This window comes from Amblyomma maculatum, chromosome 1 (genome assembly GCF_055883805.1).
Source record: "Amblyomma maculatum isolate TAMU_Amacu chromosome 1, ASM5588380v1, whole genome shotgun sequence".
NCBI lineage: Eukaryota > Metazoa > Arthropoda > Arachnida > Ixodida > Ixodidae > Amblyomma > Amblyomma maculatum.
This window is the reverse complement of record NC_139344.1, coordinates 14,875,165-14,997,060: the sequence shown is the minus strand read 5'-3', so window position 1 is coordinate 14,997,060 and position 121,896 is coordinate 14,875,165. Positions and strand designations below refer to the sequence as shown.

The window sequence follows — 121,896 nt, the reverse complement described above, 5'->3', positions numbered from 1 at the left end:
GAGTTCTAAGAACCCCCCAGTCAACACTCTGCAGGCATTTTGCAATTTTCCACACACACCAGCATCTTGTTCTAGAGAATTGAATACAAATGCTTCAAATCCACAGAGCATGCTGCAAACAGCATTGAGAGAGCACACACACAAAAAAACATTAACCAAAAGTGCAGACATATGGAAATAGATGTCAGAGATTGCCCATTGAAAACTTGCGCAGCAGGACTTCAACAATGAGAAGTGCTTAAAAAACATAAAAAACGTCCCTGCTGCTAAAAAAAAAAAAAGAAAAAAAAAAAACCGTCGGTGCTCGCTAGGTTGTCCTCTTCTGTATTCCAATTACACTGTTTGCGTTGTTAATTTATAAGCCCAATCTGCTGTACTGGAAAACTTTTGAGATAAATAGAACCTCCTATATGGTGTATGAAAGCAAAAGCTTGCTTGCGTATCGAAGTTTGATTCGAGAATGCATGCTCCACTAGGTCATATGCTAGGTGATTAAGGTATACAATTGTAGGCACATAAATAGTTTCGAATCCTTATCTTTTAACTGGACTAGCAGGTGCATACCAATTAGGCAGCACAATGATATGCCACCACCTTGAACACTGCATGAACAGTTGCATCACAATTTTTATACGAAGGGGATCAAACCTGGTGCCACAAGAGGTATGTTAGTGTTGTCTCAAGAGTGAATGGTGTGCCATAGGCAATAAGGAGGGAAGAGCCCTGGCACAGGAATGATCTACTGCACGTCCTTGTCCCATTCACCACTTTGGTGGCTCAAGCCCCGGACTAGAACCCACAACCTCTTCTGCGACTCAAGCCCTAGATGGTACTTGGTGTTCAAACCCCAGACCTTAGTTTAGAACTAGAACCCTTGACCATATTTCAGTGCTCAAACCCTTTACCCTCTCTAAAACCACTGATACTATAACGACACACTGACATCACAACTTCCAGTATCACGTCAAGCGGACAACTGCTGTGACAGGTTCTGAGGACAAGAATTCATCTCATAAGCCATTATAAGTACAAGGAAATAACAGTAACAGGTATGCAAGCTTTGTCCTGTAAGAAATGAATCCAGGGCAACCTGATGTGTCTTACAAGGAAACTGTAAAAGTGCCAAGATTTCTCAACAAGACACCTGTAGATACGATGGTGATTGTGCATTTGCCTGTGTGTCATTTTCTTTGTATCTCAAGTTGCTGTCTGATGAAAAATTCCCACACCCTTTCAATACTTCAAATATTCTTCGATTGTTCTAAATACAAAACTCCAGCAGGACACAGATGAACTGGCAAAAAAAATCTCATTCTGCTAAAATTAAGGTTTATGAAGTTTAACGTCCTGCAATTACATGGGCTATGAGAGGTGCTATAGTGGAGGGCTTCAGATTAATTTCGACCACCTGGGTTCTTCAACCTGTACAGACACTGCACAGTACATGGCTGCCATGGCTGGGATCGAAGGCCTGCATCGTCGTGTTCAGCAATCAAGTGCCTCAAACGCTGAGCCACTGTTACAAATAAAATTAAGGTACATTATATAAAGCACAGGTACACATGCGATGACCGCAAAACAATACCACTGTGTTCAGTAGCACATTTAATTATTAATTTGGAAAAAAAAGGTGAAAAAGTAATGCTTAGCTTGTGCACAATAATATGCCCAAGAAATAATTTTGGAATACTTTTTGAAAGAAAGTAATGCACTATCGAGCTTTACACAGAAACAACTGCTAACAACCTCAAAATGCACATAAATAAGGCATATAAAAAGAGAAATTCTATGCCTAGTGGCCAATACGCACACTCAGCCTAACCAAGAAAGCTGGAAAGCTGGAACAAGTTACAGCAATACATTCTGTATATTGCAACACTTCTTGCTAAGAATGACTACACGGGCACCATGCAACAAGCTCTGTGGCAAATTTGTAAAAGAAATAAGAAAAATACACTAGAGTAGTATTTTCCAAGACAAGAAATACCACATGGCACTGAAGTGGTCCGATAATGCTTCACTCAGTCTCAATTAATTTGCAGAGAAAGCATACAGAATAAACAAGTATTTCTTTCAACACTGTGCTCTGCTGGATACGCACCCAATGACAGCACACTGTGTGCGCAGGAAGGTGGCATGAACCAGTGCACAACTATATAGTCTCCAACAATTACTATGCATTGCACAGAGGTGAAATAGCCAGAGATGAGCAAAGGGCATTTAGAAAGCCAGGAATGGTTGCATTATGATGAGTTACAACAAAAAAGCACCCTCTCATCCTCACAGAAGACCACTGGCATATTCATCTTCAGAGTCTCCAGCAGCCGTTGAGTCAGGAACTGCCAGGTGGTCCTGGTCAGGCCTGGCAACTGCTTCAGTATCGGTATCCTGGGCAACAAGTCTGGCCTCAGCAGTAGGCCGAGACACTGATGCTGTTTTCTGAGCAGACTCTGCCACCTGCTGTCCAAGCATCCTCGCCAACTTCGCATACTAAAATAAAAATGTAAGAAAATAAAATGTACCAAAAGGGGCACCCCACTATGTTTTCCACAAACATGCAGAATTCTGCTTACTTCTGTGTCCATGTGCTTGAGGAAGGGTGCATTTAAAGCACGAGAAACCATGTCCGGATCCCCTTCATCGTATCCTTTCAGCAGACACGACAGCGTGTCTTGTTCTTCTCCCTCAAGAAACCTGCACACAGTTTTTCAGTGGCAAGTGGGCACCCAGAAGGCTGAGCCTGCTCACCCTTCATCATGGTCCAGGGCCTTGCTGGCTGCTACAAAGTCATCTCGTGCCAGGTGGACAAGAACCAGCGCTACCACCAGTCGTCCAACAGCTCGCTCGTCCTGAGCTTCTGTCAGCAGCTGCTTCTGTCGCGATATAGCCTCTGCTGCTTCATCCCACCTAGTCACAGTAGATTAGATATGCCAAAAAGAGACATGTTGGTGGCTTTCACAATGGGTGCATTCGAATTTCCAGTCCCGGACTTCCATGCCGACAGGTCGCAGCTTTTGCTCTGACAGGAAGTAGAGTTATGGTCATGACTTTGCAAGCTCCTGCCATAGTCTGCTTACCATCAGTCACCACGATTAAGTTCTTCCACAGCGATGCCACCATATGTTTATGTCCCGATGTACATATAATACTTAAGATAGATAACAGAGGCTTGAAAAAATCTATGCTTTTTGTGAACGGAGTACAACATGCCTGAATGTGAAGCATTTGACAGAACTCAGTTTGGCAGGGTTTGCTAGCCGCTGCTGCTTGCGATGTTCTTCCTATGGCCCAATCCACTGTGCTCGAAAGCATATTTGCAAAAGCATTTACAACAAGCGTTAACTCCTTCAGCCCAGAACAGTTCACTTGCAATGCTTTCAGGACTGCAAGTTCACGAAACAAGAGAAGTTCTGGACAGCATGCACGAGCAAACAATCTGCGCTCAGAGCTCTGGATGCGTCTGTGTGTAGTGAAATTCAAGAAAGCAAAGCTACAAGATTCAAACATCTTACAGCTGCTTAGGGACCAATTACGGAGCTCGTCTCACGGTTTAACGCAAAATATTGTCTACGGGAGCACGTAAAGTACTCAGAATGCACATGAAGTCTAACTCAATGTGGCCACCCGCCCGATGCTACTTTCCCGCAAGCTATACTGGTGGGCGAAGCTTCTGGGCTGCCAGAGAAAAAATTAACAGTGGACTTGTGTTAGCAGGTAGTCCGGGACTGCTAGTGACTGAAAATCGGACGTGCCCATTGAGTGCTTGGCAAAAAAATAGTATAAGAGCAGACACATAGCCACATGCGACAAACTAAACATTTTCTGGGAATAAAAATACAAAAAAGTGCACCAGGTGACATCTCACCTAGAAAGCTTGAGTAGCAGGCGGACGGCATGACCACAAAACTCTGCAGACTGCCTGGGGCGATCTTCAACCTGAGAATTAAAAAAGTAAAATGCTAGCCATCGTTTTGGTATAAAGTGCAATAAATTAAACGCCTTACTGAAACTATTTCAGATGCCCTGTTGAAGAACTCAACTGCCACTTCGGGAAGCTTGCTTTCAACGATTCTGAAAATACAAACCCACACAACATTTTAGGCATTACAACTACCTAACCTGTGCTCTGTTATATATGTGTGTACGTGGTGTTCCTCAAGGTTCGCTTTCTCTTCTACAGGTTATTCTCCGCCTAATATGTGTCTTTGAATGAACACTAAACTACTTGAAGAATGCCTGCAACAAAACCAACCTTGACAGAAGACTGGCATTCATCAAGGAACTGGGACTAGTACACATTTAGGATACACTTGTAACAGAAGATGACGCTTTGGCCATGGGAGTTTTGTGGTTATGGCACCTAGACAGCTAAAGCCATCATGCGCCAAACTCGAGGCTGACATATCTGTTCAGTGAAAGGAAGCAAATGATTATTTTAGAACTTTACAGAAGATTTAGGACTTTGGCATCTTTCAAAAAATCTACAAGAGAAGATGTTTTAACCAGTGAATTTTCTCCTAGGATTAAGCTATGGTATAAGGGAATGTACTTGTTATAGAATTGTGGGAAAAGATATTAAGATGTGGTTTATGGTGACCACTTCTTCGCAGTGTTCGCATATGGGTTTGCCTTTCTTTGCTAGAATGAAGTTATGTGTCAGGTGAGTGCGTCCGATGCGGCATAAGATTACTTTAATAAAACATTCTTGATGACTGCATGTTTTCTATTCTTCTATAACTGGCTTTACTATACTCCGTTTCATACATCAAGTGCAACACTGCTAAAGCTAGAGCTCTTGTTTGCGCTCCCTGCATCGGCAAAGAAAAATGGTGCCTGCTCTTGACGAGAAGAAATAATAGTTGCTTTGTCTGCAAGCTTAATGCATATTACATTTGCCATCAACTTCAAGAAAGCACCCTTTTTAGGCAGAAAGAATCAAATTTGGTGAATTTGTATGTTTTTGTTTGTCGTTTTCGTTTGTATCGCGTTTTCGCTGCCGCGCAACCCTGCCAGCTGTGCCCTCCACCTCCGCAGCGACCTTGACTGCCTCTTCGGAGCGGATTTTTACTATAAGATCCGTACTGTGAAGATGTCCAGGCACGTAAAGCAAGTTATTGCAAATGTATATGCTCAGAATAGAGCCCATTTCTGCAGAAACCATTCGGCCACGAAATGAGCGCGTAGTAATCCACCTCCTTTTTCTTTTCTTGGGGACTACTTGCGTAGCTTTCGCTGCGTTACACCTGATGTATGAAACGGAGTATAGGTGTAACCTTTTATTAACTTCATTATCCCATGCTCCCTGCCACTTTTGTCTCTTTTCATCGCATAGATTTTATAGCATCATTGTGTGGAATTTTCACTTTCTGTACTTCAGCATTACAGGCAGCCATGGCACATACATCAGCCCTCTCGTTACCGCCGATTCCAACATGGCTAGGCACCCAGCAAAATTTGATATTACCGTATTTGCTCGCATAATGCTCGCACCCCCAACATTGGCCGTCAAAAATTAGAATATTTTTTCCACACATAATCATCGCACCACCAATATTACCACTGCGAGAGTCGTCTACTAGTAGTAACAAGCACCATCTTTAGAGCGCTACTGAACCTGGCTGGCCTCGTTGCTCGCGCTACCAGGCAGCGATAGCGTACTTGGATAATCATCATCATCAGTTAAATTCGTCTCTCTCTCTCTTTTTATTTTGACCTCCAAGATGCTCGCAGTCGTCACCATTTTGCGAGGTGTCTTCGCGTCTCGTTATTGTTCCTTCGTTTCGTCTCTGTTGCTTTGTTCCACCATCTACTGTTCTTGGTGCCGCATCGCGGTGGGGCGGTAAGCAAGTTATACAGCTGCTTTTAAGCTGAAAGTTTTCGAGTATGCGCTACAGCATAGCAACCGCACTGCCAGCAGGCACTTCGACGTCAACGATTGATAGTACGCGTGCGTGCGGTAAATTGTGCATGCAGCAAATAAAGTGCTTTAGCAATTTGTGCTTTTGGCGACCATGTACTTTTATAACAAGGGTAAGTCCTGCTTGAAAGTAATGTTTTGGTTGTATTTACAATAGCTGACTTAAGAATCCTGATTTACACCAATTTAAATTTGCTTTTAGCGCTCCAAAACATTTGCTTGAAAATTTTCCCCGCATAATGATCGTACCCCAACTTAGCATCAATTTTACGTGAAAAAATGTGCGAGCATTATACAAGTAAATACGGTAAGTCCTTGCGGTTTCGCTCTCACTATGTTATGGAGTATGTCCCCTACTAAACGTTCTGTTCCATTTTTGGGATGTAGTGATGTAAGTACGCTAAGGGAGTCTGTATAGATGATACTGTTTTCAATATTGTTGTTGACTATTTTTTCTACTGCTAGGGATACAGCGTAACATTTGGCGGTAAATATCGAGGCACACTGTGGTAACCTTACTATTTTTTCCCGTTTGTCTTCTATTACAGCACTACCTATATGAAATGTTTCAGAACCATCCGTATAAAATGCCTTGAGATCACTGTGTTTCTCATTTAATGCCAAGAGCTCTTGTATAATGTGTTCATGCGGTGTTTGTGCTTTCCAAAAGTGAGTAATCGATGGTTACTGAGGGTAACAAATTGGATTCCAAGGAAAGGAAGGTGCAGCAGAGGGCAGCAGAAAATTAGGTGAGAGGATGAGCTTAGGAATTTTGCAAGGGTCAAGGAGATGCAGATAGCACAGGACCGGGTAAATTGGAGGGATATCCGAGAGGCCTTTGCACTGCAATACATATAGTCCGGCTGCATATGATGATGATGACAATGAAGGTGCAGTACGATTGCCAAGAAATGTCGCTCAGAGCTTGTAGTAGCTTTTGAGTGAAACCTTTCCATGAGAAGTGCCAGCAGATTTTGTACAGTAATTTTCACCTAGTGAACAAGGCAGGATCTGCCTTTCTCCATTTTTTCAGTGACTGCCTAATAGGTCCGGCGTTGTGCTGAAAGCTAGCAGTGTGGTCGTTGTTCACATACAACTCAACACAGGAGCCCATTAAGCAATGAGAAATATTGTGACAGGATGAGAATGAGTGTGTTCACTGTCACCTTTTGTCTCTTTGCTTGTCATAACATCTTTACACACCGCTTTTGTATGCATACATTATGCTTTCTGTAGGAAACAATAAATCTCAGAATACAGCATATGACTAATGAAAAGGCCAGCAGTGACCCCTATTCACAAATATATATGCATATGCACATGAATGCATACAATAAAACATCATTGAGACACCAAGAAGAACTTAACTTTATAAACATAAAATTATTCACTGTGTAAGGCAACATGCTTGCACTAAACAATTAATGTTACATATTTGCTAGTATAGTCGAAATTAGATATAACGAATATCAATGTAAAGAAATTTGCGATGTAACACTTTTTTTTTTATTTCCCAATTTCTGGCCTATTGAAAACCATGTATTTTTTCTCATAATTTAATGAAGTAATTTTATGCCACACTTTCTATTTAAGAAGTCCTCGCGCACTGCATGCATGTACCAGCAGCCACCTTGACAATCGCATGAGAACTAAAACTTCAGCCAAGACAGACCTCATTTTGTATTTGCCCTTTTATGTGCCATTTTTGCCAGCAGTTTGGAATCTACAAGCGAAACAAAATGATGATAGGAGCGTACTGCCACACCATTTGTCGTGTGCATACAAAACTCACAGTGCGCAAGTTTCAGGACGCATCAAGCTACTCATCAAAGAAAGCATGTGGTCAATCACAATCATGACGGCAGCTTTTAGCATCGTTCACTTCAAAAGGTGGTTGCTGCTATCACACGTTCCAGCGATTTTGTGGCAGTGGACGGCGCCCATGCTCACCCCAGTGCGCTGCATGATAAAGCGAACATACTTAAAACCAGGCTTGCCCAACCATAAAAATAAAACCGTGGAAACGACAAGCCGGAGGCAGTTTCAGCATTGTACTTTTCCGCCAATTGGTCTAGAGAAAAGCACTTTTATGTTGCACAAGCGGAACCGCCGGCATTAATGTCACGGCTGCTGGCACTCTGCCAAGTTTGCCTCCCCTCTCACCAGCACCACCACCAATGTCAGCTTATCTACACTCTAATCCCCATTTGCAAACATTGTACGGTGAAGAAGATGATACTACCAGTTGCGACATCTGGTGACTTTCAGTACTAGGCGCTGTGCTCGCTCTTTGCTTTGTGCACACGGTTAATGATGCGCTCAAGTTCACTTGCTATCATTCATTATGCTCCTGATATACAAAAGAGCATCCGGTGCCCTTGTCAGCGCTATAATTGCTAAAGTTTCTTGCTTATTTCCTGGATTCGTAATTTATATTTTCCCTCCTACTAGCAGTGTTCCATGAAATTGTTACTTTATTTATACAGCTAGAACATGAGAACCTCGACGTAACGAAATTGGTAATTTATTAAAATTTTTGGCTCTAAGTAAGACTTTGTTATATTGAGACAACTGTATCACTACAACTTGAAAAATTAATATTTTGCATATTTGTGCTCCTCAGCACTCATCCAATATTGTGCAATTAGCAAAATCTTTAACCACCATCTTGGAGCACCTTAAATGGTTCTTGAAGAAAACTGTACTTATGTTATTCTTAACTAAAGGTGCCCACTGTATTTATAGTAAAAGAAAATATTTTGGTCATTGTAGTTCTGTTACTTAGGGCCTTGCCACAGCGACATGAAGCTTTAGGGGAACACTATTTGCAACATGAGAATACAGAATGTGGCAACAAAAGCTGTACAAAGACCTGAAATAGCTGATGCTTAAAGTGCTCAAGCCACCATCTTCATTGCTGGTGGAATGTAACAGATAATTCCGATAGTAATTGCATGCAGTATTTGTCTATGTGTGACTGAATGTTGAAGTATGCCAATAATATGGCAGAGAAGCATTTTAAAAAGAGTATATAATGGTAATTGTTGGTCATGAACCTCGGTTTCTAGCATTTCATATCACTATAGTACAACCTCCCTAATGATTACGGCTTACCTTCCTCACTCTCTCATTACATGTATGTTAAAACCTTTTGGAGTGCAGCGTCTCTTGCATGAAAAAAGAAAAAGATTCCAGCTACAACTTGGGGAGCAGTCCTTATACAAATAAAGTCGACACTTCAGACTAAACTGCACTTGAAGATCTCAAGTGTTTGTGCAACAAGGAAAATTAATGCAGGAATGAATGGGTACCTCCAAGACCAGCATTTTTTGCAAATTTTTCCAACTGTTTTGTTTCAAGGGAAGAAACAGCTGGTTAAATATACTATTCATTTCATGCAGCTAGGACAATGCTCTGCCCAGTCTCCACTGCATCATCTGGTGATAACTGCCTACTAGGCAAGCGTAGCTGGGCACTTTGTCGTGTCTTGACATACTGGCACTTTTCCATCGACTGTCATCTGTGAGCTACAAATTCAAGAGGTATCTTTGGAAGTGACCACTTTCATTATCAATGGAGAGTAGCGACAGGCTAAGAGGATTAGGATACAATCATAATAGCAGTGGCCAGCAGAGGCCAGCTTAAAGGGCCATGAAAAGCTCCTCCTCTCCGCAACACAAAACATTTTCAGCTAGCTTCATTAGCAGCAAGCATATGGGCAATCAAAAATGATGCTCACACAAGCATGCAAGAAGAAGAAAACAAGTCATGACAGGTGCCCCATCCGGCACGCGCAACTTAGGAGCGTTCAATGAGCGGCCATACCCCGCAAGCCCTAATAATGTCATAGAGAGGCTTCTGTGTGGGGATGCGTCACTCAAATCGGTTGCGAGCAGTCGCAAGGCATATTTAAAAAAATTATTAGTGAATTATGGGCTCCACAGAAAAAAATTTTAATTTCCCTCGAAAATTCATAGACACCTTTACGGATTTCTTGTATTATGAAATCGCCGCAAGAAGCATTTCAGGGGCCCTTTAATGAGAGGGCTGGCTGCCACTGCATCATCATATTTATCAGCTTCACCACTTGATAGTTTTAAGAAAACAATAAAGTAATACTGATTAAAACTGCACTTCAAGTAGGAACAAACAACTACTAGCACAATATGTGCTGGCTAAGAGAGGGAACAACGCAGTAATATGCACAAATGACATTTTCTTTCGGTCATATATAGAAGCTTGTTGTGCCAATCAGCAGTGCAGGCAAGGCATTGTTCTGCAGAACAGAAACTACCTCTCATTCTATTACATGGAGAGTAGAAGATTAAGAGAAGCACTTCTGCATTTACTTTATCAGCATTCTCATGAATGACATCTCTTATTAGGAATGAGGCTAAAGTATAGAGTGGTGCCATTTTGAAAACTGAAAAGATGTGTTTTCAAAAATTATAAACTACAAGTTTGCAAGCAGTGCTAAACCATGACTAAAATACTCAAAATTATGTCATCCACTGACATCATGACCAAACACTTAATGGTGTCAGGTTCATTTCAAAATAAAGGATCTTTTTCCACTCATGCTTTGTGCATGCGAAAAGTGTCCTTGGCCACCATTTTCGCCAGGATGCCAGGCGAAAATGAGGAGAGGAGTTAGCTCCGCATGCTTTTTTTTACAAAATGACGTCCCTTGCTTTAGCGATTCAACAAACTGCTGCACAAAAACTACATGCAGTGCCAGCCCTCAGAAATACATGTATCGTACTGTCCCTGCCTGCCTTCGCCTCACGCAAGAAGACACGGCCAGGTTTGCCAGCGTTCCGTTGTCACAGTGTAGGGGGAAGGTGTGTCACGGTGCATCCACATATGACTCGTGCATCTTTGCACAGGGTAGGCGAGACTAGCCCTGCACTCAACTACTACTGGTAAAATAAACCCCCTCCACAGCTGTGAACGAATTTATTCAGAAAATATGCGAGGAGCCTCGGTAACCTGTCACATCAAACGCACTTCACCTGAGAACTACAAAAACGGTGCACTACTAAAAAATTTTAATTTAACAAAGGATATTCAAAATACTAAGTGTTCTGGCAACACTAGTAGCAACCACCATGTTGTCCGGGGCACAATCAGATTTTCACTGTTTGTTGGTGTGTGTCCAACAATAACGAATCCCGTGGGAACGCAAAAAAATTGTTCGTTATTTTGAAATATCGTTGTAATAAAAACTCTGCGATTATAAGCCAGTGGTCAAACCAAGAGACGAAAATGACGTACCTTGGCAGTAGGCACGTGTGTATACAAGCAAAGCCTAAAATGAAACTTCTACTAACTCCTTGCACTAACTCCAAGCTGATTTATTTGAAGAAATCAATTATTTTCTTCTGCCGCATGCAGCAAACACGACCATGCACTACATTACATCACCACAGTATATACACCTTCCACTTTGCGCAACATCTCATCGGATGTGTGATTGCACCGAGCGATAAAAGTACGGACTTTGTCCATGTGTAAAAAAACGTTAGTTCGATGTGACCTCATCTTCAGTACTCTCTGAAGTTTGAAAATCTTGTCTCGGGCTTTCAAAATGATCGCGGCAGTCTACGAGGCAATGCTATCTGTCTGCAGGGGCCGATTCACTTTTTCCCCATGTCGATTTCTTGCAGTGGAAGTTCCTATCTTCTTGGCACTTCGCTGGCTACAGTCATCATCACATCCCGCACAAACTTCGCAATAAGATCACCCGCGACAAAAGAAAAAAAAAAAGGTACCATCCCGCACGCGCAATTGGCACGAACAATCGACCAGCGAACTACACACAACACAGGAAGAAAAAAAAGGCAGGAGGCTAGGCCTAGGCCTGCTGGCTACTGTATAATAAACCACACCTTTGTGGTGGCGCTAGGAGCTGGCACTAGATATGCTGAAAATGACAGCTACAGCCCATGGACCACACACAAAGAAACAACGGTTTCTGTTTTACGCTTGAGTTTCGAGCTGCGGCGCTGTTAATTTTAGCCGAATTCGTAATACTGATGTTCCTAGATTACAGAAGAAAAAATAAAATATGTACGTTATCCTGAAATATTCATTATTTTAAAATTCGGAATTCTGAAATAGTTTTACATTGAAAATACAGGGAATATGCTGGGGATTCTTAAAAAATTTGTTAATTTGAAAAATTCGTTATTGTGGTGTTCGTAGTAACGAGATTTCACTGTATAAGGTTGAACACATGCCACCTTAGAAGGATGCTAGCTTTCCATCATATGACAGCCTTCAATGTCAGTTCTGAAATTGCCAGCAGACTTCAGTGTGCTTCCCAAGCTTACTGATGCAACATGGTGGCATTCTTCATGCACAATTATCTGTCTGGAAGGTAAAAGCGGAATGCCTACTGTTCCCGCTGAGGCTTCTTCTTTGTCATGTGCATGCCAGAGAAACTGATCTGGGTGGATATAATTCATTAGTACAACAAAGTGCTCTTAATTGAGAAATCCTGTATAAGTATGAAATCCTCATTTGATCCCTTAAAGCAGTTCAAGGAGAAGGTGGCAGTGTTCAATCTTTCTGCTTTGAGCTGGCACTGCAAAACGCGGTTATCACCTTATAACTTGTACACTGCAGCTATTGCTTGCTACAGCTCATCATTTGAAGTACAGCAGATGACACATGCAGTCACTTAGACTGCAGAAGCGCTGAACTTTTTCTTGTGGGGGCACAGCATTGTTAAACAAAATATACACGAATACACTCACATGCTGCTTCTAGAATAAATTGCTGCTACTTTGGCTTTTCTTGTTGCGAGTTTAACTCATAGGAAATCATTCTATGACTGAAATGAGCAACCCGCCCGGGTGGTGCAGTGGTTACGGCGCTCGACTACTGTGCCCAAGGACGCGGGATCGAATCCCGGACTCGGCGGCCGCTTTTTGATATAGGCGAAAAAGCAAGGCGCCCGTGCGCTGTGCGATGTCAGCGCATGTTAAAGAACCCCATGTGGTCAAATTATCTGGAGTCCTCCACTATGGCATCTATCATAGCCTGAGTCACTTTGGGACGTTAAACCCCACAAACCAACAAAAATGAGCAGCGCGAAAACAAGGCGACACGCTAAGCAGGCACTGTGTCGGCTTTCAGTGATTACTTCGCAGTAGTACTGTTATTTACTTTTGCTAAGACGGCGACTACGTGAAGTAGGCTGAAATAAGCTGCTTTTTGGTGCTTGTTATGTGCAACCAGCTGTGGCATGCAAGTGTGCACACGCGAGATTCAATGTTTTGTATGGAGGCGGCGTGAGTCAAACATAAAATGAGTATAGACGTAAACTACAGAGGTACATTATGTATGACAAGGTCACACAGAATGCACCAGCAGAAATTGAGGTTGACATGGTGCCGCACAACAAGCAAGCAGCATTGTACGAGTGGCCACGGTTGTACCGATGGACGACTAAGGTTGTTTTTTTTCCTATCAATCGCATTTACTTTTTAGTGTGTCGTGTGAAATCACTGGTAAAAATGTATTTCTACCTCGTTCCCCTAGTCATCCTTTTATCCTCGCGACATACACAAGGGCAAACAGCATTGTTTGCAAGACGAACAGATGCGATTTTTTCACTTAACAGCATGGAGCCATCACCGAGACCGTTTTCGGAGCCCCCTCACAAGATGGCGCATAGTAGTTCACGTTTTTCCTCCCAAATGGCGGGCCTTATTAAAGGGTGCAACAGAACAACAATGGAGAAGAAAAGTGGTGTTGGTATGCTGATACACCAAAGGACCAATTGGCAAAGGGTAAAACCAACTTGCAAAGAACATGTCTGGGTTCCAGGAACAATAGCAGGTAAAAAGGTATGGCTAGGGGTAGCCTATTTATGGACAGGGGACAAATGCAAACAGGAAAACAGGGATCTAGTAAAATGTCTCAGTGAAGATATCAGTTTGGTGATGGGGCCGAGATAGTCTTATTCGGTGATATGAATAGACAAATTGAGGATCTGGATGGATACACCGATGGCAACGGGAAGTTAATGCTAGAAATCTGTGAGCAGTTTAACCTAGTTACTGTGAATAAAGAAAGTAAATGTGAAGGCCAGATGACGTGGGAATTTCGGAATAGGCTAACGACCATTGATTACTGCTTGATATCACCAGGAATTTACAATAAGCGCTCAAGGATGAAAATAGATTAGGAAGGCGTGTACAACCTGAGAAGTAACCATAAGCGCCAGCAAGTGGGACACCTGGTTGAAAGGAAAAATCAAAAAACACAAAAAACAACGCAAATTTAACTGACAAATGTCTAGAGCTAATAGCATTAGGCATTGAGGAAATGATAAAGAAATACCCCACGGAGTTGGATTATAATAAGTTGCCGTATAAACAGGTGTAAGGGCAGCACTTTTTTTTCCAGATTTGAGGGCCAATATTGAGGGTGTGGCCCATACACACGACATACGAAAAAACATTTTTTAAAGTAAAAACAGACCAATCAGTGAATGTGCGGCATTTATTTACCATTCAATCGTCACTCGCAGAGCCTTCAGACTCCAAGCTGATGCTGTGCTCTGGTGCATGTTCATCTCACAGGTTGTCTTCAGTCCTTTCTAAACTGTTTGAAATCCCGGTCACCTTGAAACTACAGAATACAATGTCCGTAGACACAGAGTTCCATGCGGGCAAAACCCAGCCAAGCACAGTCGCGAGCGGCAATTCACAAAAAATAAAGGAGAGAGCACACAAGAGCCGGAACTACGGTGTGTGACCATGCTACCACTACTCACGTGCCTTTGACAGTCATGAGACAAAGCCTGGGTGGCTGGAGCTGGCGATACCGATATGGATTGCAGAAGCTTGCGGCAGAAGAAAAATATAATAATAATGACCCGCGACTTTGGGCCCCATTCATGGGCGCCATCTGGAAGCTTCTGCGCACGTGCATTTTGAAGGCAATTCCCGAGTGGATCGTCGAAAGTTTCAGTGTGGCCCTTACACATTTTTGTTTTTAATATTTGCTTCAGGAAACAGGAGGTGCAGCCCATACATGGGTGCGGCCCTTACATACATATATACGGTAGCACAACTCATCCATACAAAATTCGAGAAGTAAAAGAGTCAAATTGATGGAAAAGTAGAAGGACTCCTCAAAGCTGGTGGAATAGTGAAATTAAACAGCCAATCAAACAAAGATGGATGGCTTCCAGAACACAGCGAAGCTAAGAAAGCGCAGCTATCTCAAGAGGAAATAGACAGAGTATCGGAATCCTATCGGCAAAAGAAACTGGAAGTGCAGATACTTGTGCAGAGTAAAATAAAACAGCACGCCGATTGCTGGATGACCGAAGTGTGTGACTCAACTATAGAGACGGCAAAGCGATTCTGGAGCCATATAAGCTGCCTGGGTAAAAATAATCATAGGGAGCAGGAACAGATTCAGGACGCAGAGGGAAAATGTCTAGAGGGGGATGACCACTATAGGATATATTACATGAGGTATTGCCGAATCATTTAAGCGCAATGATGGGGTAATTGCCCTGGATGAAGAAACAGTGCCAGATAGCAAGAAGGAAAGGAGCTTACAATTACAAATCTTAATTGAAAGAAGAAGGAAACAAATACTCCTGTGTGTACAACCATAGAGATTGACAAAATTCAAATCAAGCTAATCAAAGAGCTTGGTCCAAGACGCAAGGACGTGTTTCTAAAGGCATTAAAAACAGTCATAACAAATAAATTCCGAACAGCTGGTGACTGAGTAAGATAAATTTAATCTATAAAGGAAAAGGAGATAGGAAGAACATTGAATTATTTAGACCGATCACGATAACATCAGTTACGTATAGGCTGGCAAAGCAGGCAGTGAAACTAAAAATGCAGGCATGGATACAAAGTAATATACTGGGCGAACAACAGAATGGGTTCAGAAGTGGTAGGTGCCTAGATGATAGCATTTTCGTAATAACCAAATGCATAGAAATAGCCAGGGCGGAAAACAGACTGCTGTGTTTAGCCTTTCTGGACATAAGCGGTGAATACGACAGCGTAAAAAGGGAACTTCTGTGGAATATACTCGAATCTGAAGGCATCAGTAAAGAAGTAATTGAACTACTAAAGCAAATATACAGTGATAATAAAGTCGAGATTGCATGGGAGTGGTTAAGAAGTACAGGTGCGGACAGAAGTAAACGGAGCGCCCAGCCCAAGAAAAAACTGAGGGTCAACGCCGCCTATCCGAGCCGGGCGAAAGCAGGTTCTGGCGTGCATCTGAAACCCTTGCCGGCACGACCCTCCCTTTGCTCCGCATGCCATGTCACTGTCCCGGCGTCACTGTTGCGATAATGATAACCGTGATCGGATGGTCGTGCTCTTCAAGGCGAGCGGGCATTTAAGGTGCGCAGACCACTGCCTTCCTAGCAGAGCACGCATGGACAGCGCTACATTTAAGCTGCTTCATTCAGACAGTAGTAGAGACATTTACGCCTGCAGATAACAGCGTGATTTGTGTTTTGAACTGTTGTTGCCGCCGGGATTCATTTTTATATCGCTGCCGACGAAATATGCTCGACCTCGACGTGCTGGCGCAGATTCGGGTTAGTTCATTACAGTTGCTGTTAATGCTTGGACATTAATACGACCATGGGGCGGAAAGTACACATATACAGAATATTTCCGCAGAAGGTGCCCGCCTAAAAATAAGATCGATAGGGAGTTTGGCCTTGTGGTAGAGCATCCGCCTCGTGTTCGGGAGGAACCAGGTTCGATCCCTGGTGCCGCCGGGTACCCACCGGCTTTTCAATGGGTACAAGCTTTCCCCCGGCCTGGTGCTCGGCTCTTTGGGGTGAATGTTTGGGCAAGGGGTCATAGGTCTCAAATAGTTGCTCCGATGTGGCAGTGATCAGTTCCGCCATCGGACAACAATAAGTCCGCCTTGTGTGGCAAAAGCCCATTATGTGACCCTTTTTTTTTTCTGTCAACCCGACCTTTGCAGGTCATTAGTCTGTTCGAAACTTTAAGCCCTCGAAGGAGCACAGCAGGGTTAGCAGAGCCTCTTCCAAACGCACACCCCTAAGAGAGTCGGGCGCCGACCGGGAGATGCTTGTACCCATTGATTTGTGCTTTGAACTTTTGTTGCTGCCGGGATTCATTTTTATCTCGCTGCCGACGAAATATGCTCGACCTCGACGTGCTGGTGCAGATTCGGGTCAGTTCATTACAGTTGCTGTTAATGTTTGGACATTAATACGATCATGGGGCGGAAAGTATATGTATAGACCAACACCGTGTTTACAAACAAAGGGGGCGCTCGCGGCGCTGCTGACTGGGTGTGAAAAGTAGGTTTAGGGCCCATAAGAATACATGAAACCAAAAGATTCCAAAGCAGTTTTCTGGTTTGGTTTGGTTTGTGGGGTTTAACGTCCCAAAGCAACTCAGGCTATGAGAGACGCCGTAGTGGAGGACTCCGGAAATTTCGACCACCTGGGGTTCTTTAACGTGCTTATTTCATGGGACACCTATGATGTCCTTATTCGGTGCAGAGTAACCGTGAACATCCTAGAACAGATCGTGGAAGTTTGAAATCTCATTACCGAGGCAAAGTATTTTTAAAACATTGCGAAAATTATGGGGGTGCGAGTTGAGAGGGCGACCCATAGAAACACATGTAAACACAACTTACCGCAACATTTTTCTCGTTTCGCAGGGCACCAGAATTGCGGTGGGTGGTGGGTAACCTAGCCAACGCTTTGAAGAAGTATGCTGCGTCATTGCAGAGGCGGTCTACTTTTAAAACTCCCCAAATAATCTATGTTGTGAATCCAGATCCCCCAAAATGCTCATGTAGCGAATCACGAAGTTTTGTTTACAGTCTGATATGCTGCCGCATAGGGTAAATTAGCTTGATAATACTGTCATTCAAGTGATAAATCCCGGACAGATTCACATTTTAAAAAGCAGTTGTCAAACGCCATATAACAATACGGACCGAACGAGATTCGTGCATTGTAGCAGACGACAGCGCAGCTGGCGATGCCCACCGCGGCCGCCTCCAGCTCCGGAGCGTCTGCTAGCGACAACGCCGCTGGTGCATGGTCGTCTGCAACTGTGCGCGGTCAGTTTATCGTGCTGTGAACGGTCCTGCAAGTCGTCAGACTTGCAGTACTTGCAAGGGAGTTTAGTGTGCCATGCAACATGATGTCAGGGCATGGTACAAGGCTTTCACCAAAAAATGAGAAGGGTTCAATGCTGCTGAACCGAGAAAAATGTTGCGGTAAGTTGCGTTTGCCTATGTTTCTATGTGTCGCCCTCCCAACTCGCGCCCCCTAACGTTTTGGGTATTTTAAAATTACTTCGCCTTGGTAATGAGATTTCATACTTTCACGATCTGTTCTAGGATGTTCATGGTTGCTCTGTACCGAATAAAAACATCATAAGTGTCCCGTTAAATTAGAAAACTGCTTTGAAATATTTCGGTTCCATGTATTCCTATGGGAGCTAAGCCTACTTTTCACCACCAGAAGAGCCACCGCATCGCGCTTAGGTCACAGATCGGTGTTGGTCTATACAGAATATTTCCACAGAAGGTGTCCACCTAAAAATAAGATCGATAGGGAGTTAGTCGAAAACTACTAATCGGTATATTAATTCTTAGCTATGGTAAAAACTCAGTGATGAGTACCAAGTTAATGTGGTCACTTCGAAAATTTGGCAAACTGGAACCTCAAAATTTGACATGGTCCGAACTTCAAATTTGGTATTCAATCTGATTTGACAATGGCCAGATGAGTGGCGCCCTCGATGTTTAAGGGTGCTACCCACAAATACGGACCAATGGCCACCCAAATTGAACGAACCCAATTTGCGGCGGTACTTCACGTATTTCGAGCAGGTCAACAGCGAGATGCAAATCAGTGGCGGCGAGTGTTCAAAACACACGGGCCCATCTACCGCTTTCTAAACGATGTGGCTGAATTAGCACCGCCCCACAAACTATGATGTCTCAAGGCAGTGGTCCGCGCACCTTAAATGCCCGCTCGCCTTGAAGAGCGCGACCATCCAATCATGATCATCATTATCGCGATAGTGACAAGGCATACGGAGCAAATGGAGGGTCACGCCGGCAGGGGGCAGGCAGATGCGTGTGACGATCTCTGCTTTCGGTTGGCTCGTCTAGGCGACGCTGACCTTCAGTTTTTTCTTGGGCTGGGCACTCCGTTTAGTTCTGTTCACACCTGTAAGTCTACTGTCAAGGTATCAAAAGGACTAAGGCAAGGATGTCTGCTATCACAGTTGTTGTTCATGATTTATAAGAATATGGAAAAGAGTGTGCAAGAAAGTAACCTTGCTTTTAACCTCTCATAAAAGTTGGATGGAATGGACGTAGCACAAATGCTTCCAGGATTAATGTACATGGACAACATTGTTCTAATAGCCAGGAAGATTTACAAGTATTGGTTAATATATTTGAATACGAGGAATATGTAGTCGGCTTTACCTTCAGCGCAATTATTACCCATGCCACATGGGAAAATTAATGCCAATCCCACCGAATGACATTTGTTCAGTTTATAGTCCTTTTTTAGGTGCGCTGCTACACGATCCAAACTAATGTAATTTGTAAATGATGGCAATGCGATGGATACACAAGTGTTGGTGCGCCTTCAATACGTTGCGAAAATGATGAGCGCTGTGATTGAAAGCAGCCTTTAAATTCACGTCACATGACTCATAACCAACTTGTTGATTACGACAACCCATTACGAAGTTAGCAACTGCGCCGGTGGCGCTTGTTTACTAAAGGGTAAGTAAGGAAGGTGCGCGCGTCGGCACCCGGATGTGAAAACCACACGAATTGTTTCAACAATGTACACTTTGCACACTAATCCAAGTGCAACACGTAAAATAGGCAGCTCTAGTGTATTGACTGACGATGCTTTTATAGAACCTTCAAGTTTCGTCTGACGGCGTAGCGCACCACAGCCCCGTCGAGCCCTGTCAGTTAGCTATGTTACACGGCCGTACAACGGCAGTTAGCGATGTTACACGACAGCACCAACTGCAGTTGAAATCTCAACTGACCGCCAACTGAACTGCCGGTGAAAACGGCCGTGTAATAAGGTGTAACAGGTATAACTTCGCTTGTCACTCTGCATGACAACAAAAAGAAAGAAGTGTTTTAATGATAATGGTCCTTGTGAAATTCAGAACAATCTGTCTACTCTTTTTTTAACTTGAGCAACTGTACTAAGGGCATAGCTGCCTTAACTTTTAGCCTTCGAAGCATTACTGTTGTAGTTGTTTTTTTTGAAAGGAAAATAATGAATTTATTAGGCACATCCAGATTTTCAGCTACACTGCACGTAATTAAGAGTTCAAAATGGACTTGATGAAAATAAAAGCCAGCACCCACCTGACTGCAGTTATAAAGCAATGAACTCAGAAGGGTGGCAAGCTGTCAGTGTACACAATGAACATGAAGTTTCGTTAAAAGTTTGCATTGTCATGCTGTCCTTTCTATATTTTGATAGCACACCTTTCTGTTATGATGCAAGACCAACTAGAACAGTGTAAAGCCTTGTCGACGGGATTCTTTACTATAAATCTTATATCTTTGACAATATCAATGGAGATTCTATAAGAAATGCTAGAAGCTTGCTCTAACCAAAAGACAACATGCAATTTGACATCAATGTGCATGGTGACTGAACTCACTTGGCTCCTCGCTCCAAAACTAATGCTGCTGTGTCAGGGCTCCTTGAGTCGATGTACAGTCGAGATGCCCTGTCAATGAGTTCAGCTGTTGCCTGAAGGTTACCCATATCCCTGCTGACCAATGCTGCCTGTTCCAATTGCCTGCAATGAAATTGAGTACTTACATCAGTGTCCTTTGTAAATATCAAGCAGAAGAGTTCTGCCCAACCCTTGGAAAAAGTGAAATTTTCCACTGCATTTTTGGAGCTACCTGCACAGGCTTAGTGCACAGAGTCTGCACCAGACTATTCTATAGCAGTAACTGCACAGTAGTGTAGACATTAAGAAAAACTTTCTGGTAACTGATATTCATGCCCATTCCACTGTATAAATATGGCCACTGATTAAAGGTAAACGTTCACATAACATACATATTTGTTGCTACCACTAATCTCTAGTCATGTTCAGGAACTAATTATTTGGCCACTTGCGCACATGAGGAAGCAAATGCAATATGCGTGAAACCAGAATGTGTGAACCGGCTAGTTGTGAACCGATATGCCAAAGTGCACCCAATCATTTCACCTTCGTAAAGTGTCGCGATATATATATATATATATATATATATATATATATATATATATATATATATATATATATATATATATATATATATATATATATATACACTTATTACGATGATCGACTTACTTTCCACTAGAGAAGAACCTGGGGGCACTAAGTCAAGGATAATATTTGCACAAATTAGCACCGGCCTACGTTCATTTAATGTGTTCTAGCCCAGTAGCAGGCTGATAAGGATACGATCCATTTTTGATGTAGCAGTCCGCTGCGCGGAGATGGGCATCTTTGCACTGGTCCAGGGCTTTCGCAGCTTTGAAGCAAGTAGCTGGTCGTGGCGTAACGAAAACAGATAAACAGTACCAATGAAAACGACTTAAAAACTACGAGTTTCATACTGTACATACGAACAAGAACAATATACGTTACCTGCCTTGCTGAACTCATTCGCAGCGCTGTCTAAGTCTGGCTTCCACTTTAAAAGGCCTGTTTTCAAACTGAGAAGAAACGTAGAGCATTAAAGCGGGGCCTTGCGTGCTGACTGCTTCATATATACAACGCTGATTACGCTGAAGCATAGTGGGACGATCGCAATACTACCATTTTTCCGCTTGACGCAGTGCCTCTGCACCTTCAGAGATTTTCCGACTAGCCGAAGAATTGACGGGCGTACCCATTTTACTCAGCAATATGAAATTCGAACTGGTGAAGCGTAAATCTTCTTAAACGCCCAGCAGCCACATTAACACGAAATGAAACTAAACAGTCAGTATCGCTGCTGGCTGCAGGCAAGAAAGCCGCATGCCGCATGACACAACGCAACAACGGCGCCAACTCAAGCCGTACCGTAGGCGCGGCAGGCATGCGGCAGGCGTCAAAATGCAAAATACAAATTTTGTTTCAAATTTAAATAATTTTTGTAACAACTTGATATTTGCCCTAGCGTAGAACTAATGCTTGTTGAAAATGCCTACTAGCTTGCACTGCATTAACTCTATGGTACAAGGTATGTAGGTACAAGGTAAGTACAAGCCACAACGCGGCTACGTGACTTTCTAAACGGGCCCGAGTGCAGCCGTAGCCGATGCTTGGACGGCTTGGTGTTAATGCTTGAAAGTTGAAACGGGGATGGAGGCAAACGTCGAAGCGTCTCGTACTACCCCGCAAACAAGCACGCCTAGACGTCGTTGCTGGGCTGTTAATTGCAAGAATTCACCGGAAGAGAATACTGATATGTGCTTCTTCAAGTTTCCTACGGATCGATTCATGTAAGCATCGAGGAAAAGAAAAAAAAATTTAGACTACGATCTTTTCGACAAACCAAACTGCTCACTCTGAATCAGTAATTCTTGTAGAGGGTTTGTTCAGTTGTCGCGACATTATTTATGCTGAATTTTTTGCTGATCTATATAGATATGATACCTGCTATATCGTTTATGTTGCAGTTTAAATCAATGGTGCAAAAACAGCGGCTGGGGCGACTTGTCCTTGTACGACCGGCGAGCACTGCACCGGCGAGGAGCGAACTTGTGTGAAGCACACTTCAAGCCATCCCAATTCATGCCGCCTAGAGATGGAAGCGATGTGACAGCTCCGAAGCAACTTGTTTGGAACGCCATTCCCACATTGTTCCCGCTGCAGCTAAATACATCCGCGGAGAACGGGCCAGAGGCTGCCAAGCAGTCTTCCTTGCGTCGTAAGTACAACAAATTATGCCTGCATGTGCGTTTTCGCGCGCGCGCCAGTACATTCATGAGCTTAAAGAAAGGCAACGCGCGAGCACGTGGCAGATAGCCTCAAGCGATGCCTCAAGTAGTGGCGAAGCGCGACGGCGGCGTTGCAAATGAAGTTCAGAGAGCGCTGTTGTTTCATCTGCTAGCCACAACCCGTGCGCTACGAGCGCCTTTTGCATCGGCAGCAAAAAATTAGTTCGTTGTCATGCTACCGGCAACTGATATCACCGCTCGCTTTGCGCAAAGTCAGGATAATGGCTGACAGCGAAAAAAAGAACCATGTTTAACTGACGCTTGTCAATAAAGCGACAGAGAGAGAAAAAAATAACATGAATTAAAAAAAAAAAAACGAATATGACAGTGAACCATGTAATTAGAAAACTTATGGCATTACACGTGGACCATGCATTCCTTTGCACATAGCTGCCAAGCACTCTTTGTGCCGTAATTAGAACAAATTATATGTCTGCGTGTGCGCGCGCGAGTTCATTCATGAGCTTTATGACAGGGAACGCATGAACGCGTGGCAGATAGCCTCAAGCAATGCCTTAGTAGCTGGTCATAGCATGGCATGCTTTGACGACTTTTATCCTAAATGGAGGTGCAGAGAGTGTTCAGTCATAGGTACTACCAGTCCAGTTGGACTGTGCCTCAAAAGTCGTCAGTGTTTGGCAAATTTAGTGATAGCTTCGAAAGACGCACTTCCATTAGTCCCTACCAAGGGAAAAAACTGCTGGAGTGGAAGGAGCGCTCGTTGAGTGGAGCTTCCCCGATGTAATCTTGAGGGGGGAGGGGTGCAGAAGAGCCAGCCAGTTATCACAGAATGCGCCCACTGAGCACACATAGAAGTGGTTGTTCAAGTGCGTGGTATGTAACACGATCAAGACAAACTTTGTTGGTTCATGCGTGGCTTACGGTTGTGTGAACTGTGTAAAAACGACTCCAGTAGTCACATTTCACAAACTGCATTCGTTAAAGCTCACTCCGAACCGGATGTTCTCCTTGCATTGTGGCGCGTAAGAGTGGGCATATAGCTGCTGTTTCTTTTCTGCTAGGTTTCCAAAGGATCCCGAGGCGCGAACACTTTGGGAACGAGCTGTTTGTTGGGGGCTGGCATGCAAAATGCGGAAACTGTTTGTCTTCGGTTCATTTTACTCCAGAATTGTTTCACTCGACTGGACAAACGGCACGATTGCACATACACTCTGTGCCGGTTCTGTTATTCCTGGGGCGGCTGCAGGTGCCGCTAATCATTATATAGCCTTGGCACTGCTCCTTCTCTGTATTAAGGTGATGGCTGATGAATCTGTGCACGAGTACTACGGGAAGCGTATATAGATTGTTGCCATCGCTGTACCCCAAAATTGAGAAAAACGTGTAGGAAAAATTATGGAAGCTTTGTGTGGAGCTTGTGTGGCAGTGGCGTCGCATATGTCGTGCGCAGGAATAACGTGTTCAGTCAGATAGAGTTGATAAAATTGGATTATGGGTTGATTAAGGAGGATTAGGTGGAGAAAGTTGAATTAAGGTTTCATTAAGTTATATTGTTACGACGGGGGTAAGACGACAGAGCGCTGAACAACAAGACGATAGGGCAGGGAGCTCAGCTGGTCAACGGCAGCGCGCCCACACGAGAGTCTTTTTCCAACGTCTTTCTCCTTCACTTGTGTTCTAAGCTTCATCTTCTTCTGTACTGTTACGTTTCCCCCTGGGCAGACGAAGCCCCCTGGGCGAGGTAGTTATTCGTTTCCACGAGAGTGACACTGCTTTATCCGGGCGACATAGGCAACTTCGGTTCCGACTGAACGACGACCACTTGCTGTCATACGTGCTATTTGGTAGTTCACTTCACTGACGCGTTCAAGCACAACGTAAGGGCCAGCGTAATGCGCCAACATTTTCTGGGCTAAACCACGCTGTCGGAGAGGACGCCAAAGCCACACTAAATCTCCAGGAGCTTAAGACACATGGTTATGCCGGCTGTCGTACTGAGCTTTTGAAAGCAACACTAAATCTCCAGGAGCGTAAGACACATGGTTATGCCGGCTGTCGTACTGAGCTTTTGAACGCTCTTGCGAAGCGAGAATTCACAAACGGGCGAGACGGCGAGCTTCTTCGGCTCGACAAAGAGTTTCCGCGATGCACGGTTCGTCATGGACGGAGCAGGGGAGAATGGTGTCTAGACAATACCGAGGAGGACGGGCATATAGCAGGAAGAACGGGCTGTGGCTAGTCGTCTCGTGTTGCAGTGTTGAATGCAAACATTATAAACGGCAGTATAGTATCCCATTCTTGTGGTCAGATGCGATGTACATAGATAACATGTTTGTGAGTGTGCGGTTTGTGCGCTCCGTCAAGCCGTTGGTTTGAGGGTGATATGGTGTGGAATGCCGAAAATGCGACGCACACAAACGAAGAAGCTCTTCCACAACATCTGCCATAAACTGGCGACCTCGGTCACTGATGATCGCTTGCGGAGGTCCATGGCGGAGGATCACAAAACGGAGCAAGAACAGGGACACGTGGTGAGCGGTGGCTGAAGAAAGAGCTGCCGTTTCGCAGTAGCGGGTGAGATAGTCGGCACAAACCACGATCCAACGATTTCCGTTGGATGACTTCGGGAAGAGACCCATAAGTTCGATTCCAATTTTCTCAAATGCGCCACGTGGTGGAGTCACAAGGTGCAGCAGGCCCTGTGGCGTGGACGTAGGATGTTTGTGTCGTTGGCACTCAGTGCAGCTCGCCACATATCGCTCAGTCGTCTGGCGCATCTTTGGCCAATAAAACCGGTCGCGGGCACGATGGAGCGTTCGTGCAGAGCCTACGTGACCGGAAGTGGGGTCGTCGTGCATGGCACGTAAGATGCACGAGTGGTAGCTCTCGGGAACCACAAGCAGAAAATTCGTGCCGGTGCTTGAGTAAGCCTTTTTGTACAAAAGGCCATCACGGAGACAAAATGGGCTGGAAGCAGTGGAATCCCGCGCCTCCGCAAGCAGTGGCTCGAGGCTTATGTCGGTCTCTTGCGCAGTCTGCAGAGCCGAGGCGTCGGGAAACTCAAGCACAACGGAGGCGATGTAATGATCGAAATCACCAGAGTCACATTCGGTCGTAGGAAGAGGAAGACATGAAAGACAGTCTGCATTGGTGTGTTTGCGGCCACTCTTGTACGAAACAGTGAAGTCGTACTCCTGCAGACGAAGGGCCCAGCGTGCCAGACGACCAGATGGATCACGAAAGTTGACGAGCCAACACAGGGCATGATGGTCCGTCACAACCGTGAAATGGCATCCATATAAGTAGCACCGAAACCGCTGAACAGCGAAAACTACAGCGAGACACTCCTGCTCCGTAACAGTGTAGTTACGCTCAGGTTTGTTGAGGGAACGGCTTGCATACGCAATTACATGCTCGCCTGTTGTCGAACGTTGCACAAGCACAGCGCCAACACCAATCCCACTTGCATCAGTGTGGACTTCAGTTGGAGCGGAGGGGTTGAAGTGCCGTTGTATGGAATGTGACGTAAGTAGAAACTTTAGTTGGCAGAAAGACGCATCACAATCTGAGGTCCAGTCGAAAGGGATGTCCTTTTGTAGAAGGGATGTCAGAGGGTAGGCGACGTCTGCAAACCTTGGGATGAATAATCGAAAGTAGGAACACAGCCCCAGAAAACTGCGGAGCTTCTTTTGAGTCTGTGGTCGTTGGAATGCTGCAACTGCTGCAGGCTTCTGTGGATCTGGCCGAACTCCATTGCGGTCGATGAGATGCCCGAGTACCAGCGCTTGACGTTCACCAAAACGGCACTTTTTGGAATTTAGGACAAGGCCAGCCTCCTGTAGGCAATCTAAAACAATAGCGAGTCGCATGTTATGTTCAGTAAAAGTCCGGCCAAAAATAACATTGTCGTCTAAATAGCACATGCAGATGTCCCACTTAAGGCCACGAAGTATTGTGTCCATAAATCTTTCAAATGTGGCCGGCGCATTACGTAGGTCGAAGGACATCACGGTAAATTCAAATAGGCCGTCCGGCGTAACAAATGCAGTTTTTTCCTTGTCAGCAGGGTCCATCGGAATCTGCCAATACCCTGATCGCAAATCAACTGAAGAGAAATAAGACGCGGAGAAAAGGCAATCTATGGCATCGTCGATGGGCGGGAGAGGATACACATCCTTTTAAGTGATGGAGTTGAGGCGACGATAGTCAATGCAGAGCCTCCGTGTTCTGTCTTTTTTCTTTACCAATATCACGGGAGCAGCCCAAGGACTGGAGGATTTCTGTATTACACCCCTGTTTAACATGTCTTGGACTTGCTCGGTGATGATATTACGCTCTGATGGCGACACACGGTATGGCTTTTGACGGATCGGATGGGCAGATCCCGTGTCAATCCTGTGGCGTGCAGGCGACAGCGGAAACGTTGCGAGCCGTCGGACTGTGCGAAATCAAAGACTGATAGGTGCTGGGACAAGAGGTGCTTCAATATCTGTCATTGTGAGGTGTTCAACGATGCACTGATCATCGGGAGAAGCTTTTTTTTTTTAGCAGGTGAGTTAGTAGCGGAGTTGTCTAGGGAAGGAGTAACGACAGCTACACAATTAGGGAGAGTTGCGCTACATGAAGCTAGTTTGGAGCCCGCTGGAAAAATAACTGGTTCCGATGAGCAATTTATAGTCCACAGTCCGGTACGGCCCTCTTTCACGTGAACCAAACAATGCGGCACTAACGCATTTTTCCTTACGCACTGTACATTAAGAGGTGCCACAGTAGCCTCAAAAGAGTCGTTAATAGCACGGGAGCAGGACACCTGGACACACACTGCAAAATGTGGCGGTATGACGACTTCATCACACACTCTTCATAATTTGACGTCTCTTCCAAAAGTTTACAAGGAAGAGAACCACTAACACTTAGCTCTCCCGTTCGACAATCAACTGTAGCGCCGCACATACGCAGGAAGTCAATTCCCAAGATTACGTCGTGTGTAGATCGGGGCAGTACTGCAAACTCCGCTGGAAATACTGCGCCCCCCAAAGAAACTTTAACGCTGTATACCCCAACCGGATACAATAACTCTCCACTTACTCCATAAAAATTTGCAGTTTTGTAGCAAACAAAGATAACTTTGTTTTTCAAAAGGTTCTTAAAATCTAAACTCATTACTAAAACTGTAGCACCAGTGTCTACCAACGCCATCGTTGGCAAACCATCAACAATCACATTGACCATGTTCTTTAACATGCACACAGACGGAGGAATAATAGGTATCAGCGCACATTTTCCAGAGACCTCACCTCCATTGGCCGCGCTGGCTAGTTTTCCGTCATTGGTAGCGGAGATCGGCGCTGTGGAGACGGGGAGCGGCACACACGAAACGACGGAGGTGGTGTCACACTATGGTTAGACGCTGGCGAATGGCTGCGGAGCCCTTCGTTTTGAAAACGGCCCCTCTGAGAGAGATGTTCTGGCCGATAGCTGTCGATGTAGGGCTGGACGGTGCGTCGGTTCGATGCCGTCGGGGGATTCCGGAACAATGCACGCTGATTGTAGTAGCGGGAAATGTGACCCGCGACACCACACCGGTAGCACGCCGGAAGAGGTCGGTCAAAAAGTGGCATGTTAGCTGGTTCCTGCATGGTAGGCCGCGACGAATATCTAGATGGTGGTTCCGGGACGATGTAGTTTTCTGACGGTCGGCGCGATGTACGACTGGAGTAAGGGCGAGGATCTCTACGCTGATGGCAAGAGAATTGTTGGAAACTCTCTTCCGGTCTTGGTCGCGGAGCGTATAGGTCTCCACGGCAGGCAAAGTCGGTGACATTCGCGGAAATCGGCGGGCACGCACCCCCATAGGTTGGAAGAGCATATACGTCCCCTCCGAAGCCATTGGGCCGGGCAAGCTGCTCACGTCGTGACATCTCACCTCAAACAATTTCACGGACGGCGCACAGGAGGCTTTGAGATGGCGATTCTTCAATACTAGCCACTGTAGTCACATTTGCCAGCCGTCCAAATTTCGGTCTTTAGGGCCTCGAATGTTCGGCAGTGCCGGATAACGTCAGAGAACGAACTCAAGTTTTCCTTGGCAATGAGGAAGTGGTAGACATCTTCCGCAATGCCCTTGAGCAGATGGCCTACTTTATCGTCTTCAGTCATCCTGCTGTCGACGGTCTTGCACAACTTGAGTATGGCCTCTATGTAGGTGGTGCAAGTTTCTCCAGCTCCCTGGGCCCTCTGAGCAAGTGTCTGCTCAGCCTGTTTCTTCTTTACAGCTAGGTCACCGAAACATTCCTTGATTGCTTCGACAAAACTTTCCCAAGTTTTCAGGGAGTCCTCGTGGTTCTCATACCACATCAAGGCGGTTTGCGTAAAAAAAAAAAAGGACATTGGCTAGTTTAGCCACTGAATCCCAGCGGTTATAGTGGCTCACACGTTCATAATGAGTGAGCCAGTCATCGACATCTTCTCCTGCTTAGCCGGCAAAGGAACGAGGCTCGCGAAACAGTAGCGTTGCATTCGTGGTGGTCGGCGACACATCGCGAGACGGGGGTAGAGGGTCCCATGTTGATGTTCGGAGCTGCTCGGTAGTCTGCTGCATTCTTGTTGAAAAGGGTGGGAGACCAGCGAGGCGACGGCTCCGACGAAGCTCCAGCGGTTGAGGATGCGTCTTGAGGGTAGTCGTACCCAGCACCTGACCATTAATTTGTTACGACAGGGGTAAGACGTCGGAGCGCTGAACAAGACGATAGGGCAGGGAGCTCAGCTGGTCAACGGCAGCGCACCCGGCACGAGAGTCTTTTTCCAACGTCTTTCTCCTTCACTTGTGTTCTAAGCTTCATCTTCTTCTGTACTGTTACAATATTAATGGTGAATAGTATTTGAGTTGATAGAGTGTATTACGTTAAATTAAGCGCAAAAATGTTAGATTACGGTGGATTACTTTGAATTAACTTGATTATGGCTGATACGTTTGATTAAAGGTGATTATGTTCGATTGGATTAAAGGGACATAACACTGCAATTTAGGTCTCAAATTTTTTTTGGCGCAATGAGAACATTGATGCCTAAGACGTTTGATTTCAGAGCGGTTTTGGTAGACATGCTGTGAAAAATTTTTACCGAGAATTTTTCAATCAGTGCATAGGCCATTTTTATGTAGTTCGATGCTGGAAACTATGAGCAGGACCGCGATGACGACTGGTGGCCGACAAAAAAGACGTACCGAAAACAAATGTAAATTTCACTCATCATCATCACCACCAGCCAGAGGCCTTCGCCCTGCAGTGAGCGAAGGCCTCTCCCATTTTTCTCCAATTAACCCAGTTCTGTTTTAGCTGCATCCACTTGGCCCCTGCGAACTTCTTAACCTCATCCGCCCACCTAACTTTCTGCCGCCGCCTACTACGCTTTCTTTCCCTTGGAATCCAGTTTGTTACCCTAAGCGACCATCGGTTATCCTCTCTTTGCACTACATGTCCTGCCCATGCCCATTTCTTCTTCTTGATTTCCACTAGAATGTCAGTAACGAGTTATTTCTCTGACCCACTCTGCATGCTTCCTATCTCTTAATTACCCCTACCATTTTTCATTCCATAGCCCTCTGCTTTGTCCTCAACTTAAGTAGAACCCCTTTAGTTATTAGCCTCCACATTTCAGCCCAAAAAATTTCACTCGCCAGGCAGTAATTAGACATTTTTTGCTTAGAGTAACATCATTGTCAGTTTCACACTCAAGACTGTTACAGCACAATAATGCACGCCTCGTCGACGAAAGTTTTAGTGGGCAGTTTCATCGCTTCATTCACGGAATTGCAAACCCTGTGGCACCATCTAGTGGCAAAACTTGAAAGCATGCCTATTCGCGGTGCGAAAGGAGGGGTAGTTATTATTTAGGGACGCAGTGGGATAGAGCGGAAAATATAATAAATTATGACAAGCACTCCTAGAAAAAAAAAAAAAAGAACAGTGTGCATTTATGAAAATCAGCTATATTTTGCTGACATTTAATCATGCGGGGTACTACAGTGAAAGTAATAGGGTTTCTCCACTAGATAGTGCTTCAGTTGTTTTTATTCGATTTTCAATGGCAAATTAAAATTGTAAAGCCTATTTTCTTTGATATTGTAGTGCTCGATCTGTACTATATGAGGCAAGATCTTTTCATCTCTACCATAATCTCACGACATATTTTGGCCAGTGTTCTGTCCCTTTAAGGGTGATCACATTGAATTATGTAAATTAGGTTGGATTAAAGGTGACCAATTTGGGTTATGCTAGATAAGGTTAGATTGATGAAGAATCGATTTCGCATTCCTAGCATATAAGTAGCAGCATCTTTAGATTCTGTGCGTCGCAACTATTTTGATGATATATGACGACATTGTAGCATAACGTTCAATGTTAATCATAATGGCTAATCATCAGAAGTTAAAACCTTGGTTTAGTGCAATGACATCAGTCAGTGCAACCGTACTGATATAAGCTTCGTTACAATATATGACTTGAAAGTATAGCACACATTTCAATTTTTAATCACTATAAATTAGTACTGATTAATTATGAGGGGCAGCTAGTCTAGTGCAGTTATAGCAGACATAAGATATCCAACGATATATGACTTTTAGCTATAACATGAATTTAATTTTTATTTAGAATTAGATAACTAGTAGTACTTAATTATGACCGATAATTAGCCCAGTGCAATTATACTCGGCATAAGCTATCTAACGTCATATGACTTGATGATGTCGCATATGGTTCTAAGTTTAATAGCGGCTAATTAATTCACTGTGTTTAATTAAGATGCAATTAATCCGGTGCTATTATACCTGACATAAGCTACGCAACTATGGAATACTAGCGTTGCTACTGCTTGATTCAAAGGTGTGACATTGAGGTTGAGTTGCTACTTTTGCACTGAGTAGAGCTAAAAACACCTCCTTACTCGGATATCGTCGAGATCTTTAAATATCCAGGTGGGCCACATCGATTGAGAGAAGTCCAGTATGACTCACCTGGTAGCCCACAACGTTGCATCATAACTTAAAAATCTTTTAAGCACTTGAAACACACTGGCAACGCCAGTTAACAGCGCTTCCAAGCATTTCGCAGGCCGCTTCTTGTCCCCCTCAAGATGGCCACCGCAGGCTTCACCCCAGCCCATTTGCCGGTATAGGCAACTTCCACTCCAACAAATTTTTTTATAACCTCCTTGGTCCCTACACGTGGTGAATAATATTAAAATCTGCACATTTTGGCAGCCACACAAGATGCATGACCCCTCGCTCATTCAGGAGTTTCATTACTTTTTTGGTGGTATGGACTGGCAAAAAATCCTGCTGAAAGAATTAGAAACAATACACCAATGGCCCATTGAAGACTCAGGGAATCAGCAAGTGGTCAGTTGTATTGCAGTATATGGTGCTGTCGAATTTTTCTTCTGACTTCATCAGAGGGCCAAGCCAGTTGCAGGACAGCTTCCCGGGCATTAACAGCAGTGTGCCCGCTGGCCTTGATCTCCTGAATGTTTTCTTGGCTGTGGTGTACACAAATAACCCGCGACACTAGCTGCTGTTTGACCCATTTCTTTGGAAATGTAGATTTTTGTGAAAACCCCATTCTCTTCCAGTCCTGCACACTCCATTCACTGTGATTGCTGGCAAATTGGAGACGAAAAACCTTATTTGACTAAGTTAAAAATGTTCTGTGTCGCAACAGAGCTTCTTAATCTGGCTTCCTTTAGCCTTTAGTGGACCGTTGTGTCACCGAAACTGAGGTTAACAGGTCGATGCACACTCCTTGTGCTCAGGAAGGGGCCCTGGCCTGCAGAAGCTACAATGCCCAAGTCCTGCTTGTGACTGGCTGCGACTGGCTGCATGGCGTCTTCAGGCGCGCGATGCATCCTTGAACCTGCGCTCTTCCTTATACGCTTGGACAATTCGGTTGACTGTCTTTAGTGGCCGTCCTCTGAGACCAGCAATTCACCTTTGGCTGTAGCCACTTAGAGACAGCTCTGCACTTTGGATTCATTCATTACCAGGCATCCTGGGCATCTTTAAAAGAAATGTATGCTAAATCTGCTTCAGTACTCCAGGAGCTGATGTTCTGCATGCCGCACCTTTCTGAGACCACTGCTAGTGTAGCAGCAAATTGTACGCTTTCACAGCAGCATGCAACAGAAAAAAACATATAAAATTGTCCAATGGTTTGGCTTATTCAATTTTTTTCATGCTTATTTCCTTGTTTATTTTTAATGACAAGTATCAAATAAACTTTCTTCCATTCATTGCTACAGCCATTGTTTCGAATCTGCACGAAGCAAGCGGTGATATTAGTTTCTAGTAGCAATTGCCGCTGATTTTTGGCAGCTGATGCAAACATTACTTGTCGTTCACTGGGTGTGGCCAGCAGATAGAACAGCACTGCTCTCTCCACTTCGTTTCCAACGCCGCCGTCGTGCCTTGCCACTAGTTCTGGACGAAGCTATCTGCCACATGCTCGGATATTCCCTTTAATAAAATTCACAACTGTATATATGGGTAGGCTTAGAGAAGAACAGTAATCACGGCCCTATGATCATATTTTGTTTTCAGTGAAATTTTTATATGTGATGAGCAAATGTAAGGTAAGGTTTATTTTCCAGTCCCTCCCAACCCCTGTATTGTTTCGGCTAGCGGTTGGGTGAAAAAAAAAAAAAAAAAGAAAGAAAAAAAGCAGACATCGCGCAACAAATAAAAGTCAGCACTCTTTGCTCCTTAAAGGCCCACTGTCCACCCTCCGGTCGAAAATGTTTCATTCCTCAGTGACTTTGAGACTTCACCCCTAGAACGCAAGGCCGCAAAATGTTTTTGAAAACAGTAACTAATAATGCAGTTACAGCCACCGCAATCACCCGATTCTGTCATGCTTCTCTCGTTTCGGTTCCCTCGCAAAGGTTTTTCACTCTCCCGCCCGAGGTCGTCTAGCCTCCGCAAGACAAATTCCCCTTCCTCCTCCGCGTTTGGCGGGAGGTGGGGCGTGGCACTCCGCGAGCACGAAAAAAAAGAAAAAGGAAAAAAAAAAAAACGGCCGAAGGGGCGCGCCCCGCTGGATTCAGTCTGGCCGTCGGGAGGGAAAAGCGCGCAGCGAGCGGTAGACACCCGTCCTTCTCCCGTCAGTCAGCGAGACGGACCAATGGACGTCGTTCGCGGTACGTACGTCATTACTGTGGCTCGTCTGGCCAGCGCAGGAAACGGGGAAGCTGGCTTCCCGAAGGAGAGCATGAGAGAGCTTTGAATTGTATTTTCGATGCTTTGCGGCGCGCGTGTCACTGTAGCATTTTGCACAGACTATCTCCGGTACCTGATTGAAACACTGGGCTCCTTTGCTTAAAAGGGCCTTCGCTGGACAGTGGCCCTTTAAAGTGCACAGACTCTAAGGCCATTCATAAACGAACAACTGCAATTTAATGAATTGTAAAAGAAAATGAAAAAATTGACATCTGATAGGGAATAAACAGCAAAGCTTTTCACAAAATGCACTGCACAGACACGCAAAACAACACACTAAAGGAACAGATTTCGGATGTAATTGCAGTTACATTGCGAATGGAATCATTTTTAAATCCAAATTTATTCAGTAGAGATGGCAACACATAACTTAGACTAAAGTCCGTAATGTGTTGACACAAAAGAATGAACTGCAAGACAGGCAGCGATTTTCTAGGAAAAAAAATCACGTATCACAAGGGGTGGAAAACACCGTATTTGCCATTTTAAGAAACTGCAGGTTTGGAGCTCTGCAACTTGTGCACTGAAACTTTATTTTACATTATTTCTAACTTATTAAATTTATGCAACTTTTGCTTTCAGAATGGCTGTAAAAAAAAAGGTTTTCATTTCTGCAGTTATGATAAAGCAAATATTGTCCCAGGAGCAGCGCGCTGCAAAAAAAAAATGTTTTCTACCCTACATTTCATCACGATGGTGTGTGATATCACTGAAGTTTACTCTTTTTATTAAGCAGGTTCTGTTCTTTATTCTAGACAAAATTTGTAGCTATTGATTAGTAAGTTCTTTCTCCATGCCGCTTCAAAATCTGCCAAAATTAAAAAAATTAAACTGATAATTTAGATGCGATTCAGAAATAAAGTTAAGATAACTCAAAAACAATTCCCAGTACTTCATAAATATCAGACACTAAATTGTCATTGCATATATAAGTAGTCTAAAAATACAGTAATAAATACAAAAGTGAGCACACAATTTCATTCTATAAAATTGCTTAATGCTGCCATTTAGTAGAAGAAACCCTAAGAAGTTTTATTTAGTAATGAATGCATGTGGATACATTTTGCATGGCACAGTGATCGAGGTCATGTATGCAATGCATCCTCGAGATGAGGAGACATCAAAATTGCAGTGGCTACGGTGGTCGATTCGTCTCTATGTGAAGGGACCAGCGCGTCTATGCGACACTGCAGGGTAGCAGAGGCTGAGGAAGTAGCCATTGCTCTAGCAGGGGCAGAGGGTCATAGAACCGGGCAGTCACTAGCGATACTCACGGACTCTCAAACAGCCTACTGAAATTACATGAATGTCAGGGTAGGTCGTCACGTGCTCCATATACTCCTCGAAGTGAGCGAAAAAATTAAAAACCACTATAAAGAAAACAAGGCCACATACAAAATTATGTGGGTACAGGGCACATGGGGTGGCAGGGAACCAAGAGGCCGATAAGATTCTCTCAACAGAGAGGAAGCTGTCATTTGGAGACAATTTTAGAAAGGTTCCTACCAAAACCTACACATTCTAAACAAAATACACCTTACGATATACGCGGACAGATGTTCATGGTGCACCGAAAAACCCACACTATATCACATCACATGGGCCTGTCAAAACATAGGCATGGCCCCCAAAATATTGCCACCTGACGGTTCGAGGTAGTGCTTGAACGACGAAGAAGTTGGAGACTCTCGCGCGCTTCGGCTAGCTGGGACTGTGGACTCTTGAGCTTGTGTCTTTGTGTTACCGTTTTCTGGGAACCTCTGTATTGACTGTGTGTATCTGCCCCTGTTGCCGATACCCATAAATCCCTGTCTTCGTGACAGTTTTGGTGGAGGTGCTGGGTAATTGTCCTCTCAATGTCGCACACCCCTCCGCGAACCAACGACACCGAGCTTTTGCCTGTGGACACGCCAGTTCATCGCGTCAGCCGGAGGAACCTGGGCCTTCCTCCCGAACACGGGCCCTTGGAGTCCACTTCAACAACGAGCCTCCGGCCAGCCACGCAAAGCACTACGTCGGTCATGCAAGGTACTCCTGTTTACCTTCAATACCCCCGAGTGCCGAAATCGTTCCATGACACTGCGCATGAAGACGTTGAGGATTGGCTAACTCAGTTCGAACGAGTCGCATCCTTTAATCAGTGGGACGACAACTTAAAGCTACGGAACGCCATTTTCTGCCTGGAAGACCATGCCTTGACATGGTATGAGAACCGAGAAGGCACAATAACATCATGGCCTAAGTTCCGCCGTCTTATCGTAGAGGCGTATGTCAGCCTGGATAGGCGCGAACGAGCAGAACGTGCTCTACAATCTCGGAAACAGATGCCAAACGAGTCCGTCATGATGTATGTTGAGGACATGACGAAACTATTTCGACGTGCGGATCCCAACATGTCTGAAGAGAGAAAGCTGCGCCACCTGATGCATGGGGTTAAAGAACAGCTTTTTGCTGGTCTTGTACGTAGCCCACCAACTACAGTTACCTCATTTTTAACAGAGGCGGTCACCATGGAAAAGATCCTACACCAGCGCCGCTCGGCGGTCTACGACAGCCCAATCCTCGCTACGACTGCTGCCGAGCCTCTTACAGCTGCTGTAAGCAATACTGAACACCTCCGAGATCTTATTCGTGCGATTGTACACGAGGAACTGCAGAAGGTTTGTGGCACGTTCCAACCCAGGGGTGATTCTCTCGCACATATGATCCGCGAAGAGATTCAGCAAGTCACGCAGCCATCTCTGCATGTTGCTGAAGCTCAAAGTACCCCTGTGCCTGATTATTCTCGTCCGACTTACGCTGACATTCTCCGACGCCCAGTTCCCGTCCAAGCTCCGTTGTCTACGTTACCACCAACCCAGTGCATGCCCGTCCAGCAGCCAACGCAATACATTCCTGTACAGCAGCCAACGCAGTATGTGCGGCCACCGCGGTCAAACATTCAACGAACGGACGTCTGGCGGGCCCCTCGGAGCCGCCGCCTTTGCTACCACTGTGGGGAACCTGGTCACATTTTCCGGTGGTGCCCTTATCGGGAACTCGGACCGGAAGGTTTTTACACCAACGCACCTAGACGCACGTTCGGACAACTACCTCGTGACATTGGAGACAACCTCGCACAAGAGAGCCTCCGGATGGCGCGCCGACAATCCAGGTCTCCATCCCCACGTCGGCAAGCCCCCTCAACAACTGGTGACTTCCCGCGAGCACCGCCTGGTCGCTCGCCAAGCCCCCACCGGGAAAACTGAGTAGAGCGACCTCTTGGGGCGGGGCCGCTAAATGTCAGCACAAAGAAGTCCCCCCAATGAGAACAAATATGGATTTTGGAGCAGAAACGACAGCATTTGGTTCACGTGACCGGCTATCGCTGGACATCCCTGTGTGCATCGATGGTCATGTCAGAGCTTTAGTGGATACCGGAGCAGACTTTTCGATTTTGAGTGGGAAACTGGCAGCGAACCTTAGGAAGGTTATGACACCATGGTGTAGCACGCAAATACGCACGGCTGGGGGGCATGTAATTACTCCTGTTGGACAGTGCACGGCTAGAATCCAGATTCGTACGTCAACGTTCGTTGTCAGCTGCGTCGTTCTCCAGGAATGTTCTCGTGATTTGATTCTCGGTGTGGATTTCCTGCGGGAATATGGCGCCATCATCGATCTCCGACAGCGAACGGTCTCGTTCTCAACGGAGAAAGCGGCTGCCAGCCCCACCGATGGCCAACGTACGTGCGCCCTACGGGTTTCAGCCGAGTGTGTTTCAGTGCCTCCCCGCTCCAGCATGTTTGTGAGTGTTGTGTGCGACGGGCTTCGTGACGGGCCGATAATAGCTGAAGGCAACCGTTCGCTTTTATTTTCTCATGGCATCTGTGCAGCTCGAAGCTTAATTATTCTCAGCAATGGTCACTCAGAACTTCTCGTCACGAACTTCACGAATGAATCTCGCCACCTCTATCGCTCTACTGCCATCGCTTTCGGCGAACTGTTAAAGAAAGTTTCTGAATGTTTTGCGTCTGACATTATTGATACTCCCAGTGTCCTAGACCACATCGATGTTAGCAGTGACCTTTCTTTCTGTCAACAACACGCCCTACGTGCCTTACTGCTGGAGTACGCCCCGTGCTTTGCCTCATCATCGAAAGTCCGGCAAACTTCTATCACCAAGCATCGCATCTCAACTTCTGACGATGCCCGACCTATTCGACAGCAGCCGTACCGTATTTCGGCCAAAGAACGTGAGGCAATTCGGACACAAGTCCAGGAAACGCTTAATGATGTTATTCAGCCGTCTAAAAGTCCGTGGTCGTCGCCAGTCGTATTGGTTAAGAAAAAAGATGGCACACTGCGTTTTTGCGTTGATTACAAAAAACTGAATGACATCACAAAAAAAGATGTATATCCGTTGCCTCGTATCGACGATTCACTCGATCGACTTCGCAACGCCAAGTTCTTTTCCTCCATTGATTTAAAAGTGGTTATTGGCAGATAGAAGTGGATGAGCGCGATCGGGAAAAGACTGCCTTTGTGACACCCGATGGCTTATATGAATTTAAAGTATTGCCTTTCGGTCTGTGTTCAGCGCCAGCGACGTTCCAGAGAATGATGGACACCGTACTTGCTGGTCTTAAATGGCAAACCTGTTTGGTTTATTTGGACGACGTCATCGTGTTTTCAGAAACGTTTGACCAACATCTTAGGCGGCTGTGAACGGTATTGGACGCTCTTCGCTCGGCCGATTTGGCACCCAAACCAGAAAAATGTCACTTTGGATATCAGCAGCTAAAATTTCTCGGTCATGTGGTTAGCGCTGACGGTATCCGGCCTGATCCTGATAATACAGCCGCTGTAGCCAATTTTCCCATCCCTACCACGAAGAAAGCAGTCCGACGTTTCTTGGGCCTGTGCGCGTACTATCGCCGTTTCATTGCCGATTTTGCCAAGATTGCAGAACCTTTGACGCGCCTGACACGTGATGACGTCCCGTATGTCTGGTCTTCCGAGCAGCAGGAGGCATTCACCGAGCTGCGCCAACGGCTGCACAACCCTCCCGTTCTTGCACACTTCGATGAGGACGCTGCGACCGAAATTCACACCGACGCCAGCAATGTCGGTCTGGGTGCTGTTCTGATCCAGCACCAGCAAGGCGAGGAAAAAGTGATCGCTTATGCCAGCCGCACCCTTTCTCGGGCAGAATCAAACTATTCAACTTCTGAAAAGGAGTGTCTCGCCGTCGTTTGGGCCACAATGAAATTCCGACCTTACCTCTACGGCCGTAAATTTAAAGTTGTGACAGACCATCATGCTTTGTGTTGGCTAGCTAGTCTTCGAGATCCATCAGGACGTCTTGCACGGTGGAGCCTTCGTATGCAGGAGTTTGATTACTCTATCGTTTATAAATCCGGACGTAAACATGAGGATGCTGACACACTGTCTCGATCACCCGTGGAGTTGGCCCATGACAGTACGGATGAAGACGCCCATTTTCTTGGCATTATCAGTTCCTCTGATTTAAAGGCCCGGCAACGGGCTGATCCAGACCTCAAAACTGTGATCGATCATCTGGAGGGTTTCGATTCTACAGTATCTCGACTGTTTGCTAAGAACTTGTCATTCTTCTGTACGCGCGACGGAATCCTCTACAAGAAAAGCGCCGGCAACAGTGACCGAGCCTATCTTCTAGTCATCCCTGCAGATCTCCGCGATGAAATCCTTCATGCTTGCCATGATGAACCCACCGCTGGACACTTGGGCTTTGCACGCACTCTTACCAGAGTGCGCCAGGCCTACTACTGGCCCAAACTTGCCGCCACCATTCATCGATACGTTAGAGGTTGCCGCGAGTGCCAGCGACGCAAGACACCGCCATTGAAGCCAGCGGGTTTCCTGCAGCCTATTCCCCCACCGCTAGTACCATTCGACCAAATTGGTATGGACTTTCTTGGCCCTTTTCCTCTATCGTCAGCTGGCAATAAGTGGATTATTGTGGCTACAGATTATCTGACACGTTACGCGGAAACTATGGCGGTGCCACGTGCAACATCCTCCGAAGTGGCACAATTTTTCATGACGCAGATTGTCCTTCGCCATGGCGCCCCTTCATACGTCATCACTGATCGTGGCAAGGCATTTACAGCGCGTCTTCTTGAAGAAGTTTTCCAACTAAGCCAGACACATCACCGAAAGACTACTGCTTACCATCCTCAGTCTAATGGCCTTACTGAGCGACTAAACAAAACAATAGCGGACATGCTCGCCATGTATGTCGATGTCCGGCATAAAGCATGGGACGTAATATTGCCTTATGTCACATTTGCATATAACACGGCCGTCCGAGAAACAACTCGATTCACTCCGTTTCGCCTAGTATACGGACGCGATGTACAGACCATGCTCGACGCTATGCTGCCATGTGCGGCTGACGACCAGCTGCTTACCGCTGACGCAGAAGAATTCACCAACTACGCTGAGGAAGCTCGTCAACTCGCCCGTAATCACATTACAAAACAGCAAGCAACAGATGCACGCCGATATAACGACCGCCATCGCTATGTCGTGTTCCAGCCTGGTGACAAAGTCTGGGTGTGGACACCTGTCCGGCGCCCAGGCCTGTCAGAAAAACTTCTCAATCGTTACTTTGGACCCTACAGAGTGTCGCGTCGCCTCTCAGAAGTTACGTACGAGGTTATTCCAGACGGAACTGTACCGAGTTCTAGTCGTCAGTGCTCGTCTGACCTGGTGCATGTGCTTCGCATGAAGCCGTATTTTACGCACTGAAAGCCGTATTTGCCATCCGGATCAGTTTTTGTTTCTGTGAGCTTGTGGTTGTTGTTTTTTCGAGGGGGGGGGGGGGAATAATGCCACCTGACGGTTCGAGGTAGCGCTTGAACGACGAAGAAGTTGGAGACTCTCGCGCGCTTCGGCTAGCTGGGACTGTGGACTCTTGAGCTTGTGTCTTCGTGTTACCGTTTCCCGGGAACCTCTGTATTGACTGTGTGTATCTGCCCCTGTTGCCGATACCCATAAATCCCTGTCTTCGTGACAATATGAAACACGAGTGCGGAGCAATGGGAGACTGCTGTCCAGCGACCGCTGCGAAGACCAGCAAGGTCTGTTACAGCGAATTCAACGGGCGGCAGTGGCTAGCGGAGCCCTGGACTGAGGGCAACCGACCATCGGTTGGAGGCAGATGAGGTTGGCGGAGAAGACTCCAGGGGGCGCAACAAGGAGACACCTCTGAAGACACCCCAAAAACTGCCAAACAATGACATAGAGCTAAATAATGTTTTTCCTTCCTTTCTTGGTGCTATAATATGTGTCATGAACTGCTCGTTGAACAGCTGCCAGGTGCAAATCTTGGAAGCACAGGGGCTGCTTTATGCGTTCACCTCACCTAGCAGTCAGTGTCAGAAAATTTATTTTGTTCAGGCCTATCATCCTGTGAAAGGTTTGCATGTGTCGGTGCATTGGCTAGAGCACAGGAGCTCTTAGAGAAAGGATAATACACAAAGTAACATGTCCGCCGTAGTGGTGCAGTGGTTAGGGTGCTCGACTGCTATCCCCAAGGAGGCAGAATTGAATCCCAGCTACGACAGCCACTCTTCGATAGAAGCGAAAAGCAAGGTGTCCGTGTGCGGTGCAGTGTCAGTGCACGTTAAAGAACTCCAGGTGGTAGAAATTTTTGGCGCCCTCTACTATGGCGTCTCTCATAGCCTGAGTCGCTTTGGGACATTAAACCCCTTAAACCAAACCGAACAAAGTAACAGAATACATGAATTATGCAAGAAAGTACAAAGCCGGAAACACTACAAGGAGGAATAAGACAAAAGTAAGCTCAACTACTGAGGCAAATAAATAATGAAAGTGTACATTATATTACAGGTAGTAGTACACGAGTATAAACTTGACACAAAAAGGATAATTCAAGCAGACAGTCCACGTACGGGAATCACAGCAAATTTTCCGGACCAGGTGATCCCTGACGCAGTGTTGGCAGGAAAGCAGCGTGGGTGCGATGAAACGCGCTTTTTCAGCACTGATAATTTGTCCCCAATTGCACCAGCAGATGAATCATGCAACCTATTTTTCCTCCTGTTTTCCACTGACTGTGCTGACACTCAGAGGTTCTTTACAGGCCGCTTGCATGCATTTTGTCGAGGACCCTTCAACCAGCTGGAAATCCTCACCACATGTTATACACTAACAGTTTTCAGCGGCAGCAAATGAGAGAAGGTTAATGTCAATCAGGTCATAACTATGGTCACAAGTTTTTGCCGTTATGGTCTCTATGCGTCTCACCGAGGGTGAAAGCTTCGATGCAGACGCGCGTGGTGACCGCGGCGTCCGCCTCTGGATTGTGTTGGAGAGAGCTGGGGTCATTGCTGATCGATTCATGCCTTTCCTGTGGAAGCACAGTCTGCTAAACCACTTCTTTGTCTTCGTCATTGCATGAGCGCTAAATATCCAGATTCAAAATAAAGAAAATGTCAGTTGGCCACGAAATACGCCGAAGCGCGAACAAAATGCCGTGAGTCGCGAGTAGTCCGGCTGCGTCTGATTTTTTTGTTTGGCTAAAAAAAATGTGCTAGCTAGCTTTTCACTGTTGTCAGATCAGTGACAACAATCCCGCTGAATGTGAATAAAATAGACACTGAAAAAAAAAAAAAAAATCTTTTTTTCAGATTAGGAAAGGTAAAGGTCTGAAGCAGGTGTCAAAAGGGGGCGTTGCCGGTCACCGCCTTGGTTTAGAAAAATGTCGATTTCGGAGTAAATATTTCACGTGTCGGTAAATGAAGGACTGTACTATGTAAAGGATAGGATAGGGGTTTTGATTTGCAGAAAAATAAAAAATCGATTTGTTTTTAAATTTTGCCTACCCTGTTCCCTTAAAATAGGAAAATAAGAAAAGAAATTAACAAGACACGAATGTATCAAAGGATAGGCTGCCCAAACAGGGGGAGCCGAAGAGTAAGTCGGACACCGTGCCGGCAAGTCAACGAAGCATATGAGCTAAAGAAAATAAGAAAAGGAATGCGTCGCTGGTGAACACACTGACGGCAAGGCAAGAGAGCGTACTCACCTTGGAGAACAAGAAAAGAAACGCGCCACTGGCAAATACTCTCACGGCAAGGCAAGAAAGTGTACTCTAGTCGAAGGACAAGAAAAGAAACGCTCCACCGGGAAGGGGCGCACCTTTGAGCACGAAACAAAAATACAGCTAGCAGGCCGACACAACGGATGGCCAGAAAGCCCCCAGCGTCATTCGCTCGCCGCTTATCATCTGATAGGGTCATGTGCCACCGTCCCCGGCCAGCGTGACATATGCAGAGGGTTGCCGCTGGCTCAGTGCCGCTGAGCGTGTTTGCTTGAGCTTAAACGGCGCTAATTGGGTGCGCGCGCTGTACGCCTATATGTACACCCTTGTGCAAAAGTGGAGAGACCATATCTTTTGACAAAATCGCACGTCGGCTTTTTCTGATGGTGAAATGGTTATTTATAAGTTATGCATAGGGTAGCCGCACTAATATGCTTGCCATCTTGCCCAAGCAAACTATTCAGGTGCATCTTTTTATACAGAAAAATAATAATGGCAGTGGTTCGTGTGGTCTCTCCACTTTTGAGTAGGGGTGTACAAGAGCCAAGTGGCTAAGCAGCCCTCGTCGTTAATGGAAATGCTTCTGTACCGGTGCCATACTGGTAGATACCCTTACTGAGATCCATCACGATTCCTGCCTTGGCTATGAAGTTATGGCTCAGTATGACTGGCCACGACAGACCGGGAAGGTGTAGAAATTGCTGTCTAATCTTTTGCCCATTTTTAGAAACTGTTAGGCGGGCTGCTGAGGTTGCGGGTACCACGTGAGTCGATGCCATACGAAGGTTAGTGTTTACACTCCGCACCTGGACATGCTTTGTCTCACAGGCATTTTTTACACTGTAGACACCGTAGATCCTATTTCTATGAGGGCTGTAAGTTAAAGTCCTGCCATTTTGATCACGATTAGCAGCGTCTTGTCTCGTTGGCTTCGACCAAATGAAGTTTATGGCACTGCACTCATCATGCGTTTGTAGTGTTTCTCGGGGTCTGACTCATGCACAGCAGGCGATGACAATGGAACAGCCATCGGCGATGGCACCCGTGGCAATTCAGACCGGAGGGGTAGCCACTGGGCCAGCTCTCCTCCCTGGCAGCAGGATGGTGTGATGACTGAAGTACCCTGCTCTGCGCTGTCCTGAACCTGTGAATCGGAGGACATGTTGTGTCCGGAGGCGACATCGTTGCACCCAAAGGCAGCACGCATGCTGCATCCGAAGGCGACATGCACGTTGCACCTGAAGGCGACAGTGTAGCGCCCATAAACGCTTGGTAACCGGCAGCTGCTGCAGGTGGTGTCCGTGATTTGTGCGCTCCCAATTTGGATGGCCCAACTGCTGCCACACAAGGCGTCTCAGGACCTGCGTATTGCAAGAAGGCACGGGGTCCCGAAAAATTGTGGGCCAGCGAATGGTTGTCACTGCTTACCACTGCCGGCCGCCGTCGTTTCTCTGCTGGCAACTGCCAGGAGGGCTAGGGCACTGGAAGCAAACAACTGTTTGTGTTGCCTCTACCTTGATGTGCCGTTGAAACAGAAGGCCTGTTACGACCCTGGGTGCACTGTGAGGGAGACCTCATGCTCCTATTGAGGATTTGGGAGTAGCTCGCTGTTTCAGCAGTGTGGTGACTGAACAGATCCACCGTGCAAGGCAGCTAGGGTGGCAGCTCAGAGTTCCTAGTTACCGTGGATGGACCGGGCCACGCACAGGGCGGTTCTAGGGAGGTTTCAGGCAGAGGTGGTGGCTGCTAGGTGAGCTTGGCTAGCATTGCGGCCTGAATATCAGAAGCAGGTTTTGCAAGGTAGTCCAGTGTCGCAAGTATGCCTGGAAGCATGGGTGTGCTTGGTGTATCGCTTGCGTGACTTTTTCGGTTTCTGGCGCGGCCAGGTCGGCGCGCTTATAGAGTTCCTGAAAGGAGCGAATGTCTTCTAGGAGGCTTTCATTCTCGGCCTGTGTGCGGGTGCGCAGTTCATCTTTTATACGAATGGCATAGTTGGGAGTAAGAATTCAGCCCTTAAGAGCTCTTCAAAGCGCGCCCAACTCTGAAAGGTTTGTCGACGTCAGCGTGCGGCCGGACGCGGTCAGAGCTACTGGCAAAACGCATTGTAGCATAATGTCGTCGGGCAGCGCCTCTGCTTTGTGATAATCCTCCATTTTTTAGGAAGACTGCTGCCGATTTCTTATTGGTATGCCTCTCTTATTTATGCACTGCAAGCTGTAATCGGAAGCTAGGTGTTGTTTGTGCCTGACGCTCCAGCAGCATGGTCAATTGGCTGCAAACTGAAGCCATATCTGGTGAAGCCTTCCCCTTGCCATCGGAGTTCGCTGCTGAAGTCTCCCCTTTCCCTCCGGATTAGGCATTGTGCTAGCTGTGGGGTCCTTTGACTCATTAGGCTTACTAGTGGTCTTACCAGAATGTAAACGCATTGAAAAGCAAGTAATTCCTGCAGAAAACTCGGCCGAAGGAGCGACTACAAATGTTGGGTTGGAAATTTGCGTGGCAGCGTAGGTGTGCCTGATGTGTAGTCCCAGGAGGCTCAGGATCAGGACGGTTCTTCTTGGCTCACCGTCGCTGTGGGCACACTACTCACCATTCAAGAACCGTATGGCTAAAAATGGTCTTCGCGGCAAGGGGGCACACTCTAAATTACAGATACCAATTTCCTGAACGCTTTGAACAACAAACAAAAACACATTGGGCGCCAGATAAAGACCTCTGCCTTCTCTCAGGGGGCTTGAGAGCTGCGCAATGAGCCATGAAGGACCACAGCCTCAGGAACAAAACACTTTAACCCCTTAACCGTTTCGGACGAGCTGCACTCGTCCTTGCCAAGCCGTCCCCAAACCGTTTTGGATGACTATAGCTCGTCCTCGCTGAATAGGTTCTTCCCTTCAGCGTTTCGGACAAGCAGCGCTCGTTTGTGGCTTAGATAACATTTTGCTCGACAGATGGCAGCACTGACCTGATAATTTGGTTTTTTCTACCACATAAACGTCTTTTTTGTATGGCAACATGGGTTTTAAAAATGGCATCCGGCGGAGGCGACGCGTGCATTGCTGGCCCGTCTTCTCGGAAACGACGCTTTTCTTCGTTGTCATCTTCTTCGAACGATGGTGATTCAGACACTGAAGTGTATATTGTTTCAGGGAGCAAGGACGACAGTGATGACTTTGTGCTGAGCAGTTCTTCCATATTGTGAGAAATAATAAAGTTCAATATGCTAATTTGACTTCGTGTTTGCTTGAAAAATTTTTTAAAGATCGAATGCATGCTTTTTATTGCAATAATAACCGAAATCAGGAATTAAAAAAATAAGCAGTTTTGTTAAAAAAATTCGTTGATATAATAAAACGGTGAAGGGGTTAAATAAAATCGGAAAATAAGAAAAATCAGCAAGACAAGAATGAATCAAAGATTAGGCTGGCTGAAAAGAGGGAGCTGAATGGTAAGGCAGATGCCACGCTGGCAAGTCAACGAAACATATGAGCTAAAGAAAATAAGAGTGCGTCGCTGGTCAACACACTCACAGCAAGGCAAGAGAGCGTACTCACCTCGGAGAACAAGAAAAGAAACGCACCGCTGGCGAATACACTCACAGCAAGGCAAGAAAGCGTACTCGAGCCGAAGGACAAGAAAAGAAACACCCCGCTGGTGAATACACTCACGTAGGTTTTCTCCTCCGCTAAAAAAGGGGCGCACCTTTGACCACAAAACAAAAACACCGCCTGCCCCCGCAGGGGGTACCTGTTAAAGCAGGTGTTTGTGTGTACTGTGAGACACCATGGACCCCAGCACCCACGCTTAGCCATGCGTGGCTTTGCCGTGTTTGGGGAAAGGGGGATCCTGGTGGTTGAGCTGATGCCGAGTATTTGGACCTTTAAGGCCCCTCGGTGGAGGCAACACACCACTTTGGCCCACGCTTCCCATAGACGGCACCTCTGGGCTGACCCACCCGGGGGATATCGGCAATTGCCCTTTCCTGTCCTCCCTGCCATCTTTCACTTTCCTATCTCCTTTCTTACAACTGTCCTGTCTCCTCTTCTTTTCTTGGTTTTTCCTTCCAGGCGGCAAGGGTTAACCTTGTGTGGCTAACCACCCTGCGTTATGCCATATTTGGTTATAGTCGGGGTGTACAGCTGGCGTAGGCAGGGCTGCTTCGAAGTTCCTGCCGCGTCCCCTCGTTGGGCTCCATGGTGGGTGGCTGCCACCCCGGCCGAAAAACAAAGCTTTTTTATGGCTACCTCTCTACTACTAAATGATCGGCCTCAGAAACGAGGTCGCGCCGACGTCACAGCTCAATTCTTTCGAACCAACAGCATGAACTTTCCACGCTACCATGTGATCCACAGTGAAGACCAAGAGAAGACTGCCCAAATTGTATCGCCATTCATAGTCTCTAAGAGCATTACTGATGTTATAGGACCCGAATACAAAGTCAAAAAGTTGCCAAACGGTGATCTGCAACTGGAAATACTCTATAAACACCAATTTGAAAAACTTTCTCAGCTAACTTCGTTTGGAGAAATTCCCCTAACCATCAGTCCCCACTGCTCTTTGAATACCATTCGTGGAGTAATCTCAGACTATGACCTCATACACTTAACAGAAGAGGAACTGCTTGAAGGACTGCAGGAACAGAATGTGACAAATGTGTACAGAATAAAAATATGGCGCGATGGGAAAGAAATACTGACTAAGCACTTCATACTCACATTTGCCTCGAGCAAACTTCCAGACACTGTTGAAGGGGATACATGAAACTAAACGTCAAACAGTACATCCCCAACCCACGTCGTTGCTACAACTGTCAAAAGTATGGCCACAGTTCCCAGAGCTGCAGGGGCCAACAGACCTGTGCGAAATGTGCTTCGCATGAACATGCTGCCGGAAACTGCCAAAACGAGTCATATCTGTGCATAAACTGTGAAGGTGACCATGCAGCCTATTCACGAACCTGTCCTACATGGAAAAAGGAAAAAGAAATTGTAACATTGAAAGTCACAGAAAACTATACCTACAAAGAAGCTCGAATCCGACTGTCATTGCTGCACAAACCTGCATACTCTGTTGTGGCGCAAGAGGGCGCGGCGCCGCAGCAGGCTTCAGTACCTGCCCAGGTCAAAAACAGTGAGCCTGGCACAGGGGCATCTGTGCACCAGGTGGCAGTGGCTCATGCTACTCCACCTCACACCAAGCAGGCCGTGCGGTCTGTTCTGCCGACCGGCCATAAGGCCTCCCCGCACACGGGGAAACCAAACTCAAATCCCTCCGTGCGTCCTGCACGGACGTCCATTGCATCAGAAGAAGCAATGGACACAACTAACCAAGATAGTCCTGAGCCGTCAACATCCCAGAGGCGGCGGGACTCCTTGGAAAAAGCTAAAAAAGACAAACCCCGAATAACGGGGCCAAAAGCTCCCTAGTTCGTTTCTGTTTACCCACATAGAATAGGATGGCTTTCATAGTAAACTGGAACTGCAGGGGACTGATAAATAATTTACAGGATATAAAAGACATATTAGCTGTACACGCACCTTTCGCTCTATGCTTACAGGAAACTAACCTGGGTCCCCAGCACACAAGAATCTTAAAAAATTATAACGTCTTTCGCTGCGACAGAGTGCAGGCAAATAGACTCTCTGGCGGCGTTGCCATCCTAGTTCAAAACAGTATTGCCGCTCGGGAACTCAGACTAACAACTAGGTTGGAAGCTATGGCCGCCACACTCGTAACTTACAAAACAATCACTATATGCAGTGTGTATCTCCAGCCACATGTTAATGTAACTCTTAATGAATTAGAAGACCTTTTAAATCAACTGCCAGAACCTTTTCTGCTAGTAGGAGATTTTAACGCCCACTCTGCATTTTGGGGGAGTGAAAAAACTGACATGCGAGGACAGATTATAGAGGATTTTATTTTATGCAGTAACGTTTGCTTGCTAAACACCGGTAAACCTACTTACTGCTCCCCAAGCTCGGGGAAAATGAGCTGTATAGATTTGTCTTTTAGCTCACCCGGTGTTTTTTGTGATTTTAATTGGGATGTTTTGGACAACCCCTATGGGAGCGACCACTTACCCACACTTATCACCTTATCCTCTGCACCAAAAGTCATCCCCACAAAACCACGACGCTGGAAACTTCATATGGCAGACTGGGATTTTTTTAAAATGGAAGCTAATTTAGATGAAATTTTTTCAGAAACTTATAATGTTGACGAACTGAACAAATTGATCACAACTTGTATCATAAATGCTGCCCGCCTGGCTATTCCACAATCCACAGGAATGGTAAAATGCCACCACAGAGTATGGTGGTCCAGCGAATGCGGAGATGCAAAAAAACATCAAAACAAAGCTTGGGGAATATTTCGAAGGTATCCGTCGCATGAAAATCTAATACTTTTTAAGAAGGCGAGAGCCAGGGCTCGGTATATTCGCCGAAATGCGGAAAAAACATCCTGGAAGAACTACATATCATCTATGAATAGCTCAATCACTTCCAAAAAAATGTGGGAACAGGTACACAAACTAAATGGTACTTACTCTCCCTTCACAATTCCAGTTTTAACACCCCCAGGAGTATCAGCAAGTATAGAAGAACAGGCAGATATACTAGGCCAGCACTTCTACAATATTTCCAGTTCTTTCAACTACCCAGAGTTTTTTTTTAGGTACAAAAGTACATCTGAAAAACAAAGACCTTCCAACAGACAGAGGAAAAAATGAACCATACAATAGTTTAATCACACTTCAAGAGTTACAGAAAGTCCTTGCTACTGGCAAACAGACTGCGCCTGGCAAGGATGAAATACACTTCAAAATGCTTGCACATCTATCTGATTCCTCAGTGCATGCACTTTTAAAATTCTTCAACAAGATATGGATACATGGCAAAATGCCAGAAGCCTGGAAAGAGGCTCTTATTGTGCCTTTCCTGAAAGCCGGAAAACCACCAACCTCCCCCGGTAGCTACAGGCCCATAGCTCTCACCAGCTGTCTGGCAAAATCTTTTGAAGCCATTTTAAACACCAGACTAACCTTCGTTTTAGAGTCTCGCCAACTTATCGATAATCATCAGTGCAGTTTTAAAAAAACATGCTCAACTACAGATCACTTAGTCCGACTCGAAAATACAATTAGAGATGCATTCATACACAAACAGCACTGTCTTGCTGTCTTTTTCGACTTAGAGAAGGCGTTCGACACCACGTGGAGATACGGAATACTGCGGGACCTCGGAGATTTAGGCATACATGGCAGGATGCTGAAAGTTTTCAGCAACTTTCTGTCCAACCGTAAATTTCAAGTTTGTCTTGGCTCAGTCCTGTCAAAAACCTTTACCCAGGAAAACGGTGTCCCTCAGGGCTGTATTTTAAGTCCCACACTTTTTAATTGTAAAAATGAATTTAATTAACAGAGTAATACCTAAATCTATTATGTATTCAGCCTATGTCGATGATCTCCAGATAGCCAGCACATCCTCAAATGTATCAACCTGTGAAAGACAAGTACAATTAACAATAAATAAATTAGTGACATGGGCAAACAAAAATGGGTTTCAGTTCTCTCCGCAGAAAACAGTGGCGGTTATGTTTTCGCTAAAACGGGGCATAAACGTCAATCCCACTCTGTACATAAATGAGAATGAACTACCAGTTAAAAACGAACATAAGTGCCACATAGGGATCAGAGGCAATGAGAGAGCCGATGCAATTGCTGCAGCTGCCTGCAATGTAGAAATTCAGAAAGAAAGTATACCATATCGGGATGCAAAAAAATTTGTACAAATAGAACTGAGAAGAAATTGGCAACCTTCGTGGGACAATGAAGCAAACAACAAACTGCATGCCGTGAAACCAAAACTTGAGGAATGTCATGTAACCATCAAAAGCGCTTATTTGAAGTAATTTTGTGTCGTCTCCATATCGGACATGCCCATCTGACGCACAACTTCATTCTTAGGAAAAAAGAAAGGCCGATATGTGAAGGATGTGGAGAAGAAGTCACTATAAACCACATTTTATTCTCCTGCATAAAGTTCGAGAAACTGAGAGAAAAATATTTTACACACTTCTACAGAGAGCGAATTCCATTTCACCCCGCCTTGCTCCTCGGAGAGGATGCAATTGTCGATACATTCAGTGTTTTTAAATTCTTAGAAGAGGCAATGCTCCTAAACAAGTTGTAATGTCCTTGATATCTAGTTCGTATTCCTAACATAAACACAATACATCTCGTGTCTGGTGCATGATAGCCTTAGTTGCTTATGTGCCATTAAACCCAACACACACACACACACACACACACACACACACACACACACACACACACACACACACACACACACACACACACACACACACACACACACACACACACACACACACACACACACACACACACACACACACACACACACACACACACACACACACACACACACACACACACACACACACACACACACACACACACACACACACACACACACACACACACACACACACACACACACACACACACACACACACACACACACACACACACACACACACACACACACACACACACACACACACACACACACACACACACACACACACACACACACACACACACACACACACACACACACACACACACACACACACACACACACACACACACACACACACACACACACACACACACACACACACACACACACACACACACACACACACACACACACACACACACACACACACACACACACACACACACACACACACACACACACACACACACACACACACACACACACACACACACACACACACACACACACACACACACACACACACACACACACACACACACACACACACACACACACACACACACACACACACACACACACACACACACACACACACACACACACACACACACACACACACACACACACACACACACACACACACACACACACACACACCGCCTGCAGACTGACACAACGGTTGGCCAAAAAGCACCCAGCGCCGATCGCTCGCCGCTTCTCTGTCATCCGGTAGGGTCATATGCCCTCACAATGTGCTACCGCCGCCGGCTGGGTGCCACCGGGTGCGCTCGCTCGAGTTTAAACGGCGCTAATCGTGTACACGCGTCGTGTGTCTACATGTATATGTGCCAAGTGGCCCACAATATACAAAGAAAAATGATCGCAGCAAGTCCTGAATTACCATTGTGCGGGTGAAGAACGCTTCTACATGAAGTAGGCAGAACTGCCCAGACAGTAAAAAGGAATCATTTAAGTATTTCCAATGAATAAAATGGAGGAGAGGTCTTGCTTTTGAAATTCCTGCTGTACTTTGTAATTGCTGTCCGTGCGAACTTCTTACTGGATATAGAATTTTTTTTCTTCGCAGGCAAGCGGCCCAGGCCACCATCTGAAAGCGCAGAAAGCAGTGATGCAGAAAGCATAACAGATATAGACACTGAAGAGGAAATAAATGTAGAAGACTATGAAATGGCAGCATTGCCTACATTTAGGAGGTGAGGAGTTGCATTATATTGCTAAGTGTGAAATATCAGTTTTCTGATTAGGGTTGTTTCATGCGAAACATCCGACACCAAAAGCGACCACCATCAATTAATTGTTCTGGAAAAAAAAAATTGAGCGTGTTGGCAATTGTGGAAAAGTTTTTTCGTCGAAGTAGCTTTGTTGAGAGAAATTTTTGCTGATGTGAGCGCTATTTGAATCTGCTGCAAAGAAGCAAAAGTTGGTCCGAGAAAAAAAAAAACTGCTTAAGTCATTCGTGATACAACATGCAATGAGAGATATTATTTTAAAATATCTGACTTGCATTGTTCTTTCATGCGAGTTCATAAATGGAGCAATATAAGAATTTTCCATGTTCTTTTTTTGGTCACTGAAATTGCAAAATGGTTTATTTTAAGAAACCTTTTACATTAACCTCAATAGAGTATAAGCCAAAACAGTTTTTTTCATGCTTTCCTCTGTTGCTCTAGTTAAAGTTAAAAGTAATTTGAATGTGTTGAACAAAACAGTTTTTAAAATAACCTTTCCAAACTTTGAAAAAAGTAACTTTTTTCTATATTCAGGCTTGTATTGGGAATCATGGCCATCGATATGGAAACAGCCAAGATGGCTTATGGTACACATCAGCGTCTTAGCTTTTAGTCTAGGAGATTTTGTGCAAGTAAATTTTGTTTGATGGGAAAATTGATTTCTTGAAGCCCCAACTAGCGAGAGCAGCTGACACTGCCAAACTGGGGCTTCACTGCAGAACACATATGTGTCAGTACTTGATATTATGTTTCATATATGCACTCGTGCTTTTTATGAAGTGAACATGTGGCTGTGTGGCTTCACATTCGTACAAATACATTGCAAGCGATACCTTTTCGTCAATTTACCACATCTCCTTTTGAGTGTTTGGGGCACTCAGTCAAGCCAGCTAGACAGCGTTGGTGTGAGCGTTTTGCAGTGGCAGTTAGTGGCCATTTTTTATTAATTCTGTCTGACGGGGAGACAGATAGATCAGTTTACCTCCTGTTTCACAGCGGAAGCAATACCATGCATTTAAGGGCTTACGGTCCCTCAGAACTGTGACTATCACCTTCAAACTTGATTTTTTATTACACTTTCCTCCTTTGTTTATGTTTTATTATCCACATATATTCAACTTTTCAATGCCTGAATCATTAATTGCAGACAAAGTAAGGTCACCTGACCTCTCATGTCTATTTTTTTACTTGAATTTCTGAGTGTTTGAGTACTATAAGATTTCACAATGAAGGGTTGAAATCGTAGCCGGTCTGAAGTGGATAAACTGTGATAACCGTGACTGCGGTTACCAAGGTGAATTTCGAGGTCAGTTTCTTTTGTACTTCTGTTTTAGAATTTTGCAACAAGATTACTTTATTTCTTTTTGTGTTATTTCTGGCTTAAGTACATGCACCCTCTTGTGATTTACTCCCGTCATGATATTATCTCTACAAGCTTGCTCTTGTTACTACAGTGTGCTGCAGATAGCGGCGAATGCACTTTGCATTTGAAGACATGAAAAAGTCTTATTCTCGCAGTAAATATGGTTCCCCTCATGATAGCAGAAGTTCAAGGAGTTATTTTTCGTCCTTTCTTGAAGCTTCGTCACAGAACTTTTTTCCTTTTTAGGTTAATCCTTTTTTCCTTAAACCTGCGACTGTTGCTCTGACATTTGACCATACTATACAAAATCATTTAAAGAAGTACAAAAGCAGCCTTCTCTCTATTCTTTTTGCATATGTAAACCATAATGGGTGGTGCCCCACCATGGTGGTGTGGTGGTTAGGGCACTCGACTGATGTGCCCAAGGATGCAGAATCGAATCCCGGCTGCGGCAACTGCTTTTTGATGGAGGCGAAAAGCAAGATGCCCGTGTGCTGTGCGATGTCAGTGCGCGTTAAAGAACCCGAGGTGATCGAAATTTTCAAAGCCCTTCACTACAGCGCCTTTCATAGCCTGGGTTGCTTTGAGACGTCAAACCCCATGAACCAAACCAATCATAATAGGCGGCGACATGTACGTGTTCTGCAGTGCAGTCACAGTTTGGCTGTGCCTGCTACCCTCGCTGGTTATGGATTTCAAAAAATAATTTCTCCTGTCAAACAAAATTTACCCTCATGAAATCTTCTATATTAAAGCTAGGATGTTGATATGTATAATGAGTGTTTATATCTTTATGGCCTTGATTCCCAATACAGGTCTGAAAATCAAGAAAGTCTTTTTTTTTTTTCAGTTTGGAACAAAGTATTTTGAAAACTGCTTTTTTTAACACGTTAAAGTTATTTTTAGCATTAATTACAGTGATGAGAGAAAGCACAAAAAAGATTGTTTCAGCTTACACTTTATCAAGGTCAATATAAAAAATGTCCTAAAACGCCACATTTTTTGCATTTTTAGTACCCAAGAAAACACGAAAATTTCTTATATTGCTTCATTCATGAACTCCCATGAAAGAACAATAAAAGTTAAATATTTTAAAATAATGTGTGGCGTATCTTGTTTCATAAATGATTTAAAAATTGAAGTTTTTCTTAGGCCAGCTTTTGCTTCCTCGCAGAAAATTCAAATAGCGCTTACATCACAAAAAAAGTTTTCTCGAGAAAAATGCTTTGGTGAAAGCCCTTTTGCACAATTGCCAATAAGCCCAACCTTTTTTTTTTTTTTTTTTTTTTACCAGAGTTGGCAGTGATCGCTTTTGGGGTGTGGGGCGTTTAGCATAGAATGAATTACCCATTAGTGGTTATAATGGTGCATTGGATGGATTACACTTTTGACTGATGACTTGTGACGAAGGGTTTGCTTCTAAGCCCTTTAATGGGGCTTCTAGAAGCATTTTTTGAAATTGAGATTGATGAGGACGATATTTCTCGTTGCCCGTGAGATTATGAATGCTGAATATGTGCAACGAGTCCCATTAGAGAGCTTATGAGCAAGCTCCTGAGATTGTGTACTTTTGGCAGAGGCTGTAATATATTCTACAAAATTTTTGCACTGTTTTAATTTGTTGCAGAGAAAGGCTAATAAGTATTGCCAAGAAGCAGTGGCATGAAATTAAGCGACTACGGGCACAGGTGCGCAATTTGGAACGAGCACTGGCCTCAAGCCAGGTGCTGGATGAAACCTACCTACTGGACGTGCTTCAACGTAATCTTGATGGCCCACTCCTTGATCGGGTGGCTGACATCATTGTTGGAGATTTTGATGATGATTCTACTGCATCTGAAGACTCTTGACATGCTTGGTTGTTGTTTGTTCTTTTGTTCTTTTTTTGTTTTTGTTTTCAAATAAATGTTGTTGAAAAACTTTTGCATCAATCTGTGTAGTGTTGTGATCATTTTAAAGAGGCACACCCATACACTGCCACAGATTGAAGCAAGTACATTGCGAGTAAAACTGAGCACAGAACTTAGGAGCCTAATACATTGATGATCTGCTGAATGAGCAGGCTCTGTTCTTCCTCACCCTCAGTCCAGTCCAGCGAGGTCCTGATAGTATGGAAGGGAGTGGAAAAGAAACCCGATTGCAATGTACCCGAGCAGGAGAATAGGCAGTGGGAAAGATTGGCTTAAGGTGCATTTGGGACATGAAGGATCATAGTGGAATTTGTAAAGCTGAAGCTGGTGTGGGTGTGATGAGCGTATTCATCTGTATATGTTGAAGGCGATGAGCCTTCTGCATAGAAAAACTAGGATGAGGGTCAGGGTAGAGCTTAGAGTTGAGGCGGGTAGCATTTGATGGTGGTGCGAAGAAACGATGTGAACCTGCCCTCCAAGAACCTGGGCCAGGAGATGAACGGTGTCCTGTTGGGAGTCTCGCGGGCTAGCTGATTAGTCAACTTGTTGCCGTCAATCCCTGAGGGTCCAGTAATCCATTGGAGGAAGACAGGGCAAGGCTGCAGCGAAGCAAATGCTGCCTCGAGCTCCATGTACAGATGAGATGGGAGTTTACATTGAATAGCACGGAGAGCTGCCTGGGAGTCAGTGTAGATGGTGTATACTGAGGCACAGGTGGGAGAGAATGGAAATTTGAGTGGCATGAATGAATTAGAGGAGCAAGAGAATGTCCAGAGGGTGGAGGAAGAGGCCGCTAGTGTGAGTGATGGGTAGAGAGAAGATGAAAAGACCTGACTTCCGGAGCCACGAGGAGCCACATAAAGAGTATGAGTATTGAAGGGTAGACTATGCTGCCTGTTCCAAACGGCCGCTTTTCGGTGGTTCTGGGTGAACAGTCCACTTTTTCTTGTGATCTAACTTTGATTATGTGTGCTGCTTGGTGGAAATAAGCAGACTTAAGATAATGGTGCCTTACCGTAGCACTGAAATCCACGAATATGTGCACATTATGCTAGCTAAATTTTGCAGGGGTGGAAGCGCTGCTCCATTTGCTCCATTCTGCTCCAAACTAGGTTTCCTACTCCATCCAGCTACAAAGCACAATATCGCTCCAAAACTGGTCCAAACCAGCTACCCAAGTGTATTAAGATCAAATTTAGCAGAAAGCTGGTTTTTGCTTTTGCTGCACAGTGAATCATTGTGTTGCCTGCAAAGAAATGTGATCCAATCCAGTTAACAAGCGTAGTATTTGTAGTACACTGTAACCATGAGAAGTGCAGCAGGCTAGTGGCATGTTTTCAATTGTGCATCCTTGATTTGGGAGCTGCCATAGTTGATAACAGTGGACCGGCGGCAGAGCTGTAATGCACCTTATGCTGTGCCTAATACAAATAAACAATTTTATAATGTAGAGAAGCATATTTGGAGCAATAATAGAAATATTTATTTGCGAGTAAATTTAGAACAAGGCTCAAGCAAATGGAGCGAAATAGTGGAAAATTGCTGTTCATGTGACAAAGCACCTCCTCCCAGCCTTTTCAATTGCCTGTGAAGAGAGAAGTGATGCAGTTACCGCAAATACACACGAGCAATTGGGAATCTTGTCCAGCTGCATAAAATTTGAGTTCTAATGCTTCTGCTGTGAAAGCAGGTACTTCACCACTAAGTCTGTCATTAACAATTGTTCAAAGCCTACATCAAACGAAAGCATACTTGAAGCATTTAGGGGATGACACACTGAAGGTGCCAACCACTAGAAACCTTCTCAAGGGGGTTGTAAAGGTTTATTGCCAACATGTTGAAATTGAGGAAGTGCCGTCTTTCTTCTTTCTAGGAAAAAATATCAGGAGCCACTGGCTGAAGGAGGAAAAGACTACCCTTGAGTGCCAGTGTCCAGGAATTTATCGACTTAGGCATGAGATCACACATTTGAACGAGATAGTGGAAACGTGTTAGTACTCACTGATGTGGATTCCAGACTAGTAGTGGCACTTGAGCACTTCAAAGTGGCACTCTCCACATTTAAATCCGTCAAGCCAAGTAAACAAAATTCAAAATTTTTCAGTCAAATTTTGGGTTCAGCTATGAAGTGGACAAGCAAGCACTGCGTTTGCTACTAGTCTGTTTGGAATTGTTGCTCTGGTCAGCTGTTATTTAATGCGTTCGTACATGTTTTGGCAATTTTTGTTGCAGAGGTGTGTGTGTAGTCAGCAAAGCACTGAACTTTGAATAGAGAGGAATCAAAGTGGCTTTTTTTTTGTATGTCAGGAATATAAAATGCAAATAATCAAGGTGTTTCACCTTAGAAACATGCTCCAAAACTGGTTTTATTGCTTCAAAGTTTCTCCAAAATTGCATTATTACTGCTCTCTGAGCTGCTCCAAAATGCTAGAGCCGGCTTCCACCCCTGACTATGCTCTCTTTACTTCTGATGCCACTTGTACAGTGTCTATATTGACTGTTTTCATGGCGAAGAGGAAAATAGCCTTGAACTGGAGCGCGCCGCGCCACTCCTCTCTGGTATGTGAGGATGCAGTGATAGCAGCGGGGGCGCCAGGGCATTCGAAGGAGAAAGCTCACGTGCTATGTAGTCTCTTGTATGCATTTATGCTTGCTACATAGACTTCGTTTAAACGTGGCTTTCACGCGCAAGTACTTACATTTAATTGGACAGATGGACTCGCCGGAATGCTCAACTTGTGGCATCCCAGAGACTGTGGACCATGTATTATTGGTGTGCCCAGCGTACGTGTGCGAAAGAAGTGTGCTAGCTGCTTCCTTGAAGCGTTTGGACAAGAGGCCTCTGTCGGAGGAACTGTGCTGGGCGCTTGGCAGGACAAGGGGAAGGGTGTCCAGGCAGTGCGTGCTCTGTGCGCCAGCGGACTTGATTCGCGGCTACTGTGTCTGTATATGTATTTCATATGCCTTCTCCCACATCGTCACCCATCATGACCTTCTTTCTTCTCTCCTTCCCCAGTTCAGAGTAGTAGGCCAGATTTGAATTATTCAGGCCAACCTCTCTGCCTTTTCCTTTCAATAAATCCATCTATCTATCTTGTACGCAAAGCGTCTTGAATAGCCTAAATGTGTCTAAGCTGCTCAGCTGATGCGAGAGATGCGCTATCTTTAGTCTTATATTTTCTAAGATTTTTTACATACTTGACCCCTCTCCTTTCTTTTTTCGCCCTTTTTTCTCCTTTCCCTCCCTGATCATTTCATTCCTGCCAGATGCAGCTTAGCTGCTAACAAGTGCAGCGGCTAACAAAACTTTTTCTTCACCTTGTTGTTCGAATCAGCAAGATAAAAAATCGAAAACATGATTAACAGAAGATAAAAAGATTAACAGCGGTGGTATGCGTGCATGTCATCGTACGCTGTTACAGTTGCAACTCTTGCAATCGGGCGAAGACAAGCAGCCTTTGAATTTCAAGCACCAACCAAAAATGTTTCGCTTTGGTAGCCTTTCATGCGAGTTCTGAACACTACGTTTGCAGAGAAGGGACAGGAAAGACTGAATACCCATGCAACAACTGTAGCTGTTGGGCAACAAGGGGATGGCATTCTTTGCGGCAAAAAATTACAATATGCCGTCTGGCAAAGAAAACCTTTCGGCGCAGTCACCTCAGGTTTATGAAAGTATATAAAAGAACATATCCCATTTGAGACAACTGTGCCTAATAAATTTGTAAACTAATTGTTTAGTGAAACAGCACTACAATCTTCTTTTTTTCTGAAAACATGCATCTCGTAAGCTTTTGCTGCAGATAAAAGTGAATGCAGTCATGGAACAGCAGCCATTTTAAAGTAAGTGAATCTTGCGACCACAAATGGGATATATAATGATTGTTCTTAAAAGCAACTTTTGCTGAGGTCACTATGGGACATTATTCCATAAGGCCACTACTCCATAAGTATCAATTCTCCATTTTCTGTTTCATCTGGCCGGACATCAGCATGACGGTGGCATCAGACAAACGCAGCTAGCGCCCAGTCAAAGAAATTTCAGGATAGCAGCTTCTGCCGTTGACAGTCGTGAGTCATCGCCACTCCTCGCATGCACCGGTAAACCGTTGGTTGAGTCTCACAGGCATTGCTGAAATCCGATTGCCAGGTAGTGGACGCTCGAACGCCCTGGCTTTGTCACCCAACAAAAGTAAGCTAGGGCAGTGTAAATGGATCCAAAATTGATAATGGATCCTTATGAATAGGACACCAGTAGTGGTGTGAGAACTCCACACAGTAGCCGCTCAAGCAGTAAACAGTATATGAATGGTCGGTTGACCCAACAAATGTAGCGCGATTATTGTTACTCCTAAGAAAGACATGAAGCGGCTACATTTGCTTGCTTAAAAAGCTCAAACCTTTACCCGTCTCTAGAAATCATTCAAGGATAAAAAGTAGATCAAAAGCGGCCCTGTTTTGCTTTCGCCACTGCCTCTCTGTACCACATACAAATTCCACAAAACCCTCGGCCAACCCGATCAGGCGCATAAAATTCGGTAATTTCTGGCCGAAGGGCTTTACTACTGCTGAAAAGCTTTTTTCAGAGGTACTTTCAGAAGACAAAAATTTGCATGTGAAAGCTCCGAAATGCCGATGTGCACTAGCAGTCTCCTATTCAGCGGATGCGACCGCACATACCAGCACGATGGTTCTCAACTTAGCCGCTAGATGGCGCCACCTACACAAAATGGCAGCGTCCATAATAAAACGGTTTATAGGTCTATAGTGTTGCTTGATGGAACATTCGGCAATTTTACCAGTCATGAAGATAATGTATCTGTAAAGTTTAGTCAGATCCATTAGCCTTGTTCGTCTGTGCTTGTCAGTGCAGACCATGAGAGCAGTGCACCACTCACAGGAGGAAGCCTTCTGCAGGGCCTTGGCTACCAGCATTTATATGCAATTTACATACCAGCAGCCAAATTTTGATTTGTGGCTATGAGAAAGGAAATAGCTTTGTGCATGGCAAGTCTTTAGTGCAAGTCCTTGCTTCAGACCTTATTCTAGGTCTAATACTCCATACATCTTTTGGTGTCTTGTGTATAATAATTGTTGCATACAAGAATTTTGACAAAGCAGATTTAGACATTGTCTTGCAGCAGTGATGAGCAAAAAGGTAGGAATCCTGGTGCAAATACTTTGAAAGGAATCTTGTGAGGGAGCTTGTGCTCCCAAGTGATACCTTGTGGCGGCAATATGTGGCTCTCAGTAAAAACATTAGCATAGCTATGACTCAGGAAAATTCCATACAGACTGCATGCATCAACGAGATCACAGTTATTTTTTGTGAACAATCTAGTTGCATCCTGTGCCTTACATCTTTTCAATGAAACTAAACATGATAACTTATCCACTGTCAGCCATAAATAAAAATTACATTGAAATAAACTATTTGGCAATGTATATTGTGATGTGCAGAAGTAAACAGCACCAGTTGCTTTGCGAATTTGGTAATTGCTGTTCACTTCATTGAATAGCTGTTAGTTTGCTTTGCTTTTCTTCAAATATATTGTGGTATGCTGAAATGTTTTCTCAGTTAGCACAATAAATTTGTCATGAAATCTTAATTTCATCAGCCGGTGTGCTCCAAGAGATATATATGTTCAAGTGCCACCACTGGATGTGTCTCAGAGTGTTATCTGTATTGCTGGCATTCTTCAAGGTCGTATTATTCTGAAATTTGACCTTGAGCAGTAGATTGCATAGCAACAGTGCATACCACGTGACCTTGGTTGTAACGAAATTATGCACCAGCTACCATGGAGAGGAGTGGAGAGGGTAGTAACATACACTGCACTAGCTGTAGTGGAAAGGGTAATCTAAGGAGCCTCCATACAAACGCTGTTCTTAGAGTGGTGCAAAGGAAAGACGCAGTATCTGTCACTTCTCAGGGTGGACACCTGAACCGTGCCACTAGGCAAAGGAGGAAGGAGGGAGTTAAAGTAGAGAGAAAAAGCTGCCATAGTGCAGGGCTCCGGAGTAATTTCGATTACCCGGGGATCTTTAACCTGCACTTAAATCACATCATCAGCACCCACATTCAAACTAGAGAGCCTCCATACGAATGCCATTCTTAGGATGGTGCCAACAGAAATAGGAATGGTGCAACCGGGCACCTACGCACTATGAGAGCCGCACTATAGCAGCTGTTTCTTCTTGGAATCCCCCCCTCCCTTCCATTATGGCATAGTTCAGGTATTCACCAAGTGTGGCAGATATTGTGCTTTTCTTTTCAACGGCACAAGATTATCATGGCCCCATGACACAGGCCGCAACAACGCGGGAGACAGACCACTCCTGCTCCTTCCGGCCTGTGGCGACGGCGGTCATTGACGACTTCGGCTTCCAACGACAACCGACCGTGACACTCTGCATCGACGGAATCCCCACTTCGGCCCAGATGGCGCTCTGCGACCCATTCAGTATAAAGCAAGGCTCGACTATACCCAGCATCATTGGGCACGGCAGCAACAGCGGCATGCGGATGCATAATCTTTTTGCCTATATCGTGCAAATCCTCGCCACTATGCTGGTGATACCAACGGCACAAGACTATCATGGCCCCATGACGCAGGCCGCAACAACGCGGGAGATAGACCACTCCTGCTCCTTCCGGCCTGTGGCGACGGCGATCATTGACGACTTCAGCTTCCAACGACAACCGACCGTGACACTCTGCATCGACGGAATCCCCACTAGGCCCAGATGGCGCTCTGCAACCCATTCAGTATAAAGCAAGGCTCGACTATACCCGGCATCATTGGGCACGGCAGCAACAGCGGCATGCGGATGCATAATCTTTTCGCCTATATCGTGCTGGTAAGAAGACTTTATGGTAAATGTCTTCGCTCAGATGATCCGTTCCTTCTTGTGCTGCCGTGCCCAAGGTTGCTGTGTCCTTCACTCTGTGATTTAGCAGCACACCTTGCTGAACTACTGCTGCTAGCGGATGATATTGAGACAAACCCCGGTCCTGAGCTCACTCAGATTTCCAAACAACTGGAAGCAATTGCTGACGACATAAAATGCATCAAAGAGGAACGATTAACATCTATTGAAGCAAAGTTGAAAAATATGGCAGCTCTTGATAAAAAGTTATCGGAATGCACAAACCAGGTCGCCAGCCTGCAGAAAGTTGTTTCCGCGTTGGAACTAAAACTGGATGATCTGGAAAACCGCTCGAGAAGATGTAATCTGTTGGTATACGGCATTCCAGAAGATCCTGAAGAAAATAACGACACCTTAGAACAGATGTTTAATGAAAGCATTGCCAAGAACATCCTTGAAATTGAACCTGTTGCAATAGAACGTATTCATAGGTTGGGCAAGCCTTCAGCTGAAAAAACCAGGCCTGTAATACTAAAACTTCTTCATTATCGTGAAAAGACACTGGTGCTAAAAAACTGTCGTAAACTTAAAGATTCAGATTATTCGATCAGTGAAGACTTCTCCGTCCGAGTACGTGACATAAGAAAAAAGTTGTGGAATAGTGTAAAAGAAATGAAAGATCGTGGTGCAAAGGTTGCTCTAGTCTACGATAAAGTGCGCATTAACGGGGGAGCTTTTCCAATGGGATGAAGAAAATAAACGTCGAGTGCCCTTGAAGACACATGCAAGCAAGAATAAAAACGAAAAAAAACCAGCAAGGTACTGGACCAAACCTACGCCCCCGGCAGCCCCCAAAACGAAATCAATAACATTTGCGAACGTAAACGCGCGTAGTATTCTTAATAAACTTGAATCACTGGAATCGCTTCTGATAGGCCTCGAACCTGATTTCCTGGCGATTACGGAAACGTGGCTAACTGAAGATATATGTGACAATGAAATTTCACCCCCAAACTATGCAATTGTTCGCAGAGATAGGTTAACACGAGGAGGCGGTGTGGCTATATTAATAAACAAAAAAATTCCTTTCGTAGTCTTGCCGGAGGTCGAGGGTATTGAGGCACTCTTTTGTAAATTGATTTTTGAAACTACTACCATTACTGTTGGTTGCGTATACCACAGTCCTTCGGCAGACGAACGTGCAATGGTATCACTGTACGAATATATGCAGCGTCATGTACAAAAAGCCAGACTTATTCTACTTGGCGACTTCGATCTTCCAGATATAAACTGGGAAACTATGTGCTACCGCTCTCCTGGTTCTGAAATTGTTCTTGATATTATGCTTAGTTTTGACTTGTTGCAAATTGTTAACGAACCCACACGTGTTCAAGGTAATGCATCTAACATTCTTGATCTCATCTTCCTCAGCAATCATTTTTCAATTGACGACACTAAGCTAGCAGTTCTAGATGGCATATCAGATCATAAACTGACGTTATGCACTACTCCATTTGAAGTCACAACAGTTCACTCCATTTCCAAAACAACTTACTTAGACTTTCCAAAGGCTGATGATTCAAGCATACTTAATTTTCTAATATTGGAGTTTGAATCATTTGAAGAACTTTATAATTGTCCAGGCACAGATATAGATACACTATGGCAAAGCTTCAAGGCCATTGTATCACACTGTGTCAACAAGTATGTGCCAAAAAAAACCAAACGAACAAATAGACATAACCCATGGATAACACATGATGTTATTCACTCGAAACGCAAAGTAAACAGACTGAAAAAATCTTTAAAGTTAAAAAATGACTCAAATAAAACATAGGCTTACGAACGCCATCAGTGAAATGAAAGCAAAGATTAAGACAGCTAAAAGAATTTATTTTTCAGATACCCTTCCTAATTTTATGAAACATTCACCTGGAAAATTCTGGACGTACCTTAACCCCCAAAAGCAAAAAAAAACACTTTCAGTTCGCGAGACCAAAACGAAAAGTTCGTCAACTCTTTAAACGCATATTTTCACTCCGTGTTCACAGCTGATAATGGCCAGATTCCGGTGGTTGATCATATCTGCCAGAGACCATTAGATATGCCAACGATAACTGAGGCTGGAGTACTGAACCTGCTACTATCAATTGATACGAAAAAAGGAAATGGCCCTTATAATATTCCTAACACTTTTCTTCACAGATATGCCGAAGTAAACGCCAAATACTAGCATTTAATGTTTCTTAAATCCTTATCTACTTGTTCTCTTCCTGAAGAATGGAAAATTGCGAAAGTAATTCCTGTACACAAAACAGGCAGCAAAGATGATGCTTCAAATTACAGACCAATCTCGTTAATATGCACGGTAGGAAAATTATTAGAACGCATTATACTAAAGCATATCACTAGTTACCTTGACCAAGAGAGCACACTGTCACCCGTCCAACATGGGTTCCGAAGAGGACTTTCCGCCATCACTCAATTACTAGGATTAACACATGATTGGTCGCAAAGCATTGATAATCAAAAACAAATTGACTTAATTGCATTAGACTTCTCTAAAGCTTTCGATAAAGTAACTCATAAAAAACTAATTAGCAAACTTAGAACAACCTTAGGCAACGGCTCCATTGTCAACTGGATAGAGGACTATTTAACTAACCGATCTCAGTATGTTACAGTTAACCATGAAATTTCATCCACTGCATCGGTTACATCGGGAGTACCCCAAGGATGCGTCCTTGCACCGATTTTATTCCTCATCTTTATCAATGATCTACCCACTAACATAAGAGTTAAAATCAAACTTTTTGCCGATGACTGCATTATTTATAATGAAATTAACTCTTCGAAGGACCACGATGACTTAAACAACGCCCTTCAAAACGTGATAACATGGTGCAAGGATTGGCAAATGGAACTAAACATTCAAAAAACCGCCTTCCTAACTGTAACACGTAAAAACCAAATGTCCGACTTCACGTACAGCATAAATAACATACCACTGACAAGAGTTAATCAACATAAGTACCTAGGTTTAATCCTCTCACATGACCTAAGATGGGAAGCACATATTAACAGCATTGTATCTTCTGCTTTGAAACGGTTGTTCTTGTTGAGAAGACGACTTCGTGAAGCACCACCAGAAACTAAACTATTGGCATATAATACATTTATACGACCAGTTCTCGAATACGGTAACACAATTTGGTTCCCTTATACACAGCAGCTTGTTAACAAAATTGAAGGAGTACAGCGAAAGGCAGTTAGATTTATATTTAACAAATATAGGATCACTGATTCGCCATCCCAATTGCTTAAAAAAGCCTCTATTCTTACTTTACAAAACCGCGCCAAATTTGCACGACTAAATTTACTCCACCAGTTGTAACCCTTCTAGAAGAACTACTACACAACACGTAAACTGTTTCGAACCAAATATAACAAACCAATTACAATACTCTAAATGAAAGCTCTTGTATTACTACATTATTTACCTTGTTTAACTGCATTATTACCTAGATAGTATGCTGTGCATGACATTGTTTATCACCTGCTACCTGTTTATTTTTCTGTATTCATGTATTTGTATCCTTTGTATCACCATTATTGTAGTCATTGTTCAATTATATGCCCATCCTGTAAAAATCCCAATGGGGATTGACAGTATCTGAAATAAATAAATAAATAAATTACAGTGTGAAAGAAATCAGTAAAATGAACATTGAAACTAGCCCTATGTCTTATATCAACAAAGCTATCACTCGGCATTTAGTTCAGCAGCATTGAACTCCTCTAGATTTTTTTTTATTTCACTACATGGTAGACAGTGGTGGGCAGCTGTATATTAACCTCTTAAGAGGCAAATAGCATTATGTGTATATGCATGTTGAAGACATGACAAGTCCACTTATCGAAACATTGGCTCGGCTTGTGAACTGAGGCTCCCCCTCAACCCTTGTTCAGTGCTCTTTCATACTGTGTAGCCACCTTCCTTCTCTTGTTCTACGCTGGATACAAAATGTGCACTGAAAAAGAATTACTGCCTTGTTAAGGCTTACTACATACTACCTTTGTATAATTATAGCACTAGCTCTGGTTCGAGGTAGGGTGCACTTACCGAGTGCACCAAAGGTTTGTGTTGAAATCTCCTTTGAAAGCTGCCCATATGCACATATATAGGTTCATACCAGAGTCAGGCCTATTTGTATGTCTTTTCCAAAAATAGCCATGCTGGGTGGTTTGCAATTCTCGGTTGTATAGTGGAGCACTTGTGTAACACATCAATCTGTAAATTTTTATTAAGCAAGAGGGACCCTTGTTCTCCCTTTCTGGCAGCTTTTGATATTTATGAGAGCTGGATTTATATATGTGACTGAGAAGAAAGCCATGCTGCCTGGACACTTTTTAGAAAGACAGTACCTGTAGTTTAATGGAGCTGTTCAAGATTGGTGTAAAATATTAGTTTAACAAATTTATTAACCCCCTCTTGTTCAAACTAACATGGATTTAGATGCTCCTTTGACAGAAAACTAGCCCATTTATTCAGTGCTCAAATTATTGTGCCCTCTGCAGAAACAGCAGATTGTATTGGTGCAATGGTATAAAACAGTCGGCTGTCACTGTCACTCTACAAAAGACAACTTGCATTTAATACTGCTGTGATCACTAGGCACTTACTTTGTATGTATGATTACAAACAGAATGTTATTAAGTTGTAATGGTGGGAATTTAAACTGCAATGGGAACAATAATGTAGTTTTGTCTCATGTTGCTCTTGTAAGGTGGATGTCCAGTAACAAAAAATATACCTGGGATTGCAGGAAATACTTGTACATTTTTTCTGAATAGATTAAAAGCAGACTTGGGATCAGTATAGTGCCTATGTGGCAAAAATTTCTGGCTGCTCAGTTCACTTCAGCAATTAGGGACAAGCCTATTATCATGACACAATGGCTCATAAAAGACCACCAATGATTCCTGCCTGAGAAAATGCACCATAAGTTTCAGTGCAAAGTATATTACATCTGCATCGTGTCATCTGGGTGAGTCAGCAGAGGTTAGTTTTCTTAACCAGGAATTTAAGGCGAAACTCTTACTTGGCTGTTTCCGATGTGTCCGCAAAACGTGGAAGCAGAAAGTGAAAGCAAAATATGGAAGAAAATTGTAACGTGTATATGACATCACATTAAGATGAGACTGGTATAGTCATGAATGTGTATGTAATAACAAGTGGTATATAAATGTCATGGCATGCTTAGTCATGCAATTGAGCCATGATAATTTAGTCATGAGTCATAGTTACTTGTCATGAGTCAGTCGGATTGGATCTCCAATGTGAGTGACTGTGTACATGATTTGTGTAAGTCGTGGCCACAACTAGTGTCTAGTCATGACTCAAAAGTGCTGAGTCACAACACTCTAGCAGCTACTAAAGAGCAGCCAACTCACATGCAATCACATTTCTCCAATGCAGGTCTCTGCAGGGCTGCCAAAGTTTTTTCTTTTTGCTTCTACATTTATCGGTATGTTTTTCTGGAAGGGTTATTTAATGACCTTGTAATAGGACTAAGGCTAGACATGTGGGAATGTGCAAGCATACTTTAGTTAATGCAAGATCAACAGCATGCACCTGTACACACGCACAAGAAAAATGCACACAGAACAAGTGCTGAATCAATATTAGTTTCCATTATGGTACAAGCAAATTCTTGTACCAAATTTGCAGTTATAGATGTTGCACAATATGTAGGCACTTTTTCAAAGCCATATTTCACCTATATACCGGTGTGGACAAAAGTAAACAGAGCACGCTATTTGCTTCTAATTAGAAGTTTTCACACGTTGCATATTTGAAACTGATAGCTATGGTATATACAAACCAGTAGTAGATGCCAGTGTGCTTTTACGAGGACAAATAATGTTTTCGTACCTCCAATACAGAAGACTTGATTGTAATTTAAAAGGAAAAGCGTGCTCTATTTACTTTTGTCTACACCTGTACAGTTGTATTTTGACTACTGTTACGTGCCTACATTTAGTGGCTAATGGCACATATATAACATGCATCCTGCAACTCCAGCCACTGGATGTATCTACAAGGCAAGACACCTAAACCCCTATGGCAGAAGGACCCATGGTGTCAATAATTAGAATGTGATAACATTTCTTTCTTGATAAAATACTAGGGAATGCACCTATATGTACATTATGCAAGGTTCATACTTATTTGCCAGGGCTTGTACATGTTGTATAATAACCATGAATGTAAATAAGTTGCAGTGTTCAAGGTTTAGTAGGCATTATTACATACTTACGGGATTAGAATTTCTTGCAAAATTCGGACGACATTTGAAAAAGAAATCATGAGGGGTCATTATAAGATAGACTAAAATTAATCAGTACATACGTTCTAGCTTGTTTTCTAGAAGGAAAAAGGAAGAAATTGAAAAATGGAGGGTAAAAGCTGGGTAACCAACAAGTCAGTGAAAGCTAGCATACGCCATTAAGCTGAAGCTATGGCACTATGCTTTAGCAGGTGTTCTGTAACTTGTGCTATTTCAAAAGTAGTACAAACAAGAGAACTACACTGAATACATGTGCCCTGAGTACACTGAATACATTTGACAGATCACGAGCGGTCATGAACCGAAATGCTAGCGCCACAGCTGTCTCAAACAAAGCTGGGTGAAGGACATTTTTTTATGTACCATAAATTTGTATGTAATTGATTTTAGTAGACTCCAGAAAGTAACTGAGCAATGTAATTGATATATTACTTGTTATTTTCCTCCTGAATTTTATTAGCATAACTCAAATACAGACAAGAATGAGCAGGTTCAAATAAAATAAAAATAAAAAATACGGCTATTGTTTTTTTTTTTTTTTTTTTTTTTTTTTTTACCCAAGACATTCTGTGCACCGAAAGTACGACGCATTGTTGTTGCTTGTACTCTGAGGCATAGGCGTTAGCACAGGGGGGGCCTCCTTTTAATCCTCTAAGCCAGTACTCGGTCGCAGGTTTTTTAACAATAATGTGCGGTCAAGGACTCTAGGTGTTGCATTCGAAGAACTCCTTACTTGCCACCTTCACGCTCAGAAAGCCAGGGGCTCGAACGGTTTTCAGAAGCATTTCGTCGCGCTGTTTTCAGTAGTGCAACAATAGCAAAATGAACAGTTTATAATATGCCTCTTCTTTGCATTGCGTTTTGTGCCTTCATACATCTTGGTGGAGGGGGGGAGGGGGGGGGGGGGGTCAGTGTTGAAACTTAGCTACCCCTAATACCGAACCCTGCACACGCCAATGCTCTGAGGGGTCAAAGTCAAAGCAGGTCAACGCCTAAACTCGCTTAATGGAGTGTAGACACTTCATTTTTGAGTTCATGTTTCATCTGCAATAATGCGTAAGACATTACTGTATATTAATCGTCTCATGATATCTGCCTACAGCCACTGAGTAATTTATAATCGAATTTCTTTTCTCACCAGTTTCAGTTTCAACAACCGAGCGATTGCTGTGCCGGTAAATTGAAGTCTGGGTCTGGGCCATGTGCGGGGTGAATAATACCAATAATACAACGAGACAATCGTTCCTGTGTCGTTTTAATTCACCAGAACGCTAAAGTCAGCCTGCCTCAAAAACAGGAATTACAAAAAGTGAAGAGTCAGCTATTATGTCGCTGTTTTTTTATGCCACGCGCATGGAGGAAGGAAACCAAGGAAACAACTTAGGATAACTTAGTAGTGTAGCGGAAGTGACGTCAAAATTTAGGTTAGCCAAGTCAACGCCTGCCAAGTCGGGCCATTAGCAACGGCGACGCTGTTGCTATGAAAACTTGGGCCCCTAGCAACAGCGTTGCCATGGAGGAATGAAAACGTTTTTTCCTTCCTCCATGAGCGTTGCTAAGAGCCCTAGGTACGTGAGCGTCGCGGAGAAAGAGAATGCGGTGGGTAGAGGAGGAGAGATGTCGCATAGTCCGGTCGCGGCGCGGCCGCGTCGGGCCAGTCGGGCGCCGGCTTAAAAAAAATGACGTCAGGGCCACGCGTGAGTGTGACGTCACAGCCATCTCTTGGCTGCTGAAACTGAAACCGAAACTGGTGAGGAAATAAACCAATTAAATTCTACTTAGTACTCGTAGGCAAAAACCGCGTGGTGATCCATATACAGGAATGCCTTACGCACCGTTAACAAGAAGAAAAATTGGCAACGACTACAGTAGTTTCTAATGCGAAATTTGAGCACTGTTCATTAGCTGTTCCATCTTTTCGATAGCATGAAGCAAAGAATTCGAGCAAGACATGTATGTACAATTACGGACAACTGGTTACGAGGAACAATGGAGACGCCGACGACGACGCCAAGCCCAGGAACGGGCGCCAAAGAACTTCATGCTGAAACGATGCCATTCGAAACATATTTTGAAAAGCGAAGGTTTTCTTTTTTACCGTGGTGAACTGGCTGTATATACGCAAACTACATCAAAATATGATGCTTTTCTCTGTGAGTGTGTGAATTCTCGGTTACTGCACATGTTACCCTGCAGTTAGGTGTGGGCGCTCGCATTCGTGAATTATCTTTGCAGTGTGTACCATGTGTGACAACGTCTTCCACTTGAGCTCTGAAGCGTGCCTTTCATAATGGTTCACAGGAATGGAAAGGCACAGTATGTCATCACACTTGTACCTTGTACCTGAATAGCGCCGTAAGGGAAGGAATTCAGAAGGTGGGAGTGAAGTGGAGAACGCCGACGGCGACGACGACGCGAAACCAAGGAACGGGCGCCAAAGAGCTGTATTATACATACTCCATCTCGCCACGGCGAAATGCGATCAGCGGGACACGTGGTAAAAAGGTAAAAATCGCTATTCATGGTTCATTTATGACAAGAAATATTTTCAAGTACAGAGCTAGCTTTGTTTGTCGCCTCCTTGTTCTGTCTTTTTTGTTTGTTTTTGTGCCGATTTCCTTCCTACTAAACATAGAGTTCTACTAAAACACGAGTTTAAATTATTACGCCAGCAGTACTGCAGCAAACTAAATAAATTGGGCAATAAAGGCAATAATTTCAAACAGTTTTATTGTTTATTATATATGTCAAAGATTTATTTTTTAAACGAAGTCGTTGATACTAAACTAACACTTATTCAGCCCGATACTCTTGCCGTTGCCATGACATTTCAGACAACGTTCACAGACGGTCAGATGTGGTCGGGTTACCATGGGTGTATGTGGGTTATTGCTTCGAGAACGCTAATTGCACTGGCTGTATCAGCGATAAATTTGAACTGCTGAAGATGTAGTCGGTGTAGCCGTGTGTAGTACAAAGCAGTCGGAATGTATCGTTGTCCACTCACATCTATAGGTACTCTGCATAGGGTTGCAAGTTGAAGTGGTCAAAGGCACTACGTTCGTTCCCCTACCAGATAAGAGGCAATGCGATAAGTGTTGCAGGCGTTAGCAGCAACTACACGTTAGCAGTATGCTCGCAAAAAGCGCGGTTGGTCATACGGCCGCGTGCGATGAACGCATTCGACAACTTTTTTCGGGATGTGACACAGGCGAAATCGTAAGCGAAGGTCGCGTCGCGACAGTTGGGGAGCGGAGCGTACGATTACCGCTGCCAGCGTTGAGCAACGACCGCGTACTACGTGTGTGCAATCTACTTGAGGAAGTGATCGCAAAGCTGAGGCGTACAAGCAGCAAACTGAAACGTAGCAGCCTTCGCCTCGTTGACAAAGTGCAAGGGATCAAGTGTTTGCGTTGTAAATAGAAGGTACGTTTTACTGCATAGAAATTGCATATTATGCGCTCTTGGTAAAAACTGTATACCGATTTCAAGCGTTGACCCGCCAAGGTCGTGACACTTGCTTGCGATGACCGCGCAGCTGCGCGTCACCTTAAGTTGCGTATGTGTTTGTTAGCATAGCTCACTACTTGCGAGAATATACAGCGTAACCGACAACCGTTCAATCGCATGGTCGACTGCCGCACAAAACTCTCACGTGGCCGCAGTGCGGTAGGCAATGCGCGCTGTTCATAGTAGGTGCAAAGTTTTTGTAGTTGTGACAGTACAGCCTCAAGTCATGACTATCAGTGGGGGCCGCGGGGGATGTATAGAGGTGCCATCTCGCATTTGGTACACTGTCACAGGCTCTTGTGAAAAAGAAAACAAAACAACAAAAAAACTAACTCAATTTCGTGCGCGCTCCTGAGCGGAGCATCAGCATTGATGTATGACCAGTTCAACATGTATGCAGCCCTGTCCTACGGCACTTGTCTGCTTTTTCTGTGCTGTGTGTGTTTTGGTTATAGTCTTTGTAGTTCACTTGTCAGAGTAGCTACTATATAATACAAAGCTTATTCTATAATTGTCAATGCTCAGTTAACGTATGTGGGTGTAAATTAGTAAGATATTCTACAGACAACAAAAAATTTAAAACTTTACAAGAACATAGAATTGCAAGTGCAGGTTTCTTTCTCTCTTTTGAGGCATGTGCACAAAATAATTTTGACTGGAACTTTTTTTGCATGGGCCAACAATGAGTAGACAGGGCAGTCGTTAAGTAGTATATGCTTCAGCCTCAGGATACTGCTGTGATGCTTTCGTACATCCTTGTCCTAACTCATAAATAACTTTTGAGTATTGGAGAAATTGCTAATAATTCATACACTTGAACATGCAAGGTTTTTATTTTAAACGTTACATAGCTTATCATTAGTTTCTGGTCTGAACATTTGATGTTTACATTTTTTCAATTTTTCTGTCATTTTACAGGCTTAAGCTGGGTAACATATTGCTAAAAAAAAAAGGGTTGTTGCATGTCATGCTCATTACAGATAATACAGCAGTTGACAAACTAATGTGAAAGAAATATCTGGTGTCTTATAAGATCCAGCATCACCCATCTCAGTATTTCTGGTCATAGTGATTTGTTGTTGCAGAGCAGGGGAAAAGCATGTCTTCTGTAGCTGCACTGTGGTGGAAGTTAAATTCAAAATCAGACGTATGCCTAAATTTAAGTGCATATATATTAAAGAATCCAAGAGATCAACATGGCACTAATTATGCTGAAGGATGTGTAAGTATGGAGGAGGGAGGGAGGGAACGGTAGTTTAGTAAATAGAGACCACATGCAAAGTCAGGCGAAGTGTTAAATATTCAGCACTTGAAATAAAAAAAAAAGTTTATGCCATCATTTAATGCTGTATGAATAAAAACATATTCCATGCTTGCAAGGCTGGCAGCAAACTTTTGGCAAACTATAGCCTGGTTGAATCGAAGACTTTAATTTATTTGGTGATTATAGCAGAGGAATATGTGGTATATGTCATACAAGTGAAACATGAAAACCGGTAGTTGTAGTTGCTGCAGTAAAATTTGTATAAAAATTAAATACTGAAGGCACTGAGCAGTGTCACTGCACTGATAGTTTGTATTATTGTAGTGCCGACACATAGCAACAAAACTGTCATAAAAATAATTCTGTTATAAAAGTAAACTTGCCTGATTCTGTATTGCTTCAAGAATATGTTTGTGTCCAGTGTACCCAGAAAATCTATTCTGAAGCCCAAAGTGCATGAAAAACCATGCTGACCACAAAAACAAAGAAAAAAAAAAAGCACATGGTTCAGATAAAACCTCTCTATAAATCCACCTTTACTTCGCACGTGAGTAATGCTTTTTATGAAAGGAATCATGTACAGGTTTGCTTAGAAAAAATTTTAGCAAAGGTGTCATATACTTTAAGATACCAACCACACTCAAACTGGGACCTTGGATGTAAACATGCACATTTATATAAATAGTTTTCTGAAAGCAAATGCTGCTTCACGTTTCCACTTGTTGGCAGTTTTCAAGAGCTTTCTGCAACTTTAATGTTGAGAATGCATCCATGAAAAAACAAATCCAAATTATGGTATTTTTTTTTTGTTTCTGTATTTCAAAGTGTGCGTGTGTATTTGATTCTGTGCTGCCCAGTTGTGATTGCAATGCTACCTTTACCGTCATGAAATAAAGGAAATTGTATTATTTCTGAGTGCTCCACATAAACTTGTGTTGGGGGCCTAAGCTGGTGACAATGAATGTACATAATATTTAACCACAGCTAAGTTTATATGTTAGTCACAGCTGATCAAAACAATATTTCATAAAGCTACCTCTCGGCACTCATTTGCAACATTCTATACCGTTGAAAATTTTAATGCATGGTCGCAAAAAAGTTTCAATTACAAAAAAAGGTTTTAAATATGCACATGTAGTATATATGTTAATGTGTATCTTTGACAGCTTCGACGCTCGTTGCAACATCAGTCGCTTTAATATTATGCTCACAATATTGGCTATGCAAAATAATGTTCGGGGACAGTGAATTTACATCTGTAGTATAAATTTTTTAAGGGAGACCGTTTAGCAAATAAAGGACATATTGCTTTAGGTTCAGTTTGAACTTGCATTTATTACCTGCATTTGTTATATATTTGGAAAGAAACTGGAAAGTTTGATAATGTTATGAACGAAACGAAGTAAAACAATTTGCTTCAGTGCACATTTTTCTAAAATTGTTGTCTTGATAAAAAGCGTGCAACATTTTGTTCTGAACCATGTCAGGCTGTTTGATACTTTAATTCTGCCATGCTCGCAAGGTACTATGTGGTTTTGATTGAAGTATGTGGTTTTGACTGAATCACTTTTACTTGGGAGTAGCATCTTAATTTCATGATGCAAACAATAATTAAAGCTACTTTTCTTAATTTTTCACTAAAAGAAAAAAATGACAGGCTGTTTAGCTTGGGGCTAATCATGGATTATTGTGTGCTACCATGATAAGCCCTGGTTTTCCATTACTTGTCAAGGTTTTAAATGCTTTTGCTTGGTTTTAAACTGGTTTACCTTGGTTAACACGTCCTATGATGTACACTGCCCAAGTCGGCAGAAGCGACACGGACATAAAGTCCTGCTTTAACCAAGCTGTATAAATGTGGCTGCGCGATCTAGGAGAAGTGTGTCGGACTCAAGATCCAATGGTCCTATTCCCATCTCAAAGGAGCTGCCTTAGTTGGCGGCTCCTTGTGCGATTTCAGTGCATGCTAAAGAACCCCAGGTGGTTGAAATTTCCGGAGTCCTCCACTACGGCGTCTCTCATAGCCTGAGTTGCTTTGGGACGTTAAACCCCACAAACCAACCAGTTGGCGGCTCCTTCTGAAGTAGCCGTGTAATGTGGCCTTGTGATGTCACACACCCTGCCAATCAATCAGTGCCTGGCCTTGTCCCCTGCCAATTATCACCTGCCAGAGGCATGCTTGTGGGAAGGACAGCACTGTTCAGTGGAGTGGAAGTGCTGGCACACCAAAAGTACGACATAAATTTCACTGCAGGTTGACTCAGCTTACGATTACATGTGCAAGTAGTGTGGTAGGCAGGATTTTCTTTAGTGTATGCTGTTGATTGTGTGGTATACTCGTCATATTTTTCATGTGCATGAAAAAAAATGCATATTCAAACTTTTTCTGATGCTGCATTCTAATGCTGTTAACAAGCCAGCTGTGCACTATCAAGTAAAAATGTTGTTTATGCTTGTATCTGTTCATAAATCAAGCCCTTGAAGGAAGTGCTGTGCTTGGGGCATGAAAACCTGCAGTGACTCATGATATATTGCATACTTTTTAATTTAAGAGAACTGCAGGAGGTGCAAGAATGGAAAGAGTGGCATCATTTCCTTTGCCCCTAAAGTACATCCAACAGGAGTACACTCGCTATGCTTCTGGAATGGAGTGGATTGCTCAGGTCTGTAACATGGTGCATTTTATTAAGCATATGCCTGCCTCTTTATAACGTATCGAGTGAAAGCTCCACATGTGTGAAAAATTTCTGAAGAGAAAAGCAGATAATTTTTAAACTTGTGGGTGGTCTCACTTTTCAGCTCAGAAGGGGTGCTACTCACCTGTCAGCTTAACGTACAAGGATGCTGTGTGGACGCTGTGTTCCTGCACAGCTGCTGCTGTGATATGGTTTCATAAGCACTGGTAGCCTTTAAACGTCACCAGCAAGTGGACATGTCCTCAGCAGCTGTGCGGCCTGATTCCTTGCTTGCTCTGGGCACATATGTTGGCATTTTCAGAGGCCAAGATTGTTCTCTGTCTCTCAGGAGCAAGTGCTGGAGCTGGGATGTGGTCCTGGCCTGATAAGCCACCATGTACTGCAGCCCTTGTGCGAGGCCCACTTTGCTCGCCTCCTTGCAGTTGACAGAGCCTCAGAGGCCATTCTGTACGCTCAGCAGCATTGTCACCACAGGGACATCACATACCGTCATGTCCCTGCCCTCTACACCAGGTAAAACTGAAGTGCTGTCTTTGAAATCTTCTCGCTCCTAAACAGTTGTGACCATTCAAACCTTGTAATATGTGCAATCTACTCACAGATGCACCTCTATTGTAATGGCTGAAAGATGATTAGGGGTGAGTTCAGACATGAAACAAGTGTGCACCTTTTTGCAGTGCAAGTACAATTAAATTTTTTTTTAAATGCTAAAAATGTATAGCAGTCGTGAAATACTTTGTCCAGAAATGAAGTATGAATACAAAATAGTTATTTAGGAGTATATACATAGCGCATCATTTGATCTGCCAGTGACATTAGAAACTTAATTATAATCAGGGGCTGTTATAAAATGCACAGATATATGTTATTACATGATTGATTTATTATGCAGCCTAACAAGAATTCATGCTCTAATTTGCCTTGTTGTGTCCACTTTTTCTAGGCCATTTGCTTTTTATCATGTGCTGACTATTTCTCACGTTAACACTTGAACTGTTGCCGAAATAGTTTGTCGCTGTCTTCAAGGAATTCACCTATTCGCTTGAGGTCATGAGCTATTTTGGAACTCTTATAATAGCTCTGCAAAAATACCGCATTCACACGAATATAATGTGACTTTTTTTTTTCCTGTCGGCGGGACTCAAGACAGCTACAGCGGGCTTCACCACTGCGCTTTTCAGCTGCTAGGACAAGCCAGCTCTTGACTGCATTTGATCCGCGCGGAGCGCGTATGGGGCGCCGATGAACATGGAAATTTAGGAAGCAGTGCTGTCGCGTGGTCCAGTGAGAAGGGAGGACAATGAAAAAGTTAAGCGGGGTAGGGAAAGGGAAAATGGCGAGCAAAGGGTGAAGCATGCATGGGTTGATAGCCGCGATGGCGTTGTAACCGTAATGTGTTTTTGTTATTATTTTAATGCTTTTAACTCTCTTCTGCGATGTATATTTGTGGTCGCGTAATAGACGTGTAATTGTGCAGTAATCGTAGGTGAATGTAATGAACCTACTTGCATAATAAACCCGCCTCACACTTTGCCGCTGAGTATTTTTGAAAAAAAAAAAAAATGTTAGTCGATTGACGCCTCCCTTTTGTCGCATATCCACAGCACACTTATTGGCAGCGCACCAAAGTGCTGCATAGCGGTACTGATATGTGTCTATCTTTCAAGGTTTAACTCTAGAGGTGGGGTGAGGGGGCAAACTTTTCGAAGTGCCAGCAGCCTTGACCAGAGTGCTCGTCCGGTTGCTCAAGCCTGGTATTCAGTGTGTTCGCTTTATCACACCGTGACTGAGGTGGGCGCGCTGTCCTCTGCCACAAAATCATTGAAGGCGTGATAGCAGCAAACTCCTTTTGAAATGGACGATGCTAAAAAGCCTGCGTCGTGATCGCGTGCTTTCGTTGATGATTGACGGGCAGAAGGATGGATGACTCTTGTAAAAAAGAAAAAGAAAACCTGTCAAGTTTTTTTTGCCTGATATAGGGGGTATTCACGTGACGTCACAGCTGACGTCAGTATGCAGCCGACGCCATCTTTGCGTCCTTTTCTGACTAGTACTACAGGTTTTCCCACTGAATTTAATCCTTGTGCCAGCAGAAATAATCTGAGCGCCGACTGATATAATCTGCGCGCCGTGTAATTTAATTCCAGTTACAAACATTTAATCAAGGTGCCAGAGTATTTAATCCAAGCGCCACCTCGAATAATGCCAGTGCCAACCAATTTAATCCGAGTGTCAATGCAATTAATACAAGCGCAAGCGAATTTAATCCGGGTGCCAGCCAATTTAATCCACACGTGAAAAATGAATGCGGCAGAGGGCTCCAAATCACAAAACAATAATTCCAAAAATAAATCGAAATTGAGTTCACTTTGCAGACCATGCGACAAGTAAGCGAAGCGTCAACTTATAGGCTGGCTTTCGTCAATATATAACAAACATTGCCTTGATGCAAGTGTTTTAAAAAGCCGTTTAAAACGCACAATCTCGGCACTGAAATACTTCAGGGTCCCAGAGCTGTGGCTTACTGACTCTATATTTCAAGAAAATAAATTAGCCCACAAATGCGCGCACTGGTGATTACAGAATATGTATAGAATTAAAATGCCCTCGATCAAAAACGCAGTTATTGTATCACACAGTTAAAAACGTATTAATAAACCGTACCTAAATTAGCTATATTTATTTTCATCAGCCAAATGTTACACAGCCAATGCCAAAAAGTTCCCAAGCAGACGGCAAGTTTTGCGCCTCCGTTTACTCGGTGGCGAATTGTCGTCTGTTTTTGCGCCATGTTAGGAGCACGGACGAAAGCACGAACACGTGAATTCACTATTTGAAATAGGTGTACTTTCTTTTGCAAGAAAGAGAAATGTTTTCTCAAGAGCATAAAAAAAATCTTTGCTAGAAGTGCAGAAAACAAGAGATTTCATAGCAGGCGGCAATCATGCATGGCGCTTCTGTTGTGTGTGCCGCATAGTCGTCTGCATTTGCACGACGGAGTAGAGCCCGACGGTGATGGTGCGTACTCGTATACTGTAAGCAGGTGGTAGTCTGCATGTTTGCATTTATTTCGCATGAACTTTAACGCGCATTATTTTCTTCCATGGAAGCTAATGAGCAGTGCTCTGACATCCTAGTCGGGCACCGGAAACGGGGACTGCCGTTCAAGCCTCCAGGTGCACCGAGAAGAAAGAACAGCAAAGTTTTCGAGCATGACAGGGCCACAATTCTCGAAGTGTCGAAGCGTGGAGGAAATGTGAAAAAATTGGCAGATACGCTGGGCATCAATTTAAAGACGGCGAGATCCATTGCAGCGAGCGATAAAGAAGCGTTGAAGAAAGGCGGAACATCGAAGAAATTTGGAAATGAGGTAGTAACGGCTCTAAAGAATATTGTGGATAACAACCCTGCTTTCACGCTAAAGCAAATAAATCAAGCGGTGGAAGAAGGATTGCTGGGAATCGCCATCAACACAAGTAGTGTTCATCGTCTACTGGATTCGCACGAATACTCCATGAAGTTGGTGACTCAGAGGCCAATTGACCGCAACAGAGGCGACGTGAAACGCAGCCGCAAAACATACGCGCAATGGCTGCAGTGTGAAGAACCTTGCTTGTGCAGGTTTTACGTTGATGAGACTAATTATAACATATGGTATTCAAGGAGCTCCGGCCGTGCAGTTATGGGACAGCCTGCGGGGAAGACGACGACTGGCACCAAAGGAGCAAACCTTAACTTCATCGCCTGCATGTCAGCAAATGGTGTCATACATTGGACGGCCGTCGACAAGGTTCACTGGGTCGTGTACAATGAATTTTTGAGCGACATATCAGCCTGTGTCGAAAGTGAAGAATCTGGTCCTGAAGCAGTTTTTATTTTTGACAACGCTCCAGCTCACGGTCGTGCGGAACAGGCAAGCTCGGCTAGTCAGATGCACTTTATCAAGCGGCTGCCTCTTTACAGCCCGTTTTTCAGTCCTATAAAGGAAGTGTTTTCGAAGTTCAAGTCGGAAGTCAAAGCTCTCCTGAGCGAGTGGAGGGGCCTGGTGCTAATCACTCCTCCCGGAATAGATAAAAAGGACCATTGGCGCAGTTTGTTGCTCGACGCTGCCCGACACTCTACGCAGCAAATACAAAAGGTAGAGTGTGCTGCTTTCGACTGCCATAACTTTTATACGGGCAGCTTTGCGTGAAGATGATATGTAAAATGTACCGAGTTACACATAGACCTGCCTAATGTCTCCTAGAAAATAAAATTGCATTTCAAGTCGACTACTTCTGTGCTTGTACGTGCCTATAGTTTGTTGGCAACTTACGCCGCCAGGATTGCCGCCCAGGCAAGCTAAGTACAGCTGCTAAGGTGACCATATATAGTGAGAGGCCAGTAGCTATTCCTGGCCTCGATTGTAAGCTCCACTGTACATAAGTTTCATTCACTCTACCGTGTCGCGGCCAGACTAAATGCAGGGGCGCGCTCTCTCTTTCCGTGGTAGTGGCCATCAAATGAAAAGTTGAAAAAGCGGTGAAATGAGGTACTGTTTCTCTGCCTTTAAGTTTTCACACCTGAACCAACTGTGCTTTGCACTAATCCTTTTTTTTTCTGCTAGTGGTGTTAAATCATGATTTGAAACACAAATACATTTCTGCATCGGTTGCAATTTCATAAAAACAGCCGGCTGTAGTTTGAAGGCCGCACTTGCCATCAGCATGCAGATTCAGTGCATATGGCAGCCCATGATAAGCAGTACTTTACCAGCCAATTAGAAGATGACAGTCATATTTATTCACTTGTCATGCGTCTAAGCTAAAAGCTGCAAAAGGCGTGTCACAAACCGCATTTTTTCAGCTGCGCGTGATTCTTGGTTGTTGCAAGATATAAGAACAAAGCGAAATAGTGCAAGCAGATGTGACGCTTACTCGTCGCATGGTCTGCAATGTGATCTCAGTTTCGATTTATTGCTGGAATTCATGTTGCATGCTTTGGAGCCCTCTATCGCATTAATTTTTCAAATGTGGATTAAATTGGTTGGCACCTGGATTAAATTCGCTGGCACTTGTATTAATTGCGTTGGCACTCGGATTAAATTGGTTGGCACTGACATTATTCGAGTTGGCGCTTGGATTAAATATGCTGGCGCTATGAAATGCTTGGCACTAGAATTAAATTACATGGCGCTTAGATTATATGTGTCGGCGCTCAGATTATTTCCGCTGGCGCTAGGATTAAATTCAGAGGGAAAACCTGTAGTACGAGGTGGCGGTTAGCTTAGCTGTTCACGTGCGCGCCCGTTTGCTATGTTGTTATGAAAACCGTTATGAAAACTCAAATCGGTATCATGAGTGACAGTTCGATTTATCGGCAAAGTGTGCGCGATGCGGACAGAGACCTGTACGAAACGAAACTTTGGCACTGACCCGTGTGCAGTTGATATGCGCAACTGCACGGTAAGCGTCGGCCTGTGCCCACGCATAAATATGTGCGACATTCATGAATTCCTTGTCCTACGGACGAGCTTTGTCACAAGAAACCAGTCGCAAGCCCACTGACCACTAGAAGCACGCAACTATGTTACAAGCGGCTGGGTTAAAAGCCGCGGTTGAAGCAGACGAACTCGCTTATTGTGCAATTACGTGCGTGCCGTCCAACTTTTATACCAACTAAACCGCTGAGTTTTTGTAGCTGATATTCTGCATAGAAATGGCGTTTGGTGGTCAGTATCTCTTATATAAAACTTGTTTGGTGTACTTGCCTCAATCTATCAGAAGAAGACAGATGTTTGCATCGTCTGTGGCGGTAAGGAAGCAAAAGAAACTGCTGCCATAGGCCACAGACACCGGTGGCGCCACCTCATTGCGTTGCGGGCTTGAAATAACTTTTTGCAACTAAACTCTTGAAATACAGCGCAGCTTTGGCCAAGCTAAACTTGATTTGTTATTAAAGATAAAAAAGTTTATAAAATTCTTCAAACCTTCTGCAAAACAACTCTGCCCGCCTACGTTCCTTCGCCGAATCTGCATGCTGTCTGCTTTGATTAGCAGCCGACACAGACGATGCGAACTTCTGACTTCTTCTGATTGAATGAGGCAAGTACGGCAAACACAAAGTTTAGCAAGCCCTCTTTGAAGGATTTTATTTCAGCAAAACACGACGAGGAGGTGTTGGCGGTGCGCTGCATGTATGCGCATAACTGGAAGCGATACATTGCCGCGCTGCTCTTTTACCGGGAATGTGTCTTCCGAGTGCGTGAAGAACAGTCGTGCACGGATAGTGACAAGAGCTGGCTGCTAGGGCACATCCGCAAGATTCCAATCCAGCCCATTTTGACGTACATTTCTCATATTCCATGATATACTTGTGCGGTTGAGCCGTGCCAGTCATACGTGACGACGCATCTCGGTGAGTTGTCTCGTTCGAGTGGAGTTCGTGTTTACTTCCGGAACCTTAAAATGCCGAGGTCGTCCGCGCAGCTCTTCAGCTTCCGTTGTTTACACTGTGCACGCGACTATTATACAGTCTACGATAGCTCAATAAACAACATATAGCTGCGGATGCCACTGCTAGAACCGCACCACAGCACTTGATACGTACGTTCGCCCTGTTCGTTCCGTGGACACAAAAATGGCCGACTGCACCTCAATTACCCACAATGCACCGCGCACAGCGCGTCAGTGAATACTCCCCATATGAACCCTCACTTCAAGCTGACATCACTCTCTTTTCAAAAAAGTGGATTCATTATGCGAGTAAATATGATATATCTTGCTCATGTGGCAAAATAATTTTATTTTTTTCATTCTTATCTTTAATTGCAAAATTGGCATTACACGTGCACATAACTATTTGCATGCCCCATTTAAAAATAAAATTCTTGGGGAAAACCCACTGCTATATTTTAGCTGAACATCCGGTACAAATATGTTCCATGCACAATCCAGTTAGCTTTGAGTTTCTTCTGGTTAATGAGTTTCTTCTCGAATTGAACTATATACTACAGGCATTATGCCCACTAGCTCATGATGCTGTTATAAAATGGCTCCTGGGTGACTTGTGGAAGTTTGCATTATAAATGGTAAATTTCAGAACAGCTGTGCAACATATAAAAAGCATAGGAAAATTTTCATACCTGTTTTGTGCAGTGGAGGGCATTATGCTAGTCTTCCAGCATTGGTGCAGTCTGTTGCCCAGCCATAAAATTACCTTCATGTGAACAAAACATATAACTGCCATTATGCCTAACATTTTGCAAGACATTTGAATACTTGAAGTCATTTTGAATTGCTGCATATATACACCAGAACACAGTGGAACCAGAATTAACTCACATGTTTCATGTTTTGTTTTACTGGTTTCATTAATTACTTTGTGCATAAAGCTGAATGTTAATGGGAGCTTCTAATTAATTAATGAATTAATATTATTGACAAAGTAATAACTTATCTGCAGTACTGTTAAATGTTAAATCAAAGAACTAAGGAAGACTAGGCCGCGCATCTAGAGGAAAATTTATAACAACTTACTGATGAAGTTTTCCATATGTTGGAAAAGGTGCGGCAAAAAAAGACATTAAGGCTACAATGCACTCATTTAGTTATATTCACTAATTATAAGTTCAAAAAGATTTGCACACACTGGGCAGTGAAACGAAGACTTGAACTCTCCTAGATTTGCTCAGAACTGAAAAGTAACTGTCTGCACAACTTTTCATATATAGCCACTCCACATTTTATTTCATAGCACTGTAGTTCTATTTTATCTGCATTAGTCCTGCTGTTGGTTTATAATTATTGGTTTAGTTGCTATTTACAAAATAAGATTGTCCTCTGGATGAATGATCTAAAAATGCCACAGAACTTTAATTTTATTGTGTACTAAACTTGCATGTTTAAAGAAATTAAGTCAGGGCCATATAAGTATGTTGACAATTATTTGCCACACAAAGAGCATCAGCCATTAAATCTTTATTTTTTTGTTTCTGTGGAGCTGCGCTAGTTCAGCACTAGTCATTTTAGCAAGCTGTCCTTGTGTTGTGTTCAGCACACCAGTGGAACTGCGAGGGGCATTCAGCAAGTTGTTCTACTATGGTGGAGTGATGCCTTGCAGTGAAGGCAGTGGACTGCGCCAAGCATCAGTGCTATTGGATGTTCGGGGCTGCTGTGTTTTGCTTCTGCCTGTGCGCTGCTGTCTCTATGAGGTGCTTGAGCAGCTTTCAGGCAATCCTCGCTGGAAGGCCTACATGCGGGTACGTCTCATTAGGCCTACTTTTTTATGCTGCGTTATAAATTTATTTATTTTTTCAAATACCCTAAAGGCCCGCCGGGGAGGGTATTAAATAGGGGGTATTACATAAATGCACCGCTAAACATATTAGTGCAGCTGTTTGTGGACTTTGGCTCGACAAGCCATTAGCAGATGTGACATAGCCACATACAATTAATTTACATTCTTAGCATTGTTTTAAATAGGCAATCAACGTCACATGCACTCTAAAACAGCCTTGAGTCATAATAAGTGGTCACCCATACCATTGGTAGTGATATATCAGTGGTCCTTTAGTCCAGATAGAATTCTTTCAGACACAATTGAAAGTCATGTGCCCTTGCGTATAAGGATTGCCTAAAACCTGCTAATTATCACAGCAATTATTTCACTGTTCCATAGAAAGCCTTGACATCAGTAATAATATATTGAAGGGGCTGCTCTTACAACCAGCAAACAAAGGTATAGCGACCAGACGTCCCAATTTAAGTGGGAAAAACCTGCTTTTAATGCCAAAGTCCCGGCGTGCCTGTGGGATGGCGCAATTTGCCCTGTTCTGGCTTTCTTGAATGAAGCTTTGATAAATAACTAGCTTTTAGAATCATCCCCTTAGAAACAGAGTGGTCATGAATATTACAAACCTCAATCTCTTTTTCTTCTTCATATTTCCTTATACAATTTGTTTGAAACATACTCCAAACAAATCTTATCTTCATAATTTGTCCACCACTAAATCCTTCACAGTGCGGCAGCGTCACCTGTCCGTGGCCTCCAAAGACTCACGTCTGCTTGTGCCTTGAAGACTTGCACTCTAGTTCATTTTAATTGTGTTGTCCGAGACCCATAGTTGTACTCAAATATTGCTTAACCATGTTTGTTGAAGGCACTTCATGGTGAATTTGTATTGGGTTTGAAGCTTCGATGAACTTTTGGCGACAGAGATGCTAAAGAAAATATATTCTGAAGTATTAAATTTTCGGCAAGGATTGCACGGGTTGGGCTAGAACCAGATTTTTTTTTTTTTTTTTTTTCGTGGAAGTAAACGTGCGACATCTAAATATTTTAGTTGTCTCTACCTCCTCCCCCCTTGTCCTGGTCTCATTTTGAATTGCATAGGATATGGTCACATTAAACAAAGGCTGACTCTGTAATTCATTTGACAGCTGAGTGGGTGTATTTTGTACTTTTTCTTATATTATGTGCTGTGATTCATCATGTTCGAGTTCATATCACTGCAGAGAAAACACGATTGCTAAATGATGTGCCACATGTGGGACTTTTTAACTGTGGCATTCAGTAAGTACTTTCTAGCCAAGCAATCAGTGTAGAGTAGTTGACTAGTTTTTGCTCCACAAGAAAAGTGATTTATTATACCCATTGGAAAAGGAAGTATACTCCATTAAAATACGGCTCAGTAAAATTGTTGCTGATACACATTCATTGGAATGTGAATAAAAATGTAAGAGCCAAAAACTTGTGCAGTCTTGGCTTTATATGCCAGGACCATGAAAACGTAATGTAGGAGCCAGAAAAACACAGAGTATGTCAATTAACAGCACCCTGCTGCACTTGATGAATGGCTTTCTTTAAACATTCAGAAAAAAAAAAAGACTATATATATATATATATATATATATATATATATATATATATATACATATTTTTTTTTAACATGCCCATCACCTGTATCATATTTTCATAAACATTACACTACATTACAAACGTTGATTAAATGAAACGTACCTATTCTTATCTCAGAATGTTGAGAATGCTACATTTAGTACAATAAGTTGTTAAACAGAAAACACGTTTTGTACAGCAGTTTTTGTGCTGTGCATTTATGCTGTAATATATGTGAATCGTGTGCATAGGCGACTTATCAGTGGGCTTTGTGAGTGTACCAACAGTCTTGAGAGAGGTTGAGTCGTGTGATACAGAGCAAAGAAAGTGAAATCTGACAACCCCTACTTGCTTTAATGCACCATGTAACTTTTAATAAGCTGAATGCTTGGCTATATTTCACAGCATTTAGCATTAGCTTAGCCATATGGCCATGAGTGCTGCACAAGACAGCACTGCTTGAATTAATTTCTCAGCATTCTTTCCAAAAAATCAGTGATTATTTTAACCATGCAATTAATTGATGAGTGCGTTCTTGGCCAGTGAGAAAATAGAAATTCATTCGCTATGTAGTGAATTTTCAGTCCTTGTGTGCCACATGCAACTGCATCGTATACCGCGATGCAAAAAGGACAAGCTGCTCATTTGCTTATTTGTGTTACAGGCAAAAATTTACTCAGGCTGTGCTGTTATGCCTCTACAATTTTTCTCTGTGGCAGAAAAACTAGCCCACAACGTTTTGTTCAGGCAGATGTATGTTTACATATTTAACAGAGAAAGGCCTGGCACATTCTTTTTGCTCCACATTTTTCTGCCAGGATGCAATGCACTTGGTGCCACCACAGCACCACTGGCAGGAACCTGGGGAGGCTTTTGAAAAACAAGCTCAGCAAGCTGGCATGGAAGTGAACAGCGTTAAACTTGACACCACAAGTGTTGTATTTTCCAGCAGCAGTCACTTCCAAGGTAGGTGAGTTTAGTCACCCGATCAAGCCCCTTTGCAAATCTCTAGAGTAAATGCAGCTCTTTACTGTAAAAGGAAGGCTATGTAGGGCAATTGCTTATTTGTATTACAGGCAAAAAATTGACTCTGTTAATGTGTTGCATGCGTGCAGAATAAGCCAGGCTAAAGCTGTGCTAATAGCCAGGATCACAATTATAGTGCCATGTTAGCTTGGACAAGGGTGGAATGACTGCAATAATAAATGCCATCCGTGCAAAAGTTAATATATCTCATTAAGTATGGTAATTAGGCATTTTGTTACTACAGATGATTAGGTTTTGGGCAGATATGTATTATCTTCTGCTGCCTTTAACTGGAGCACAGCTCTGCCCGGGAAATGGGGGTGAAAGAGTGTGGAGAGAATTCGTGTATTTCAGCAGAGACAAGGCTTGGAAAATAAGAGCCCACAAAGCTGCAGCTTGACATACTAGTGCCCACAAAATAAAGCGGAGCATGGGTTTGGGGAAAAAGCAGTCTCCTTAATCCGGGCTGCTGATGAGGCGAACACTAAAAGTGTAAAGCTGAACATCCGGGAGACCCACATGCATCCAAGCTATACACATATGCACACGCTTGCTGGGCTCGCCACGAAACGAAATTTTGTTCATTCGTGTGCTCCGTTTTATTTTGAGAGCACTAGTACATTGGTATAGGAAAAAGGGAGTCAATTTTTAAGTATTTTCGAAGGACACAGAGGCCACATTCAAGGCCAGGAAGCATATTTATATAACATGTGGCAGTCTGTGGTTGCATGAATTATCAGTTTTGCGCATTTCACTAAGTTTATAATTAAACTGCAAGGAAGGTCTGCAAACAATGGGTCTTCTATATAAGCAAAGCAAGGGTTATAAAGCAGTAATGTTTATTTAGCACATATAAAAGCACCAAATATTTGGTGATCATGCTACAGTACGTCTGGCAGTACCTTACAACTATAAGTAAATCACAATTCCTGACTAAAATTTTGGCACTTTGGTAAAGTTTAATTTCATTAAACATGCTTTGCCATGGCTTTTGGAGGATAGTGCAGAGATAAAGAAAGATATAGCACTATTTTTTTATAATCCCATGTAATTTGTCCTGGTAGCTCTACAAGTGATACAGCTAAATATGTTTAGGAAAAAATGTTTAGCTGAACAGAAAGAGGGGGAGATGAAGAAGGAAGGCCAGAAGAGTGTTCCAGTTTTAGTGTAGCTAAGCTGGGAAGAGAAATGAGGTGATAAAAATGGGAAAGAGAGAAGGGGTGAGGAGAATGGTCACAGTTTGTCAGGCAAGGACAATGCTCTCAGGTAGTGAAACCAGCTTGCGTAGGCCTTGAGAGCCATCGAGCAGAGCACATTAACGACTGCAGCTCTTCTTGGCAAGGCAGCCTTTACGCCTTTACTTGACATTTTTGTATAAAACATATAACAGCATGGGCTAGTGATTTTATTTAATTCCTGTGTATTGTAAAGCTGTCAGTGATTTTTGTCCCATTGAATGACTATAGCCTGTTGAATTTTCACTGAAGCAAAAATGGCATTGCAAAAATGCACTGAGAAAACCTTAAATTCGGGTAGTCTTCCCCAAGAAACATGTAATAAGACAGTGATGCGTTAAGAAAATAGCAAAGTGCAGTATGTCCAGCCGCAGAATTAATCGCAATTATCACAAATAGAGCTACTGCTTTTTATCAGCACTCTTGGCCCCCAAGAATTTTGCTTGCCGACAACAAGATATTATTAATTCCCTCTTCCTTACATGTTATTTCTTTGTAATGTAAGTTTTGTTTGTAAGTTTAAGGATACACATTAAAAGTACCCTTACTCTCGCGATGCAAATGGACAAGTCAAATACATTTCTTGTTGAAGTAGGGTCGTGATAATAACTTTGCAACTGGCTACGACATTTTCAGGTAGAATGGCCTGTTTCCTGTGTGAACAGCATTCCACTGCTATGCTTCCAAGGCCTTTTGAAAAAAATATCACCAATTTTGCTGTTTTTTGCATTACAGTGCCCTGTCACTACTAACTACACCCGTAAAATAACGTGACTAGCACAAAGTTTAATTATGGAACAGTTACTTTGCAAATTTTTATTTAGTCCTTAGAAGGCTGGTTATGTAAACCTACAACACCCATGCCCCCTCAACAAAGACTGTTGGGTGCCACGTTCCATAGAGGGCTTAGTGCTTTCATTATAAGTTTCATTGGTTCCCATATCATCCATAATATAGCCAGTTTCATAACCTTTAGTGATTACCATAGCTGACAGACTCTGCAAGCCTTCCTGTCTACTTGTTGTTGAGTGGTTGCAGATTTTTATTAGGCTTCCTATTGTGTTTCTGTAGTTGATAGATAATGCATGCTCAATCCTTCTTCACTTTCTCTCTAATCATCTCCTGTTCACATTCTTTTTCAAAGTTTATAACTGAAGCCTTAACGAGATGAGAAACAAATCAGGGTTAGGCCTTCAATTTGATTATGCCCTTAACTTGTCAAGGATGTTTGCCATAAGTGGTTATGAAGTCAATATTTTATCAAAACTTTTTATGAGAACAGTTTTTCAAAGCCTTATATGATTTTTGGAAAAAATAAATTGTTACATGCAGTAATTTAACAAGGAAACCTGAAGCTTTCCACATGCACACACATAGAATGATCAATTTACGTGAAATTAATAAATCTTGGTGCACTTTGTACATCATAGTAATTTCTTGTTTAGCTTATATTATTAAACCATGAGGCATTTTGTATGTGATTTTAAGTGTAGTTTCACAAGAACGTCTAAATGTGCAGAATACTGCTCTTGCTGCTGTCTGCAGAATTCCTGAGCTGGGCCATGCCATTCGTAGCACGCATCCCAAAGGAAAGCAGACAGGTGTTCTTGGACGAAGCTCTGGCACTGAATTTCGAGCGAGGTGTGCAAATGACACCAGGCGGACAACTACAGCTTTCAGTCACATTCCTGAGTGCCATGTGCACCAAAGTGCGCAATAACTGACTTTCTCATTGAATCTGAGCAGGTATTTTGCAAGAAATATAAGCTTTAAAAGCATGACAGCTGGTTCCTACTGTGGCCATGGTTATAGATAGAGCCAAGTCTAAAAGAAGACAGTGCCATTTTGGAGCAGTACTTACATCACAGACAACTTCATTGATAAATCGAGACCATGTTTGCAACGTGTCATTAATTACAAGCCACAGTAATTTTTCTTTGCCACTGAAATTTATCAGGCTTTTTTGTATGGCTTTAGTATGTTCTTAATTATTAGTCATGGCTAAGTTCATCATGATGAGTACCAATTTTCTAGGATAAAGTCAAAAGCAGATATTACACTGAATAGATTTTACTTTACAGTTCATAATTGCTACAGGAAAGTATTTCGATTAGTCATGATGCAGAGCAAAAGCCATTGCGGCACAGTTGTGGCAGAAAATTTGACAGGCATTGTATAAAAGAAAAGCCCAGATTTGCATTGTTCAGCAGTTTGCTGGTAAGTGCACTTTACAGTACTGTTTCTTGAAGGCCTGGCTTCGTTAAAGATAGGATTTCGTTTTTTTGCCCATTATGGCAAAGCTGAAGAACAATTAACCCAAAACATGCAGCATATGGATGGTTTTGTCAGTGGAATACCAGCCATGACAAAGGGTACTGTAATCACTTGTTCATTATGCCTATATCATGAAAAGTGCCACTTATGTAACTTTAAATGTTGTTGCCAATGTTTTCAAAACACTATACAGTGCAGAAACCAGTTTAACAGCTCTGGACTTCTGCCATCTACCTCAGTCTATAGGAAATGATCTCAGTTATTGTTCGAGCACTGAGCCTACATGCCAAACTTTTGTGCTTGCCAAGAGAATGTCAGTGTATTGTTGCACAATGAACCTCGTCATTGAATAGAGGCATGCTACTGCTGTAGTTCATTTCAGTTTTATGTTATGGTTAGCATGCCAAAGAAAAGATTTATGGCATGCATATTTTGCTCCAAATACATCTATAGTATGCTTACTGTGTGACAAGTGAATGTGCCATCTCGTCAGCATTTTCTACACAGCTGTATAGTACAACTGAAGCTATGGTGTTGAACTGCATTTCCTTGCTGTGAAAGGAAGCCACCTGCAGTTCCAAGGCCACCATTCTCCTTTGTTTATTGCAGTATATTAGTAAGCCTACAGTTTGTACATTGCATTTTTACTACCTGCATTAGGCTCTGTCCTGATATTGTGTATGCAGCCTATCTCGCAATTTTTTTCAGCATTACAACAGGCCATTTGATGGACACACAGCAGAACTGAGAAGTAGTTATAGAAACATGATGTCCTGTGAGAATACGGTGTTTCTTGCAGCTATGTTCCCATTGGTAAACATAATGCTCAATCATATGTAGTACAACCTTTTGCAGCAATTTTGACTGAAAAAATACTCATTTGTAATGCAATAATACTAGTTCTGTAGTAACCTCTGTTAAGTTTTTTTCTCCTGATTTTGCACTTGTACGTGAATGTATTTACTGCGGCTCCACAGGGACACTCATGGCTGGCCAAGAGAATTCTGTTTCTGCCAGTGCTGAGCAGCTGCTATTGCCAGTGCTGAGCAGCTGCTATTGCCAGTGCTGAGCTGCTGCTATGTGCCCTCCTGCTGTTGTGAAACCCAATAAAATCCACGGTTATTGTCACTTTTGTTCAAAGTGATTTCCTGCTGCAAATGCAAACAGCTTTGAGTTAGATGGATAGCTCCTATTGGATGCCACATTCATAAAGGACCAATAGTGGAGGTATCAACAATACCACAATGGAACTGATTCTGGTTTCTTTACAGGAGCATTTAGCCTCTGCAGAATAAAGTTGAAATATTTCTCAGGGTTCACTTGCATTAAAATTATCTAAATTTAGATAGTACCTCCATTTTATGTCACTGAAGATAAGTCACCTGGCTACTTTTGCTTCTTTGAGGCACCTTACCTCTTCTAGAAGTGCTGCACAATGCACACTGCAAAATGCTGCAAAATGTGCTGCACAAAGCACATTTTATTTAGCTTAGGATACTTGTAACTATGAAATACATCCACTTTCTTATATTGTTCTCCTTCACAAATGGCACCCCAGCGTACCACAGGGAAGCATGCCCGATGAAGTGCCCGACTGTTTCAGTAGACATATTGCTACACATCACCGCACTAAGCAGATTGCTGATCAGACAAAGTTGGTGTGGTGTTGCACTCTAAACTGTCACTATGCAAGTGCTCTGCACTACTTGAGCTGGTGAGCGTGGTGCCAACCGATGCCTGGTAGCTTGACATCACCATTGGACATCTAATAAGCAATGCCTGGCATAACGCAGCAGCCCATTTCTACAAGCTGAACATTAGTTGTGCTCTTTGTACAATATAGGAAGATAACACACCGAAGAAGCCCCTAAATAAGTTGAAAAAACCTCTAACTCTGATAATAGCATTAAGATGATACAGTGCTACTTTGTAGCAACCACAAAAGCTCAGAATGCATGTAATAGTGGAAGCTACACATTTCTGCGCTCACACAAAAATGTGGCCAGCTTATGTAAGAATTAATTCAACATTACTTAACTACTACTGTACTTGAAAAATTGGTCCAGACTTAACAGTACAATCACAAATTATTTGCAGGATTTTTAGCATGCAAAAAAAATTAGGGCACAGTGAAGTTCTGCCTTTAAGAGAGTGAAACGACAGCACTAATGGCTCCAGTCTGCAGCTCCCATTGCAGGTTCTCATTTGTGTACATGCACTTGGATACCTTAATTTGTGCCCCTCTCATCTCATATATACAGTCATAAGCTTCCACGACACAGATACAAAGCTCCGTTTTAACCGAGCTGTACGAATGTGCCTGTGTGGCATGTCTGACTCAGGATCCAAGGATCCCAGGTTCGATTCCTATCTCACCTTGTGTAGAGAGCTCTTGCTAACCCGGCCACGTCACACGGTCTCGTGACACCACTTAGGTAACTGACATACCAATCAGTGCCTGGCCATGTCATATGCTGGCTACTATTTGCCAGACACATGCTCGTGATTTTTGGCTCACAATGCTAACTTCTGTAATACTGACACCGAGTTTTCCACTAAACAGGAGTCGTAACGCTGTTGCATTAAAATAAGTTTCATTACATTTATTTCCTGGCAGATTTATAGGCAAAAAGCTGTTCCTGACACGTGTATGACAGGGCCACAGGAGTTCCGTTTGCCAAGTCCCTCTGTGTGGCCACAGGGGTTGTGGTAGCCAAGAAGATCGCATTTTAATTTGCTAACCCGGGGGGTTTTTCAGAAAGCACAAACCTGATTGCAGAACGGTTTTCTCATTTTGGCACTTTTGCAGAACAGTCGTCATGGCTGTGGGCTGTACTCACACTACCCCTGGTGGCAGCCATTTTAGCCTATGTATTTCCACTGTAAGTGTGTAGAAGCACATAGAGTTCTATAGAATTTGCAGAGGCATTCTAGAGATCTTGATGCTCAAGGTTTAAAGAACCACTGTGGCAATACTAATTGACATCCTAATTTCTAGATCTCTACAGTGCAAAATGTGATGAAAAAAAAATGTGTGAACCAGTGTAAAAAAGTCACTCTCAACTATTGTACTTGTAAGCCAACCACAAAGACAACTGCACTGTGCGCTCAAAAGCTTGAAAACTACTAAACTAAACAAGCACTATACAAAGATGTGCTTCAACTTCTAGATCAACCAGTGCTGGCATGCTTCCCAAACTTCAAAGTGCCGGAGAGTGTTAGGGACTTTGAAAACTTTCTGGTATTTCTATACTTACTGTGAATTGCAGCAGCTGATAGATTTGTAGAGATAGAAGTACACACACACTTTGGCTTTTCAGGCCAAACATGTCCTGCCGCATCATGCTTGATCATGTTGAGAGAATGCAGTACTGTTAGTGAGTACTCCAGGGCACTGTAGAATATGTACTCTTAGAGAGACCTAAATAGAGTGTAGTGATTTTTTTTTTTCTTTTTGTTCCTCCACTCTTCTCTTGACTTGCATTTTTTAGATGTTTCTTCTGTTACAGCCTCCTGACTCCCTAGTTTCATGCATAAATATGTCCTTGATCATACTGTGCTCTTCAAAAAAGGATATTTTGGGCTACCCATTTGAATACTACCAAGCTTAAGTTGATGGCATTCAGCTTCTCTGGCTTCCATCAAACTGAAGCAGAGTTAAATGTGGGCAAAAAAAAAAAAAAGGAAAGACAGACAAAAGGTGTGCTGAAACATTAGTTGTTTATGAAGCCCATCTTTTGGAAAAGGCTGTGTAAGCAATAATCATGCTCTGCTCAGAGCTTGTCTATAGATCCCAACATGTATCCAGTAACAAGCTGCACAGCAGACTCAAGGTGACAACTGCCACACAGCAGCATATTTCTTCGTACACAGAATACACACAATGCTCATAGATACCAATTATGAGGTTATGACTGGATGAAGCACGCCTCAGCATGAAAGCGTACCAATGCGCCTGTAGAAAAATAGTGCACATCATGATCACTGTTTGCAACTTCGGCACACTGATGGTCATTATGAAAAAAGGAGATCACAAAATTCACTGACATGCAAGCACCCACTTGATGCATGTTTCCGTTCTTTCACACATTCATGTCGCATTAAAGCACGTGCTCCTCAGAATTCCAAGACACTACAGATTTGAAACAAAAGCTTTGGCCACAAAATAAATTTCATATCTGCAGCTGTATTGCACAGCCAGGTGGACATTCAGTGCCAGAACTGCTGCAATGACATCACTGATTAGTGAAATGCATTACTTAACCATTGGCTTCACTGTACTGATTAATTTTCATTGCATTAATAATTGACTTCATAACATCCTCGTACAGTGGGCTCCCTTTATGACGAGCATGGTTTAAGTTAAATGTCTCAAAGACCTTTCTTCAGTTTACTGCAGACACAACGCAGAAAATCAGCGGTCAATGTGAGCCATTCAACTTGTGCACATTGGCAAAGTGCAAATGAGCTGTACTGATCAGCAATCCACAGCAATCAGTGTTCACTTGATCAGCACCACTTTGCATTGTAGAAAGAACACACAATGCAACAGAGACTAAAAATAAAATGCCAAATGCACATGCCAACATTCTTTGGTCCTGCAAGCGCAGCTATGGCGATGGTGGCCCTGCACGAGAGATCTGATTAGGTGCACGCTGCTCCTTAAACTGCAACAACAGTTTTTCTCTGAAGCAGGAGGGCAGCAAGCATTTTCGGCGTACAATAAACACGTCTGCACATAAAGAGAGGAACTTTTGCGGAAAAAAAGACAAACCCTGAAGTGGATGATTACAGCAGGTGCTGTGTGGGATTCTAGAAGTACTTTTCTGCAAGAACAATCGGTAAACATTTCTCTGAAAAATCGACCTCATTTGCATTCTTTTCACTCTTGGGGAACTGGTTTGGTTTGGTTTGCGGAGTTTAACATCCCAAAGTGGCTCAAGCTATGAGAGACGCCGTGGTGGCGGACTCCAGAAATTTCGACCACCTGGGGTTCTTTAACGTGCACTGACATCGCACTGCACACAGGCGCCTTGCTTTTCGCCTCCATCAAAAAGCGGCCGCTGAGACCGAGATTCGATTCCGCATCCTTGGGAACAGTAGCTGAGTGCCACAACCACTGCGCCACCCCGGCAGGACACTTATGGGGAATTAATAGTGCCTGTGATGCTCTTGCAAAACCTGACATTAGGAGTACTTTTCTCTTTCTGGACTTGCTATAAGCTGAAGAGATTTATACGGTGCCATCACACTCGCCTTAAAAGGAGCCGGCTGAGTTGAAAAGCTGAAGACAAACTTTGAAATGGCTGTTTTGTAATTGGTCCTCATAATAAATACGACTTTTGCGAATCAGTCAAAATTTGCAGTCAAAAGCATGCTGTCTGCTGCAAGGCCTCCTCTTTGTTTACTCACCCCTTGTGTGCCTGCTGCTTGTTTTTGCTGTTTTGGACTGCACGGTCCAACACAGCATTGCATGCCAACATTAGCATGCAGCTGCCACATTGGTAGCAGGGCATGCAGTACGCTCAACAGCATAGTAACATGGACCTCAGGTAAGCTCACTCCTACTAAGAATTTTAAAAAATGGCTTACACCTTTTCATATAAACACACATGTTTTAATGTTAGTATAAGAAAATGTTTGCTTCATTTTTGCTATTAGCAATATTTTGCAATAACAAAATATCCCTTTATGAAACATCCACTACCCAAACAGTACAGCTACAGAGATGAAATTTACCAGCACATATTTTTAGCAATAAATTGATATCATTTGAGAAAAGCCCCAAGCATGCGTTTGCATACACATACATACACGCTACATGCACATATAACACCACCTCTGTTTTCAATAACTCGACTAACAACTTTGGGGCATCACCAAAACTTCAAAAAACAAAACTGCCCTAGTAGCCATACACAAATTTAACGGCAACAGACCTCTTAAAGCTGTACAGACTGTGTCAACATTTTGTAGAATGCTTGAGCAGTATGCACTACACAACAAAAACTGAAATTTGAAAGCAGCACGTGGTTTCCAGGACAAGCGGTCGCACCCACATTCATTTCAGTTCTATGTGACCCAACTTTGTGAAAGCATTAAATCTATAAGCTGCAAGCTGTGTCAAGGTACTCCTTTTTATGCAAAAAATTGTGTTGCTCAAGCACTTCACACAATGGTGACTGAACGAAAGTGTCAATGTTTAAATTTTCCATCATGTGTCCAAGGCCAAATGCACTAGTAAACAATCTCTTTGTGAACAATGTAACAAAATTAGCCAAATGACGCAGTAAGTGAATTAAACAAGCTTACTTCTGAACTCTTTTGTCCTCCATAATGACTTGGCAGCTGTAGTAACAAGCAGCAGCCAAGAATATATGCATGCACTGCACCAGCATTCAGCCCATCAGTTAGGATGCTGCACCAAACGTTCTGTGTACTGTACCCTTAAATGTCTCCATAGACTGTTCCACTAAAGGATGTCTATTTTTGCGAAGGTAGCTTTTCTTTAGGACCAAAGCTCAATTCATATGTGTGGAGCTTTCTCATGATTTCAAAACTATTTTATAGTTATGATGGGCACACACTAAATAAAGGCTAGTGATGCATTATCAAATGCTAGCTGGCAGCATGCACACCTACTCGTGCCTATAAATAAAATTTTTTCTTCATATAAAGCGGGCAAAAATTAAAAATCATACTGCCACCAGTATTAATCCTATCAAACATTTCAGATGGGCTGAGCGCATCAGCAGCATCGAGGACGTGGCAGATTACTGGGGATGAACCCAACTTGTCCAAGGCATTTTTCATTGGAGAAGAACTGACAAGCTGGATTCATTGATGGCACTTCAGGAGTTGAAACAATGCTAGGATAACAAATAAAAAAAACTGGAAGCTGAGAAGCTCCAGAGTAAGAAAGAAAAGAAAAGTAGGCAAGCACATCTGAGGCAATCTGCTGGAAAAACTCACGATCATACACATCATCTTTGATTACAGCCAACAATAAAAATCAGATTATCAAATTTTCTGTCCTGGCTTCTACAAAATGTGCCTAAAAGTGCTGAAGCTCTCTTTAATAATGATAAAAAAAAAGGTGGCAGCAAAACTCTACGCACCTCAAGAGTGAAGTATGATAACATTAGAATCCCCGGTTGTTGTTACTTTGAAGTTTCTGGATTTAAACAAAAAAACATTTCCAGCTTTTATTTCTTCTACTTCTGAGCTTTAGTCTTTTTCAGTGAAAGTGTCTTTTTTTTTCAGAGGTTCTTTGTAATGCCATTCAGTTGAAGTTGTGACCCTGTAGATAACATCACAACCCTATAGAACCCTTCCATGTCACTGGCCAATTAATTGACCCTGCCAGAGCACCTGCCAACTAGGCTGTGAAATTCCAACTGATCAAGAGGTTGACGACACCACAAGGTCATGTGACCTGGCAAAGCACTTATTAATAGACAGGGTGTGTGATGCCACGATAACATATGACCTAACTTGACCAATCAAAGAAATTTTGTGACGTATGACTGTGCTGGCTTTTTTTCGAAATGTGGACTCTAATGCTATTACATTAAAAGGACACTGCAGTTATGTGCAAGTGAACTATGGGACACTATATGGGACTGCCTAATGGATTATGTTTAAAACAAACTGTCTTCTTTAACAGCTACTGCAGCAGGCCATTATGCTAAGCAAAAGGGCTGAAATGCAAGGATGCCAACACTAAGTGCGCATTGAGCAAAACCTTGTCAAAGAACATTTCATTGGAAGCAACAGCTCAGCAGCTTGATCAGGTTTTGAGAATAATGCAACAAAGAATGTTCTATTGTTTCTACAGTGACAGCTATTTATGGTGACAGTGCTACACTTTCTGCTTGCGATACATTCCTGCCAGCCAACCAGACACTACAAGGCTGCCCAGATAGTAGCCGTGTGCTACTTTCCGCTTCCTTCATTTTAGATAAAGAGAAAATACCAGGACGTTTATAGGTGCACCTTTATAATCATATTTAAAGACAACACCCAAGCTTAGCTCAAAATTTAAAAATAGCAAAAATTTGCGCAGCAAACAGCAAGAAGTCCTGCATAATATAGAATAACATAGAATGCATAACATAGTAAAGCCTAATCCATTCATAACTATTAGAATCAAAATCAGTCTTGTGTCTCTGTAAAGTTAATTTAGTTTAAATTGTACAGCTGAGAGAAATGGCGAGTGAAATGTTATCAAAATGAAAACTAAGTAAAATACAAAACTTGCTGCTGATGGCACCAGTTCTTTACAGTTGACAGTAGAGCAAGCAGGCTTGCAGCACCTTAAATATGCAGGCCTCCCACTAGCACGCAGAAAATTTTGCAGCGGACTATGTACGCAGAACTCGCACAGAATGAAATCACAGAACTGCACCTCCAATGCTGGAATTACGTTAACAGAATATTTTTTCTTTTCTGAAGTCCTTGTCTAAACAGCAGTTTTTTTGCTAGTGTACTGAATGCTGGAGTGAGGTATAATGCCACCATAATGACAAAAAGCATACAGGTAATCTTTTAACACTAACAAAAGTATCATAAACATTCAAGAAAAGGCACATTCATTTGCAATGACAAGGAGCAGAAGCGTAGAATGAGCCTCTGGCTTGTGGTGCCTTCAAGATAAATTTTTGTTCTGACTGTATAGCTTGAGCCATCTAGCCAGCCAAGAAAATTGCAACAACAGTCTAAGAGAGTTCTGCCTTTTGTAAGCATTCCCAAAGCATTAATGAATCAAAAACACCCAAAACACAGCAACGTGTGAAGAAATGTTTTTTTACCCGTGGTACAGCTACTCCTTATGCTATCTTGTTCATAAACAGAGCTATCACTTTCTCACAATACAAAAATAAAGCTAATAATATTTTGTTCCTAAGCAGTTCCATACTTGCACACTTCCACACATATGCGCATATTCACACACTGATTTTTACATGCACCCTCATGTAAACTAAAGTCACACACACTGCAATAGTCGCATGTAATACCCGACTATTCCTTCGCACCAATTATTTTAGCCAGCTGAAAATACTTTCCTAAAAAACAAGGTCAGTTTTTTTTTCCTTCACTAAGCACACCAGCACAAACAATGAGACATTATATCTAAGCATTGCCAATGCAACTTCCTGAACAATGCCAAAAAGCACAAAGCACTCATACCCAGTGTACACAGTTCAAAGTTTGTGCAAAGTACTACACAAGTTTCCCACACCTCAACGGTTTTCACTGATTCTTATGTTACAAACAAGCAAAAAATACAGCGTCTCTTCAATTTATGCAGCTCTTCACATTTTTGCATATAAACAAAAAGAAGCACTTACAAATGCAACAAAGCAGTGAAAGATCACATTTCTTTTAAGGAGACAGCACCACCATAAAAACTGCTTCTGCCATTACACACAGTAAGCTACTCTGGCTCTATAATATCACATACCATTCAAATGTGACACTGTGCTTTTACAGTAATTTCTCTAACCTTTACACTGCCAGGCAAATTTACTTAGTATTCTGTGCGCGAAAAAAATGAAAAAAAAAAAAAAGACTAATTTCTGAGCAACTACAATAGCACCTCTTGCAGTATTTTCACAATATGTGAGCAGTAATGTCATAAGAGAATATGCCTCATGTCAATAAATGCCACCTTTTTGAGAAAGCATATTCCTGTCATAGTCACTCCATCCCATTACAATGTGTCATTCAACAACAAACAACAAAAAAAAGACTGCACCAATTAATTGTTTATACATTCCTGCTACAGCTGAGTTTCACAAGCTTGCTGTTTCTGGCTAGACAATATTCTTATTGTTTCAAGAGGTCCAGATACAGCCTTCATGTTCTGGCATCTCCTCCTGTATATTCATTGATGCACAGTTTATATCACCGAATAAAAATTTTCTTCTTCATATGTGAAGTATACTTTTCCTTTCCAGTGCACTGTTCACAAGGAAAGCTGCTTGCAAGGTAGTCCAAAAAGGCCAATACAAGCTGAGGTTGCTACTATTCCCATCATGTGAAGGATAAAAAAAAAGAGAAAAACATATCAGGTGAGGCCTTTTTAGGTGCTGGCAATTTAACTTGCAATGGCATTCGTAAAGGAGATGAGCAATGACAAGAGCTAGCTTTGCCATTCCGTGCGACTTGTCACTACCATAAAAGATGCTGGTATTTGATTGACACGCACCTGCTTGCAAGGTAGCAATACGAAAGCACAGATCGCCTAATATTGTCTCAACTTTCGAAGACCTCAGCTGAACCACATTATGGTTCATAACTGGTGACAAGGCTTGCACAAAACATTGTTTAAACCACCTAACTAAAACACCTCCACAGATTATTCAAACAGCCAAGAATTAAACACTACAATGTTAACTTCTCTTAAATTTTTCTTTCTCTGCATGGGCGATACTTGATTCGATTTATATGACTTTTGCACTGCTGTCACTCAGCTTAAACAATGGAAGACAACGATACTACCTCTGAGCACAGCTTTTAAAAAAGAAAAAAAAAGCGCTGGCAGATATATTGATTGAATTGCACCGTTATAATTCTAAATTAACCAGAAAATAAAAGTGTATGATAATTCATGACATGACATTCAACATGCTTTGCTTCACTTTTCTTGTGCCTCTACAAGCTGTGGCTTCAAAGAGCAGAAAAAAACGACCACTAAATGCAAACTACACTCTCTGCTGCTGGCAAGAATAATCGACACAACTGAGAGCAAACTAAGTAACTATACCTCTCAAGTCAATATGATTCTGTGCAGGTGTGAGCAGTCTTGTGTAACTTAGGTATGCACAGAAGTGAGCATGTGGGCTTAACTTAAATAACAATGGCTTTTTGAATTGTCTGCTATCACTAACACTTCGATCCTGTGAGCCATACAAGACTATTTAGGGAAACGATTGGAAAGCTAAAAATTATAGCAGGGAATAGTCAAAGACAAAAATAAGTTGTCACTGTGCATTAGGAACTCTCCAATGCACTTAATAGTTAAACTAACAAGTACAAAGCATTATTTCGAGTAAAGTAAGAACATACCTCATCTGTCTTGGACACCCTGGCCTTTCAATGCTAGAATCTTCCTTTGAATTAGCCCAGAATAACTTGGCACGATTTATCTTGTACCACTATAACCACAAAAGCAGCTCTCATACGTGAAGAAAACCTTTTCACTGCTACTTTTTGAATGTTGCAGAATATATGCGCTCTGTTTATTTCAAAATGCCGACCATCAACCTGAGCTAAAAGTTTGTTAATCACTTGTTTTGTTATTAGATGGACCACTTTCACAAAAATCATATTGATACTAGCATTTTATTATTTGTTCTTCCCAAGCACATCAGCTAACTACAACTGCATTCTGTCAGATGTTTTTCAAATACTGGCCCTATCCATTTCCATGAATGAGTTTGTAACTTGGTTTTGCAAAACATATTCTGCTTTTTTACATATACTTGTATTTTTCCTGCTTTTCATGCTTTTTGTCATTTTGTATTTCTGCCACAACTCCCCCGGTGTAACGCTTCTTACAAATGAGAATAAAATTAAACAAAATGGACTACAGTACAAGAAATTACATGTTTAAGCAGGAGTTTATAGGCATTAAGGATAGTGTAATCTTAAACAGTGAGGCTCACCACGGCTGCAATGTTATATATTAAGGTTGTAGATAGAGGTTGAACTCTTTAGTTGAAAAAAAAAAAAAAAAAAGAAAATGATAAAAGTATGCCAAATTCAATTTGAAAAAAATCAGCTTTGACTGAAAAAGGCCAGTCAGTACTTATGCCACGTGCACCACGGCCACCAGGAGTTACACTCAGTCAAAAGAGACATATATAACTCTTGGAAGCCAAGGGCATGATGAGCCAGGGGCATGACTATATTTGATTGTGCAGCACAGTTGTACATACATTAAGAACTGGTGGGCGAGTTGGTCCGACATATCATATAATCGTTGTACACGCAAAGCGGTTGCATGCGCACAGTGACTGGGTTGATTCTTTCCGCTCGTCTCTGTTTCTTTGTTTTTTTTCGATTGTGCTAAAGTATTTATATTTATGCTTAGCATACGAATAAACATTTGTTGTCAGTTCAGCGCTGTGTTTGTACCTTTCTTCCTCTGGCCTTGTGCCGTTGCGCTGCTTCACTAGATGTACATACATGTTAACATATCGCTCTGCTACCTTACATGCCTCTGCGAAATGGAAGCTTCCACTTTGTCAACAAATGTCAGCCGCTACCGTAGCACTGTTCACTGTCACCATCCAACTGGAGCTGTTACTTTGTTAAGCAGGTGCCTAAACTGCATGTAAAGATACTTGAAGCCATGCACAAAAGTCCCGAAAACGTGCAAACTTCTGGCTACGGCAGTTCCATTACTGTTGCCAACACGCAGACCACACGCTTGCCTATATTTTTGCTCAACAATGGGAAGTGGCTTGCCTTATTTGGAAGTGGCTTGCCTTATTTGCTCAACAGCAAATAAGGCAAGCCACTATTGTGTTTTTGTTAAGCTGTTCTGTTCTTTAGCTCCAGTTCCTTTATTTACTGGTGACATTTCATTTTGCAATTGAGTGCTGCTAAAACTGCTTTCTCAGCAATCAATGACCATTAATGCAGTATTGCTATGAATAAAGTGCTCAGGCTGACCCATACACACACACACAAAAAAAAAGCCATTATAAACTCTAAGTGAGCTTTGTTCGACCACACGGGAATACCACATGATATCAAAAGACAAAAAATTACAGTAGTCCATCTACAAGAAACATCAACTGCTTTAAAAAAAAACAAAAAAGAAACGAAAACTGTGCCCTGAAATAAACACCGGAAAAAAAAAAAGTGAGCCAAATTCTCAAAAATAAAATCAAATAACTACAGCCTCTAGGTACAGGAAGCCACAGTGCTTTGGGAATTTCATGTAAAGTGAAGTGATACAGAGATGCCTGATGCCACAAAACACCATATGCTTGCTAGTTAAGATGCAGAGCTAAGAAATAAATTTTACCCCATTTATTCTTTCATTCCCAATTTATTGCCTAATGTGCACTCATAAGAAGCAAAAGGTTATGCTTAACCTATTAAGTAATAACCAGATAGAGCAAACAGCTTTATTAGAAAACCTTTGCAGCATATTCATTAATGGCCGAAATTTGGCATTCATTCCCACGAGCAAGATTTCAGGCTTGTGGGGAGTGAAGCGCAGCTATTTCTAGCCCGTATTTTTCAGCATCAGTTGCATAGCCAGATATTTTAACTGAAGTCAGGGTAGGCTGAAATACAGCAAAGAAGTTGGGTGCCAAGAAGATTGTGCGTTTTCTATGATAGTGTCTGAAAGGCATTCTGCCAATTCCTGGCTCATTACTCGTAAGTGTTCGACAAGGCCCAGTCACTGAGCTGTGAACACGAGCAAGGAAGTACAAGAAAATCTCACAAAATAGTGCACGAGGTAAAGACTAACGCTGCCAAGAATAAAACTGTGCTTAATTTTCATGCACAATCTTCTGAAAGCAGAGCCCCTTTGACTACAAGATATGTAGCTTAGTCACTCAACTGCTCAATCACACCAACAGCTCCAGCTAACTGACTGACTGTGCACTGAGGGAGCGTTGTGGCTACCAAATTTAGAGGTTTCCGAGAGGGTAAAGTAAACTAAAGTGAATTTAAGGTGCCGCCCTAAGCTTTTAAAATAAAAGCAGAATCGTAAATATCAGTATGCAGATAAACCTTACCACATACAATAGTGCTTCTTATGGTGTCAAATTCGATACAATGTAAATGGCCTCAACAGTTCACTCTAGAGTTATAATGCATGCACTTCAGTTGTCTGCAATCAGCATGGGCCACTAGACATTTCTATTAAAAATCTAGGTGGCATGAGAGATGAACGATTACGATATGCAACGAGACATCAATACGAACTCGGGTCTCCTGAATGCAAAGCACATATGTAATTTCACTCACTAACATTCTCTATGTACCACGCCTACAGAAATTGCCCTGATCTGATAGGTTTCTCAAGGCAAATATTAAGATTCTTTTTAAACAATTTCATGTCATTGAAGCTTGAAATGAGATATGTGCATTTGAAAGTTCAAACAAATATATTACATCATGCAAAAAAAATAGATTATTTTGTTACTTCTTCAGAGCTCTGTAGAAACAGTACCAAATTTCAGTATTTTATGGATGCTGCATATTTGATGGAAGTACAAGTGGCGTGCGTGCAATTACAACTGGCATACTCAAGTGTATGCAATTTGTACAGGCTCAAAAAAAAGTTCTTGTCTTACGTTAAAAAGGATTCGTACAATGTTTCAGGCAAGCAAAGAAAATGATTAAGGGCATGCTTCATAAATTCTTGATTTTGTCCGGCCTTTATCATGTATTTACCAATGCACCATTTTCTACATATTTCAAGAAAGAATGTCACCTGTCTTTTTCACAAGATGTGGCACTCTTTAGAGAGTGCCACATCTATCCAGAAAACTGGTTGAAAATAACGCACATATGTGTGATGCAGGCACAATCTGTTTCCACGAGGCACCAAATGTGCCTGTGACATGGCAGGTGCATGCTTATAATTTGCTCCTGCCTATCACTTGCACCTGACAGCAATGAGCACTAGAATCTGACAGTTTCTTTTCAACCAGAGGAGCTTGGGAGAGAGTGGAAAAGGAGGTGCGTACATGCACTAAGTGACCATATGAAAAAGGTGGATTGTTTGCTAAATTTACTAACTCATTTGCAGTGGTGACAAAGCTCATAGTGGTGAAAGAAAATATCTACCACCAGTACGTGCAGTTGCAACTGTGAAAACAATTAGCGCCTGCTGAAGATATTCTTGCCTTTTTCATTAAATTTTTATATGCACAAAGTAACGTGGTGTGCTGAGACTAGAAAACAGCATTTTGGACTTCGTCGAAAGAAAAAAAAAAATTAGTCTTTTGTTCTGGGTGGCCTGCCAGCATGCCAGACTTTCACTGCCATGCTGCAGTTGCAGCAAGAGCGTCAAATGCCCAGCCAGGTGATAAACAGCGCATTCTGCTAAGTGACAGCTGATGTAGAGCAGCCCTTATACTTAAAACTGCATTAAAGGGACAGTCTACTGACTTTTTCAACAAAAAACTCCTTCCCCCCATTTAATGATGAATACCCAGCTGTGACACTGAGAAACACAGCAGAACAATTTAAAACTTAATTTTTACATACGGTAGGCTCATATTCTCAATGGTAGATAGAGTTTCCAAACCCTGATATTAAGGACACAATACATTATTATAGTAAATCTATGCAATTCTATGAAAATGATGCCTGCTGTGTAAAATAGGTGGTGTGCAGTGGCAATAATGAGCTTGACATTAACCAAGATGCACAAATTTTGTTAAAGCGATAGCTGAGAGCAGTAAGGTAGTTTTAAATAAAATAAAATGAATAAATGAACTAAATAAAATTGGTGATATTCATCATGAATACTGAAAACTGTTTCTGCCTGTAGCAGTGCTGGCATCTGCTGTACCACTACAAGTACAGTGGCAGCAGTGATCGGGTGATTTCATTCTTGAAAGCATTTTAAAAGTGGGTCAAGCAAGATAAAAATGTAAACAAAGCTGTAATTTAGTGAGACAAAAGTAGGCTGCCTTAAGTTGCTATGATCAAACGTAACTGTCTGTATGACGTTGTGGAATAGTCATGAAATGTAGTATGTCCACTTCAGATCCAGGCAGCCACCACATTAGCTACAACGACAGGATACAGCATGGAGCATTCTGCCCTTGTTACCACCACCAAATTGTGAGGTCTACCAGACTACGCAGATATTTTTATACTTATCTTTGACAGTAGACTGTCCCTTTAAATAAATTTTGACCTGATAGTACAGTAAATACAACATACTAATTGTATAACCACATAATAAACAACTTGCACGATTATTTTAGTGCCCCAAGGCAGCCTCAGTATAACCTATTCATTTCAATAATAATAGAAAGGAAGAAAAATATATTTTGGATGCATGCACATATCAGCTTTGAAACAATCAATCTGCTAGCGACTTTCGGACAACAAGCAATTATAAAATATATGAAGGCATTAAACTTGCCCCACAAGGAGGCAACTTTTGTAGACCATATTCTGTTCTTTCCTTAAGCTCTGCAGAGCATGCCAGTACCAGCGAAGCCTTAACCAACAGCACTCATGCACATATTTCATTCCAGTTTCTCCTGCACATTGCCCAAAAAAGAAAATAACAGAATGTCTTCGATTTTGTCAGAACAATAAAAATGCTTAAAAGGACCTGTTGTTAGGCTAGTTGGTGACAGTCCATCTTAGGTTAAAGGCGTGAAAACACGGAACACACGGGACTGAGCACCTGGCAGGGCTGGCGTTCAGTTCCGTTACCTTCCGTGTGTCTGTGCGTTTTTGCGCCTTTAATAAAAATGCAGTGAACGCAGGAGATAAACTGACAAAAAGAGGAAACGCACAGGCTTCGACATATAGCACGAAACCAAGAGAATTTGTAATGAAGTGTAGCAGACACGGCTCAAAATAAAACAGTGCTTAACTTTCACTAAAATCTTAAAGGCCCACTGTCCAGGGTACGACTTTTTTAAGCAAAGGAGCCCAATGCTTCGATCAGGTACCGGAGATAGTCTGCAAAATGCTACAGCCATACGCGCGCCGCAAAGCAGCAAAAATACAAATCAAAGCTCTCTCATCCTCCCTGTCGGGGAACCAGCTTCCCTGTTCTCTACGAGCCGCTAGGCTGACGCTGGAGTAGTGACGACATCCATGGGTCCGTCTCACTTACTGACGGGTGAAGGATGGGTGTACACGACTAATTGTGTGCGCCACTCGCTGCGCGCTTTGCCTCGCCACGGCTGGACTGAATGCAATGAATGCAGCAGCGCGTACTCCCTCGCCCGTTTCGTTTTCGCGCACGCAGAGTGCCATGCCCCACCTCCCACCAAACGTGGAGAAGGAAGGGGAATTTGGCTTGAGGAGGCTAGACGACCGGGCAGGAGAGTGAAAAACTTTTGCAAGGGAACGGGAGGAGAGAAACACGACAGAATCGGGTGATTGTGGTGGCTGTAACTGCATTATTAGTTACTCCTTTGAAAAACATTTTTTCGGCCTTGCATTCTGGGGGCGAAACCTCACAGTCAGGGGGGAAGAAAATATTTTCGATCGGAGGGTCGACAGTGGCCCTTTAAGCAATTCTGCACCAAGCTTCGAAAGCAAGGTGCAAATCAAATATGTGGCAGCATACATTTTGCCACTATAGCAATGTTCAGTACAGTAGCTGACCTAATCAGGCGATATACGTGGCTTGGTGAGGTCACGGCACGGCAGGATGAGGCACAAAGAAGAATTGAAAAAAGAAAAAAAGACTCCTAGCAATACCAGACCTTAGTGTACATCACTCGGTAGCATGGCAGAGCAAGCATTTCAATATGGTGTATTCAAAGTTGTTATCTATTGGCAGGTTCTTATACATTCACTGTGTATACACAGTGAGTGTATAAGAACCTGCCTATAGATAAAAATTTTATTGTTTGCATTTATAAACACAAACAATAATATTTTTTGCTTTATGTACAGCAAGAAACCGGAGCGGACCATCAACTGTCAGTAGTGTGGCCTTACAGTGGAGCACCAGCCCTGCTTTTGGGAGGTGCTTGGTTCTATACCCAGCGCTACAGTACCAGCTGGTTGCCCAATAGGTACAAGATTTCCCCAAGCCTGGTGTTTGGCTCTTCTGGGGCGAGGTGCTTGGAAAACAGGTCTTGCACCAAAAGCCTATCTGTGAGAGATTGAAATCCATCTTGTGCTGTGAAAGGACATATTGTGACCCTTTTGAAAGGACCACAGAGACTATATTGGAAGGGCTCCTTTTCCCAGCCATGCACCCCGGAAAGCTGAGCACCAGCCAGGGCGATGGCTTGAACCTATAATGATTTGGTTTAAGATCCTTCTCCCAAGCAGAAGGCAAAGTTTCTCACAGAAGAGCCCAGCAGATGGCCTGGGAAAAATCTAGCCATCGAAAAATCGGTGGGACCCCAGTGATACTGGGGATTGCCAGCAGTGTTTGCAACTCAACAGCTGGAATCTAACCTGAAGCACAAAATTTTCCATCATGTAGTTGCCAAGTCCAAGCAGAGTGACCTTTCGCTTGGTCATAAGGGATAGGGTACAAACTATTAGTCTTATAAAAACTAACCCCCCTATCACAATCTGTTCTGCCTAAATCTTTTTCTATGCACAAACTACTTGTTATCTCAAAATGTAGTAAGCCACTATAAGCAGCACAATGGCTAATATTTTTACAAGTATGGCACTTCAGCTTAGTTAATAATCGCTGTCAAGATACTGGTCACATTTGCAAAATTGATGCACTGTTCTGAATAACCACCCTTCATGAAACACGAGAGTGTAGCAGTAGCTTCATATTTACATATAACATTAAAAAAAACAAAAAAACTATTGTTTCTCACAACGAGCACATTTTGTGTGTGTGTGCGCGTGCGTGCGTGCATGCATGCGCGCGCGTGTGTGTATGTGTGTGTGTGTGTGTGTGTGTGCATACACTGGAAAATTGGCCTGCACACAGAAACCACAAGCGCTCAAATGCCCCGGCAAGACTGCCCCTAAATGTATAAATTGAAGACAGTTCCAGCTTGATGCCTAGTTCATAGCATTAACTTAAGATGACATTAATTAAGGTGATCACACTTCAAGAAGCTGTGGACGGGCTCTTTCAATGCACCTTGGACCGCTTCAGCCATTAATTTTGGACCTTTAATTGATTTAAGTGGCTATATCCTTATCCCAAAATTAGCACACACAAAACTGCACAGTGCAGCAGAACTACCAACCAGCATCCTTCTACTAACTGCACCCCTTCGTACTGACAGCTTGGACCTCTGATTATAGAAAAGCTTACAGTACCTGGAGAATAATGGCATCAGCAGGTTCGTACATGCAACAAGTAGCTTAAGGTGACTCTATGGTCCAGCTTGCTTGAGCCAGCTAGCTTGAGCCAGCTAGCTTGAGCCAGCTAGCTGTATGCACTATGCTGCATCAAAGTTCAGTCGAAGTGAGTGACTACATTTAGTCTGTACCAGGTAGCCAGTACTGGCCAAAGCTATGTTTGTCCTAGATTTAAATATAATGTGTTGCTGTTAATAAATTGACAACTGAATCCTTACTTTCATGTCCACAATGACTAATCCATTATTACACATGGCTGCATTGGCCTTGGGTAATAAAAAGAGAAAACAAAATGTTGAGCATAATACCCAGTCAGTCAAAAGTTGCGCTTTCCATTCAATTACTGTGGAATCTCGATAATCTGAACTCGTTTTCTTTAAAGTGAGGGAAGACATGAACTAACACTAATGTCCCGCAAAGGTTGCATGAATCTGAATGGCCAAAATTCCCCAGTAGTGTGAATCCTTCAAGACATTAAGCAGTCAGTTTGTACAAGACTGCACCTGCTGCAGGCTGCTCGCATGCTCATGGCAGAAAAGCGCCAGAAACTTTTGCCTTTTTCCAGGGTGAAGAAGTGAAAGTACAGCGACACCACAGTCCATGCAAGCACCAACTTCGTGGCTCCCGCCACCTTGGGTTGAAGTTTGCAATGATTCTTTTTGCAGTTAGGTTTTTGCTTTTTTGTCATTCACCAGCTTTACCGTCGAGGCCAGAACCAGCGAATGACATTGCTAGCTGGTTGGGCTCCCATTCACACCACAAGATGCAGCTACAATAGTAAAAAGGTAAAAGAATAAACAAGGAAAATATTCTTAATAAATTAGGGCCCCAGAACAACATTCTCACAAGCAAGTATGTGAGTGTGAGCACTTTCAGCTACGGTCCTCAAACTCAGTTCCTCACAGCCTCTTTTTTTGTTCCTTGAGCACCTATTTCCATGCATGCCTCAACCTATCCTTCTTTCTTTTTCACCCCCTTTTATTTTGGAGCAAATAATGCCATAATTGCATTTAGGTGACTGTTTCACTGTACTGAAGGTCATTATTATTGAATCAGTCCATCCTTTTGAGGGGCTGCATGTCTGCACGTTCCTTTTTGGATGATCTTGGACTTTAGAAAAAGAAGTCGAAATTAGGACAATTCTCAAGCTTCGACCTAAGAATAAGCGTGACAGCGCCTTTAACTCCAAGAAATTTTTTTTTTGTTTAAGTTGGTTTTTGGTGAAAGGAAGGTCGAATACTATCTGTCTGACTTCTCAGCAGACACATACAATTGTCTGAGCTACATACGTCGTCAGTTCAAATCCCTATCGCAAATTAGCCTCCAACTTGACTAAGTAGATGAATGCTAAATGGGGAGCAAAATGGTATGACACCGCTCTAATGTTGCACAAAGAACATATATGCCCCAGTTTTGATACGAAATTATGTGCGTATTTTCTCCGAAGCCATTTTTCTCAATTCTGGATTACATCAGTGGCGATGTCTTTTTGACCGCATGAGCTGTAGCCGCTTCCCGTGAAACACAAGAGGTTCCTTGGCACCTTCTGTAAGCAGCTAGGATTCTCCTAGGCTAAAAGGATTGAGAACTCCCAAGCTACAGTATGTCATGACGGGGATGGTGGTGCTGACGCCAGTTACCAAGAAGGAAGTCTTCTGAACAACTATCATTGCAGGAGCTTTCAACCACAGGGGTGGATGCATTAACCATGATGCTAAGCATCACTGCTAAGTGTACCAGTAAGCCCACAAAGCACTGACTGTGTACACAATGTACAAGTGCAGACGGAATTATATGAACACTACTTCAGCAGTCAAAGTTTTCTGACATATCACCAAGCAAAAATTAATCTGTGTTTAAAGCATGTGTAAGCTGAGTTGAGTTGAAAGTCCTTTATTAAATCAAGGCCATGGAGGGGTAAGGGAGAGTAGACAGTCTTCAGTGTTTGCAGAGGTCGCCAGTCATGTCACATTGCTCTGATGAGGCCACTGAGGCAGCCATACTTGGCAAATTATATTTGTATGTTGGAGTCCACTGCTAGAAGGGAACGGTAGTTCAAACAAGGTTCAATCTCAAAGTGTCTAGTAGAAGAAGCATGGGGATCGCAGAGAAGATGGGATATGCCGCCGTGCGTTACGAGTCGTGCAGTGGGGGTGCGTAATCATTTCCTCTGTGTACCGACACCAGCGAGCCATAATATGTGGTGTGAAATTCAAAAAGACCTTGACGTCGGGTGGGATGGCTCTCGCACGTAAAAGGTGAGTCGGGTGTGGCCAGCTGCATGCGATGCTGACACCGCAAAGACTGGTCCGTGTACAGTGCATAAGGGCAAGAGAAGGGATTTGTTGCCTGCCCAAGGTCAAGTAAGGATGAAGTAAGGGGGGTGGGGGATAAATGTGGACATCCCACCTCCCAAGGCAGCTGTGGTGTGTGCCGCCGCATTGTCCCCTGACTAGTCTGTTTGACCTAGTGCCCACTGAATGATGGTTTTGGTCGCGAGTTGGTGGCGTTGAAGGAGGTGCTATATGGCCATTGCAGTTGTGGCTGTTAAACCCGTAGTAGAAATCGCATTGTAGGCTTCATACGGATCAGTAAAAATGTGTAAGTAATATTACCTCTTGCTTTTGCACATAAAGGCAGTCAACATTTCTATTTCAGTTAGAAATGAGACAAAACAGCAAGAAAATGAAAAGCGTGGTACATATCATTCTGTCTGCAATTGTAGCAACTATCTTGTGCAAGTAAGCACACCTCCAAATGCCACATGCAATGGGACCAAGTCCAGATGTGAAAGCAAACAATATTCAGTAAGGCACTCAACGTACAGATTACAGTACAGACGCCCCAAAAGAGGAAGACAAAAATAATGAAAATAGTAAAAGCTGCAACAGCCAATACACCTGTGGCAAGCACTTCACTAGTGTTATTTCTCATTGTTAATAAAGTTTTAAGGACGTTTAGGACTGAAGGCCAGTACTGAAATAGAAAAATATATTATTGTTCAAGCTTCTTTTAAAGAAGGACGCAGGATAAGATGGTCCTTAATTAAGAAAAGCTAGAAAGAAGCAAGAAGCAAACTGCCACGAATTGCTGGCATAGCGATGATTAGAACCTGTAAATTTAAGCACTAAAAAAAAAGCAGGCACCATTTAGGCTAAAGAAATCGCAAACCAAGGATATAAGAACCTGGAAAGGCAACATAAGCAATATTTTCTCATGTTTATAAGCAAACTAAAATGCTACCAAGTGAAAATCCTAACTGGTCTAAGAAACAATTTACAATTTACACCAGTTGGTTCCCAGCTAACTTCAGGAGCCAACTGGGAACATAAAACAAACTGGTACCAGCAAGGAATTGTTATGCCAATTAGACCAGTGAAGATTTCAACCTGGGTAACAGAAGTAAAAAATGAATTTAACCTATAATTCTGCTACTACAAAGGAATAGTATTTTTTAAGGGTGTGCAACTATTTGAAATTTTCAAATAATGAATAAACTATCTTAATTTATTTTCTGAACAAATCAAATGGCTCATGTTCAAATTATTCAAAATTAATCGAATCCATTCTCAAAATTTTGAACAGTTGTCATATAATTGGCATGAGGATTGGACAGGGCCCACACCATAGTTTTCAATGACAGTTTTGAAAACAGGGTCCAAATGAAAGCTCCACAGCATGCTGTTGTGACAGGTCTGAGTGCAAAAGTCGTTTCAGTATCACAGCATAGTCTATTCATGTAGCATTCGTAATGTCCATACACAATGCCTTCCCAACTGGGCAACATGACAGGGTCAAGCCAGGTTTGGCAAACTGCCCGTGTATCCAGCCTTGGAGGCCATGAAACAAACTCTTGTCCCTCTCATAAACTGGGATTTGGTGCCAGTTTGCGAGATGTTGGAATCAGCAGCAAAATGTTTCTATGAATACGACATGTCATGATGTTCATAAGGTTCATATAGCTAATATACTGACTTCATGCTGTATATCGCCCAGTAGAGATCAGTGTTGTATACTCGCTTTAATCCTATGACTTACAGCACCTCATCATTAAAGCTTTGCTGTTTAGCATGAATAGCTATTTTGTACCAGTATCATATAGGTAGAATAAAAGCCCACACAAATATTCTATTTGTATTTGATTCAGCAGCACAGATCACTTATCACTTTATCAGCTCTTGCAACCCTGTCCTCCCCATGCAGCACATATGTTTAATGTTCAAAGTAGTTAGTTCTATCACTTCTTTTCCCCACTCACCACCTCTACTCCCTTGGCATCTATCTAGTTCCAGTCTCTCAACTACTGCACCTATGTAGTTCACATGTAATGCAGTGGCTGCTTTATGCACAGTTGGCTGCCTGGCCAATGCTTAATGGTGTTGTGACTGCTTGTATCATGTCTCACCCGAAAATGGGCAGCTAACGAAGGACACAAGTGCAAAACAGACTACAACCTCACCAACAAAGTCTCAAGCGAATTATCTTCATCCCCGAGCATGCGAGAGCGGGTGAAAACAAACTGACACATCAACCTATCTGCAAAACAGTCCATCGGGACTAATAAATTTCATGGTCAGGCCCCCAGAAAGCCAGCCCCTTGTGGGCACGTGACAAACCAAGAGATCGCATAATGCTTTTTCTTCCTACCAAGCTTCAATGAAAGAATCCACAGTGCTCCACTACACTCCAATCTAATTTTAACAAAAAAATAAATAGCTCCTTCGCCAAGCACAGGCAAATTTCTCACAATCCATAAAGTATACCTCATCAGATACTAAGACGCACCTCACTGTTCCAGCTGTTGTTTTGCTACTGGCTGCTGCAGCACATTCTTCCTTACAGTGCTATGTCACCAGGCAGTCCCTATTTCTGGCAGTATTTCGTGGAGAACCAGCCAAAAGTCAGACAAGCTCTGGAATGCTACACTTCCAGCACTTATAAGCATATTTAGGCAAATTCCAAAATTTCCCGGCCCGAATAGTGATGAAGTCAGGTCACAAAGCATACTTTGCGAGCCTAAAGTTTCTGGCTTCATTGCAGGCTGCCACTTTCTCTGCTCACAGTTTCAGCACGACCACATGCTGTCAACATGCTGTGGTCTTCATATATATATGTGTGAGGCAGCTTTGCCCAAAAGGGTTTCAAAATTATTAACTACAGCTGCTACCTAACATGCAGCAATGATAATGCAATAATGCAAGCTCGCAATTATGCTATTCATGCACACTGCAGGGAATGTCAGCCTTGCTACTGAAGAGAGTAGCATCCTCTAATTCAGACACTGCTTCATTTGAACTGATTTGCTGCCCCCCCCCCCCCCCCCCCCCTCCTCTCTGGAGTTCATATTAACGAGGTTCCACTGTACAGAGTTCAAGTGCTGGGTGTCTGCAGTAAGGTATAAGCATAGATGTAGAGATCAGCAGAAAAACGCAATCCTGGTTTCAATTATTGAGATCTTTGCATGGTTCACAGCAAAAGAACCCATATACACACAAAGAAAACTGCCGCTTCAAACGAGCAGAAAATAACAATGTTAGCTAAAGTGGAATTGCGTGGCATGCAATCGTTGACGGTCATAAAATTTGGACAGGAGTGCTTGCTTCAGGTTAGCCTAATGTACAAAGTTCAAAACTGCTATGCACTCCTTTTGTAATCATGCTTAGAGCATTTGCCAGTCAAGCTTTAAAGCTGGAGACAGATGAGTCTTTGTAAGGCTCGTAGGAGGTCCTTCGAGACAGTGGTGCGAATGCCAATAGCAAGCTTAAAGGAAGACCTCAAGCTGACATGTTGCATGTTAAAGGCCATTGTGTGCACTGCATTCTAGTATATTGGCAAAAACGGCAGTGGCTGCCAGCATGACCCTTGCATCCTGTTTTACCATGTGTTCTCATGCCTACAATCTCTTTTCAGGATAACACATTTAGCAGCTGCTGGAAACTTTGTCAACAAAGACTCCCCAAGCATCGACTAGACCTTGCACTAGAAACAAACGTCCAGAAGCCATTCAGAGGCCTGGGGACCCTTTACATGCCTCTTGGAGTCCAGAGTCAAGCTAGCAGCAGGTGTAATGCTGAGGGCAGTGGACACAGACAGCCACCGTCATGGAAGAATTCAGCAGCAGAAACATGAATGGTCACTTTTTGAGCGCCCACTGGAGGTCATCCGAGCGTGGCCGGCAGCCTGTGAGGGCCGAAATTACTGCTTCTAAAGCTGGCCAGAAGCGCAGTTTCTCCAGTGGGTAGTTGAGCCAGCCAGTTGTGATGCAAAAGTAAGTCTCATGGGGTGCAACATGGTGGATTCGGTGGTGCTGTCGAGGCAGCACTACATGCCACTCCTGTAGCAGTGTCACCCATCGTGGCAGTCCAAAGTATGTATGCGACCACTTGTGAATCTGCAAGACAGAAAGTGACCCACAATCAACAAAGCCCTCATATGGCATGCACAGTGTGACTGCCTGTCCAAGAAGGACAGCAAGTGAACCTGCAAACTAATTAACTAGAACCAGAGAAAGCATGCTTTATTGTAGAAACTGGCACAGCCATCTTATCTTTGAATTGGCATGGTGCTACATGCCAAGAGAAGCTAATCACAACAGCTAAGACTTTTTAGCACACAGCAAAAGAGCACAGAAAGCAGTAACATAAAAAAATGCCAGGTGGACGATTAGTAACGCAGGCCTGCTGAAATTGCAAATGCAGCAAAGTGTGCGTACCTGGTTGGTGAATGCCACGAACAGGGCCAGTAGGAAGAGGAAGCAGTTCCAGTGGTACGTGGCCAGAATCGCCTGGGGAGGCTTTGAAGCAAAGCCCCAGGCCATGCTGGCCAGCACTGGGATCGGCACCATGAAGTTGTCCCCATTGGTCTCAATGAAGTCGTGCCGCGTGATTGATGTTGGGTCAATGTGATGCTCCCGGAAAGGACGGATGAACGCCTGCAGTAACATCAAGGGTAGAGATCGTACTCAATGACGCTGCCAGTGCACCTAGCTGCTGCGCCAAACGCGATTTGCTGAAAAACAATTTTGGGAACTTTTGTATCTACCTTTCAAACTGAACACGGAACAAAGTGAACCATTAAGTGTGCACACACTGCGAAACAGCCCTGAAGTGATGTAAAAAGCACAATGAACACAATATAAGCCCAAAGATACCTTCTGCAGGTGTTATGCGAGTATGTGCTATGCAAATGTGCGCACTCATAATTTCAACACATCAAAAAGGCTACAGCATTTGTTATTCTGAAAACTGCACATGCCTATGACACAATACGACACATACTTATGACCTTATGAAGTGAACTTCTGCCAGATCTAATCCTTACGCTTCCTTGCAAAAAGTGCTCAAACTCTCTATAGCAGCTGCAGCTCTTTCAAGGGCTCGTTTTACAAGAAATATGGCCACATTTCATGACTGTGTGATGTTATCTTTAACAGTACGTCCTTTTCTCTTTGTACTGATAAATTTTTCCATACATTACAGGTTGTAGGTGGCATCAAAGGAACATTACACTGCACATGTTTTTGAAACTATTAGCGAAATTAAAGAATAGAAAACTCAGCTTTCATCTACGTATCCGTGGGCACGACTGGCACACTGACCAGAATATACAAGTGCTATGATGTGATGCATGACCACCGGCCAATAATGTCTCAACTGACAGTGCATGGTGTTAAGTGATGCACCTGAAATCTGCATGTTCTACCAACTATTTCAGGAAAAACCCCTTGACCTTCAAAGAAATGGACAGTATACATAAAATGTTTGGAGCAAAATCACGCAAGCACCGCACTAAAAAAGAGGTGTGCTTTACCTGTTTTACGGAGCTTGTTTTATTTTCGTTGAGGCATTCAAATTTTAATGCGCGATTTATGAAGCAAATGCAACAGGCACTTTCACAAGCAAGCTGCAGTGCTCCAAAACAGTTTTTAGTGCGTGCATTGCTGAGGCTAGGCTACACCACCATTTACATCAAACAGTTACCATGGAGGCACTGTACCATGGAGTCCTTTTCAGCCTCAATGTGACAAGTTTAAACCAAGTGGGAAAAAAATGCTCAATTTTTAAATCCAATTTTCTCAGCTATGAATCTGTTGCTCTTGGACAAAAAAAAAACAACAAAACTACCCAGGCACAGACATGGTAGAAGGCACAGAATCGTAACTAAAATATTATTAGACAGACTTGCCCTCACCAGGGGCGTAACCAGGGGGAGCGCTTTGGTGGCAAAACACCTTCTGAAATTTTTATAGCGCTGCTTACACCCTCTCCCTCCCTCTATATGCCTTTATATTCCCCAATTTTCTTTGACCAGTGGCGTAACCCCCTTTTAGGGGATTACGCCCCTTTTCGAAAATATTTCTGGCTCTGGCTATGCTACTGGCCCTCAGCGTACCTTTGCTACCCATGGCTACTGTCACAAGCTGCCTCACCTATAGAATGGAAGTTACGGGATCTTCAGCCTCACATATAGAGCGGAACCTACGGGATCTCCCCGCTCCTCCGAGCAGGCTTCGACATGAATCTCGGGGCAGCGACCGCGCGTCCTTGACGCGGCCACAGCGCAGCCAGCGGAGAGTATAAAAAAGCAGACCGCAGCACGCCCGCAGCAGCTGGGAAAGCGTCTTGTGTTTCACCGAGCCCGCGATCAACTCATCCTTTCTCCTCTTGTATGGCCACTGCTATCGATCAACTCTGCGCCTTCGATGCCTCATCTAACAAGAAAGCCGTGAGAATTCCTTTTTGCCACAGACTGTTGGTTAATCGAATATTGTTTTCGCCAAATTTGTTTAAACCTTGATCTGACAGTATTTTTCTCACTGTTTTCTGTGCAACTATTGTCCATACTTATTATATCTAGAATACTTACTTTGTTAACTTTATATAGTCTTCGTTTATCACAGTGCTTTGTTCATTGTTGGGGTTTCCCTCTTGTCATTTACCGAATCGTCTTTTATCACTATCGTGCCGTGGCGCTTAATTTTTTTATTGTACTCTATAATTATGCAATGTAATTTGGACTATCTATATATATTCAATTGTTTGTAAAAAAAAAAGTGAATTTCTTGAACTTATTCCTCAATCACATACCGACACACATACTTCACTGGTTGACCGGCCTAACTTTTAACTTTGTTCTCAAACCTCATGAAGGACGATGGGTAACCATAAAGGGGATCCCGCGCCTCTGTTGACCATAAAGGAGGAGGTTTGTGACAGCTACCTTTGCAGTATGGATTTAAAACAAAATAATTCTGCTCGTTACTGCTTCCAGCTTCTGCAGAAAACACTTTATCAATTTTGGGCTGGTGCTGATGAAGAAACAGAGCTACATGCCAAAGCTTTGGCTGGTAGGTGATTTGGTGTATAACTTCTTGAAAGCCAAACAAATGCATACAGGACTGAGGCGCCACATCCTTGTCAGCTTCTTGTGTCCTGTTCACCATTCACGTTGTGGTTGACAGTGTTTAGACACCTAGATAGAGCACAGAAAACAGAAATAAAAGTGACACAGGCGCTGTGTCGTCATTTCTGTTTTCTGTGCTCTGTCTATCTGTCTGAATGCTGTTAACCACAATGGATCAATACAAACTAGCCCGACAGCCTGTCCCATTCAACACTATTTATGTGCTTTGTTTCAAAAATCTGGTAAATAACATGACAACTAGCACACAACAAACCAGCATACACAGTGCTTGCTTTGATTTGCGGAGAGTTACAAAATAACAGCTAAATCAAGCTAGACAGAAAACAATATGTCATGCCTTATGTCTGTGAAGCAAAAAGATATCATAAAAACGTGTACAAATCATGTACTGAGCTGTGCAAATCACTGCAGACCATTTGGTTAACTTCAGTCAGTGTTTTTCCCTCCATTTGAACCATGAGCCAAATCGCTCAGCAACAAGTACTTCTAACACATCTTATCTCTAATTAAGGTTAAATTTTGTATGCTATCTCTGGCAATTCCCCGATTCCTCCAGGTGAGCAAAATTTCCCTCAGAATTCTAGGTATTACAGGCCATTAAACAGCCAGGCCATTCCTTACAACACATTTTTTGCCACCCTTGCTCAATGACTATGCTACAAGAAGTTGACATCAATATAATCTACAAGTATGAATGAAATCACTCAGGCACCAAGAGAAATATACTCAAAATAGTCATCAATAATGTCAAATTGATGATTATTGTTTAGTAGGTTCCATAAATGCATGATGTGATGACAGCTTAAAAGATACAGAAGGCCTATGTATCCTATGTAGGATTTTGGCAGCCGTTGCATCTCTTGTTTGCCTGCAGTCAAGGTGCATTGTATTGGCATTGCAGAACAATGTGCTGATACCAAGGATCCCTTAACATCTGCCAAAGACTAGGAGCACTGTGAAATAAGGCCTTCGTATGACAAAACCATAATCAGGTTTTTAAAGGCAGTCCCTGTAGTTGTTGTTTTTTCTTATATAATGCTTCTGGTTGATGATTGTATTAAGTCAGCTCTGTTCATTGCAGCTCCTCGTTCATCAAAACACCCATTAAAGCTGCACAACAGCAAAGAGCAGCAAATCCCTGAAGTGAGATAACGAAAATGGCAGACTTTAAAATTAAATCCTATAAAAATGCAGAACAGAAAATGTATACGCCAGGGCATACCGCTGCTGTACAGGTGTTTTCAATGACTTCTCACTCGAAATGTATAAGGGTTTAGGTAAGGCCTAAATGAAGTCTCAAACAAAGGTCATCATAAAAGATGCTCAACCAAGGACTAACCAGCCCTAACTATATATCTGGGATGATAAATATTTTTCTGCATTGCCATCTAATAACTAAACTGTCACCCTTTTTGCATTGATTCCTTAACAATAATTTCAACAAGAAACTTATTATTTTGCAAACAATTCATTTCCCTTCATAACTAATAATACTAAGTTGTATGCCTCTCCTATAATCCTTGTCCCTTTTGACTGGTTCTCCTCTGCATAATGTACTAACTGGCCCAGATTGCCACTCTTCTGCAAAACTATTCATCCTCTGTAAATGATGCAATGTCTGGCATACCACAAGGTAGTGTAATAGCCTTATTATTGTTTAACCTGTATCAATGACCTACCGTTAAGAATTACCTTGACCATCGGAATGTTTGCTGAAGACTGCATTATTTATCACAAAATCCACTCTGATAATGACCACATCACTCATCAGAAATATCTAGATTGCACTACTAACTAGTGCTCATTATGGAAAATTTCCTTAACACTGATGAATGATAGGCAGTTAACGACATTTTGCCACAAAAGGCCAAATTATCTTTTCACTTATGACTTAACAACAGACCAGTCACCCTTGAGTCATCATACAAGCAACTTAGTGTCAATTTTTTACCTAATCTCTCATGAAAAACTTCTATAAAGAAATTCCAGCCAAAGATACACGTACATTAGGCTATTTAAAACATGACCTTAGAGGCATACCCACTTCCATGAAGCAACTCGGCAATCAGATATATTTCTTGAGGTAACAGCGCGGAACGTGGACGGGAGCACAAGATTAGAAGACGACACAAAGAGCGCTATTTGTGTCATCTTCTAATCTTGTGCTCCCGTCCACGTTCCGCAATGTTACCTCAAGATGCATAACCAACATGCCCAAGCTGCTATTCTGAT

At 43.1% G+C, this 121,896-nt stretch overlaps 4 protein-coding genes across 12 annotated transcripts in view; 2 read left to right on the top strand and 2 right to left on the bottom strand.

Annotated features, from left to right (window-relative positions):
- Nucleotides 1-276: 276 nt before the first annotated feature.
- On the bottom strand, nucleotides 277-22,040 carry gammaSnap1 (gamma Soluble NSF attachment protein 1). Its single transcript, XM_084587764.1, has 10 exons — nucleotides 21,787-22,040; nucleotides 21,616-21,683; nucleotides 21,430-21,514; nucleotides 21,316-21,333; nucleotides 20,626-20,766; nucleotides 4,005-4,071; nucleotides 3,866-3,936; nucleotides 2,749-2,907; nucleotides 2,574-2,694; nucleotides 277-2,490 (listed from the first exon to the last, which is right to left on the bottom strand). The coding sequence occupies exons 1-10, from the start codon at nucleotides 21,861-21,863 to the stop codon at nucleotides 2,281-2,283; spliced, it is 1,017 nt and encodes a 338-aa protein (XP_084443890.1). The 5' UTR covers nucleotides 21,864-22,040; the 3' UTR covers nucleotides 277-2,280.
- Nucleotides 22,041-22,244: 204 nt separating this feature from the next.
- Nucleotides 22,245-56,142, top strand: LOC146201806 (uncharacterized). Of its 2 annotated transcripts, none has more exons than XM_084587765.1 (4): nucleotides 22,245-22,454; nucleotides 22,632-22,882; nucleotides 52,667-52,811; nucleotides 55,838-56,142. In XM_084587765.1, the coding sequence occupies exons 1-4, from the start codon at nucleotides 22,315-22,317 to the stop codon at nucleotides 56,058-56,060; spliced, it is 759 nt and encodes a 252-aa protein (XP_084443891.1). In that variant the 5' UTR covers nucleotides 22,245-22,314; the 3' UTR covers nucleotides 56,061-56,142. The 2 variants fall into 2 exon arrangements, with proteins under 2 accessions (XP_084443891.1, XP_084443892.1); XM_084587766.1 differs by having other exon boundaries at nucleotides 22,251-22,454; nucleotides 52,685-52,811; nucleotides 55,838-56,135.
- A 15,389-nt stretch (nucleotides 56,143-71,531) lies between these two features.
- LOC146201805 (4-vinylphenol methyltransferase 2-like) lies at nucleotides 71,532-92,349 on the top strand. Of its 8 annotated transcripts, none has more exons than XM_084587755.1 (7): nucleotides 71,532-71,845; nucleotides 76,667-76,777; nucleotides 77,139-77,323; nucleotides 84,845-85,049; nucleotides 87,505-87,652; nucleotides 90,493-90,588; nucleotides 92,199-92,349. In XM_084587755.1, the coding sequence occupies exons 2-7, from the start codon at nucleotides 76,688-76,690 to the stop codon at nucleotides 92,288-92,290; spliced, it is 816 nt and encodes a 271-aa protein (XP_084443881.1). In that variant the 5' UTR covers nucleotides 71,532-71,845; nucleotides 76,667-76,687; the 3' UTR covers nucleotides 92,291-92,349. The 8 variants fall into 8 exon arrangements, with proteins under 8 accessions (XP_084443881.1, XP_084443884.1, XP_084443880.1 ...); XM_084587758.1 differs by lacking the exon at nucleotides 71,532-71,845 and adding an exon at nucleotides 72,168-72,766 and having other exon boundaries at nucleotides 76,677-76,777; XM_084587754.1 differs by lacking the exon at nucleotides 71,532-71,845 and adding an exon at nucleotides 72,168-72,766.
- Nucleotides 92,350-115,553: 23,204 nt separating this feature from the next.
- Nucleotides 115,554-121,896, bottom strand: part of Kua (Plasmanylethanolamine desaturase Kua) — a 542,303-nt gene continuing 535,960 nt past the window's right edge. Inside the window, exons 4-5 of the mRNA XM_084587753.1 lie at nucleotides 116,954-117,172; nucleotides 115,554-116,632 (exon numbers count right to left, since the gene is read on the bottom strand). Coding sequence (XP_084443879.1) covers nucleotides 116,375-116,632; nucleotides 116,954-117,172 — 477 coding nt within the window. The 3' untranslated portion in view covers nucleotides 115,554-116,374. The remainder of the gene's footprint in view (nucleotides 116,633-116,953; nucleotides 117,173-121,896) is intronic.

What these genes read in the sequence shown, in the direction of transcription:
- gammaSnap1 (XM_084587764.1), bottom strand. Translation starts at nt 21,863, where the DNA reads ATGGGTACGCCCGTCAATTCTTCGGCTAGTCGGAAAATCTCTGAAGGT. An exon ending in CTGCTACTCAAGCTTTCTAG is followed by an intron (nt 2,908 to 3,865) that starts GTGAGATGTCAC and finishes TACTGTGACTAG; the next exon opens with GTGGGATGAAGCAGCAGAGG. An exon ending in TCAAGCACATGGACACAGAA is followed by an intron (nt 2,491 to 2,573) that starts GTAAGCAGAATT and finishes TTTTTATTTTAG; the next exon opens with TATGCGAAGTTGGCGAGGAT.
- LOC146201806 (XM_084587765.1), top strand. Translation starts at nt 22,315, where the DNA reads ATGGAGGCAAACGTCGAAGCGTCTCGTACTACCCCGCAAACAAGCACG. An exon ending in CAAGCAGTCTTCCTTGCGTC is followed by an intron (nt 22,883 to 52,666) that starts GTAAGTACAACA and finishes TACTGGATATAG; the next exon opens with AATTTTTTTTCTTCGCAGGC. An exon ending in GCATTGCCTACATTTAGGAG is followed by an intron (nt 52,812 to 55,837) that starts GTGAGGAGTTGC and finishes AATTTGTTGCAG; the next exon opens with AGAAAGGCTAATAAGTATTG.
- LOC146201805 (XM_084587755.1), top strand. Translation starts at nt 76,688, where the DNA reads ATGGAAAGAGTGGCATCATTTCCTTTGCCCCTAAAGTACATCCAACAG. An exon ending in GCTGGAAGGCCTACATGCGG is followed by an intron (nt 85,050 to 87,504) that starts GTACGTCTCATT and finishes TTTTTCTGCCAG; the next exon opens with GATGCAATGCACTTGGTGCC. An exon ending in GGCACTGAATTTCGAGCGAG is followed by an intron (nt 90,589 to 92,198) that starts GTGTGCAAATGA and finishes GCGGCTCCACAG; the next exon opens with GGACACTCATGGCTGGCCAA.